The 144,179-nt window shown below is 44.4% G+C and overlaps 2 protein-coding genes and 2 long non-coding RNA genes across 4 annotated transcripts; 3 read left to right on the plus strand and 1 right to left on the minus strand.

The window, feature by feature from the left end:
- Window positions 1–41,392: 41,392 nt before the first annotated feature.
- Window positions 41,393–44,706, plus strand: LOC135383176 (uncharacterized). The gene is made up of 3 exons (XR_010419719.1): window positions 41,393–41,460; window positions 44,408–44,532; window positions 44,601–44,706. It is a non-coding gene; the product is annotated as an uncharacterized LOC135383176 (long non-coding RNA).
- A 263-nt stretch (window positions 44,707–44,969) lies between these two features.
- On the plus strand, window positions 44,970–46,504 carry LOC135384366 (uncharacterized). The gene is made up of 4 exons (XM_064613571.1): window positions 44,970–45,494; window positions 45,638–45,850; window positions 45,945–46,008; window positions 46,277–46,504. Exons 1-4 carry the CDS (start codon window positions 44,970–44,972, stop codon window positions 46,447–46,449), a joined length of 975 nt encoding a protein of 324 aa, XP_064469641.1. The 3' UTR covers window positions 46,450–46,504.
- Window positions 46,505–66,468: 19,964 nt separating this feature from the next.
- On the plus strand, window positions 66,469–109,475 carry LOC135383179 (uncharacterized). The gene is made up of 3 exons (XR_010419720.1): window positions 66,469–66,759; window positions 99,817–99,922; window positions 109,332–109,475. It is a non-coding gene; the product is annotated as an uncharacterized LOC135383179 (long non-coding RNA).
- LOC135383178 (uncharacterized) lies at window positions 71,393–75,724 on the minus strand. The gene is made up of 8 exons (XM_064612757.1): window positions 75,710–75,724; window positions 75,586–75,631; window positions 75,318–75,520; window positions 74,679–75,092; window positions 74,269–74,400; window positions 73,125–73,196; window positions 72,985–73,041; window positions 71,393–71,538 (listed from the first exon to the last, which is right to left on the minus strand). Exons 3-8 carry the CDS (start codon window positions 75,448–75,450, stop codon window positions 71,504–71,506), a joined length of 843 nt encoding a protein of 280 aa, XP_064468827.1. The 5' UTR covers window positions 75,451–75,520; window positions 75,586–75,631; window positions 75,710–75,724; the 3' UTR covers window positions 71,393–71,503.
- Window positions 109,476–144,179: the final 34,704 nt, after the last annotated feature.

Here is a 144,179-nt window from a genome sequence, read left to right on the forward strand (position 1 = left end):
TGTCATCATGAGATCTTCCAGTGATAGTCATTTGCGTACGTCCTGTGGCCGTCAGCCGGAGGACATATATTGGAGAAGCAAATTAGTTTAATACTGCGTTGTGCATTTCAATGCATCCACCCATTGATTAGTGTTCCGGTTTGTTTGTCATAACTGAATTCAACCGTAACAGCGGTCATCAGGTATAAAGTACGAAAAATACTACAAAGAGAAAATACAAAAATACAGGGGTACAAGTACAAATTGTATGATATCAATGAGTACTCCATGCACTGGGTTTAATGTGCGATAAAATATAGCTATAGGTCTTTCATTGTGATCTTGTTGACATTACACAGTAAACGTTTTTACACTTTTTTGTTGTAAATCGCCGTCCCATGGCGCACACTCTTTTTGGTGTTGCCTTTACACTCAAATGATGGGTGTTTCCTAATACACCCTTTACTTAAGTGTATTCCTAATAAAACACTGTTATAATGGGTGTTTAAAAAAAACACCCTTAAAAGGGGAGTATTCTATTGAAAACACCTTTTATGATGGAATTGTTTGCTGGCAAATATTCCCTAGCTAGTGTAATAGAAGCTTCTGTGGCAGCATGCCGAGACCAGTGGCAGAGACATACAGTCCGATGTTCTTGCTTCTATGGCAAGCACCACCCTGAACACGGCAGACTTCCAGCAGTGGTCCCATCGTAGAACCTAAACCGGAGCGCAATGCGTCGCAGGCACGCCTCGTTAGCTTGGTAACACTGTGGGACCAACGTGGCTGCCGAGGCTTGAAGAGACCTCGGGCACCCTCAGTAGACTATATTGGCGTGTCGGATGGATCATATACTGAAGTCCAATTTGTTGGGGCACGTTCGTTACATGTGGTGGGGCGGGAAACGATTGCAGCGGTGACGGGAATGCGTTTTTGCAATTAACACCCACGCTTGCAACGACTCAAAGATATCAGCTAAATACCTAACATCCTTCCCTGTCAAATATTGTGTTTCTAACGCAGGTTATCGTCTATAATGTGATTACTTGCTGAGCGGAGCTGTGAAACCAGCATAATTTTTCTCTCACGAAATAAAAGACAATTTTTAACACCATATTCCCAATTCAAATGGAGTGTAAAAAAGGTGTATTAGACGGTAAGAACCTGTTTCAACACCTCACTTTACATCCTTAATGATCGGCATTGGATAAAACGTAGTGTATGTCGATATTACACCTTTAGCAATGCTCTTCTTGCACCCTTTGCGGAATAGAAAATGGTGTTTTTATAAGAACACACCTTTCTTGAGCAAATAAAGGTGTAAAATGATTTACTGTGTAACATCCGAGCAAGGTCCCTGACGGGATGCTACAAAGAGCATTTCCGTGGAAGATACAGAAAAGTGATGGCATATTACGGCGCGTGCTTGACTTTCGATGGATGTTTGAAATCACTAAGTAGGAAACACAGAAGCTACCTTGGTTGTAACCTAATACTCCAAGGAATTCGTCACTGCACTGTTGCTTATACATGACATTTAATTAAACGTAGGTACCTCACCCTTTGTTTTGACTGAGGTGCTAGGTGGACGCTCGCACATGCGGGAATTCGCAAGGCAAGCAATATACCGGGTGTTTCAGTTAAATCCCCGGGCTAAATAGTTCGCGAACGGGCGGACCAATCGAATAACTTTATTTTTACAAGTATCTATTCGATACCGGCTACAAGCTGCGCACGGTGTGAACGAGTGGGAGCCGCTCATTGTTTAAATAAAAATTCAAATGAGTTTCGTAAAACAACAACTTCTAAAGCAGACCCATGACTTGAAAACCCGAGACGATAACAGACAAACACAAACTCAGCTCAATCGTCACCACCAGCTCGCTTGCGACCTAACTTTCCTTTCTAAAGCAGGGCGCTGTCGGGGTTAAAATGATTACTACTCCTTTTGGGACCTTCAGTAGACACCTTTTTGAGAAAAATCTGCCACCGAAGCTGGTCATTTGTTGCAGTAATTAATTGGTTTCGGTTTATATAATTTTGTCGTGGCTGATCGCGGTGAAGCGCAAAAGGACGCTGTTTCACTCCCTTATCCACCAATGAATTAGGTCCTTACACCAATGAATTACGTCCTTTTGCGCTTAGCCGCGACCAGCCGCGAGAAAAATACGTAAACCGAAACCAATTAATTACTGCAACAAATGACCCGCTTCGGTGGCAGATTGTTCTCTAAAAGGTGTCCAGTGAAGGTTCCAAAAGGGCTAGTATCCATTTTAATGTAGACGGCGCCCTACTTTAGAAGTTACGTTTTTTCACGAAACTCGTTTGTCTTTGTATTTAAATAATGAGCGCCTCCCACTCATTCACACGGTGCGCAGCTTTTAGGTGGTATCGGACAGATACTTGTAAAAAAGAAAGTTCTTCGATTGGTGCACCCGTTCGCGAATTATTTAGCCCGGGGATTTAAAGGGACCGAAAAGTGAAAAATAACCCCCATATTTTTGCCCACTGTCGTGCACAACATCGTTGTTTGATAAGACACAGAAAGCATTACTTCTGAATTCGGCATATTTTTTACGTATAAATATTTTGAAGATTGCCGGAACATGGACGGTGCTGCCAGCGAACGGCGAAAAAGAGCAACTTGGGTTTCAGGTCCAGGGCTCCCAGGGATTGGTCAACCCTTACCACGTGAGAGTTAATTTTGTAGAGAACAAATCTGACGCACATTATCTTACAGCTAAACACTATTCTAAAAATGACGCTCACTTCCATAGCGTTTACGTTAATAAAGCATTCAGCTACTTCGCCGCTACGAGCTACGATCCGCCGCGCCATCTGCAAGGCCGTCTGTGTTATCGCGTTTATTGTTTACGTCGTGGGCGGTCGCGTTGGTCGCGCGAAGAGAAGTGAATGACATGTTCGTGGTTGTTGTGTCAATTATTCGAGAGACCTACATATGCCTGGTGCAGTTTTGGTGTTCGGGAATGCAAAAATCATGTTCGTTCACCATCGACGGCAGGCGTTCCTACCACAAGATTCAACAGGAGAGTGCGCGAAAACGAATGTGGTTCAAAACACTCGGTTATTAGATGTAGCAGTCGTGTGGTATGTGCTGAGCTCATTTTGCTGCCGATGACTACGAAGATGCCGTAGAAGGCGAATTGCGAAGACGTCCGAAGCACACTGATGCTGAGTACCCAGTGATTTTGCTTCACCGAGGTGACGAGTTCAACACAACGTCTTAGGTATGTACAGGCGTCACACATGTATAAATTATAATATAGCGACGACGTATTCCATTTAACTTATGTTATCCTACTTGTCCCGTAGTCAACATCAACAAATTTAATTTTAGGGGCCTTCCAGTGTTGAAGTGGCGCAAAACTGCTTCGTATGTGTGATCAGGCACTCAAGTTGACATGACAGAAATAGCTGAAAGCAGGTATGCAAAGTCCACAGATGGAAACACTAGACTTGTTACGTGTTGCAGACTTTGTGACATTTTTTTGAGTCTTTGGACAGGTGCAGAACATTAGTATGACGTAAACAAGAGGAGAAGAAACCGATGAGAACTACTAGCTTGTTTGAAGGGTACGAGAATACTTCCTGCTGAGAGGGAGTTATGACTTTATGACTAAGGAACGCTAATTAATTTTCTAGAGATGCATCCTCTACACTTGAATACCCAGTGCAACAGCAAACGTTCATTATCTTTGAAGCCACAACTACTGGAATTGTTCAATGTGTGTCAGAGCTGCAGTGAGGCATGGAAGGTTACCACATCATATTGGTCCTAAATTTGGTCTTTATTGCTCTTCCGATCCTACCTTCTCAGAGACTAATATGGTTCACCGTACACTGCATGGGCACTGCTCTTCTCTACTCATGCTTTCGGTTTCTTGTTCTGTTGAATAAATCTTCACTTGAGTTTGCAGCCAGTACGCTGTCTACTGTGTTTGCCCCTCATCTATATTGATGTGCTCTAACGGTATAGCACATCAACATCCCAACGACCTACCAAACAACCTTGCCTAGTCCTCCTTTTGGATGGAAACTAGACGATGTGGTAACATCCACATATATAAAGTTTTAGTCTACGGAGATTTGCTGTTTTTGTACAACCTTCATTGTACATTTCTTTTGTCTCACTTAGCATGCTAGAAGAAATGTCCTGATCTTCATCAAGATGACAGGTCATTGTTTGATCTGCAGCATCATTTTTCCTGTAATCTTTTCACCAACAGAGAATACAAAAGTGAACAAATGGTAAAATATAACTAGCTTGTTAAATTCAAAAGGGAAAGACGAAACTGTTTATACTTCTCTTGTTTATTTTGTTGCAGGTTCTACAACTCTATCAAGTACGTCAAAACATCAGAGGGCAGGAAGTCCTACTCTATTTCCTAAATCCCTGGACAATAAAAAAGAAAGGTATAGCTTGAACTGTGACAAAATGTTGCTTCTGCTCTTATATTATATTTCAATTAAATGTTACGATGCATTTGTAGTGTACACTGAAGCCAGTTTCAATTTGCAGAGCTGCAAAAAGTACTTTACAAAAGTACATCTCAGTTACAGTAACAGAGAACTTATGCAATAAATTATTTAGCCATTTTGGAGTACTATGCACTTCAATGGTTAACTTTGAACCCAGATCAAGGGTTAATAATAATTGAAGTCAGTCCTCAAGTCCTTCTTTACAAATGTTAGTTGGTGACGTGATAATGAATCAGTTACAATATACTCCGTTTAGCAAAACAGAGTTAATTAAGTGGTAAATCCGAATCTTGGTTCAATTATTAGTTGACATTTGGAAACGTGGTCACTGAGAAGTATACTAAACAGTTATGAACACTGTTCAGAGTATAACCTATGAGTACAACCTCTATGAGTACTACCTTATGAGTATAACCTACAACTACATCTATGCCCACAGGTTACTTAACCCTCCAGGAACAAACTAGTAATTATAATATGCTGTGACAGCAAAGAAAAAGCAATGAGAAAAACTTGCAGCAAACAAGAAATGAAAATATGCTGACAACATTTCTACAGGTCAGCGCACTGATGGGAAAGCATCCCTAATAGCATGCATGACGCAGATCGAGATCCAGTGGAGTATTTTCTATTGTATTTTCTCGGAACACCCCATATCCTTGTGAATGGCCGACAGGTGGTATAACGGAATCTCCTGCAGAAATAAGGGTTTTCCGTCCAGTTTGCCGTTCAAGTAGCGCGTAAAGACCACACGGCACTGCCGTGTACGTTGCCATGCTCTTCGGTTTCTCGGATGTATGTAAAAGACACTTGCAGTACTTCTGTGTCAAGGCACAGTATTTCGAAATATTCGTTAGTTCTGATGCAATCGTCTGTCTGCTTTTCACACGCATTCTCTACCTCTCGGCAGCAAAAACCGTAGTATCCATCCGTAGTATCCGTCGGTTTGCATTTCACACATGAACACCTGCACGACGAAAAAACAGCGCTTGTTTCGGCTTACACAAGTGCTTCTCCCTGATACATGGAAATTTCACAAAGCAGTCCATGTTCACGGCACGGTGAGCTACTGCTGAGGACGAATGTGACTCCGATTAATCTCTGGACGAGGAATCTTCTGCTGCGAAGAACACACTTTCCAGCACGCTAACGCACGAACAACAGTTCTGTGTGAGCGACAGTTCTCGAATGCGGAATTCCAGCGCACTCATGTTCAAGAGGCTCGACATTCTCGACGTAGAAAGTGTTCACAAATGCCCACTGCCATTTTCGTTTTCGCCGGATTAGCGCCCGGAAGTGCGCGTATTAGATGCGTCCTCGACAGATGGCGCGGGGTCATGCAATTGTTGACAGACTGCTCGTTTTCCTACTAGGTCCCAGGACATGCAATTATGGAAAATTCGATTACAGAAAAACTACAGCGATTTCGGCGGAGTTCTTTGATATTTGAACTTTTGAAGGTTCAAGCGTTTCGCTGAACATAAAGTTTCGATAGGTTTATATTCACTTTTCGGTCCCTTTAACTGAAACACCCTGTATAGTATATGTTTTATCTGCGAAAGGAAATGCCACTGCCACATATTTCTTTCAAAATGGATTGGACGTAGTGGCACAGGACCTTCTATATTTTTGCTTTTTGTACCGCGACACCCATTCTTCGTCATCGAAAACAGTCGAAGTGGAGAAACTGAAAATGACAAGCTGGTGACCGAAGTTGAAAAACTGAGAAAAAGAGAGTTGGTTTCTACCGTAAACGACTGCTCACTTCTAAATGAGAGAAATGAAACAAGATTCACTATAGCTACATGCAGAGCAACATTATCCTATAGTGCTACTGAGACTATCCCATTTTTGTCCCTAGATGTTGTCCCTAGGATCATCTCTAGAGCCTCATTCTAACACTTTTCTAACAAATTGAGGACCCTTTGGGGATATTCCCAGGATGTCATTCTGTCCCACAGTGACATCCTCAGGATGAGTCAGGGATGTCAACGTATTCTTGGGAAGAGACGCTGCCCAGACAGAACAAATCGATCACACGGAGGTCCCATGGATGTCCTAAACGGGATCTCACGACATCCTGCGGAACGGGTCTAGTAGGACAAAAGCACGGACACCGTTTTGTCAGGTCCTCGAACATCCCAGTAACCTTCGACGGCGGCCCCATTTGAAAATGCGGGATGCGTGACGGACGACGCATGGAAGTACTCTTTGATGTTGAAATTTCAATGATATGTTTATTCTTAATTACCACATTAATCAAAATATAGAAATCACTCAAAAGGACAGAGGTGATTTATTTTTACGCATGATACATATACAATGTATTTGTGTTGCAATGACGCTTACACCCCACAGCAGTACCGTCCATCAGAACATGTGCTGCAATGTACACTCGAAAGATAGAGTGGTCTGTGGCGTAAGTCGAGAGGTCTGCCTGTGACTGTCGCGGCATGTTCCTGGGCAGACTTTACAAGTAATTGTTAGATATTTTTCCTCGAGCACTTGTGGGACCATCATATACAAAGATGCAAATTCTCATGCGGGCACCCATACGCTCCATTTGTGCACGAGTTGTAAATTGGATTCAACATTTTCCATTTTACAAAAATCACGAGGACAGTTACTCACAAAGTTACAGTGTTATGCGTAGAGAGCATAAGATATAGGTACACGGATATTTTACAGCGCCGTAAAACGCCAAATTTGGACAAACTCCACAGAATATCGAACAATTAATCATAAAATGACAATGTTTGAATGGGCCTTTTCTCAAAGCGTGGGAACTACAGCAGAACAACATACAGCAGAAGAAGAATATTCCCAGATCATATATGTCACATATTTTTGCGGTCCCACACACAGAAATATGCGTAGAATGTTCACTATGAAGAGGTAAATTACAATCAAGTGAAACTACTACCTCAACATATCCCAAATTGAATCTGTGCGAAGTGTAATGTGAGCTGACTCAGAACCAGGGTGTCGAACCGAACCCGAACCCGAACCGTTATTTTTGCCGGAACCGAACCCGAACCCGAACCGAAATTTTCAGAAAACTGGTGAACCCGAACCGGAGCAGAACCATAAAAAATAATAGCGGTAACCGGTTCGCAACAAAACGGTTCGGACATAAAAGTCAGCACAAGAGTTCCTCTCTATCCCCGAACGAAGACACATCGGTATGATCATAACGCGCCTATATCATGGATTTCAGAAATTTTCACCTAGCAGTCAGACGACGACGTATAGTAAGTATACTTTAAGCATCTTTTTAGCATGTTGAAGCGCAGTTGTCTTTGTGAGCGCCGCGGCTGGCGCCCCACGCACGCGGTGATGCGGCGTCTACTCTTCAGAGACGAGGTGCCACGCGGACGAATGCAACAGGAATGGAGTAGGCCAGTTATGTAGCTCTACACGACGAATATGTGATCAAATAAGCGCCCAAGATTTATTTTTACACGTGAGCAGTAAAAATGAAACAAGTCAGAAACATGAGAAGTGGAGAAGGAGCGTACGCAGAACGGTGCCTGTTTGATTGGTCGTGGTTTGAAAAGTAAATGTGGTTCTGCTTATTGGTAGTGCAGTTGTGTCATGATACATTGCCTTTGTGAGGTGGATTAACTAGTACACCGCTGTCAGCTCGGACAGAGTAAGGCTGGCAGGCTTATTTTCGACATGCTTCAGTACGGTTTCAGATCGATTCACGCTGCGAAGGCAGTGTGCCGGCAAGTACTGTCGTCTATCTTACGCTGTCCATCTTATTAGGCTTCCTTTAAGTTTATCTTGCTGGCACTGTGCGTGTGAAAAAGAGATTTTGGGAACAGAAAGTAGCGGGACAACACCGCTTCATCAGCGTGGACTCTATTTGCAATAAGTGTTCATCCATTTCTTATTTCTCTCGCTAGAGACGTCAATGCAGACAACAGCAGTAAGCTATTAGCCACGCATTTCCTGATAAAAGCAGTTTTAGGGAACATAAAAAACGGAAGCGTTGAACCGGTTCGCGAACCGGTTCGGGGCTGCGAACCGATTTGCGAACCGGTTCGGTTTTTGGCGTGGCCGAACCGGAACTGAACCGGAACGAAATCAAAACAACGCGAACCCGAACCCGAACCGAACCCGTATTTTTTGCGGTTCGACACCCTGCTCAGAACGAATGAAAAAATCGTAGCACTTCCAAATGATGACATCCTGATATTATGTCAGATAATGAACATACTCTTGAATCTCTTGAATGAAACAAAAACAGGTTGCGGAAAATGAAATGCTTAAGGTTTACTAAACCATAATCATCAATTCCCCAAATACACCCAAAATTATCAGAGGGAAAGTGTGTTCTAAATTCGCCAGAAATAAATCATTTGCAAGCGATTCGAAGGATGTATGGAGGGAGGGCAAAACAATTGGAGTAATCAATATGCAACGCAAATGTTCCTCTGTACACACACACACACACACACACGCACACACACACACACACACACTCACAGACACATGAATAAGTTTTGCAACAGTCTTTTCAATTTGTGCAGCTTGATGCTTCCTTGTAGGCAACTCATCAAATCTTTCGCGACAGGTGTTCTGATGCATCCTGTAAACCACGACTTGATTGCTTCTACGTTGCGTTCTACTTTGTGCAGGAATCTTGCGCTTGAGATTGTACATTGAGCTTCAAAGAACATGCATGCCAATCACATTACCAAATCTGAAGCACATGTACTTATACAAGGTGTTCAAAATTAAGCTAGCACTAGCACTTTAGAAATAGGCGAACAAAAGAAAACTGGTGCTATTTTTCTGTTCCTTGAGTAAGAAACAGGTGCTACATAATTAGCAGCACCTGTTTCTTACACAGGTAGCGTAAAGTTATCATCCGGTTTCCTGTCATCGCTGTGTTTGCGTAGTGCTCGTGAAAGCTTAATTTTGAATACCCTGTATTCCTCCAAAGTGGTAGATTTGGACATAATTAACTTACTCAGTGTGCCAAAATTTCAGTTTTTCTTGCGTTGCTTCCGATGGGAAGAGTCGTTTGCCTCAGCTATGTCGACGGCGTCACAACTGTACGCAAGATGAGATGAGAGCCAAGATACATCCTTGAAAGAAGATTCACACAAATCACATTAAGAAATCTAACATACACTTCTATTCCTCCAAGGTGGAAGGTTATCATATAACTTAGTTACATAGCGTTACTCAAATAATGCCACGATATCTGCTTTTCATGTGTGCCTGTTGATATGAAGGGTGAGGAGACGCTGTTTGCCATGAGCACTAAAATCCTTCTGCAGTACCCTTGAATCATGCGCCTCATGAGCCGTGCAGTATGATCTTCCTATAGAAGAAATCCAGGGAAAATCGAAGCAAATAAAAGATAGCAGTGACGTTCAACATAACTGACATTAAAAACAACTGATAGTGTAAGGCAGGCGTTAAGAATAAACTTGACAACCACAAAGCATCACACCAAACTGATCTTACGTTAGCAGTTTTGAAGTACGTTCTTTTCTTTGTGGTTGAAGCTTCGCACTACAGACTGATGACCTGACAAGGGAGAGTCGCTCGTGTGGCATGAAATCAGTCAAATGGCATATGGATGCTAGCAGAAAACAACTCACCTGAATTGCAAGACTGAAACGCGGATTCCTGAATTCGTCGGTTCAGTTAAATCCAAAATCAGGTCGTCCAATCCACATTTCCACGGCAGACGCAGAGACCGCTCCATCATCACACCTCAAACCTATTCAAACCGCACGGGCGGTTAGTCTGGACTTAGCAGAACATAGCAAGCAAAAGTTTCGTACTCACGATATTTGCAAATGCGAAACGTGTGCGCAGACACCTAGTAATATAATATCTATTCGTATTCCAGCATGGCGTATTGCAAACTGAACTAAAAAACGCCAAAAATCTGAATCCAGCCCTCTACCACTACCATTTCAATTCCGAAACTACACACAGATGCACAACGTGTAACGACCGTTGCGAGCAGGCGACACAGCGCAGGTGCATCCGCTTCCAGTCCTGGACGGATCATCATCGGACAGCTTGAGCACGGCCTTTGAAGGGGGAATATCAACATCCGTATCGGACGGACTTCCGTGGGACATCTGCCCTGGGTGCGGACATGGATGATCGATTTGGGAATATTATGGGATACAATGTTCTGTCTGGCTGGTGCCGAGAGCATGAAACCAATTACGTCTAAGAAGGCTTGGACCTTCTCCGTGTGTCACGAAGACAGGGAGCTCGGCAACATTTTTCTTGTGGCGTACAGCTACCTGGATTGTGCCCTTGACCTTGTGTGCCTCATCGGTGCATGTGTTGAGGTGAACGGGAAACTGGTCCAGCTCCGCTGGACTGGAGGGCCACAAAATGCTTGAAAGTAGCCCAACTGGTGACAGAACAAGGAGCTCCGGAATCAACCTCCATTGATAAAGGACGTCTGTTTAGGGATACGTAGGCAGCATACCTAGTTGGAGCACCGTGAGAGACTCCGTTGACGGTGAACAGACTAAGTGTTGATGCAGTCTCGAGGAGGTCCGGCTGAGACGTGCAAGGTGCAGCGACAGTCTTGTTTCTGCGGTGCTTAAAAACTTTTTCCTTGTAACACGCCTTCTCTAAGTGGCCTTCGTTGTGGCAGTAACGACAAACAGCATCTTGACGCGGGCAGTCAGACGGGAGGTGATCCGCAGTCAACGGAAACAGTATAGGAACAAGTAGGAATATCTACAGAAAAAAGAGATAGGAAATAGTCTACAGAAAATAAGCGGTAGGAAATGATCGGAAGACAACACTCACTAGAAAACCAATGAAAGAAACCAAGCGATAATGTGCGCACATTTAAGCAAACGACTTACCGGTGCTTGCATCGCCGTGAAAAATCTGGGACATTTCTCGTGGAACATTTCTCGACGCGCCGACGTCTGGTTACCCGAGGTCCGAGGATGTGTCTCCACGGGATATCCTGAGGTTGTATATTGCTGACTGGGAAGCTATAATGGGGGGGGGGGGGGGGAGGGGTTGTGCATTTATTAAAAGGAAAGGTCTACCAGATCAGAAGCTATAATGTTAGAATCAAAGACTCAGAGAGAACAGAACACGTAACGACTAACAGGTCAAAGCTATAATTACATCTGTGAACGAGGTCCACTGCACTCACTTAACTCTTGAACACTGACTTGTGTAAGATTGGAGGAACTTGCAGACACAGCTGGCGGAAGTGGACTATTTTAGCAGTAGAGACGGCCAGCGATATTCCAGTAACTGTGCGTGTCTCCGTAACAGCTTCGCTGTTGAATGTGCATATGTGGCTGACAAAACAGACCCAACTGTTTTAGGATGTCAACACGCGCATATATAATGAGCTTCTTTGACGTTTCCGTATTTTCCTATCAGATATTGTCTACTGCGAAGGATATGGTAATAGCATAGAAAACAATTTGTAATCCTCGCTGTAATTAATGTCAGTTTGTTTCCGAAGGCTTCTGGACACCTGCTGGGGAAGTGGGCGTATTAGATTTATGTATTTCTCGAAGAAACACAGTTAAGGTTCTCCCTCGTGTGTGTTTCTCTGTGTGTATTTTTTTGCTCCATTCTGATAAGAGATCAAGGAGCCTCATAGAGGCTTGGTCCCTGTGTCCACTGTTCGTGATATCAGAAAGTTCAGTTCACACTACCTGTTCTCCCGCACGGTTCGGAGCCAGTTCACATACATCACATTCCACCACATCATTTCCACATGGACGCAGCACGGTGTGTATAATCAGCAGTTACTCGAGCAACACTTCAGAACATTTCGTAGCGTCTAAACAGAGACTTCCTTCGGGAACATTTTATCTCATAGTGTCACAAACAAAATCCTGCTAACGTCCTTGATTCTCATTACTGCAACATCCGAAATCTATTTACTGTCTTCGTCGGCAATAGACGTTAAAGGAGTAATGAAGTTACCCTGCATCAATTTATCGCTAGTATTGATCGATCACAAACAAGCCTTACGAAATATCTATAGAAAAAAGAGCTAGGAAATAGCCTACAGAAAATAAGCGGTGGGAAATGATCGATATACAACAATCGCTAGAAAATGAATGACAGAAATCAAGCGGCAATGTGCTCACATTTAGGGAAACGACTTTGCAGAGCTTGCATCCCCGTGGAAAATCTGGGACATTTCTCCACGTGCGGAGGTCTGGTTATCCGAGGATGTTACTGCACGCCCAGACAACCATATACGTCTTCATCCTCAACCATACGACATCCTCTAGACATCCATCTTTGGACATATGGATGTCCTGAGGACATCCACAGAACTCCTCATGACGTCCTCTGGACGTCTGCGGGACGGTCAAAGGTGCATCTATGGACGTCCCCTGTTTGCCCACAGGATGTCATATATGACATTTGGAGGACTAAACTGGATGTTGCCACGTACGCTATATGGGACCTATATTTCGTATATTTCATTAATGCTCCAGCACCTATGCGTGCAGAGGCAGCATCCCAAACTACTATAATCTGCTGCAGTGTACAAGGAAATAATGTCACGTGTTAATCTGTTCCCTGACAGTTTCTGGTGCTTGCATGTGTAACAATACAAATGGAAAGAGAGTTTAAATATATATTGAAACACAATGTATTGAGGAGTAGTACTACTGATTAACTCTGCAGCCAGGAAATGACGTCAAACAGGAAATGACGTCATCAAGGACGTATGACGTCACTCCAGGCCGCAGCCGCTCCGCCCTCATATCAGTGAGGTCAGTGGATAAGATAGTTAATCAGTGACGTCACATAGTTAATCTTAGTGATATGATATCAATGATAAGATTAAGTAACAATAATGACGTCATGGTGAAACACACTAGGAATCGAACTTGGGTCCTTTAGGTTGTCAGACGAGCATCTTAAGCCACTGGGCCACAGGCTCTACATGTTTACTTGCGTCGCTAATCAGAATAGAATCGTGTGGGGTGGAGAGGTCGTTTGATTTCTTTTACGCCAGGTGGCGTCATGGGGGAGTTGAGTTCGTTCATCTAGGGATGGCAGCACTTCCAGCAAATTTACCGCCGTTCAACAGATGGCGCTACCTGCGCCCCCAAATTTTATCTGACATTTTAAACAGATGGCGAATTCACTTTTGCCTCAACAGATGAAGCTATGACGAATTTAAAAAATTCACCGCCATTAGTCCATTAGACTCCTCACGATGATTTCGTTCAAAAAAAAATTACGAAGCACTTCTACGTCAGTTTCCTGTCAAACGGCTCGAGTGATGTATTTCTTAGTAACACAAGGAGCAAGTTTAGAATGAAACTCGCTCACTCAGTGCAATTAGATCGAAAGTGGCAGGTTGCTCTGACTGAGATGAATATTCCATTTGCAATTAGCAATAACACGAGGAGAGCCCCTCCTCGATACTGTAAGCATGAGAGAGCAAGCAAAATGTGGGAGAAAACATTATTGTAAATTTTTCTCCATCCCTAACGAAACAGTAAAAAATAACGAGTATAAAAAAGAACAAATTCATTCGCTTTTTCATGACTTATTTTTGTTATAACAGTTAGATCACAGTTATCTTTCAAGTCTATAGTCATTTCAAAGAATGAGCAAAGCATAGTGCTACTCTAGTTTACAAAACAGTTGAGCTTCGTTGACATTTGGATTTTCATACTCTAATTCACTGTGTTATGCAAAGTAAGTAACGGACATATTGTAAGACAATTACACACATGTCTCGCTGTAGGGATAAATATTCCTTCTATTGACGTTACATGACACAGTCAACCTAACACAGCATCGAATCGACATTTAAATTAAGTCGATCCACATACCGTGTGAGGACGACGATGAGGCAATGTTGATTTTGTGTTGGTGATATCCAAAGGGAACAGGAAGTCCAACAGATCACTGGTCTCTTTGCGGAGATTTTCCGACAAAAGGAGGTCATCACACTCAAGTCTTGACTGATGAAGTTGTAGGACAACTTTCCCGTTGCATGAGAGAGTCTTAGAAAGGCTGTCTCGCTCCGATGAGGAGCAAAGTCGCTCTACACATGATGCCGACGAGCCGCTGAAGTTTCTACAGTGAGCCAGACGGTATGGGGAAGTGAGGGAGACAATCATGAACCGTTCGTACTGCATTTCCGTGAATGCTACAATGAACTCGCATACAGCAGCCTCAGATGATTACGCTCGAGGACGACAGAGTCCACTCGTACATCAACTGTCTGACCTGGCTTCTGTAGCATGGAGTTGAAGACGGCTGGATGCTATGAACATTGAGTAAAGCTCAGTCTCACCAGAGAGGGGCTCGCAGTGACGGCGAAAACATAAGGATTTGACAGGCAGACCACATGACTGCCCCCCTCTCTGGATTCGACGCTGTGCTAGGAGTTCTGTTGAATGTTTCAGCCATCTTTATGTCAAGGTTTTCTTTCCCATACTTTTATTGACAACTTCCACGTGACAACAGCGTGCCTTGTAGACGTCATAGACACTAATCACCTCTTTCCGCAAACTCATCGCTAGCCTAATCTCACTTCGTTCCGCTTGACAACTTTTGTGCATTCGACATCGTGTTACATCTTTTCCTTCCACGTGATCGCTCCATGCATATGGCTTCGTGTTACATCGTTGCTGTCAACATTCTCGTTACTCACGGTCCGCAAACTCTTCGTTAACCTTTTTTTTCTTTTTTCCTTTGCAAAGTAGAGCGTGGGTAGCACTTTCGAAATCTGCTTTCGCAAAGGAAGAGATCCAGCGTCGTCTGCTTTTCATCACTTTTCCGAAGAGAGGCGAGCATGGAATGATAGCGACACATGTTAAGAACTAAAACAAAAAAACAAGTTGAAACGAAATAGTAATGTCTTCAAAGAGTGCTTGATTATTATGTACATATTTCTACTCACTTAAAAACAAAATAAAATAAACTAGTGATTCTCCGATTAAATCTTTTTATTGAGATACTTTAACAACAATATAACAGCCCTCTTCGACAGCGTAATTCCATATCCAGAATGATGTTGGCCATGTGTTCGACCGAGTGTGTATACATTTTGTGGGCAGCGGTGAAGTTTTAGCTCCCGATCCTCACACAAACAACATACTTCTACACATTCCTGATCGTAAAAGCTATGACTGACATTCACCAATCTCAAGCACATCTGTAGCTGTTGTGTTTCATTGCGCGTGAGAGTAACTCCATAGCGTGTTGGAAGACCAGTCTTGTCCCAAAGTCGTAACGCCAGCAGTGATGCATTAGGAGGACACGTATGGGCATAAACGTATTCTTCCAGCTCAACTTCTTTGCTACAGTTACCTTGTCGAAGTGAAGATGATGACTTCGTTAACTCAAAAGTTACTATGACGAGAAAGAATATGTGACACAGAAGACAAAATAGAAAACACACCCTATCCATTTCGCTCTTTTATGATGAAGTGAGAAAGTCTTAGTATTGAGGATGAATTTATTTCTTATTGACGATACATTTTTCTTATTCACAAACAAGTCGATTTTTCAAAAGGTCCAGAGTAAATAAAGTTATGTACTTGGCAGTTGAATGGAGTCCATGCTTTATGGCAGTGTCGATAAAACACAGACTCTTTGTAGCAAGTTGCATGGCATCGAAACGAGTCGAATAGTCAAATAGCTCACTCATTTGCCGTGACCATTCGGTTAGTAAAACGAAGGATGAACTTGTTAAAAACGAATCGTCTGTATGAAGCATGGAATACATTTCCTTTGCAGTTTCCCAAATGACTTGATTTGGAGGATTATTCGGTAGAGCTCGAAACAGCACAATGTTCGTCACAATTTGAAAAGCTTCCGCTAATGGCGTCCTCTTGACTGTTGTTAACCCACAATTTGATAGCTGCTTCCAAGAGGTATGTTTCTCATTACATGGCAGATGGAGTTGAAATATGTGGGACCTCCTATTCCATTTACCGCATTCATCTTCTCCTTTTTCCGATTGCTCTGTTTCGTCGTCTGTGGACCATGAATCGCCAGGCTGGGTTTCAACGTCGACCATGCTGTACTGGTCATTTTTTTTTTCAACCGAGGTAATTTTCTGCTATCCACTTCTTGTCCGCACTTCCACTGAATCTAACTAAATACTGGAGCTTTCCATTTCTAACTCGTCTTTTTATAATCTTTTCTACTTTCGGTACTTCTCTCACTCTTACCATTTCACTCTCGTATAAACTACCAATGATATCTTCATTGTTAAGGTCACGCAGTAGGTATGTATTAGGATAACCTATTTTGATTGCTCTCACCGAAAAAATCTCTTTCGTAAATGACTGTAAATATCTCTTTGTTAACTGGTGTCTATATTTGGCAATTCTAACGAGATTACCAAGATTGTAACGTGGTTTCTTTAGGGCTTCAGTTGGGGTGGGATAAAGTCTTTCGCGGAAAATGTGCTCGTTTTCTTTGGTTACATCCACAGGTCTCGCAGAGAGAGTCCTGTCGATTGTTGTACGCTTTGATTACTTGAGGTAGAATCTTCACATAACGTTTATGACCCTGATAGGTAAAGATACGGTAAAGTGTACACACAATACTTCGCTGACATCTCTCAACGATCGCACATTTATAAATAGACATAGAATGATATAACGTTATGCCTTTTCTTTTCAAGAACTCTCGCACTACCTTGTTCGTAAACTCTGTTCCTCGATCACTATGTATCAGCCGTGGAGTACCGATCCTCTTAAATGCAACTTTAAATGCTCGAAGAATCTCAGGAGATTTTTTATTGCGAATGGGTACAACAGCGAGGAGCCGGGAAAAAGCATCTATACAGAAGAACAAATAGCGAAAACCATCATTTTTCCCTTTTAGAGACTGCATGTCCTTTAGGTCGATTTGGAACATTTCCTGCTTTCCGAGTGCAATTATTTTCCGAAAGGTCTTGGGTCGCTTGTACTCCTTATGTAAGCTGTAAACATCACTTGTCTCCAGATATTTAGCAACTCTGCCCTTCTTTTCACCGATGGCTTGAGCGAGTCTCTGCACTCCACCAAAACTGCTGGCATGTTCTGGGTCGTAATAGGCGGCCATTAGTGCTTTCTTCTGCTGCGAACTCGAAGAGCGTCAAGGGATAGATAGGCATTTATTGTAGCTGACACGTCTCCTCTCATCCAGGAAGGTTGTCTGTTGTGAAGTTCATACTTCAGCAATTCGACAATGGACGAGTGTGGCACTACCTTCCCGTGACATATAACTCTTCCGTACTCGTCGTAAGCTAGAACAGTTGTTATCAGTTTGAGTATTGCTAATACCTTTTTATGATGCCTTGGAGGGAAGTGCGACAATATGGTTTCACCTTGAAAATAGTCTTTCTGTTCCTCCTGCACAGGCTTCAATATGGGCTCCATGTTAGGTTTCGGCGGGCCCGCTTTGCAGCACGTGTGATTGCTGGCGAGGCACCTTCAGGTGTGCTTGCTTCACTTGTAACAGGCGATGCTCGACTGCTCGATGCTCCCGTTACTCTGTGTTTTTTTAAACGATTTGGATGCACAATAAGTGTTGGTAGATTCAGTTTGACCAATAGCGGCAAGATGCGATCGAAGTAAGGAGGAGTTGGAACATTTCTCGCTCTTGAGACAAGATAATAAACGAGATCAATTATATTACTATTCTCCAACGTTTGACCGTCAACGATTACTTCGAAGGTTTGCGCATTCCAGGAGATTGTTGGTTGTAGAAGTTGCAGAAGTTGGTTTGCTCTGACCTTATAACCACTACTCATAAAACCAACAATTGTGTCACTTTTCTCCCCCTCCTCGGTCTGTGTTCCTTCTTCTCGCGATCCAGGAAGTGTTTCGCTTGTATGTTGTTTTGCAGCTCTACTTGAATGTAGCAAAGAGTGAAGATACTGAATTATCTCTTTTGCCTTGATGTCATCCGGTTCATCTTTCTTCAATATATTTGGGATGTGATCTTCTCGGTAAGGTACAAGTTCGTATTTCTGCATCGATTATACTCCGATTGCTTTTGCAATCGCTCTTCCACCCAATGAGGAGATGAGACCCAACAAAGGTGGTAATAGAAACTGCAGAAAACCACCTGATTGTTGCAAGACTTTTTTTAGCTTTCTTGACCCCCGTTGCGTCTCGTTTTGCCAAAATGCGAATTGATGCTGCGTAAGGTTTTAATTGCTTTCTTACTCTCGGAGTTACTGTGACGTTTCTTTCACAAAGGTTCATACAAATTTCTCTGACCGTATTCAACTGATCCTTTGTAGCATGCTCCAAAAGATAATAACGTTGCTCGGGTGACGTAGTTTCTGCGAGCAGGTGAAGAAAATGAATATTCTTCTTTACACGTTTCATGTTTTATATACTATTTGGCGATGATCGTCGGGAAATATGTTCGTCCACACTCGATAGTGGTCTGAACAATTTTGAGACACGTCAATTACGATGTATGAATACAGTTTCTTACAAGCATCCTTATATATGCTTGTCAATAAGTCGCTTTTGTTCCGTCCAAACAATTGTCGTGAAAGTATTTGTAATTGATCCACAGTTCGAGCAGAACGACATAGAATTAGAGCACTGCTATTGAACTGAATACATCTATACAGAGGATCATTAACAAATAAATATTGAGTAATGAAGATGGCCGAACAGTTGAGATGGTGGCATCCAGCTACATAGAAGTTACAGATTTCTTTTAGCCTTTTCTTGTCAGCCAAGCAATCGTCAAATATGATTAAAGAATTTCTAACATCCTCCAGGTTAGTGGGAATATCTTGACTGAAAGTTACCTCGGGAAAATCGTCAAAAATAGGTTGCTTGTACAAGTATATGTATAGTATACGATCGAAAGGTTTATCGAAGACAGTGGCTCTATGCTTGATCAAACATGTAACGAGTGTCGTCTTTCCACTTTGACTTTGTCCAGATATAGTCGTTGAGACAGGAGTGATAAACCTATAAGGTCTAACCTCAGTCATCTCTTCCAAGTAAATGAAGACTGGTATAAATAGCACATTACATAAGACTTTTACTCTTTTTTTCTTCAAGCATGTGTGTTTTTTTATGAAAACGATAAATGGCAAACAACACTTAACCTTTATGCACTCCTTTAGTTTGTCAATGTTGGATATGGGAGCTGAGAAACTCATATCTGTATATCTTGTGCAGCAAGTCAGTGTAGAATTCTCAAGTTCTAGCACTTTCAGTTTGTGCAAACACGCAATATGAGTCTGTGACTGTATCTTTTTTTTTCGGAACAAGTCTGTTCTAGACGGTTTTTTTTTCTTACTTTTTCCTGTTCAAACTTGTCTAGACATGTGATGAGCACGTGATGAGCACGTGATTGGTTACGTCAGAGAAGGTAACCAACAAAGTCAAACATGTCTATGCATGCACTGTTCGCAAAGCGCTATATAAGACTGCCCTCCATGACGATTCTTCGCACAGATCCTCACAGGAGGAAGGGTACGTTACACTTTTTTCCTTTCGCTCCGATATGTGGGAAAGTGTGCTTATATTTATTCTTATTTTCAGCTTCACTCTGTGTGTAGAAAAGAATAAGTGAGCCAGAGTGAGAAGTCACCACAAGAGAAGGTATGACATCTATTTTGGATAAGCTCGATAAACTCAAGAAACCTGGAGATGGAGATATTCAGAAAATGAGTACCCTACCGAAGAATGAAAAGCTAGAGGTCTTGGATTTGCGAAAGATTGACACGGTGTACGGCGAAGCGGTCTATGTAGAAGTGTTGATGGAGAACGACAAACGTGTAAAGTTCTACCTTCCTAGTCGCTTTAAGCGTTTGACAGAGGATGATCTAGAGGAGATGAGACAACTGCCAAATCTTAAAATTGAGAAAAAGGAGAGATTCAAAGATGGCAAGAGAGTTGCCTCGCCCGACATTCTATTCACTCATGGGAAGAAAAAGTGATGATACATCGACATATTGGCAGCTCCTATCCTGAGACACTTCTCTCCACATCATGGTGACCTGTCACTTATGTCCTCAACATGAACGTCAGTACTATGCAACAATAGAGGGACTCCAAATTCATCTGGCAAACGTTCACGAACTCCAGACACCCTGCATACCATTTTGTGAGACTCTCTGCACACTACAGAACTACACGAAACGCTTCGAGTTGCATCTACATGACAGAGACGAGGTGGGGCATGAAGTGACAACGTTTTTTCATGAGTATGAACACTATCTTGCTAATGTATTGCGTCACTTTGGATTCCCACTGCGCTACTTCACATTTCTTAAAGTAAAACTTGGGCGACATACGCCCGATGAGGAGTTACGACTTGAGATTCATTTTGTACCTTCTAAAGTGAGAACTGTTTGGTCAGAGGGAGATGTACTGCCTTCGATTGCGCAGTCGAGTAGTGAGATAGCACAAACATTAGAAAACTTAGAAATTCAAGGCTCCGGTTTTTTTCTCTTTCGCATTCTTGCTTGTATTCTAAACATTGGACGTTTGGCTCCTCAACTAATTGGATGTTCCCAATTTGAGTTACCGATTGAATTGAAACGAAAGTATCGTTCCCTGTTGAATGTGGATTACGGACTACATGAAGATGAAGAGAACATGTGTTTTGCCTTCTCCGTGATTGCTGGACTACATCCTGCCTCGCATCACAGGCGGAGGGCATCTTCCTACAGACCATACATAACACAGTATGCATTTCCTGATACATTTCCCGTAGCTTTCCCAAAAGATGTAGAGATATTTGAGAAATGTAATGAAATTAGCATTAATGTGTACGCGTACGAAAAGGAAGAAAACTACATTTACCCCATCAAAGTTGTTGATGAGGAGCGTCAGAAACATGTGGACTTGTTACTAGTTGACTCTCATTTTGTGCTCATCGCAAATTTTAATGGATTGTTTGTTCCACGTGGACAATTTCATTGTAAAAGATGTACAATGGGCTTCTGCTCAGAGGGAAGTCTGAAGTGTCATTTAAGTATGTGTAAGCAACAGAAAGTAGCCAAGACCATTTACCCAAAGAAGGGAGAGACATTAGCATTTGCAGGGGAACAACTCATGTCAGAAGTTCCCTTCTACTGTGTGTATGACTTTGAAAGTGTGCTGTCACCGTGTCTGGATTCAGGAAATGTGTATGAAGATCACATCCCCTCTTCATTTTGTCTGTTAGTGATACGCGCATCCGACTCATATGTCTTCCAAAAGCATCTGTATCGTGGACCTAATTGTGTCACTGTCTTTATGGAGCTACTGCACAGACTCCATGACGACATTTTGGAATGGATACGTACAATTGCCCCTCTAGAAATGACCGCAGAAAACGAGCAGCAGCATGCCACAGCAAGTCACTGCAACGTTTGCCAGGAATCTTTTGCAAAGAAGCAAAAAGTTCGTGACCATGACCATGTAAGTGGAAAATTTCGACAAACTTTGTGTAACACCTGTAACTTAAAACTGAGAGTGCCTCCTAAGATTCCAATCATTGCACACAATGCCAACTATGACTTGAGTTTTCTTTTGTCTCACTTGCATTTGCTTAAGAAAGTAGACATAAAGGTGATTGCCAGTAGCTCCCAAAAATTCAAGGCTATAGACGTTGGCTCTTATCGATTCCAGATAGTTTAAACTTCCTGAATGCAAGTCTCGAAACATTAGAGAAAAATCTACGTGAGAAAGGTGAAGACAGCTTTCGTTGTCTTCGTCAATTTTTTCCAAACGAAGAACACTTTCAACTAGTTGTTCGCAAAGGGGTGTTTTGTTACAATTTTGTCACCACTTTCGAAGCCTACAATGAGCTTTCTCTACCTCCTCGGGATCAATTCTTCAACACTTTGAATGGGACAGAAGTAAGTGAAGAAGATTATTGTCATGCACAGAGGGTCTTTGAAAAATTTCAACTCCGTAATCTGGGAGAGTATTCAGACCTATATTTACTCACAGACTCACTGCTTTTAGCAGACGTGTTTCAGGGCTTTCGTAAGTGGACACTTGACTTTCACAAGATTGAACCTTTTCACTTTGTGTCTCTGCCCGGATTAAGCATGTCTTGCGCCCTAAAAATGAGTAAGGTAGAGCTAGAGTTGATTCACGACCCTGACGCGTACCTGCTGATTGAAAATGGCATACGAGGAGGTATTACACAGTGTTCGCTGAGGAAAGCGACTGCAAATGTACCAGGAACAGAGCAGTTTGACCCCAAAAGCCCAAGTAGCTTGATCCACTACATAGACGTTAATGGGCTTTACGGTTCAGTAATGAGAGAACCACTACCTTACGGAGGTTTCGAGTGGCTCACAGAGGATGAAATCACGAACTTGGATATAACACACCTCCCAGATGACGCACCTATGGGTTACTTCCTCGAGGTAGATCTAGCATATGACAAAGAAATCCACCAACGTCACAGAGATCTGCCAGTTGCCCCCGAGAAAATGTCAGTTCCCTATGATCTGCTGTCAGAGTATCAAAAGGAATTGATGAAGAAGTTTCACCTTCCTGAGAAAGCTACCGATGCAAAATTACTGTTGACATTATTCGACAAAGAGAGATATTTTCTACACTATCGCAATCTGCAGTTGTATATGCATTTGGGCTTGCGTCTCACCAAAGTTCACAGGGTTCTAAAGTTCAATCAAAAGCCCTTTCTCCGATCCTATGTGGACTTCAATCACGATCTTCGAAAACGAGCTACGAATGCCTTCGAAAGCTCCCAAGCTAAGATTGCAATTAATAGCGTGTACGGACGTTCGTGTATGCAGGTTAGAAAGTTTGTAAACTGTCGTCTCACAGTAACCGACGAACAAGTGCTCAGACTCCTACGCAAACCAAACCTAAAGGAGTTCCGACCGCTGAGCTCTCATGTTATCCTTTTCCAATTCTCTCAATCTGTGCTCCGCATGAGACAGCCACTGTACCTAGGATTCGCGATACTGGAACTGTCCAAGCTGAAGATGTTTGATTTTTACCACAACCACCTTCTTCGTGTAGCTCCAGATACTAGACTGTTGTATATGAACACAGATTCCTTCATCATAAAGTTGAGTGAAGAGAAAGCGCTTCTCGAACTAGCTGACAAGCATCTGGATAACTCTAGCTATGACCCCGATCATCCGTTATATTCCGCGAAAAATAAGATGGTACTGGGAATGTTTAAAAACGAGATGCCTCGTGATCACATTCTCGGTTTCTGTTGTCTAAAACCAAAACTGTACGCTCTCGAACTGAGTAGCAAAAAGCAGTACAACCGTGCGAAAGGTGTGAAACATTCTGAAGCACAGAAGCTTCTTTATTCCCTGTACACCGACGCTCTTGAGTATGGCAGAATACACTCTATTAAACAGAACCTGATCGTGCACAAAGACAATGTAAACAAAGATTGCTCTCAACCCTTTGGATACAAAGCGTTACATTTGTGCAGATGGAATTGAAACGTTCCCTTTTGGTTTTCACACCTAATCATATGTATGCATCGGACAAGTGTAAACAAAGATGGAAGCATCAGGATGGTAAATGATGGAAAAGTCAATTACCATCAATATAGATGTTACCCTTTCTTTATTCTTGTGTTTTTTTTTCTAACAAGTGTTTAACACTAAAGGAGTGTTGATTGTACATTTCTTCATTTGACTTATTCAGTGCACCTTTTTTCCTAAGTTTTTTTATGTGAATGAGAGAGTTGTCACTTCCTTAAATAATGAAACTTTTTCAAAGTGTTTGCAAAAAAGTGGAGTATGTACTTTGCAAAACAGCTTGTTTCAGTTCTTTTGTTTTCAAAGTGATGATGAAATTGTGACTGCATAATACGTTTCGCCATTTTTGTGAGCTGTCTGATGTAATGTATCTTACTTTTCTTGCTAAGATGACTAAATAAAGGCTCTTTTCTTTTCAAAAACAAATTTATTCACTTTTAGAGTACACTACAACATGACATGTTATCTGTTTTTCGTGGTATCTGTTTACGCACAAGTATTGCTATCAACCTATCATTGAGTTTAAAGTTGGTGTGTGAGAACCTCCGAGTACACTCTTCAAGTAGAAACCCACAGCAGAGAAGACTACCTACATAGAGACAATAAAGTCCACATGTGGCTGAGCCGTATCCCTGAAGTCGTTTCCTGTTGTAGTGAAATGAAGATGCTGGGTGTATGAATTTGTAGAACGAGCGTAGAAATGCGGGGTAGTTGGTAACTGTACATAATGATAAACGGAACGCAGCCAGGGACACGGACGAGGAAGTGCACAAACGAACTGCTGACTCTCAACTAACAGAAGTTTACTTGCAACACACATTTAAATACAAAAAACAAGACACAAGGAATGTGACAACACCTTATCACAATATCAAAACAGAAAAACTAGCTGCTCAACACATGATGGTTGCGATCCGGGCACGTTCCAAGATATCAGCCGAAATGGAATATCTTGGAACGTGCCCGGATCGCAACCATCATGTGTTGAGCAGCTAGTTTTTCTGTTTTGATATTGTGATAAGGTGTTGTCACATTCCTTGTGTCTTGTTTTTTGTATTTAAATGTGTGTTGCAAGTAAACTTCTGTTAGTTGAGAGTCAGCAGTTCGTTTGTGCACTTCCTCGTCCGTGTCCCTGGCTGCGTTCCGTTTATCATTATGAATTTGTAGAACTCCTTGTATAGTGGTCGCATTCCGTAGCTATCGAAATAAGAAATGCTCCTATCGTTAGAGATATGGAATAGAGTCCAGTGTTCTCCCGGGGAAGATCTTGGAGCTGTATTCACCACATAAAAACCCGGTCCAGCTTTTTGCAATGCAATTTCATCGCGGGCAAAAGTTCCACGAAAGCATGTCCTTGTGCAATGGTTCCGAGCAAAAGCTGCATAAAACTCCCATTCTTCCATTTTGATTCGTTTATACGAATTTAACGCGTCTGTCTTTGTTTATTTCCAGAACACGAGGTGTCTCGGAAACAAAGAGCACCGTGACAGCTTCTGTAAGGCTAGCAGCAAATGTCAATGTGAGACGAACATTAGCTTGAAGCACTGGACTTAGTGACTGCAGTTCCACATCCGGTGTGAGGTGATAATAAAGCATAAATGTCTCTTTTGCATATGCAGCCGGAGCTAGAGGTATATCCTTGCTCTTAAGTTTGTGAAGCAAATTCATGTATCCCTTTGCATAGATGTCTCGTTGAAAGTCGAAGTCGTCGGTGTAGTGTTGACCGCCAACGTCGAGCACTGCTCTTTTGAGTTTAAAATTTTCAAGCTTAAAAGGGTTCCGTTCTCTATGACCCTGATATGCTTCACTCTTGACCATCAATACGGTCAACTTAGAAGGAACTCGTTCACTATAGAGATCATCAAATATCACCTGAGATTGGTTTGGAGCGATTGTCCTATACTTAATCTCTAAACCTCGAAGAAAGTATGTGGCGGGTGTCGTTTGAAGTCTTCTTTCAATGCCAACGAGTACGCTTGGAGAAACCTGCACACGTCGGAGGTAGAGCACAATTCGAGAAAACTCTATTGTATGCTTTTCAGTCTCGCTGGGACAAGAGAGGAGTCTAAATTCGTCAGTGCATTGTCTTAGCACCACTCGTATATCGGTGTTATTAAGGACAAATTTTTCTTGCTGACAGATGTCGCTAAAGATAGGAGAATAAAGATCACAGAGAGTTGATCCTTTGGTGCGTTTATAGCGTGCGAAAAGTCCTTTTGCTTCGTTGGGGATAGCAAAATTTTCAGATTCTCCCACTGGATCTGGTTCGTAAAGCATTGCAGACAAGGTGTGAGTTTGAGTAACATTGTTTGCATTTGTAACAATGTCCAAGTAAGAACGATAGGCATAATGTTCGAAATTAGATACCAGAGTCGAATTAAGATAAATGTGGACATGATGAAAGAGAGAAGATGCAAATGCTTGTACAGGAATAACGTTGTCATTTGTCACTGTACTGCCAGTTGTAGTCAATGCTGCGTCTCCATTTTTACGCACAACTCTACATTGAATGTGTAAGAAACTCGACTGGAGATCAAAGAAGCCGCCACCGAGACCTGGAACATTATATTCAATCACACCGCTCGAGGTAGGTGCAGAAATGGGGAAAAACTCCACATATTCTGACTTCTCCAGAGAAAAGTTTGTCGGTGGAACAGAAAACAGGTCCAACTGATTCGTTGTGCAGAAGCAAGAATTTTTATGTACTAAGGCGATGGTAGACATCTTTTTTTTCCTCAGGTGAAAAAGTCAACCTTTCTTCGTTTCTTCGTTGGTTTTACTGATCGATCAATTCTGTTGCCCTTGCTTTTATTACGTTTCCTACCCTTCCCTTTGAGTCTATGCAGCAACTCGTCACGAGTTGAATGGATGGTGCGACCAACCCCTTCCCTTAGTGCCTCTCCAAACGTTGTTCCCTGTTTCACTTCCTCCGCTATGTGACGTCCTGTGCAAAGAAGTTTCCGACCTACATAGGGCGCTACTTGTTTAGTCAGTATAGGTATAAACCGCTGCACCAACTCAGAAAAAAAGCCAGATCCAACTTGATAAAGAGGAGCTGAGTAATGTGGCAATGGTTGATCTCGTTTACCGCTGCCGAAATGCGATATACAACAGGGTGTCTGAGTTATATGCATTTTCGAAAATGTAATGTTACTCCCACACGACCAGAACCAGCAATGAAGGGAATGAAATCACCTATCTCGTTTGCCAGTTCGATTTGAATGCTAGTCAGCTCCTTGACAGTCACATATTTATAGTAAAGATTTGTGAAAGAGTAGGACATAACCTCATTCCGACTCTGCAGTCTAAATGGGAGAAGTCGAAGAAGGGGTGTGGTTATATCACCTACAGCTTCACTTTCGATGATATCGCTGTAAACGAAAATGTAATTTTGCGCTGGGAAGAGGCAGACATCACGCTGAGCAACTGTGAAACTGAAGAAGGTTGTTCGTTTTCCAAATCCAAGCATCAGAGCTAAATATGGGTGAAATGTAACGTAACCCTCATTGCGACGTTCCAGTTGACAAACTCCATTATAGGGATTGTAAAATATGAGACGAGCATCTTCTGGTAGGTGTAAGTTTGCTCGATATGCGTGATTTATCGCATCGGCGAGGTCCTTCCCTGACTCATAATACCCTTCTGGAACTTCGTATTTGGTTGTACGTGAACGATACGTGATTAGGGTGACTTTCTCTTCAGTGTCCACCTGATATTTCAATAGTTTTACTGGCTGGCCTTCATCCAATTCCGAAGAACCGATAATCTTTTCAGGAAGGCCAAGCTTAGCAGAGAGAGTTGAACTTAATTCCAGACCAGTATTTAGTGGAAGTTGTATTTCATAATGACCACTGACTCGTATTATTTTGGCTTGGTTTTTGAAGTGTTTCGTTAGAAGTTGACGAAAAGGTACAATAATGTTTTCTCCCGCAAGAAACTTAACTTGCTCTGTCGTGGTTACGCCACCGAAGAGGCTAGTCTCCGATATACCATTAACGATATCTGTGACATTATTAATTCCAAATGGGATATTCACCTCCGCCAGAGCAACCTCCCACTTTCCATCTAATTGCACTGGCTGAGCTAGTTTAACTCTGAACTTGCTCATTGTGTTACTAGGAAATACATCACTCGAGGCGTTTGACAGTAAGTTGACAGTAAGAACTGGCTCGCCATTGTTTTTATTTTTCTAAAATGAAAACAACATGATCGTGAGGAGTTCTTTTAAACCAAGAGCGAAGTCAAATGGGCGCGAAATTTAAAATTTGGGGGCGCAGGTAGCGCCATCTGTTGAACGGCGGTAAATTTGCTGGAAGTGCTGCCATCTCTAGATGAACGAACTCAACTCCCCCATGACGCCACCTGGCGTAAAAGAAATCAAACGACCTCTCCACCCCACACGATTCTATTCTGATTAGCGACGCAAGTAAACATGTAGAGCCCGTGGCCCAGTGGCTTGAGATGCTCGTCTGACAACCTAAAGGACCCAAGTTCGATTCCTAGTGTGTTTCACCATGACGTCATTATTGTTACTTAATCATCATTGATATCATATCACTAAGATTAACTATGTGACGTCACTGATTAACTATCTTATCCACTGACCTCACTGATATGAGGGCGGAGCGGCTGCGGCCTGGAGTGACGTCATAGGTCCTTGATGACGTCATTTCCTGTTTGACGTCATTTCCTGGCTGCAGAGTTAATCAGTAGTACTACTCGCAAGGTACGCAGCATAGCACAGTGCAGCAACATTTATGAAACGCTTGCCATTATATATATAGTGTGTTGCAGGAGAAAGTCATCCTTAATTATTTTTAAAAAAATCTACATGAGATAAAAATAGCAAAACCTCTGCACGACACTTATGAAGCTTTTTGCCACCTAAACAGACGGTTTGCATGAGTGTACCTCATTAATTAGGCAATTAACTCAATCAAATATTGAGTTAATTAATTACCTTAATTGAACTCAATATTTGGCCACGGAAAGGTTTTTCTGGCAGTTGTTGGGTATTTTTGGGTGCTAATTTTTTTTTGAAACGTTGTGAAACATCCTGTATTTGTGTCTCAAATGATGTGTTGTGGCCATAGGCCTTCTAATTAATGCAAAAAGGTTACCTTTTCTTGGCAAATTTTCGAGTTCAGTTGCGCTAATTAGATTAATTAACGAGGCACACTCTAAGAAAATCACTGTTTGGGAGCAAAAAGAGTGTCATGCAGAATGTTTCCAATTTTTATCTCACGTAGTTTTTTTTACAATAATTGAGGTCACTCTCCCGTGCAACATCCTCTGTACATATACTGTACAGTAACTATTCATATCGACACATAATTTATCACAGCCACTCTTGGTGCTTTTAGCAAAACAATAATTGCAGCTACTTTCTTATGACTAGGGAGGGAGTTGTATGCCCAGACTCAAAGAAATAGGGTATAGGTATGTCACAGTTACACACTGCCGACACATCATGTGAAAGAATGTCACCGGCACACATTGCGTAGCTGTCTTAGCCGTTGCATATCGAATGCTAGCAACAAAGTATGTACGTACTGAGCAACATCATTAAAATTTTCCTAAAACGGTACAGGTCCCGACAGAAGTGTACGGAATAAGCGAGCTGCGCATTTTTTCTCCGCCAAGACACCCGAGCGGCAGAGAGAAGCAGATGAGTTTGAGCGCGGTTATTGTTCGAGAGGGGTAGATAAGCGTGCTGCAAGATACATACTGCGGTAGTTTCGGTATTGCTTCTCACGATAGCGCCAGCGAAGTGAGTTCGAAACCACTGCAGTGTTCTGCGACACCACGTCACTGAAAGATTGTGAAGACTGGTAGCTCTCATGCATTATTGGGGACATAAGAATAAGTCATTGTGGAAACACGATACTCTGTTGCCCGTATTAAAAAGCGAAGAAACATTACATATCTTCTAAACACAGTAATCGTTACGGAACATAGTTGTGATTATATTAAATATCAGGCGTGACCAGATGACAGCTTACATACACAATATTTCAGTCACGTGGTGTTGAAGAGCACTGCAGTGAAATCCAACGGACTTCGTGGGCACGTTCAAGAGAAGCAATACCGAAATTACCATAGCGAGTTTCGAGCACTCATTCACGCCTCACTTAGCAAAGAACTCTAGCGCTTCCGAAGACGGCTTGGGTGGCGCACCAGAGAAAAAGTATGCAGCTAGCGTGTTCCGTTAACTTTTCTCGGGAACTTACGACACAGTAAATAGTAGGCATAAGTTAAGCTAAAAGAACTACAGCCTGTATATGCGACAGAAGTTCACAAGTTCAGAAGATGTTGCATACGTAACAATACACCAAATCAAAAATTTAAAAAAATGCACACACAGTAGAAACGAACACAGGGTTGACACTATTAAGTTTCATTTTGCGTTTGGTACCTCTTGGTATTCTTATCTACTTCTAGGCAGACTTGTGTAGCTTTTAACGAAGTTTTTTTTTCTTAAAAACGAACTTTACCTGATAGCCCGCTCCTAGCCAACCACAATCCCGAATGTCAGAGTTCTCGCCCCGGATTTGTTGAAAACTGGAGGCACTGCCTTTTTTGTACCCATTACGAATTTTATAAGTGGTACAAAAAAGGCGTACGCCTCCCTTGTTCAACATCTCATGGGCGTGAACGATGTCATTCGAAATGATGGCACTGGTAGCAGTATGCTTTACATCACTTATGTCATTACTTACTGCATTACATTGCTCGTGAACGAACCATGTACAACCAGGCTCGGTTCTCTTCTGTCTTGAAATCACGTTGAGTACTTTTTTGTTTCAAACTGTTCAGCACTCTCTGACGTTGAACAATAAGTTTCCTCAACCTCCCTTGCGACGGGTGATTGGAAGAACTACTGAGGACTCACAATTCTCATCACTTTCAATCAACATGTTTGACCTCATCTTGATCCTGCGATCAAGACGCACGAAACTCGTGTTCATCGCGTTGCGTACTCAGAGCGTTAGCCGAAATCGTAAAGAGTTTTTTCTGCAGCCCGACGATCTTTCATGTACACATATCTTTTACCCTTAACTTTCGGCATCACTGCACATTTCATAGGCTCACCTTGAAACTTAAACTGCACAACAGAATGTGAACGGTCACAGCGGCGAGCCGATGATGATGATGACGTGTGTTGTCGATGACGTGCGTTGTGACGTGGTGTTGTCGATGCTCATGGCGCTTTCTGCCTTTGCGCGGTGGTGCAAGTTAATGCAGCAGACGACGCTCAGCAGTGAACTGCGGGCAACGTTTCTTGCTTTTGACCCCAGGGAATCTAGGTCGCATTACGATTGGTACTGTCGCAGTTCTAAGCACGTCATTTTATGGAGCTATTGAGTAAATGAAACTGGTTTAATATTACTCGCAGGATGCCAATCAAAATATAGCTGCTAAGATCCCGCATCAAAATGTTGCGCTATGTAATTTTTGCGCATGTAGTTATTAGTTGTGACCAGAGTGCACCACACCTTCGTTGTTATGCAAGCTGTAAGCCTAATTGGCTGTTTCACAACACATCCGATAATATACATCTTGCAGCTTGCAACGTCAGCACTGGATGAATCCAGGATATTTATAAATATTTTGGGACATCCAGGGGATGTCCAGTGGACATCCATCATGGATCTCGACGTTATGACCAAACTGGGATGGCCTGGGGACGTTGATGGTTGTCTGTGCGGTACATCCTGAAGTTGTATACTGCTGACTAGGAAGCTATAATATTAGAATCAAAGGCTCGCAGAGAACAGAACACGTAACGGCTAGCAGGACACAGTTACCATCATAGCTGTGAACGAGGTGCACTACACTCATATCACTCTTGAACACTAGCTCGTGTACGATTGGACGATGATAACTGAAATACCCCCAACAACACACTGTCATTCCAGGGATATCCTAAGAGCATCATGCATGGACGAGGGTGACATCCCCAGGAGGGTGAACCTCGTCCTCAAATCATCCTCAACGTGTCATTTTGGCACTAATATAGCGTCCCCAGGGCATCCTCAGGGCATCCAGAGACGCTATGTGAGGACCACTTTAGAACAGTGCCACAGCACTTCTAGGATGAAACATTCTTTTATTTTTATGTGCTGACGCATTCAATCGTATAAACCTTTTTTTTATTGCATATGCGCAGAAAACAGTTGCATACCGATTCCTTTCATATTCGTTAACTGCCGCAATGAAATCTGGCTGCTCGTTCCTAGCGCATTCCACAGCGGAAAATAAGCGCAGCGGTTCAAAAAGGAAGCAGAGGGAAATATAAAAGACATAAAAAAAAACCCACTCGGAAAGGTACTAGAATCATCTCCGAAGCGAAAACAGATACTATATGTTGCTTGTTACGCGATCCTCCGTTAAATGTGAAGCCGCGCTCGCATGGAACACAAAACGAATTGTGAACTGTCCACGTTTCTTTCGATTACGCAAAGAAAAAATACGCCAACCGAGGAATTGATTGAAGTATCAGCTCTGAATCACTGCAAAGTCTATATTTCTTACTTCTTTTGTTTTGAGACATTCAGGTAGGACTTTTGAAAGTCAAAAGCAGTGCGGCAGAATCGTGCATTTCTGTCCTTTCCAGCAGAAATGCTCCATGTATCGTAGACAGTCATCCTTTTCGGAGGCAGAGAATTTTTCACTGGACCACCCTTTGTATCAGAAAAATGTCAATCCGGTCCAAGGATCGGCCTAAAAACAAAACAAACGTATTAAGGGAGCCTGAGCAGGTAAACTAAACAAAGTAATATTACTCGTCCCGCTAGCTACCCACAGGGACAGGCACAGGACGTTCCTGAATGACTCTTCACGGGCAGTACTTGAGTGTCATCCTCAAGATGTTCTGGGGATACACCTCGAAGGACGAGGACACGATGACACTGTGGGGACATCCTGAGGACCGTGTGTGTTCTTGCGGTAATGCATCCTGCGCGCACCGAAAGACCTGACAAACGTCAAATCTATTCGAGTATTTCCAAGCGTACACGGCGTATCTCAATCCGAACTCTCTCTTCATGTACTCCAAGCAGCGATGTATTCTAGGATACATCGACGTTCAAGTCACCGGTGCGCATGACGGGCATCATGGTGTTGGGACTTGCGTTCTTTTTCAGCTTACGTACGGACTAGCTGTACCCGCACAATGATTGGAAGATAATGGTTTCAATATTAACAATGGGATCGGGGGCACCCTGGTCGGCTGTTCGGTCTTCAATAAAACTGTAGCTGAGCGTATGCGCCTGTCCTGTGTGTTTCTCCCTATGCCTTCGTCGCTTTTGCACGCTTTTCTCCACTCCTGGATAACTACACACTAGCCCAACACTCATCGATTCTACATCCCTTGGTCGTACTGTTCCTCTGGTCAATGAGAAGGACTTTCATCCAGGGTTGGTCATTGTGTCCTCTAGCTGAGACGCCAAGATACTCACAATTTTGCAAGTTTGAAATCTTTGAAATTAGCATTCTATATCACCCAAATTATAATACCACATGCTACACCGAGACCAACATTTATGGTTATTGCAATCATACGCTGCTCGAACCTGCAGACACACCTGGCGGAAATGTATTTTAGCAGCAGAGACCCCAATGATATTCCAGAAACTGTGCGTGCTTTAGTAATAGCTTCGCAGTTGCTTGCACATATGTGGCTAGCAGCACAGACCCAACTGTTTTAGAATGTCAACAAGGGCAGGTATAATGAGCTTCTTTGACCTTTAGGCATTTTGCTATTAGGTGCTGTTTACTGCGAAGGATATGGTAATATCATGGAAAACATTTTGTAATTCTCGCGATGATTAATGTCAGTCTGTTTCCTAACGCTTCTGACAGCTGCTGGCTAAGGCGGCGGAACATAGAAAAGAAGATAACAGAAGCATATAGATAATAGAAACATCGAAAAGATAATAGAAGGAAAAGTAAAAGTATATCGTACCCTGTTCCACACTAGGTATTTCAAGGGGCGGAGATATACAAAAACCTACCATCATTGTCCCCCTTCACTTTGCAACTTTTATTTCTTATGAACACGGAATATGTCACTAGAAAACACAACACTTGTGGATTGTTTGGTAAGCAAATAAATCTCTTTATTTACATTTTCCATCAATCAGCAACGTTGTCACCTGGTGCAAATATAAATGTCGACAAGGAAAGTACATACAAACTATTTCTATATATCCAAATGCAGATATGAGAATTTTCTTTTTGTACCTCTGTACAGTACAGCTTCAAAATTAACAGACCACACAGGATCAGCAATCTTAAAATACCTTGAGACGTAAGAATCACATAACGCTCCAATTATAGGCTGGACAATCAAAGTTCCAAAAGACGAAATAGTTCCAGCAAAATTTCAATGTATTCATTCAATTCAAATTGGTTGCTGTATGTCTTCGCCACTCATCCCTTGTCTGTTTGAAACTGATGGAGTCGTACCCACTTTTTGTTTTATTATATATGTTTGTAGATTTATGTTTATGTTTGTACCAAACCCCCGCTCTCTACCTTACAACATGCCTTATATATTCTGGAATTTTGTAACTTGATGTTAGACCTGAAGAAGTACAGCCTTCTGCACGAAAGTCTCGTCTCATTAAAATTTAGATGCTGCCAAGCGTCTTCATTCTTTTGTTAATCTCTATCGCCGGATAATTGCACATTGCTCTTCTACGTACTATGATCTTGCAGTAAGATTATGGACTTCGGATAAAAAGACTACACAGCACTGCTCAGGTATTTTGGCCTGGTGAACTCATACAGTCTGCACACAGTATTTGTGCAGTAGGCCCATTAAAAATGTAATGAGTGTAGCATTGCCCACAACAGTAATGCACTAATTGAAACACAAGTATTGTAAAATGCAGGTTGAATTAATAAGAGCAGACAATGCTAACACGAATTCTGGGATATTCTTCAATCAAACATTCACAGATAGTAAAAGCACCTTCCTCAATGGACGTTAATGACACTGAAAATTCGAAAACTTTATCGGAGACGACATCAGCTTCTGCGTGTCAAAGGATTATAGCCCTGTAACGGAAGACGAAACCGAAAATAAAAATACGGCGGTGCGGACTACCAGAGGGCGTCACAGGAGGCGGTCTGAGCTTACGGGGGGAAAGCCCAAACTTCGGTGGACCCGTTGGCCCACTTTGTGCTCGGCCACAAGGGTATAAAAACAGACGGCAGTTGGGGATAACCGGAAGGCAAAACCGGACGCTGAGTCGCATATCCGACCGCGGACTGTTCGCCACCCTGTTTTTCCCGTAGTCGCCTCCTGCGCACCACGGGCTCCGCCGGTCCGTTGGGCCGCCATCCGCACGTAGAGAGTCATCCCTGGAAGCCCGTCCAAATTACACCCGTTACATATTTTGGTGGAGCTGCGGGGTATACGCGGATATAGCTACGCCCTATGGAAGACGAGAGAAAAAAGTCGCGCTCAAGCATGCGCTGGCAACGTCGGCAGAAGCTTGAAACCAACTTCCTGAGCAGCAGCGTCAAATTCGAAGGCGAAAGTAAGGCGCGCAACGTTCACGAAAGATTCGCTGATATTTTCGCGCGGTGCGAAGGAATTAGAAAGGCGGAGGAGTAACTGCGTGTCAACTTCATCGTGTTGAGAAGCCGCACGGTACCAACGATGAGCCCCCCAGCAGAACCTATCAGATTAGACAGCCTCGTACGGCTGTACGGACCGCCCCCACTTTCAAAGGGAATCCCGAGGAGGACCTCTAAGACTGGTTTCGCCCATACGAGCGATATGCTAAATCGCTTGCATGGACGGAAGAGCAGAAGGCAAACAACCTCGTCTTCGCGTTGGAGGAGCAAGCCAGGACATGGTTCACGACGGAGCTTCAGGAGAAGCGACGGGAATCCTGGGAGGAGTGGAAGACAGCCCTCCGGTGGGACTTCGTGGGAGAATACGTTAAAGATTGGGCATACATTCAGCTGCAAGAGCGCCGACAACGGAACGGAGAAACATCGTAACGATACGTTTCGGACGCATTACGGCTGTGTGCTCGGGCCAGCACAAGTGAAGCCGAAAGGTGCGGCCCCTTTTACGGGGACTACGGCCAGAGATGATGGAAAGGGTCGCCATCACAAACCCTAAAACGACGACAGAATTTCTCCGGCACCTCCAGTGGCTCACCCATGTGGGAGCAATGGCGCGGCATGCCATGCTCGCCATGCCAACGCACCCCCTCTCACCGAGCCGTCCTTCTTCTTTCACCTGCTGGGCACCTGCTGGACACCTGCTGGGGAAGTGGTCGTACTATATTTATGTATTCGTCGAAGAAACACAGTTAAGGTGCTCCCCCGTGTGTGTTTCTCTGTGCGTATTTTTTGCGCCATTCAGAAAAGAGCCTCATAGAGGCTTGGTCCCTGTATCCATTGTTCGTGACTTCTGAGAGTTCAGTTCACACTACGTGTCCTCCCGGACGGTTCGGAGCCAGTTCACATATATCACATTCCACCACATCATTTCCACATGGACACATCACGGTGTGTATAATCAGCAGTTACTCGAGCCACACTTCAGAACGTTTCGTAGCGTTTAAACAGAGATTTCCTTCGGGAACATTTTATCTCATAAATAGTCTCACAAACAAAATCCTGCTACCGTTCTTGATTCTGATTACTGCTACATCCGAAATCTATTTCCTGATTTCGTCGGCACTAGACATTACAGTAGTAATGCGGTCACCCTGCATCAATTTATTTCTAGTATTAATCGATCACAAACAAGCCTTACAAAATGTCTATAGAAAAAAGAGCTAGGAAATAGTCAACAGAAAATAAGCGGTGGGAAATGATCGACAGACAACAATCGCTAGAAAATGGATGACAGAAATCAAGCGGCATTGTGCGCACGTTTAGGCAAACGAGAAGGGTTGAGGGTTGGGCTAGTTGGTAATGAGACATCTGAACTGGGAGCGCAAGATACACGGAAAAAGAACGGAGAAACAGACAGGACGGGAGCTCTAACAGTTAGCGCCCGTCCTGTCTGTTTTTCCGTTCTTTGTTCGTGTATCTTGCGCTCTCAGTTCAGATAGGCAAACGATTTTCGAAAGCTGGCATCCCCGTGGAAAATCTGGGACATTTCTCAATGTGCCGGCGTCTGCTTATCCGAGGATGTCACGGCACGGTACATCCTGAGGTTGTATACTGCTAACTGGGAAGCTATAATATTATAATCAGAGGCTCGTAGAGAACGGAACAAGTAACGGCTTACAGGACACAGGTACAATCACATCTGTGAACGAGATGCATCACACTCATATAACTCTTGAACATTATCTTGTGTAAGATTGGACGATGATAACCGAAATAACTTACGTGCTGCGTACGCCGAGAGACCTCACAAATGTCAAATCTATTGGAGTATTTCAAAGCGTAGACGGCATATTCCAATTCGAAATCTCTGTTCATATACTCTAAACAGCGATGTACTCTAGGATACATCGACGTTCAAGTCACCGCTGAGCATGATGGGCATCATGTTGATGGGATTCGCGTTCTGTTCCAGCTTACGTGCGGTCTGGCTGTACCCACACAATGATTGGAAGATAATGGTTTCGATATTAACAATGGGACTGGGGGCACCCTGGTCGATTGTTCGTTTTTTAATAAAACTATAGCTGAACGTATGAGCCTATCCTGCGTATTCCTCCTCATGCCTTCGTCGCGTTTGCACGTTTTTCTCTCGGATAATTGCCGAGTAGCCCAACATTCCTCAGTTCTACACCCCTTGCTCGTAGGGTTCCTCTGGTCAATGAGAAGTACTTTCATCCTGGGTTGGTCATTGTGTCCTCTAGTTGAGTCGCACAGATACTCATAATTTTGCAAGTTTGAATTCTCTGAAATTGGCGTTCTATATGACCCAAATTATAATATCACATGCTAGACCGAGATCAACATTTATGGTTATTGCAATCATATGCTGCTCGAACCTGCAGACACACCTGGCGGAAATACAGCATTTTAGCAGTTGAAACCCCAGTGATATTTCAGTAACTGTGCGTGCCTTCGTAATAGCTTCGCAGTTGCATACACATATGTGGCAGACAACACAGACCCAACTGTTTTAGAATGCGAAGACCTGCACGTATAACGAGCTTCTTTGACCTTTACGCATTTTCCTATTAGATGATGTCTACTACCAAGGATATGGGAAACCTTTTGCAAGTCTCGCGCTAATTAATGTCAGACTGTTTCCTAACGCTTCTGGACAGCTGCTGGCCGGTGGGGGGAGGGAGGGGGTTGCAAAATGTTACGTGGAAGGAAAAAATGAAGGACAGACATGATAGTAGAAGCAAAAGTTAAAGTATATCGTACCCTGTCCCATACTTAGATGGGTAGAAATCCAGCGAACCGGTAGAGATGTAGGAAGGGAGTTGCCTTAGGACAGAAGCCGCCGATATTTCGAACAGAGACTGTTCTCCTTCTGGGCAACGTCCTCATAATTGGCATGGTATTTAAAGGGTTAGGTGTGTCGTGTTTAAAGGTTCATGCGAATTGTGGGTCAACAGCGCGGAGGGAAGAAAGGGTCCGTACGGGGTTCTACGGTCGGAGTGAATGGTCGCTTTGTTAGAGTGTGGAGCGGATTATGTGAACATAGTGATCTAGGCTCCAGACCGGTTACAGAAAAATGGGAGGTTCACGAACAAGTGGACGAAACGGGACAACAGGCAAGAATTGGCAAGCATAGCAAAAGATAAGGAGGTTAGTGGTTACATGGGGAAAATTCCACAACGAGCAAAGGCTTTTTTTTCATATTTGCTACAAAGTTGTGGCATGCAATAAAGAAAGCAGTGGCCGTGCAGAACACAACTGATGATAATGGAGATAGAAGGAAAAATCATATTTTATTTGTGAAGTGTTTCTAGGGTGCCTTGTGGTTTGTTGATACCGGACGGATGGAGAGCGTTGAACTTGTATATGAGATAAGACTCCCTATCACGTCTGTCACGTGTGGATCTAAACCCGGTTTCTAGAATATATAGTTTAATGTTGTCAAAATTGTGACCAGGAACGTTAAAGTGTTCGGCGACTGCTTTGGGGAGTTTGTTGGACGTGTCGGTTCTGTGTCCGGTAAGGCGGTTGTTCATTTGTTGGCCGGTTTCACCAATGTATTGCATAGAGCAGTTGCCGCATTCAATGCAGTATATCACATTGGAGCTTCTGCATGTGAAAGCGTGGTTAATAGGGTGGGTGTAATTGCTCGCAGCGCTTTTGATGGAGTTAGCGTGTTGAACGTGCTTGCATGTTTTGCAGCGCGGGAGGTTGCAGGGTCGTGTTCCCGTGTACGGGGTGCTCGTTTTGCTGATTTTGGCATTGACCAAGGAGTCTGCTAGGTTTTTTTGCGCGTCGGTATGGTCACCTGTATGGGATGGGTGAATATATTGCTAAGTCGGTCACTCCTTTGGAGGAGGGGCTAGTGCTTCTGTAGAATGGCTTTGATGTTTGGAAGTACGTTGGAATATCTTGTGATGAAGCTTATTTGGCACGCGTCAGGATTTTTTCGGTCCTCGTTTCGATCGAGTGTGAGTGCTTTGAGACGGAATTCGGTTAGGAGGGAGTCTGGATAGTCCCTTTGGGCAAGTGTACTGCAGAGTTCGTCAAGCTTCTCAGCGTAATCTGTGTCGTTTGAACAAATTCTGCATAGTATTACACTCTGCCCATTAGGAATTCCAACCTTACAGTGACGCGGGTGGTGACTCTTAAAGTGAAGGTATCGTTGTTTGTCAGTTGGATTTTTGTACAGGGTTGTGGTGAGGTTACCGTTGTCTAGTGATATTGTGGTGTCGAGGAAGTTAATTAAGTGAGTTGACTGTTGTGATGTGAACTTTATGTTGCTATGCGCGGTGTTCAGTAGATCTACGAACTTGAAATTCATGTTCCCCGTGTTCCCGTATTATCAGTATATCATCGATGTATCGAAGGTACACCGTAGGTTTTAATGAGAGGGCGCTGAGATCTTTGTTTTCTAAGAACCCCATGAAGATATTTGCGTATGTGGGTGCAACAGGTGTGCCCATACCTGTACCGTGTGCTTGTAGGTAGTATTCGCCATTGAACTCGAAGTAGTTCAGTTTAAGGACCAAGTCCATTAGAGCGAGTATGGTTTCCGTGTCTTTTCTGGTGTTTTGTTGTAGAAAGGGTATTGCAGAGGGCTGTGATTCCGTCGTTGTGTGGGATGTTAGTATACAGTGATGTCACATCCAGCGTGGCTAGTATTGTGTCACTACCAAATGTACGAGTGTTGTTTATACCTATGATTATTCTGAGGAGGTGGGGTGTGTCTTGTACATGCGATGGCAGTGTTGTCGGAATATTGTTTAAATAGTGGTCCAGGAATTTCGAGAGTCTTTCTGTTGGTGTGTTGTTATTAGATACAATTGGCCTGCCGGGGATGTCAGCCGTATAGAGCTCGTTGGCGTGTACCTTGTGGATTTTGGGCAGTAAATAGAAACGACCTGCGCCTGTGTTTGATGGGGTGAGATATCTGAGGTCAACACGTGTGATGAGCTTTCGTTCGTGGAGGTCCTGTATGGTATGGGTTATTAGCGCCGTGTACTCCTTTGTTGGGTCATGGTCCAGTTTGAGGTAGTGTAAAGTTACAATGTGTGCTTTCAGGGTGGAAAACAAAGGTCGCCATTCCGATTAGCTGCTATCTCTCAGTTCAAGCACTTTTGCTGCCTGGACACTGGTTCCTGTGGATGGGGTGTTACAAGCTTCACTGTCTGATATAGAAGGTGCGTTACATTTGTTCAGTTAATTTGTCTTTTGCACATTTTTGTTAGTGTTAGCTGGATTACTGTTGGACATACAGTCCTTTGACACACAGAAGCTGATGTCGCCTCTGATAACGTTTTAGAATTTTCAGTGTCATCAACGTCCATTGAGGAAGGTGCCTTTACTATCTGTGAATCTTTAACTGAAGAATAGCCCAGAATTCATGTTAACATTGTCTACTCTTATTAATTCACTGTCGGTGGTCTGAGAGCTAAGAAAAATGGAAACTATTTATTTGTCACAACTTCACACTGGATGTGGTACTAGATTGACATGTAAGCTAAAATACCTGGATTCTACAATAATTGTGTTCAACTTGGTGCATTACCGTGGGCAATGCCACATTCATTACATTTTTAGTGGGTCCGGTGCACAAATACTGTGTGCATACTGCACTGTTAAAAAAAACGTAAAATTACGCCATTTTCCTCTGTCGTGGCGACGGAGAATTTACCGTTCGCAAGACGTACGGAGGAACCGCTGTTCTCGCTGGCACATGCGAGCCGAAGGGGAGGGTAGTTGTTGAAGCTGATACAGCGTGACCAACGCGTAGCCCAATCAGCGTTCACTTCGTCACCTGCGTTCGCCGTTGTGCTCTTTTCTTTTTCTTAGTTTTTGGCAGAGTGCACGTGCGCGCCTGTCATAACTTGTTTTTCTGGGGTCCGGGACGCTCTCACTTGGATCTGCGAACCACATTTCGTTGGGTATGTAGGTTTTGCAGTATAATTACCGTTTGCTTAAGCGTCTGTTCTCTTGCATGCGACACACGTTTCACTCCAACAGGAAGAACGCACGCTGCTGCGTCAGAGGCAATGTTTGAATGCGTTCATTGCCGGAAGCGGTTCCGAGGGCTGAATGACTACTTTCAGCACCAACGGTACCATGCCAGCATTGCTGATGGTGCTCGTTGCCCATTTCAGTTTTGCGGAGCACATTTCCATAAATACTCTTCGATAGTGTCTCATATAAACAGGCTTCACATTCAGGATCGTGAGGCGGTCGAAAAGGGCGGTGAGACTGTCCCCTGTCCGCTAAATTGCAGTTCGTTAGTGTCAGGACACGACCTTGTGCATCATTTGTGCGGCCACCTCAGGGCCGGGGATGGTCCTATCACATGCCCCTATGAAACCTGCGTCAGCAAATTGAACACGCCGAGCTCTCTCCGCAGCCATGTATGGCGGTTCCACAAATCGCACAAGAATACTTATGGTGTTGAATCCCGTCTGCCATCGTGTAGTATCGTTCCTGTTGACAGTAGTCCTGAAAGCGAGGCACCTGACCATTCAGTGGACAACAGTTCTACACCAAGAATTTGCGATGGTAGTGATGCCAGTGCGGCAGAATATAGTGGCTATCGTGACGCGCCTGTTGAAAGCCTCGACGGTAATAGACGCAGCGAAACGAGCATGTTTCAAAAGAGTGCAGCGGAGCTCACATTGAAACTCGAAGCTAAGCACATGCTACCATCAACAAGCCTGCAGGATGTAATAAATGAAATGCACATACTCCATGAACTGAGCCAGGAAAGTTTGTTGAAAGATATGTTGCGAATTTTTGGTGATAAATTAGAAAAAGAGGACGCTGAAAAGATGAAAGAGCTGATGAGAAACGATGAATTTAGTACAGTTTTCTCGTGCACGGGGCAGATGCGCTCAAAACATATGCGGCAGAAGGCATATAAAACATTATTTCACACTGTCAAACCCAGGGAAGTGTACTTGGGTATCAACGGGGATAACCTGAAGTGTTTCTACCATTACGTGCCAATCCAAGAAAGCATACGGTTCTTGCTTGCATCCTGTGAGGACAATGTGGTTTTCAATCGCAAGGACCAATCAGCAGACGGCGTATTTGACGACCATCCCTCATTTTCTGACACAGAAAACTGCATCAAAATTGTGCTCTACCAAGATGCTTTTGAAATTGCAAACCCATTGGGATCTGCTAGAGGAAAGCGCAAAGTGGAGGCAATGTATATGACTCTTGGAAATCTTCCCCTCCCCCTGAGAAAAATTACAGATGGAATACAACTCGTATTTTTGTGTTTAGAAGTTGATTACGTGTACTTTGGACAAGAGAAGGTACTCAATGTACTAATTAATGATATTACAGAAATGGAACAGCATGGACTTACTGCTGGAAGTCAGGTGTACCAAGTACAGTTGTCACATGTTGCTGGTGATAATTTAGGCAGCCATGCAATAGGCGGGTTTACACAGAATTTCAGCTCGTCAAGCCATTTCTGTAGGTATTGCCTTGTCACTCGCGAGGAATTCCAAAATGATGTCACTGCGGTAGGGCAGCGGAGGTCAGCAGAACATTACGACGGCGTAATTGCTGCTCTTGAGAATGACCCAGACATGAAGGAGTGCTATGGTATAAAAGCTCAGTCACCATTGCATAGAGTCAGCAGCTTCCATGTCTGTAAGTCAGGATTACCACCGTGTGCCGCCCATGACCTACTGGAGGGCATCGTTCGTCACGACATGGCCCTCTACATTCACTACTTCGTGAAAAAACAAAAATGGTTCACGTACTTATACTTAAACAGGAAGATTAGAGGCTTCCAGTACTGTGAGGCGGATGGGAGGAACAGGCCTCCAAAGGTTCCTGTAAATGCAAAAAAAGCTGACTGGCCATGCTGCACAGAACTGGTGCTTCATGCGCCTGTTTCCACTCTTTATCGGTAACCGAATAGAGAACTCCTCGGATCCTGTCTGGATTCTTGTCCTGCAGCTTCGGGAGCTGGTTAGTCTCACTTTGTCTCCGAAACTCTCTGTTGCGCATGTAGCATATTTATCAGTAATTGCTCAAGATTACATTTTTTGTCGCCAGGCTTCTTTTCCTGACCACCGACTGCGCCCAAAGCATCACTACATCCTCCATTACGGAGAGCTCACACAAGAGTTTGGGCCTCTTGTTTCGGTTTGGACGATGCAGTTTGAAAGCAAACACTCTTACTTTAAAAAGTGCATCCGTTCCACTGGAAATTTTATAAATGTCACGAAATCGCTAAGCGAGAAACACCAGCTTTTTCAAGCGTTTCTTGCTTCACGTGGACTTTTTTCCTCCTCGATAAGAGTGTCAGATTTGGATGTCCTCCAAATGAATGCTTGTGCAGTGCAGCTCGCAACATGTCTTCAGCGCTACTTTGGGTCGGTTGACAGTGTTCAGACATGTGCCGCTGCTACGGTGCATGGAACTACTTACAGGTCAGGAAAGTATGTTGTGCTTTCTGGCTGTAGAACAGAACTTATGTTTGGAGAGATCCAGCACATAATCTTTGCAAATGGTGTTGTTCATTTTGTTGTTTCACCCGTCAGAGGATTGTATTCTTCATCACTTGGCGTCCATGAGCTTGTCGACAATAGAAGTGATAAGTTAGTCTGTGTACCTCAAAGTGGACTGGCAGACTTTTCCCCTTATGATTCATATCTGTTTTACAACAAACAGGTTGTTGTCCTAAAGCACGTTATGCCAAAAATCGCATAAGTGTTTTTGGGATACCTCTGCGCATGCATGTGAACCTTGCTCTTGCCACACTATTAAGAACTAAACAAACCTTCACTGTTTCCAAAAAAGAAAAAAAAGCTATGCAGGTTCTTGAGTAAACCTTCGTATTAAAATGCGTGAGAAAATGTTTTGTTTCAGCCATGCCCTTGGTTAAACTCTGGAGTTGTGACCGAAAGCTCAAGAAGCTATGCAATGTAGAATCTTACCACGAAGCTATAAGAGTCACACATGAAAAAGGAATCTGTTCCTCAAGTGAGGCGAAGGTAATCAGATGCTTGTTCTCGTTCTGTGCATTTCATTCCACATTTCATTTTCTTGTATGAACCTACAGATCTATCTTGAAGACGGGACGCAGGTGGAGGAAGATACATTTGGTGATCTCTGCAATGACTCCTCTTTCGAAAAGATATTCATCATCACAGAAAGATGGGCTGATCGCAATGGCAAGGCACCTTAAAATAATTGTCATTCTTGAATTTGACTGTTGCATTGTTATTCAGATGCTGACCTTCCAGCATCAACAACGGATGACTACCAGTGCGGGCAGAGCAGTTATCAGTCGGAGTTTTCAGAACCTGTACATCCAGTTGACTTCAACATCGCTTCGCTGTGCCTTTCAGCATCATCCGAATCCTCGCTGTCCGGTGGAAAGAGGCTGCTCACACGAGACCGCCTAGAACTCGTGAGAACGATTGTTACAATGCTTACAAAGAGGGGCTCAAGACCGAGACGGAGTCAACTCATAGAGGTCGCTAAATTATTCGTGGGAAAGTACCCTGAGTCACTGCAAGACCGCTCTGTCACCGGGCATGTTTTGGGGAATGGGTATAGTTCCTTTCTCCAACAGTTGGAAACGAGAGTAGAAAATGTCTCTCGTGGGCAGAATGCAGCGCTTGCAGGCTTCGCCAGCGGTAATCTCTCAAAAAGGCAAGCAAAAGAGGCCTACGGGTGTGAAGACTGGCAGCCGTCCGGTAATGGCATATCCAAAGAAAGAGCTCAGGAACTGCAAACGTGGCTCCAGACAGAGGTGCAAAAGCCGGAAGAGCTGGTTGATGCACATTCTGCTTCTCGTGCAATGCAAGACACTTATTTTGCTCAGCGTCTATACATTAATTCTAAAGAACCAGCCCACAGCACAACAGAAATAAAAAATGCTTGGCCAATGCTCTTCCAGCGCCGGTTCTTCCTTGCACATGCACAACGGCTTCTTGGCAAGGATGTTGAGGTAACCTGTGAGCAGTGAATGATAGCTTCCAAGATATATAGGACTACTTGAAAGGAATATGGCCTGGAACGAGCATTGGTGTTCACGATTTCCATTATATTGCTGCCTTTCTGATTCTATCACTTTTCCCCCTCGCAATTTAGGTGCCCTTCCGAGCGGGAATGAGGGCGTATGCAGGTCGTGTCAGTGAGGCTCTGAAGAAGAGCTCCAGTCCTCGTGGTCACCACTGGCTTGCTTTGTCAGAAATTGCACGAAAGCGGACGCAGGTTCATGAGGATCCACAAGAAACAGTGCTGATACCTCTCCTGGTCAGCGCCTTCACTGACCAAGAGGACTTCCTCTTTCAGGTGTTCGATGTACGTATGCACTGTCGGAGAAGGATGTCCTTACCTGAGTACGCAACAACAGCTGTGTGTAGCACTGTATATTCAGAAACTCATTACTTTACAGGAAGGCTACAGTGTTGTTGATAGCCTGGACCATCTCCCGTACACACCAGTGGTGGTAGTTCTCGGTACGTAACTTTAGTTGTCCTGCACCCATAGTGAATCGACAAAGTTTCAAAGTATACAAGCACGCAGCCGTAGCCGGAGTAGTTTTGCATTGCATGTTATAAAAGCATGGCTGAGAAATAAACATTCGGGCGTTGCCCAAAGGTGACCGGATTACAAATAGCCCGGCATATACAAAGAACTTGTCGTTCACGTGGACAGTAAACCTTCAACAAATTATTATAATGTGCTGTTGCACAAACCTACAGCACAATGCCTTTTTCGTTTCAGGAGGAGACATATTTGCCCGCAACAAGTTCTTTGTAGTTGTGGAACATGTCATAATATTTGAGGCTGTCAGCACTTTCACCGAAGCAACGATGCTCATGTTCATGGCCTATTACATGTTCAACATGGAATACCCAGATGAAGTGGCTTCTACCCTGGAGTTCATTCAGAGGTGATTGAGCACAGTAACTAATTGTCAATTTTGGCATCAAAATGCTCGAAAAGGGAACAAGATATTTCAAACCAATACAGATAAAGCACTGATGTACCTTTTTTCCTTTACCTGTGGCAGTCGCGATTGGTGAGGTGCATTAGGTGAGAAAACGTGCATGCTTTTACCTACATCTGCCAAATTGTCGTTGCAGATAAGACATTGCTGCTAGCGATTTCTTCTTAAGGACCCCAATTCCACCGTGGTTGCTCGTGTTTACTTTTCTTTACTTTGCTTAAGTGCTCTTACAACGACTTGCTTTGTTTTTCGATGGGCATCTTATGGATATAAACCCTTCCAAAGGCACAAAGAGGAAGAACTCACGAAAGCAAAAAAACGTGGGAGCCAAGGTCCTTAAATTCATGAATCTTCTCGCATAGCTTTTCAAACATGCATTTTGCAGAGCTTGTCAATAAAGAATGTTGCCAAACCTACTCTGGCTGCTTTTGGTGAACTGTATGCCGTGTTCGATAGTGTTGCATGCCATTAACAAAAATTAATAATAATAATAAATAACAAATTAAAATAAAAAGGACACACAAGCAATACAACAACAGCATACTCCGTTGTTCAGTTAACGGACAACCGTCCGCAAAAAGCCGTCAGCTCAGTCAATCCGAGAACGGGTGAACCTCCGTAAAACTACAGTCAAACTCCTTTACAACGAAGCTCAGAGGACAGCAAAAAAAATTCGCAGTAAAGGAATTTTCGTTAAAAAGGATGTCCATTATTGGACCTATACGCTCCAGCGGGACCGCAAAAAAAATTTGCTGTAGTGGTATTTTCGTTAAAAAGGTGTTCGCTATAAAGGAGTTTGACTGTACTACAAATTATTTCAACAAAAGACGGATAACTGTCCGTAAATAAGCTGTCTCTCTGTTAAGCAAACAACGGGCTATGTTATGGCAATATGGTTTCCGCGCGAACCTCAGTTTTTTTAGGAATATTTTTTTAACAGTGATGCATACATACATACTGTTCGATAGGCAAAAATACCTGAGCAGTGCTGTGTAGTCTTTTTACCCAAAGTCCACGCTCTTACTGCAAAGTCACAGTACGTAGAACAGCAATGTGCAGGTATGCTGCGATAGAGATCCACAACAGAAAGAAGACTGTTGAGAGCATCTAAATTTTAATGAGACGAGACTTTCGTGCACAAGGCTGCTCTTGTTAATGTCTAACATGAAGTTACAAAATCCCAGAATATATAAAACATGTTGTAATATAGACAGCGAGGGTTGGTACAGACATAAAAATAATTATACAATCATATATAATAAAATAAAAAGGGGGTGCAGCTCCCCCCTCAACTCAACTCGACAACTCAACATGTCTTATATATTCTGGAATTTTGTAACTTGATGTTAGACCTCAAGAAGTACAGCCTTCTGTGCGAAAGTCTTCTTTCTGTTGTGCACAATCATTATACAGTAAATACGACTATCCATTTCTTGTCATTAAATGCTTTTTCTGTTTTTTTTCTGCAGTGATGAGCATCCATAGGGACACATGCCAGAAAGGGAGTCTCTTTGGGATGACAAACCCTCATCAGCTCATGAGGATACAATGGTTGACGAATGGTTCTGAAGCACATCGAAACTTCAACAAATAATTCATGAAAACGCCAGTCAGTGCTAGCACCAGGAATTGAACGTGGACCGTCCTGCTACCAGTCATAGATGTTACATTTCAGGCGCTCATTGACTTTTGGTGAATTACTTGTTGACTTTGTCCCAAGGTGGAGCTTGCCACAGCTCATTTGCCTATCTGTTAATGTTGTGGCGTGTGTTGCGTTTTTCTCTGTGTGTATTCCAGACTCAGAACGGTTAATTTGGATCAGGTCAGGTACGTTTCATTTAGACATGGCAAACATAAAGTGGTGTTTCTCAACACAACTTAGCAGTGGCCTTCATGCATTACTGCTACGGCCATTAAGCGTGAATGGAAAGCTGCACATTATACATGATGTAAAACCCCAAGACTAGGGAACACGAAGGGACAGACACAAACACGTCCCTTTGTGTTCCCTAGTCTCGGGGTTTTACATATGCATCATCTTCACCAGCTCGCTTGCTTCCTAGCGATTTTTTCTGCACATTATATTCACTCTACTTTTATCGTGTGCTATATAATCTTGTTCAAGTTCTGTCAAACGACATGTAATGCTATAAAACAATTCAGTACACTGTTTATGTGGGTCGAGTGGTAGCGCATGAATGCAGGAAGGAAACTGTCATGTTATGGCAAGTGTTTACGTAATGTACATTTAACTACTAATTTTATTGGTTAGCTTTCACCGGCGTATCATGTCAAGCCATGTTATATTAATTTGCAACATGTTCTTCTTAGTAGCCAGAGCAGCTGATACACAGTGAGAACATAGCCCGTGTGTGTTTGTCTTTTCTACCGCAGCCCTTGGGTTTCCTCCCTGATGGCTACACATGTCAGGGATAGGTTTCAGAACCGGTAGTTCCTGCCAAGTGTGAATTGCTTTTCAGGGGATCATCACGCTGGCAGATGAAACATATGGTTTAAATTATTTGCAGGACAGGAATTGCGTAGCTTCACACAAATACTACTACGACGTAAGAGTGGCTTCAAATCTAGCTTTTTTGTGTTCCTGACATTATCCTTTATATGGGGGACCTGATCCTTTATATGGGGGGTATGTACAGTGCAATCAACAGATAGTATTTACAAATCTGTGTTTTCTACTGTGTTGAAATGGGGTAGTTTGTATCTGAGAGCCATAGTGAAACACAGGCAGCCAAGGACAGACTTTTGATGCCCTCGAGAAACATGGCAACACATTGCAGGGACTCTGGATGCTGCCTAAATTTCCAGAACACACAGCTCAAGGCTGCGGTAAAATAACAAGTGGTTAGAAAAATCCAAGACAGTTGCATGTGTAAGCAGTCCGCTGTTGGATTTACTTCTGTCCGAGATACGTTATCTCAAAGGGAACGCACGGACACACTCAGAATGATACTAGGGCTGCCTGTGAAATAGAATGAGGAAAATATATAACCCTTTTTTCTTGTCTGTTATCTATTGGTTAAATTGCCATTTGCTTAGCAGCATATATGTGTATATTCCACAGTCGGCTAATAAATATATCAGTTTAGAGCTAGCAGTCGCATTGTAGATGTCTCATCCTATCCTTGGCTGCTTGTATTTCACTATGCCCAGGCTTGCTATTGCAAAAACAGAAAACAAAAAAGACAATAGAAAAACACGAAAAGAGCGATCTAAAAAGCTGCCTGTTCTAATGCTCACATGGAGGCAATGCAATGAGGTAACATGTTCCATTCATGAACTGTGCATACTAGTACATATCACAACGGCAACCGATTATTCCGATTTTTCTTGAAGTACTTTGTTTTTTGGAGCTTTGTTTGCACAGTCTAATATTGGAGCTTTATGTGATTCCCCTCTTGAGATACTTTAAAATTGCTGATGCTGTGCAGTTTGTTAATTTTGAAACTGTACTGTGCTGAGGTACAAAAAGAGAATTGTCATATTGTTAGGAGAAGAATCGCAAGAGCAGGCACTTGCTAGGCTGTAGCCCAAAAGAATGATTTATTCTCGAGCGCGTTTCCCGCGCTTCAGACCAACATCTTCTTCCTCACATTACCCCCCTCGGCGAAGGCGGCTATGTCCTCATGCCGCATGATGGTTTGAGCCGGATGACATGCACGGTCTGGATGGCGGGCGTTCTGCGGTCGGCAGGGGGTGTGCATGGCTCTATTTGATAGTTCAGCTCAGATATACGGCGGAGGACCTTATGAGGGCCTGTGTAGCGTGGGAGGAGCTTCTCAGAGCGCCCAACTCGACGCGTTGGCGTCCATAACCAGGGGCGCGTTACCGAACACTGCGCGAGCTTGCGAGCTCGCGATGCCTCCGCCTTCCGCGTCGTCTTCACCATAGCAACAGGGCATTCACGTGACGGTCACGTGGTACTCTTCGCGAGTGGCCAAAAAAACCCCGTTTTTCGAGAACGGCGCAGCTACTGCGCGTGGCAGAGGGTAATCGCCCGCGCAGAGAAGGAAGAACAACGCAAAGCTCCTCGACGTTCGCGTTGCAAATGGCGGACCCGGTGGACTTGTATCTGCTTTTCCTCGAAGAAGGTGTTGCTGAGGAAGAGCCGGTACGCAGCTTCCGCAGTCATCGAGATGCTTTCGAAGCGTTATCGGAAGACGAGTTCATTGCTACCTTCCGATTGTCGAAGGAAGCTGCCAGGGAGGTGTGCGAAGCTGTTAGGCCGGACTTGCAGCGCAGTAAGTACACGATCATAATGTGGTTCATTCTTTGCGCACGTAACAGCACCCCATTTTTAAAATATACATTTCAGCCCGAGAATCCCGTCGGACAACTCTGAGCGGAGAGCGGAGAGTCCTCACAGCCCTTCGTTTCTACGCTACTGGAGCTTTCCTTGGAAACATTGGAAATGAGGAAACGATCGCCTGCAGCAAGCGTGCAGTGTCACAGGCTGTCCATGAAGTTAGCGAAGCCATCTTAAAGTACCTTGCGCCCAAGTACCTGAGGTTCCCCACAACTCCTGAGGCGAAGCTAGAAGTGAAACGTGGCTTTCATGAGCTGGCAGGCTTCCTAGGCTGTGTCGGTATGTGACCACACATGATATGTACGCATGAAAAGGCTAATGCACAGAGCGAATCCTGTGTTATCTTACGTGTTTTCAATACAATGATTTTCGGTGCAGAGGCGTTTCGTGCGAGACAGGGGTCTATGTCAGTCACTATGTGCACTGTGACTCATAATGTAGTACAGTATACGTGCTGTACTGATAAGTTACGAGTGATCACACATGGTCCGAGTTGACTGTCTGTTGAAATGTGCTGCCTGCGACATATCCCAAAAAGTGTGTTCATGATTCCAGGGGCTATCGACGGTACGCAGGTAGCAATTTTGCAGCCGAGCATTTTCGACCCGAGATTTGTGGATGGCAATTACTATTGCCATAAAGGCTACCATTCCATCAACGTCTTAATGGTATGTGCCTTTTCTGCTCAGAATTTCAGTACCATGCATGTCTCAAACCAGTACGAGGCACAATTGCCCCATGTCTTTTTCTCTTCTCCAATAATGCTTTCTTCCATTTTGCTGTTCGCGAATGGCACCTACAACAAGGTTCTTATTAAACATGTTTTCATATACCCAGGTTTGCGATGCCTCCATGCGGATACTCTTCCTGAATGCCAGGTTCCCTGGTTCATGCCATGACGCAGCTGTATGGGCTGCCTGCAACCTCCGTCAAGCCACGTCAACCGTATTTGAAGAAGGAGAGTGGCTAGTTGGTAGGATGCGTTTATCTGTTTATAATGCAATTTGTACTCTTACAGTACACAGTGCATTACACTTCACATTCAGTTCATTTCAGCAATCCATACTTGAACTAAGCAGCTGTATTCCATTAATTAATATACATTAAGTAGTGGGTTAATTAACATGGATGCATTACACTGTTGCAAGTTGTATAAAAGAACATCTGCCTTGCTAACTATCAGTTGTGTGAGCACTTTATTGTGTTATTGGATGAAGGGATAAATTATTGTGCCAGATACATTTATTACAGATACATTTATTACAGATACATTACATTACTTATGCATACATACATTATTACATGCCAGGTACATTACAACAACATTTATTTTCATACACTTTCATTTACATTATCTACAGCAGCATAACACATTGTCAACATGAATATATAAACACGCACAAACTCCTCCCACTTCTTCCTGCTCTCCCTTCTCTATCCATTTGTCTGAATTTGTGGATTTTCATGAGAATAAATATAACTTTACAACTATTTACAGGTGACAGTGGCTACCCCCTCCAACCTTGGCTGATGACACCGGTTCGTACACCAACGACATCGGAAGAAAAAGATTACAACGATGCACACAGCAGGACCCGCGTGTGCATTGAACAATGTTTTGGGCTGTGGAAAATGCGGTTCCGATGCCTCCAAAGGTACCGTACGCTGCACTTTGCTCCTGATCGAAGCTGCAGAATTATCAACGCCTGTGTTGTGCTTCACAATATGTGCTTGGCGTACAACACCCGTGAACCTCTTGATAATACAGATGAAGGTGATGGGCCAAGTGGGGAAGGGGCAGAAGCTGGTGCAGCAGGGGAGACACAGGAGGATGGAGCACAGGAAGAGGAGGACCATGACTCTCAGCCTATGAGAAATCGTGCAGCACAACTTAGAAGCCAGCTCATTACGCATGGTTTTAGGCGAAGAAGATAACCTACCTCATTGACTGTCATTTAGTCTGTCTCTCTCCAGGTGATAAGCGAAATATTCGCTCATAGGAGTGAGCAGCTGCAAGTGATAAGCAAGCTGTGATATGTGCAGAGACTGTATATTTTGTCATTCACGAAAAACAACTGAGGCTGAGCTGTGCTTGAGATATTTTAAAATGTAATTATCTAGCCAAGTCAACCCCTATTTATCCAGACTTCACAGATGTGGATCCAGCACCACACTGACAAACAGCATGGTGATAGATTCTAGTCCATTCAATGTTCCTTCATTCATCCGGGCCAGAGTTTCTGGATCAGACCAACGATTTTCTGAAAATGCTTAGGAGATTGCCCAACAGCTGCCTTCACATATCCGGATTGGAGGGCTCAGTACAAAGTGTGCTACATTTGTGTGCGGTATTGAGTGAGAGACAGTGTGCGACCTATATTTCATCAAGGCAGTGTGACAACCTTGAAGAATTTCCCCTCGGACCTGTGTAACATGCATTGACCAAGTCATTTGAAGCCCTGGAGAATGGCGACTGTAAAACTTTCAACAACACCTTCAGCCATGCACATCACTTTGTCAGCTAATGTGTACAGTAATTTTATGCAAGTGTGCATTGTACCGTTGTTGTACTGTAGTGTACTGTTTCATACCTTCTGAAATCAACATCTTCTTTACTATCATCTAGTGACTGATCCCCTCTTGAGTTCTATTCATCAAGATACTTCACTTTCGATGCAATCTTTGTTGTAAACTACAAGATGAAGATAAAAAAGGGTTGACTGTAAAGAAGGCAGTCAAAGACTACCCGTACCTGTTTTTTCATTACATTTTCTTAGTCCTCTGCACAGCTGTCGTCATGAACTCAAGTGAGAAATACAGTGTGCACAATCAGTACTACCACTGCTCAACTGATCAAGTCAGCTGACATGCTACTTTAATGTGCTATGACTACTATTATTCAGAATCATTCAATCCTGATTCTCTTACTGACAACATTGTCCCATATCTGCCTTTGTATACAACGGTTCAACTCTACCTGACAAATTGTGGTCAAACAGTTGACCGTCTTCTTCTGCTCTCCCAGGAGAGCCTTCTGCTCGCTGAGCAACTCTTGCTGGCGCTGCATGAGTTGCCCAGCAATAGAGGGAGGAACTCTTCTCCTCCGTCGTCGGCATGCACCACCTGTGCCCTGGCGCCTGCTGTCAGACGGAGGAGGTGCTTGGTCCTGTAAGCCATGGAATCAGATGTTTTTAGAATAGTGGCTGGACAGTTTTCACCATATTGACATTACCGTCTCGGTTGGCTCAGCACCAGCAGGACCGGCCGAGGTCGATGGTACAGGCTCTTCCACGTCCTGAAAAAAAAAAAAAAATGTACAACACATCACTCTTTTTGAAGGAAGGAGGACTCTATATAAAAAGGATGGAATGTGAAGTGTTCTCCATTTGGGTGTGCTGTTTCATAATTGCTTCAAAATCGTGTTATTCTAAGATTACTGTACATGTCTTACAGCAGAGACAGGAAGTCTCACTTCCATGGCTCCGGTTTCCACAGATGGCTCCACTCCTCTGGGAAACCCTGAGGAGGAGTCCCATCCAACAAGGGCCATCACCCTCTGGTCGATTCCAGACAGGTGGGCAGCGATGTCCACAGGAGTGGCCCCCTGACTGGACACCACGTACCCACTGCCTCCACCCGTGGCCTGCATTTTCCGCGTCATCTCCCGTGCGCGGCTGCGCACACGGTACCTCCAGACTTTCCAGAGCTGCTGCCACCCCTTAGCATCTTTATTAAATGCCCCAACAGCATTAAGGGTGGCAGCAATCCGGTCCCATTTGGCACGGCGATCAGCTGCTGTCTCACCCCGGAGGAAGGTCCGGTTATTGCAGAGTTCTGGAGCTTCCTCCAGTAGTGACAACAGCAGCATCCGTTGTGCCTCGGTTGCCATGGCTGTAAAGGGAGGAAAACCATTTACATTGATCACATTTACACTTACATTGATATGACGCATGTCAAACTTGAAATACTGCATGATTAATAAACTCCCCTCAGGTTTATTCATTTGCATGCAACTGTACAATACGCTTTGAACATGTGAATGGAGGCAGTGGGTCATGTACAGCTCTTGGTGCAGCTGAAATTGCATGTATTCATGCACTAGCTTTAGTAATGTTTAGGTGAGTCTGAATAGGTAGCTGTACAATTCCAGCATGAACAGCATTTACACGAAGGATGGTGCAAGCCTTTCGCCTTTTTCTTTTCTTTGTTTCAGATGTTACTTCATATAGATGGCTACTTACTTTATCAATTGCACTAGAGAGGGAGGGATCGCTATTGTCGCTACATCTCCCTATTTTTCACCATACTGCTGTTTTTTTTTTGTTTCCTTTATTCAAAATAATCATGGTAAGTTACTAACTACACCCCTACAGTAGCGCGCCAAGACAGACTGTGTGAAATGTTGCTTAAATTATACGCCGGCGCTAAAGGAAGGCACATCAAAATGAAATGAGAACTTAACGACCCACATCATGTATCGTGTGTACCGAGAGTGTTAAACTGCGTCGCCACGCACGTAAAAGTGTTGTTGGCGCCTGCTGCAAGCGTATTGTACAGTGTAATATAACTCGCGTCAGTGGAAGAAGTTCAATACGAAAAGCTCGTCATGGCAACAAAGTGCAGCATGCGAACTTGCGAAGCAATACGGGAATGTAGCTACACGATTTCATTTCGTTGACTTACATATTCATGGCTTATACTAAGTCCTGTTGGGATATAAACTTTCAAAAGGTGGTATACGACTGTGCGATAGCACAGGCAATTAATTCTGAGAATACTTTTATACTTACCGGTAAATATTTGGGTTGTTCACTTTCGCGAGATGAATTTGGCGGTTTTCGTAGCAGACGACGAAGAGGTGTTCCCCCATTGGTCAAGTTGAAGAATAAGACAAACCACTCAAATGAATTGCAGTTTCGAGGCGTACTCACAATTCTTTTATTCATACGAACAAAAGTATACATTGCACTTCAAGTTTATTTCAACCTGTTGTTATTGTATTGCTGTTACGAGACGCACGTGTTCTCGAGAGTTTCTTCGCTCCGCCACGGCTCGCGATGCGATGGCGCAACGGTAGTGTTACTGATCGTGCGACTGCCACCTGCGCAGCCCCGACGATGGGCGGAGCGTCGCGAGCTCGCAAGCTCGCGCAGTGTTCGGTAACGCGCCCCAGACCAGATCACCGGGGTTGTAAGATACCGGGCGATGCGACGCGTTGTATCGGGTCATGGAGGAAGGAAAACAAGGAGGGAGTGTGACGTCATTTTGCACGATTCCGGAAGTTTGGGTGAGGAGAAGCAACTGGGACAAACAATTCTCCTCTCCCAGCTCTCTAGCATCTCGCCGGGCGCCACAAAACGCCGTCCACGCCGGGAGCTGCCCCAGTGTGTTTGTCCCAGTTGTGGCGAAGTCTCACCGCAGATTGGCTGCCTCCAGTCACCTGATCGATATGACGTCCTCATGATGCCTACTATATGTCGTCACTTCCACTACACTTTTGTGATTCGGAAAGAAACGGTCGTGCTCCCTCCTTAGTTTTCCTTCCTCCAAGTATCGGGTAGACTGCAGTTACTGAGAGTCGTGTGTGCGGATCCGTGCGAGCTGACGTGCGTCCTCGGCGTTGCACAGAGCGGCGGCGGAAACGGGATCGAGCGGATCGTCGCTAACCCGTGGGAGGAGGCAGTCAAGAAGGGACAAAGATTCGCGGCCGTACAGTAGGTAGTAAGGGGAAAAGCCTGTGGTCGCTTGGCGGGCGGTATTGTAGGCATAGGTGATGTATGGCAGAATGACATCCCAATTTGTGTGATCCGCCGTCACGTACATGGACATCATCTCGGCGAGCGTTCGATTGAGTCTCACAGTAAGACCGTTGGTCTGCGGGTGGTACGGCGTGGTAGTGCGGTGGACGATGTTGCTCAGCTGAACTACATTCTGGACAGTTTCGGAGAGAAACGCTGCACCACGGTCGCTGATCAGAGTCTGAGGTGCACCATGCCTTAAGATTATCCGCTCGAGGAGAAAAGAAGCGACGTCAGCGGCGGAGACGGAGGCTGTCGCTCGAGTTTCTGCATACCGCGTAAGATAGTCGACAGACGTAATTATCCATTTGTTTCCGGTTGACGACAGAGGGAAGGGACCAAGCATGTCGATACCTATTCGTTGAAATGGCGCGTCGGGGGGAGGTATGGGACGCAGGAGACCGGCGGGTGGCGTGGTCGGAGGCTTTCGTTTTTGGCATGGGGCGCATGATCTGATATACTTGGAGACAGAACGATACATTCCTCTCACGTCGTGGCATGCCGCAATTACATCACGCTGCAGTGAACGGGGGACTACTAATAACCACTGTTCACCATGCGGCTGATAATTTTGGCGGTAGAGAATGCCATCTCTGATGGTGAACAGTTTGACTTTCCGAGATACAGGGCCAACGGCGGAAGAGAGCTCATTGAAGACGTCAGCAAGTGCGAGGTCTCGGCGCTGCTGAAGTGCAATATCAGAGAACTGGAGCGCAGCTACAGTGGGGGACAGCTCCGTAGTGGTCGGAGCCGGGTGCCGCGACAAGCTATCAGCGTCCAGGTGTGTCCTGCCGGACTTGTAGCGGATTGAGAGGTCGTATTCTTGCAGTTTCAGAGCCCATCGCCCAAGCCGACCCGTAGGGTTCTTCATCTTGGTCAGCCAGCATAGCGCATGGTGATCCGTGATGACGTGAAACGGGTGGCCGTAGATGTAGGGACGAAACTTGCCCAATGCCCAGACGACTGCCAGGCATTCTTTTTCGGTTATAGAATAATTCCGTTCACAATCTGACAACGTGCGGCTAGCGTAGGCGATGACTCGCTCACTATGGTTGACGAGCTGGACTAACACGGCTCCTATGCCATGGCCGCTGGCGTCGGTATGGACTTCGGTTGGAGCACCTTCCAGAAAATGGCCAAGGACTGGTGGGGAACTTAGGTACTTAGGTACTTAGGTGGTGGGGATGTTAGGAGAAGAATCGCAAGAGCAGGCACTTGCTAGGCGGTAGCCCAAAAGAATGATTTATTCTCGAGCGCGTTTCCCGCGCTTCAGACCAACATCTTCTTCCTCACAATATCTGCATTTGAGCACATAGGAATAATTTGTAAGTACTTTCGTTGTTGACATTAATATTTGCACCAGGTCACAACATTGTTGATTGATGGAAAATGTAAATTTGCCAAACAATGCACAAATGTCTTCTTTTCTAGTGAGATATTCCCTGTTCACCAGACATAAATGAGGAAAAGTTAAAGGGGCACAATGATGGTAGAGTCTAGCGTTGCTTTTTCCCACTTCACATATATTCACTGTTATTCGTGTGCACATGTAGGAATAGGAAGGTAGAGCATGCGCATAAAAAATTTCGTATGCAGCCACACACATGGTTCAGAAGATTAATTAGATGATGTCCAAGCATATATAATTGTGCTTCATGTGCAATGGGTATGCTAATGGATTGCTTCCATGAAACCTTTTTATTTATTTTCATAAATTCTTTTTATAAATGTTATTTTTTATTTTATATAAATTTCATATTACATACTGTATACTTATATTTTTATAAATTTTATAAATTAAAAACTCAAGTTACACGGTCCCTGTAAGAGTGCAAGTTGTTAAGTGTAAGTTGCAAATGGTTTGGTAACGTGTCTCTAACTCTAAAGGTAAGAGGCAATCGAGAATGCTGCAGACAAGGTTGCAACTTACATATTGCTTATCATGTCCTACATACAAAGTGATTTGTACAATAATTCCTGAGGACAGAATTAATTCCGAGGCTGGCCAGTGATGTCACCCAGGACGACAAGTCACATAATTGCCTCTAACACTTTTACACCCCATGGGCTGAGATGTGAATTGAAAGAGCACTCTACAGAAGGATAAGGTGCACCTGATTTCTAGGATCTATGCTATGCCCTAACTCTTCAGACACCACATTTCTAAAAACACCATTTCTAAGTGGCAATGTGTGCATGTTTTTGTGCGACGGTGCTCATTACAAACAATATCCAGATGTTAGACATAAAATGCAGTAGTTTGTAGCGTGCCACACAACGCAGCGTGACATGGGAGTGTGTGATTCAAAGAAAGCTTCTGGAAAATGCACAGAATCCCACAAAAAGTTTAAAATGTGATTTGTATTTCGTTTTACGTCTCTCGTTGTTACTTACCGTCGTCGACGCTGTTGCACATTGATAAATGGTACGTAAACCTTGTCCCATAGCAGTATGCGGTTTCTCAAATACATAGCACAATTTTTTCCTGCAGGAATAAACCGCTGTCGGCATTTTCTTGCTAACACGGCTGTCGAAACGTCAGTCTCTACAATGGGCAAGTGCTGTAAAGGGGCTAACGGAGACGCGACTTGATACAAATTGTACGTGCTCACAAAACACAAACGACGAATTCCAGTCACAACATCGCACAGAGGTTGGTTCGCGAATGAGTTCGCAGCTGCTGCACTGTTTACTTATCGCGGAACGGTGGAACCCGGCTGTCCGCCATCTTCAAGCACAGATACGTGAAGCCGCGAGAAGCCGTAGCTGAAATCCACTGACAAGTACGAAGACGCGTGCACGTCACAATGCCCGTTCGGGTGCATCTACGTCATAAAAATGGCTGCGCCCATGTGTGTTTCGGAATGAATTATCTATTTTTTGACATGGTACTGTACCGAACTGAGAGAATGAAGGTGCATTTTGGGGAGAGCTTAATGTGGGCTTTCAGAATATCACAACCGTTTCGGCTATTTGGGATATCGGCATAGCTGACCTTTAAGCAGCGCTTCAGTAAGTGTCGTCTATCAGTGCATGAACCCTCTACATGGATTTCAAATATCCCATCCCAGGCAGCACCCCAAGATTGGACCGATATTGGCAATATAGATTGCCCATATTGGCCCAATATGGCAACTGCAACATGGCCCTATATTGGTCCAATATTGTCACGCCAGTTTTGCCAGTGTCGTGCCGGTATTCCCAATCTTGGTCCAATATTGGGGAATCAGTTTTGCCGATATTGTGCTACTATACCCGATGCTGGTCCAATATTGGTTATCCGGTTTTGCCAGTCTTGTGCCGGTATACCAGTCCTTGGTCCAATATTGGTAGCCCCATTTTTAACCTCGTTGTTGTGCACAGAATTTGCCCCACTGTGCGGTCATACTCTCATGGAGTACTTTTTAGCTGTTCAATGAACAACAGACTGACACTTTTGTTTCACTTACTTTTACATCTCTTATGAAACTCTCAACTGTGGGTCTTGATTCTCATTTTGGGGGGAGACTGTGCCTGTTTGTGGATGCTCTGTACCCCGCTTCTGAAAGCCACTGTCTCTGTCTGCTGGCCCGGCCAAGAAGTTCCCCAGCACCTGGACAGAAATGTTAAGTGAGAGAGTTTCTAGTCAGGTACAAAAGCATGCACTTTATCGTATTTCCACATGCCACTGCTATATCTAGAGTCTTAAGAAAGACAACTGTAAACAGCATTAGAATTACCTACCAATCACAGCAGTGCAGGAATTGGACCCCCTGAATGCAGACTTGCTACCTTGCTTCCCATTCACACTGAATTCGGCCTGTAGCGATGGATACACAATACCCTGGATGTAACAGTCCTGACTACTGCATGGAAAGCGACTCCTCCAACAACCAGCAAGGTATTCTTTCTGAAACAAATGCATCACAGACCATATACGTTTGTCTAAACTTCCCTCTTGTAGTATACAGTAGTGATGTTTACTTGCTTATACGAACGTTAAAATGGCTAATTACAAAATGATATACTACACCAGAGGTTCCTGAGGGTCATTCCATGCCAAATGTTCCAGACTTTGGGATTGTAACCAAGCAGATCTGGGGACTTATACAAAAATGTCGAATGAGAAACATGAGCATGAAGAGCACCAGAGCATAAAAAAACTGAGAGTTACCGTCAGCTCATTACATATTACACTGTTCTTCTGTGGCATGGGCTTGCAATGATGGTCTTCATGATTCATCTCCGGCGCTAGTGGCAGTCGTCAGTAGGAAGGTTGACAGCACCCTAACTAAAATTCAAAATGAGGAAATGCGCGAATTGGTCCTACACCTGAACAACATCAAGGTCAATCATAGTCAACCCACACTATTTGCTAAACACTGCGTGCAAGAAAATTGCACAGCTGTGTGCCGTTGCGTACATTCTGTGCCGCTCCCTATGTATAAAGACCATAAGCATGTAACAGAGAAAAAGAACTTGTACTATGTAAGACTGAGCATTTCACTCAAAACAAATGAAAAACCACGGGCATGAGATACTGCGAAAAGCTGCAGTGCGACAGACCCAAAGCATTCAACACAATGCAGAAACTTGAACCATGAAAGGCTACAAGTATGGAAGGCTCTGCCAAACACTAGATGGTGAGGCTCCAAGACAATTCAAAGTCCGTACGGAAGAATGGTGCAGATACGCCATTGGTTACGGACTTCGAACCGAAAAACACAATAAAGGTGCCGGAACAGTGGGCAGGCACGGGACATTGCCGAATAACTTCGTAACCGCTCTGAACATACAACATAGACTACAATATAGATGTGGGATAGAAAGTTGTTGGGGAAAAACCGCAATATACAAACCTAAGAATTCAACGCGATCGGACCAGGGCGAAGCGAGTTCCATTCCCAGACAGTGAGGAGCCGCTACCAGACGCACCGGCGCGGATACCCGACGCTCTCAAGCGAATTTCTGGAGACCGAAACGTCGCGCGCTTTAGGGACCAAAGTAGTCGGAAAGAGAACGTCGAGCCCTTCAAAAAGACACAAAGCATACTATATGTAGCTCCACTATAAGCATGTTTCGGGAAGAAACTGTCCGGGATATAACTGGTAATTGCAACGCGTAATGTTCGCTGCCCTAATCTCTGCATTCCACTTAAAGTTAAAGTATAGTCTGAACAACCCGTTACAATGGTACTGCAAATAAGCAATAGGAACAAAATGTGGAGACAACACTTACCACTAGCAGAATGTTGTGTATCAACTTTTAGTTTGAGACGCGCCGCTCCGACCAGTTCCATACTCCACTTTACTTGCATTTCGAACCGAGAACGGTTATCCGTGCAGATATCACACTACAATGACTTGTAGAGCTACAAACGACCTGTTCCAATACCTAGATAACTGTTGAAACATGCCGCAAGTAACACCACAACAGCCACATTCACAACCGCCACAGCAGAGAGAGACAAAGAGCACATTGTTGCCAGGCCTGTCACAGCGAAGCGCCAAGCGTGACGGTTTGTCAGACAGGTTTGGATTTGGAAGTTCATCCAAGGTATATCTAAACAGGTAGCGCAACTCCCATAGGCCCCTGTGTCTTCAAAATGACGCCATGATAGAGACGGTCAGCGCCATCCATCCGTTGCGCGGACTACTACAATTGTAAATAAATGACGTCAGAGATGATGTCAGCATTAGATCAGCATCATATTAGCCATGGCACGTTTACATTCGCGCGCTTTGTTTCCGTTGTGCTCCTTTTCCTCACCCAGGCAACAACACTAGACGAGAATACAGAAAAATAAATCATACCAGGTTTAATTAAACATATCAATTCGAAATACATACAGTTATCACAGATTGAGACAACTCCAAACTGAAGGGCATCGTGATGACCACACAGAAATTGGGAAGGTTCACTTAAGGTCCATTTCTCACTTAGAGCTACACGTACACGTACTGATTAGACGATTGCATTTATTCAATGAGTGGCCATTATAGGTACACTGCAACAAAACATCGCATCGTTGGTGCACAGCTGATTCCTGCTAACACTCACGCTATCATGGCCCCTTGTCCCATGACGAAATTTTTTTTCGCGGTGCCAGTAACAGGGGATGCATTGTATTTATATGTTCACACGTGTAATTCTTGGTCTACAGCTCCAAGATGTGAACGTCGCTCCCTGTTTAACCCAAAAAGTGTATGAACTCCATATTACAATGCACGTACACACGGAACGTCTACAGAGATGCACGGATAAACACGCCCACTGTGACACGCCCACTGGGAGCAGGACACGGAAATGTACTCGGGCGGTAGATGAATTCGTATATGTGCACGAGTGGGGCAACAGAAAGTTTTTTTCTACATTGAAATTATGAATAAGCTATTAGTACACACACAAGTCATGCCCATGTTGTATAGTTTTTCTGTTTATGATCGTACCTCTACTACCAACACCCAGGATCGCTCGCGCTTCTTGCTGGTAGCCTTGCCGATGGATCTGGTTTGGTATTTTCGGTTGTTTTCGCTACTAGTTTAGATCTACCTTGGTTCATCAGAACCTGGGGCGGTTCCAGATCCTCAGTTTAGGGACCACTGTTCAGCAGGGTGAAGTTTTTAGCTTTGCTAAAATTGCACATACCTGTCTGATTCTGGTTTAATCCGAGGAAATTATTATATCTGATTTTCCAGATTTCTAAAAAATGGCAATATTCCCTATATATGACCAATATATTGTCCAATATGCCCAACGACGAGCCAATATTGGAGGAACCTTGGGAATACAGGGCCAGTATGCCCAATGGTGAGCCAATATTTGTAGAATCTTGTGAATATGGGGCCAGTATGCCCAATGGTGAGCCAATATTGGCAGAATCTTGAGAATACTGGTCCAATATTCCCAGTATTCCCAATGTGCAGCCAATATTGGGCCAAGCTTCTGTGCTGCTTGGGATTGCATAACCTATTGCAAAGTCCGTCACTGACCTATTGCACTGGCAAATTGCGGTCTTGTATGGTGTTCATTCTCAGCTTTGACGGCATCTGATCACCTGAACAGTGATGGGCGTTTCCGTGTAATTGGCAGTGCTGTTGTCGACTGCGTTGCACCGACACCACAATTTCGACGCTCATATTTGTACGCAAAGTCTAAAAGCACGGGGTTGAAGCTGTACACGACGCGGCAGTTATCTTCACGAGCACAGTGCCTGTACACTGCTTGTGGTGGATTGTACAGCGTGAAGGGGCGTCGGGAAGGGGGTCGCAGCGATATCGCCGTCGGTGGGCAGCAAGGGCAGGCAGTAACAGCGGTACAACCTGACAGCAACATGATTTTGTAAGAGGTACCATGCATCAACAGTTCTGCACTGGATTTTCTCACGCGAGCTCACTGCAAAAACTGTAACCAATGGGACGCGGACGCTGACCACACACCATCGTGCTTGCAACGAGTCCCCTGCGTTCCCTCACATGGAGATGGTGGTGGTGTACGCGAAGTTCTACACCAATGTTTTAACCGTCAGCCAAACTGTTAGCTGCCAGATGCTTTAGGACACAGAACATAGAAGAACATCGGAATTGTGGAACTGTCAATTGTGGCACATTAGTGTACTGTAATCTGCAGTATTTTGCCCCAAGACAAGAAAACTAAGCAGCCGTGTGAACGCTGTGTTATTTCACTTCCTCCCCATCCCTCATACGGCATGCCCTAATCCACAAGGACAATTCAATACAATACAACGTTTGAGTGCAGTCCATTACAGGATGTAACTGTCACACACAAATGGAACTGCGCAATAAGCTGATCAACTATGCAGCGTTGTTCAGGATGCACATATTTCAATCACGCGGTATACCGACGAAGAAAAGCTCAAATAGGTATATATATATAGAAAAGGACAGATGGCTATGAGAAGCGGAGAGTCACAGCTATGGCGCGGCACCGATTTATACCTTCCGAAAAGGTATAAATCGTTTATACCCTAGTGGAGGTCTCGAATTTATACCCCTTGGGTACACAAACTATTCCGCTGCAAAGGTATATTCTAATTCAGTTTGCGACCAATTTTTAACGGAGGGAACTAGAAAACTCACCTTTGGAGGAAAAAAAAACAAAAAAAAGAATCAGATAAAACTACATACACACACATAAAACACTATAAACACGCGCAAACGCACATGGGTGTGAAGTGGGTCCGAAATAGAGAGTAAAGCTCATGCACATTGCTCCCAATGTAACGAAAAAAACAAACATGCAAATAAAAACAGAAGAACAGTTTCAAGGAGCAAGATTGCTCTGAGAGCTTGGTATCGCGAGATACAGTTTACTGATATTCCGCTGGCGATTTTGACAAATTGTGGAGCAACCTTTGCCTAGCAAGTGACTCAAAGGGTGAGGACGTCTACGAGGGTGTTCAAATCACACCGGGACTTTCCGTCTCCTGAGTGTACTAAGGGCTCGCGCTACTTCTTTTTCGTCATTTTCACACGCGTTCTCCCGAGGACGATAAAACAAGACGAGAGGGTTCCTCACTGAGGTATTCTTGCAGTTGGCCACACCGTAGGACTACGACACCGCATATTGATATAAATGCTGCTTACGGAAACCGATGAACGCGATTCAAATTTTGAATTACGTCACTGAAACCGTACGTCGTGTGCCCAGGCTGCCAGCAGCGATCTTTCAAGCACCCAATCCGCTGCGATTTTGCATGACGTTACTGATGGCTCTTGTTACCGGCAGATTTCGTATTTGAAATATGCGTGAACAATTGAAATTTACGAACTCAAACAAACCGCGTAACAGAGGTACTGACGCCAGGAATCGAACCTGGTCTTCTGATATCCGGTCATACATGCTAACCACTACACCACACCGCTAGCTATTGAGTGCCTCAAGTACAGGGGGGACGGACAACCAACCACGCTACTTCCATTCTCTGTTACATCTTTCTCACTGACTTTCTCATTCAGACACGAGGTAGGGCGATTTGTAAACGACGTAAAGAACCAGGACTGGTCGAGGCAGACCACAATTAGGGACGATATATACGAGTAAGCCTCAAACGCCCAGGTTCGATTCGTGGCGTCAGCACCTCTTTTCCAAGAGTTGTTTGAATTCGTTAATACCTGGGCGTTTGAGGCTTACTCGTATGTGTTGTCCATAACTGTGGTCTGCCTCCACCAATTCTCGTTGTTTACAATTGAAATTTCATATCTTCAATACCAATTTTTCGTGAAATAACTTGCAGGCTAACATTTGAAGCTATAGCAAATCGAATGGTGGGAGTCCCCAAAGTAAGTCGCTGCACGCTATTATCGCTTTAAGCTGTCTCGTGTTCCCCGAGCAGATTTTTCAATTGGTTATGCTTCGAGACACGTCACCCCCTACACGTCAACTCCGCTCACAAATCTAAAGACATTTATGATTCGCGTAGGCGGGCTGCGGGCGCATGATTTTGTCCGAGTCACAACGTAGTGTACCCCCTTGAAATTGTTGTATGTCCATTCATCATGTTGCGAAAGCACTTGTTGGAGATGACGTATGTATGAAGATTGACGTGCACATAATATATTGAACCAAACACACAAAATATTCGCATTAACAAAACATGTGAATCTACTTCCCCATGTAACTGGCTTCCACGATCTTTTCTGGAGCTGTAGTTGTTTTGTTTAGTTTCCAAAGTTGCTTTAGTACTGCGCACGTTCCAGTTGCCCCTGATCTTTTTATAGCTTTCTTTCTATATCCGGCATCATATTGTAAGGAAGACGAGACGAAAGAAGACTGTCATACCTGCCACGACACGTTCCACACGTGCATAATACACAATACTCGAAGTGCATAGTGACGACTGGGGTGTGACAGCTATGCGTAGCTTTACAACGAATCCTTACAACTATGCTTTGACAGAGAAGTATTTTATGACTAGACGCGTCATCATAGAACCCTTTGTGTAATGCGAGCTTCAAGCTGAATTTATGTCTTCATGTTTTGCGCAGTCAGTCAAGAGCAGTTTCTTAAGCCGTATCATTTAGTAACACGGTGACACGATATACGGTGCTCGAAAGGACACCAAGTAACACCGATGACTCCAGTGGTAGCCCTCGCGGCCTGCCTTCGTCGTTGTCGCCGTCGCGACAGTTCCAAGGTAACACAACCCATTACCCGCCACATTAGAGTGTTGTTCGCACTCCTCCACAGCGCAGCAGTTTGAAGGCTAGGCGGCAGCGCTGCCCATCGACTTCTTTCGTCTATTGTTTCTTTCCTCCTTACAAAGCATTCTACTCAAGCTTATTAGGTTAGGATTTTTGTAGAAGCAGCGCAGGTCCCAGGAGGTAGGTACTCTGGCAAGAGTTCTAACTAGATAACCGTTATCATCGTAGGCGTTTTGATTGGCTGATTGGAGTTGTACCGATACTGTCGCGTGCTAGCGTAGTGTACCTCCGCCGTTCAAAATACTAATTTCAAGTGTCCCATCGTCATGGTGACCGCGTGGGCCAGAGCGCTTAATGTTCGAAGAGTTGGGACACCTGGGGAGCCCAGTATGCATGACCTGAAAGCTCTCATCCTCCGTCACTCCCTTCGTCGTACAGGGGATGATTACCCCCTTACACACACACACACACACGCGCGCGCACACACACACACACACACACACACACACACACACACACACACGCACGCACTTCATCGCGCTGGGGCTATTTTTATGCGTCGATGGCGGCCGTGGCGGGGCTCAGCGCAGCAGTTCTCGTTTCGGCTCATTTGCATAGCGAAATTTGGTAATTGATATATCGGGACATGTTCGCTTCTCAGGGCGTTTAATAAGGACGATTAATTTCAAGAATGGCCGGTTCGGGTACTTTTTCGGATTTCCCATAAAATATTTAATTAATAAGTTAATTAATTAATTTGAGGTAATTAGTCATCCAGTAGTTGCATACGCTGTCCTACAGGACGTGTTCCTGTCTGCATAAGCCGCCTACCAAAATGGCATCAGCGGTGCTCTCGCAACTCTTCTTTTATAGAACATCAGTGACGAATAATAAAAAGAACAGCCTGTATATTAAATGTCGCATATCGTGCTCACGAGTACAAATAGAAACGCATCAAACTCCCATTAACCGCATTGCAAAAATGATAAAGAATAGAACTAAAAATAACATGTGCACCATTACAAACCACAAGAACAAAAGCTACATGCATGACGTTGGGACGAGGTATTTCACTGCACCGTGAGAACACCCTTTGGTGTTCCTTACACTCGATTTGCACTGATATCAAGTTCGGGATACCTCGAACGATTCCTCTTCGTGACATTTGCACAAGACATTGAACATTTAAGTGACTCATTCTACGATACCATGATTCCGTCCTGTCTATGCGTGCTTGCTGAGTTTGCCGACGGCCTTGAATTATTTTGGCCATGCAACCTGTATATTCCCTCTTCTTTGACAGTGTCGAAAACGAAATTTTCGCATCAATACACGGGCAGCAGTCGCCTTTGAATGTCACGTCTATCCCGTTGTCCGTCAGCTTACAGACCGAAAGCAGGTTATCGGCCATACTTGGGACATACAGGATGTCCATCATAGCCAGAAAATTGTTGCCCTGTACATTTTTTACCTCGACTGTGACATTTCCAATGTCATCTCGTCGTATGATTTTGACGAGCGAGTGTAACCACCTTCTAGTGATCTTGCCGAAATTCTTTTAAAATACCCCAACACCCTGTCATGTGGCTGCTGGCCCGGAGTCGACGGGCCAACCATTCCATCCGCTGGTGCGTGTGCCGTGCACTTCAACCTCAAAAGCGAAGAAATTCAATACATGACCAATCTCTGTGAGCTGATTCTCCTTGACTGAAGCAACCCTTGCGTTGTATTTCCCTCTGAAGGAACTCCGGTTGGATCGCGTATCTCTTCCTTCTTTGTTGCTGGTTGACTAGACGATTTTTCTGGACAACGTCGAGCGATGTGTCCTAATTTTCCGCAACTGAAGCACTGTATCCTCCTCTTGGCACCATTTCGTCTCCCGGGGCCAAATCTTGCTTCACGCGCTGCCTCGCTGCCATAACCTGTTGGCGTGACCCCTCCTTGAGAGGTGCGTAACTTTTTTCGGTAGTGAGATCCGCCATGGCACATATATCAAAAGCTCCAGCAACACCATCCCAAGCAGCACGCCAAGAGTGGACCAATATTGGACCAATATCGGGAGCTAAGATCGCCAATCTTGGCCCAATTTTGTAAATGCAACCCGGCCCAATATTGCCATGCAGACCCCGTTATGGCTAGCCAGTATTGCCATTATGTAATTTTTGCTTTATTTGTTACTTTTTATTAAAATGTCTTGCTATTCGCAGAAGTCACACCTGCAACCCCGATCCTTCTAAAAAATTTCAGACCTACAAAACTATTGTACACTGAACATTTTATTTGATTGCAGGGTGACTTGATTACAGGGTGATTTGATTACGGGTGATATGATTAGAAGGTGATTTGATCATACGGCGCATTTTCGTCCGTGACTCCAAGTACACTCTTTCGCCTTCACCGCCCGCCGTCCCTGTCCGCTGCACCGGCCAGGAACCGCCCCACTGTCTTGTGCACAGTCAATACTTCTACACCTGGAGCCCTCTGCATGATTGCACCTGGGCATTCGGATAAACGAGGAACATGATCAGTTTCTTTAATAGGGTATTGCATATCACATCACAGGCATCACTTCACAAACAAACGAAACTCCAAAAATTCTTGAAATTGTACAGGTTTCCCTGAGAACAATCGACCACAATTTGAAACAGATCTCGCATGTTCGAGCAGAATATGTCTGGGGTCCCCTCTCTTAAAGGAGCTCTGAAAGCCATCTCAAAAATGTTCTGTTCCAAATGCGTTGTGGAAGCAGGTAACCTAACTTGATGATTAACACGAAAATTTTCTCTGTAGGCCATGTTTTTTGCAGAAAGAAAAAACACTTTAACATCGCCGTGCGTGCTCCCACTCGACTCGCTCCTCCAGGTCAAACGAGGAGGAGAATGAAAAAAAAACGTCATTGGTGACGTAATAAGAGTTGAAAGCGGCGACCGCGCTTCTATCCGGGTCAGTGCAGACTGGTTTTCTTTTCTTTCTTTCTGTTTTCTTTCCCCCTGCTTTCTCCCTGTCAAGCAATGAATAAGAGAGGATCTCGATATTCCTGGTCGTGAAACCCCCCTTCTCGAAATTCATGTTCTGGAAACAAGGAAAACCAGGATAAATGCTGCTTCGTAAGATGATATGCATATAATCTTGATTGATCAATCAATCAAGATGATATGCCGCGATTAAGAACATAACATGACGCGAGTAGCTCGACGGCTCGTTCCGGGCATTGCCACCGTTGCGCAGGGTCGCGATCTTCATCATCGAATTCTGCGATATTTGTGCACCCGTTGATAGAATTACTTCGCATGGTGCGTTTTAATAAGCTTACGAACGGCTTGGTTACAAAAATGATAGTGTTTAAAGTACTTTTTTGAGCTCCTTTAATAGTCATTAAATTGAGTGGAATAGTAGTTACGCAGTAGAAGCGAATACAAAGTGAGTAGTAGAAGTACAAGGGTGCAGGTGGGCTGGTATATTGTAAAACGACTATACAACCTGGGACACGCAACGTGGTGTTGTCTTTTTCTGTTCCGTGTCTCAGGTTTTATATTCGTTTTACAAAGTGTGTAGTTTGAGGACAGTAGTGAACCAAACCAAATTGCACCGAATGATTCAATACTAGCAAAATTCAAAAATCTAGTTAACATAACGGAACATCCTATCACCTTCTGAACTGTGTAGTAGCTGCTGGTAGACAGCTGCAATCATGCACACCGGTAGTGTACTGCATGCAAGTTTGAGGAAGCTGACTGTTGCCAAAGAAGCTTTAAGAAAAGCATACCAACTACAACACCACAAAGGCTGGTTCCTTTAAATGCCGCCTTGTTGTCTTTCTTCCCATGCATATTGAACTTCAGCTGTAGCGTTGGATGTAAAACCCACGACATGATCGCCCTCGTTGCAGCATCAAGGCCAGCCCCACCGTAACCAGCCAAGTATCGTTTCTGAAAATAGTGCATTACATAATTAAAGTAAGAGAGCGGCAACATGCATCCTAAGAGCTGGGAACAGTCCCAAAAGATATCTCCACACTGGTTAAGACTATTGTGGTAGGCTGAAAGCAGTAATTATGAACGCTGCTTAGTAATTCGTTCGTTAGTAAATATCGGGTTATATTTTGCTTCAATAATTCGGGTGTAATCGGGTTGCAATCAAATAGAATCAGGCGTAAGTCTTCGTTTTACAATACATAATACAAACAACACACCAGGACACAGAGTCCATGCATGTAACAGGCAGCATGGCCTCTGTTTTAACATGGTGCGTCAGTTTTAACATTTGACATGGTCTCAGTTTCCAAAGTTCTCTCTTAGTTGTGATGACCTCAGATCCCCCTGGCCCAATAGTTTTCTGGGAAATATCGGGTTGAACCCTGCTTTTGCGGATTTCAATCGGGGGTAAATATCGTCCGTAATCGGATATAACCCCAAAAAGGTTAGGCTCTAGCTATAGTGTATACAGAATGCCAGTCGACCCCATTAGCGAAGAGCACAAGACAAGCGCCAATTGGATGAAAAATCAGTCCTCAGTGTTCCTCACCAGTGCCTCACGCCTTGTTTTTTCTCCTAGAAGGTCCTCTAGGCCCTTAAAATCTTCCATTGTCCTCAAAGGAATTTTCAAGTCATCCGTGTTAAGCGGTTCCCCACTGTCGTCGTGTCGTCCCACAAGCTGGCTCAGCGTATGGAAGATGTCCAGCTGAGTTCTTTGGATGTGCTTGAGTGTGGATAAAACTTCCTTGGTGTTTTGCTTTGCTTAATCTAAATGCGTGATGATGTGGTACTCAACAGCTAGAAAGTTAAGAAATACATCACTGTAGCTGGATTTGTAGAGACCGACAAATGCTCTAGGAGAAGAATTTGTTACTCTCAACAAAAAGTAAAACAAGAGGGTCCAAAAAAGAAAGACAACCACTGGTGGGCGATGCTAGGGCACTATCATAATACCAGAATTGTGGGAAATTTGTTACAATGTACAGTAAAATCTCATTAACTCAAACACCCACCCAGACCAGTTAGTTTGACTTAAGCAGTATGTTTACTTATCAACAAACCGCCAAATTCTGATAAAAATTGGCCCCTAAACTGTTGCATAATTCACAAATGGATCAATATTGCCTTTATTTGTAGTTATAACTTAACTCACACAATACTTTGCAGACGTACTTCAAGGATTACAAACATAGCCACTAGTGCTGAAATTACTACAAACCACTGGTTGTGGTTGCGCTCTAACAGCTCTTGAAGTAGTCCGATATCTTTCGTTGCTTCCAATACATTTAATGTGCTACAAAGCCTTGAACCCTTTTTCTGTTCTTTGAGCATGCTCCACTGCTGGCAGTTAAGAAAATCTTCAACTTCTTCGCCAAAATTGTGGATAACTTGTTCTTTGGTATCCGGAAGTCCGCGGCAATCTCTCCTTTCGATTTTGCGCCGGCTTCAACAGCCGCTATCAGCTCGTGCTATTTTGCAAGCGCGAGAGTCTTCAACCTGCGTTGCCTCAGCGTCGACAATGACATGTCGCAGAAAACTTAACAGCGTGTGCGCAGTACACACAGTTGTTGACTTTCACTTCACTGCGTCCTCATCTAGCATCTTTGGCGCTGAACGGCCAAGCCCGCACACAGCATATAGCGCTAGTTTTGGAATCACGCAAGCCTCGATCCCGTCGACTCTCGATCAGGCGGACTTGGATTGAATTGTGTTGGCTGGCATGAAGAACTTGGCCGATCATGGCAATCCATGGTCGAGAAAGGTGGTGTTTACCAATCGGAAGTGAAATTCGACAGATGAAAAATGTCACCTGGGACTAAACACTTGTTCGGCTTAGCAGTGATTTCGACTAAAGCACGTATTATTTACATTACAGGAATACAGGCCGTGCACGGGACATCGTGGGCGTTCGACTTAAGCCAAATTTTGTTCTTAACCGGCGTTTGAGTTAAAGATATATTACTGTAGTTACTTTTCGCGGTAAGCACCTTTCACAGGACGGTTATGCTGCCACAGCTCCCTCAACCATTGTTGTTAAACGATCAGATCCGGAATATGTCACGTAGAAATTCCACTGCCAAGTGATCAACATTCTACAGACAATTGCATAGAGGCGTGTTCCTTGTGTGCTTTCTGAACGCTTGTAAGTTTGCTACATTTTGTGTAGAGTAACGTGTGTGTGTGCTCAATCTGTAGTGTCTCTCTTCTGAGCAATGACTCCCACAACCTTGCGCTCGCACTTACCGGTCAACTGCATCCGGGAGGTCTGTGTTTCATTTTCTGTTCCTTCGGGTTCTGAAACTGAACAACACGTTAAATTTGCCGAGAATGTACACCACTCTGATGCATAACCATTTGCACAATGGATCATCACTACAGCATACCTGTTGCTTGCTCTGAATATCTTTCAAAGATCCAGTCTTCCTCACTTGAAACATCTTGCAAAGGATCGCCCCCTGAAGTACAAATTCCTTTTCTCAGACTTGTTTCCGCATTGAAAAAATTTTTTCTCATAAATTTCGGTTTGCAGAGCTTGCACTAGAATTTTCATTTTGAGCGCATCTGCCAGTAATATGTACATTAACAACAGCAACATGAACTTGACTGCGCAATTGGAAGGTCCTAAGTACAGGCATTGGAATAATTAAATATTTCAACGAATTCAATGTTAAACTTTTCACATGATGTACCACAAATTTTTTCAAGAATTTAAATGTTAAACTTTTTTCATATTTTCCAGTGTATCATGTACAAGTTATAGAGTAAAAAAGTGCCCTGAAGTGGTCATGTGCTTTAGTTACCAGTGCGCATTCTAGCAAAACGTTTTCCTGTATGGTTGCCTTCAGGCATGCGGTGCAAAAATGATTTCCTTTCCTGGAGAATGCGGCAGGCTTCACCGATGTCACTCAATGTGATTCAGTCACGATAAAGCAAGGACGGGCCCACTACGAGGCAACGTTTAAGCATAAAGTAACTGGCTTTGCCGAAGAAAACCGAAATCAGGGTGACCGGGGGTCGGATTCACAAAAAGCTCGTGCGACCAAATCTGTCGTAACTGCATAGTACGGGAAAGTGTAGATTCAGGGTGTTAGGAAGGGTGTCAGGGTTAGGAAGGGTGGGCGTCGCAAAAATCTTCTGAATATAAGCGGAATCCTGCGCGAGCTCCCGATCTGTCTTGCGAAGAAAGCTGGCGGCATACTTGGTAGCAGGAGATTTGGAGACAGGAACAAAGACTGTGATACGCGTCCAGGCATTGCTCTTGTCTCAGACCCTTGGAGACCATCCCCAGAAACGTCAATGGCGCACTTTTTAGCTCGGGCTTTCAACAAGGGCTTCAATTTTGTGCTACGTAAAATTGGGCTGCAGGAATTCTCCAATCACCCTCTCACGCCCCCCAGAACTTGTAACACACCCAAACTGTCTGTCAGAAAGGCAAAAGAAGCCAAAAAAGCTGCAAATATGGGTGCACCCCCATGTAACACATGTAATACGAAACATGTTAGAGGAATTCCTCTTATGAGAACTTACCAATCTCACTGTGTTCTTGAGGCTTTGGTGATGACACCAAGTCAGCTAGCTTGCGCTTCGGTGGCACAGGTTTGGACGGAAGAGCTGGTGTTCCTGGTTGGCTATTTCCTGCACCAGGTGAGGACTGGCAGCCTGTGTGATGGTTTGCCACGTATGATAAATATCGAAGTAAAGGAATCACTAATCTCAGTCATGTTTTCACACAAAGTATGAGGCATATATAAATAGCGAACAAGTAATTTGAGGTCTGGATATCCACATCTCACAGTGTTCGTCGCCTAGTCAGTTGGGTAACTCAGTTGAAACAGGAATATGACGAAATATCATGCACTAATGACATTGCTAGAATCTACAGGATATGTCTGTTTTGCTAAGGTTTAGCCCAAAGTCAATCTTTGATAAAAGCTTACTGGGCTCCATGTTGCGCTGTCGTGTTTTTGATGATGGCAACTTCTGTCCAGTTAATTTGCCCTTCGGTGGTGCCGGCATTGAGGTGACAGCGGATGACAAGTCTGTGGGCTTCCCCGCTGTGGGTTGGAGGGTAGCCTGTCCCACTCCACTTTGCGAACCATCAACCGAACTTTGTGAAACTATTCCGAACACATCTTCGGAATCTGTGTCGTGCTCCGATTCACAGTTTGGTGTGAAAAGACTTCTCTCTTGCCGCGTGACTGCCTGCTCATAATACGCAAGTGATACAGCAGAAACATTATGAGGAAGAGGAATATTATATCTCAAGTGGAGGAATGCATAACCCAATGGGGGAATGCAGTCAGTGGAACTATGATAAAGTGAGACAGCTGTACAGGTGAGACTTACTGTGTCTGCATGGAAGAGAAGAAAAACAATTAAGAATTGAGTACAAGCGAGGAACCATCAGCCCGCGATTGCATAAGCTATACAGGAATCGATACGCCCTCATTATCCGCGACACCCATTTCCATTAGGCACATGTGCTTTTGCGCTTGGTGCCCGAGCGGTGTTCGCAGTATATCTTGAACTAATTACTCTAGAGCCGCAATTCAAACGAAATCAAAAACATGGCCTACCACATTTGCTCAAACGTCGCGACTGGCAGATCTGCATTCCAGATTGCGGTGGCTTTCCCATTTTCACTGTCGATATAACTTTGAAGCTTGGCCAGGTTTTTGGAGGCCACATGCACAGTCGCCCACTCTTCATGGTCCATGACACCGGCACAATGGCAACTCTCTTCTCATCAGGAAACTAGACGACGGCGAACTTCGCCATCCTGAAACACGTGCATGCAAAACCTTAGCCTAACCGACGCTGCGCAGATTAGCAAGGTACACCCACCTCTTTCTTGTCTTTGAAACGAGGAGTCTTCGAAAGAGATCTTGAACTATATGTGAGAGACCAAACAAGCAAAATGGTTTCTTTGCTACGATAAAAAACATTCCGCAACAACATGAACACGTACCCAAAACCTGCCACGCTAACAACCCTTTGGCATCCGCAACGGGAAACTAGGCCTGACTTTGTGGCGCCACAGAGCGATGTTTGGCGCTAGTGTCCGATGTTCTCCTTTCTTACGCATATAAAAAAATGCAAAAACGCAAGAAAATGTGAGAAAACTGCTCGCAGGTGGTGTGAACAACGAGATGCTTTCGCGAGTTCATTACGACAGTTAATTGTTTTACTTTTCTAATTTGAAACAAAACTTTCGAATGGGTTGTTGAGCAAGTCTGGAAAGAGCGAGCAGTGCTACCCATCTTTGTAAATAGAAAAGACAGCAGTACAACTTCGGTTGCTAAACGAAGCAATCACTTAGCAATAATCATCCGAAGTGCGCAACTAATGACTGATTGTAACTCAGCAACCGCGCAATTTTTCCGTTGAATGTCACGACATCTCAATCAGTCTTCGTACGGCTGATGTGAGAATGAGCTCAACGTCAACGACGAAATAGAAGAGGAGCCGGCGCATAAAGAAACTCTATCAAAGTTATGTGGGCGAAATTCTTGCTGCTTCGTTGCCACCATGTGATACATCAGCCTTGAGTGATATCCGAAGCGACGCATTTACTGTTCTTGGATGCTCAAAGAATGCCACCAATTCTGAAGAACATGCAACAAATCACTCTTCGACTGTCGTGACACCTGCTGAAACTGAAATTCTGCCACTGCCGTCAGAAAATGTGTCTACTGCAGAAAGTGACAGCACGACGGACTGTGACTCTGACTCTGAGCTTCTGAGGTCACCCGAGGATGTAGAAGAGTCAGACGAAGGTACACATGTAGGTTTCAATTATTTATTTATTTCAAAATATCCCAATTGTCCAAACGACATGGTGGGGAGTAGTATAGATAGGTGTCGTATAGGCGGGGGTGAGAGGTAGAAACCTGGACCCCTGACCCCTGCCCCTGAGCCCTGCGCGGCGCGTGCCCGGAGGGTTGTCCGCGTGCTTAACGGTGGGGGGAGGGCTGCGTGCGCGTTTACCCTCTCACATTTTTCAGCCTGGGCCGACTTCTGTCGCCATTTTTTAGCTTTGGCCGACTTGGTTCGCTATTTTTTCCCGCACCCGGCGGGCAGCGCTCGGGTGGAGGCGCTTACCGTTGGGCGGCGCGTGGCCGGAGGGCTGCGTGCGCGTTTACCCTTCAGCCTGAGCCGCCGACTTGCGTCATTTTTCAGCCTAAGACGAATTGAATCGCTAATTTTTTCCAGCTACAATAGGTGTGCAGTAGACTGTTTACATGCGAAGGATAGCCATACACAAAAGTACAAGTGAAAATATATTTATTAAAGCCATTAGTGTCGGGAATAATGTTATGACTCTGTGTGAAGGAGAAAAACCCAGCCAAAAAACCTGATGCAGAAGAAACACAATACACGTAACAAAGGATATACTTATTACAGGTATGATACAATAGCACTGAATAGGTATCGCAGATGCTGCGCGTGCGCTTATCGTAGCGCATTTTTCAGCCAGGGCCGACTTCTTTCACCATTTTCCCACTTGGGCCGACATCTCACAGAAATTTTTTCCAGCTACAATAGGTGTGCAGTAGACTGTTTACATGCAATGGATAGCTATACACAAAAGTACAAGTGAAAATATATTTATTAAAGTCATTAGTGTCGGGAATTATGTTATGACTCTGTGTGAAGAAGAAAGACCCAGCCAAAAAATCTGATGCAGAAGAAACAATTATTATTATATTAAAAGTTACGAATATTTTCCGAACGAAATTTACTTAAAACTCGAAGAAAGGGTCACTCGCGTCGACGAACCCGTTTCCGGAAAAATCAACACGCTCGCGTGCGGTACCGCGTTAACGCATCGGGCGCAGAATCGCGTTCGATTTCGGGTATGGCATTGGGGAAACGCAGCCCGGCGTGTTGCTGAAACGCCTTCGAGGATGCGGGTGACCCTATCTTCGAGTTTTAAGTAAATTTCGTTCGGAAAATATTTGTACTTTTAATATCCACGACATAAAGAATTTGCATTATGTTATAGTGTATACAGAAAATATCAATCCATTCGATTAACTTCTCTGACATCGTGAAAGAGTGCTCGTCAAAGTGAGCGAACTTAAGCTTGCGTATTGTGAAATTACACATTCTACAACACCTGTTCAAATAAATCGCAACACCTGTTCAAATTTTAATTAAACTCTTACTGATGTGTGGTAGTCACCACTTCTCCTGAATGTCAATCATATAAATATATAAATAAATTTTAGCATTTAAGCCACAACCAAATATCTTGTATAGCACGTGTGAGTACATGCACAACTTTTTAATCTATATCTTTAGAAAAATGCAAGAAATAGCGTGCAGTTTTGACTTCGAAAATTTTAAGAAGAAAGTGATCTTTAGTGTGGAATTTGCGTTTTGCAACGTTATGAGCTAAAGACTTATAAAATTAAAGTATGGCCTTTCCATTTGTAGTGCCCGGATGCTATGACACTAAAATAATGTGATAGTTTTTCTGTATAGCTATGGGAAATCTCGAGTATATCTTGTGAATTGGATCTACGTTTATGTGTGACCTGCGCTGATCTGGTTATTATAATTGATATAACATATCTCCCATTGTGTTTATGCATAACGCTCATCTTCATCGTATATTGGTTAAGCACTTCTGATGGCTGTTGCGTGATCCGCTTCTCCCAAATCTGATTGTCACTTGGAAATTATTTCATATACATTTGTGTGCCGTGTGTTACGAAGAGTACGTGATTAGAAATGTAGACTTGGCCTGCACGTCATGCTCGTAAAATTTTTCGTTTGCATTGTGGCATCTGATAATAGATTCGCTTTTCGCGAAGGCTTCGTATTATCTCCCAGGCATTGAACCCGAATGCGATTGTAAAAGTCGATGACACTGTGTCGCGAATGCTTTGAATTACCTGCTGCAATCAGTTTCTTGCCTTATTTCCCGTTTTGCCATATCTTGGACGGCACATTTTTCCTATCCAGTCATACAAATGGACAACTGTGTTGACAAAAATATTTATTTATTTGTTCCGCACTCCAATCGGGTTGCTTGTCAAAGATGCCTTTTCTTCTTCTTTTACTATGTCTGGGCTAGTGCAACTGATTGAGAAATATACATGCACTGTGGAATTTAACTCATGAAATATGATAAGTTTTCACATTAGATTAGTGATCCTTTTTTTTCTTGTAATCATAGACTGATGTATCATGTCTCTAAATTTCAATGACCGCTCCTTCTCCGGCAATGCTATCCTTCGGGTGTTGAACTTGTACAGAGTGTGGTCGAGTAAAACCTATTTCGTGGTCAGGTCTCATTTCATATGAGAATTCTTACACAAATTGTGGAATATTCGTTTCCTTAGCGATCACTGTTCTCAGTCTAGCCATGCTAAATGCAACGTGTTTTTCATTGTGATGCGTAGAATTCATTATAATGATGACAAAGATTACATTTATTGTTTCAGTTATACACTTGTTTATTTCGATAAATTACAGTTCTATTTCAAACTCTGAAGTTTTCGTTTGTTGTCTCATTGATGAATTCCGAAGACATTAAATAGTTTATTTTGATTATTAGGCGCTGGAATCCAATGTTGATTAACGCAGGCGCTATGTTGTCGGCGTGTTTGTATTGCTTCAACAACTTGCACTTTGTCGCGATGAACCTGCACAGTCTCTTATTGATGTTTCCTTTCTTTGTATGAAGATTCTTGAATGGCGTACAAGTGAGTATTAGATGAAAATTGTCCGGTGGTCCACCGCAATTGATATGTTTGTTGAGTTTCAACAGGTGATAATACATCAGACCTTGCACGACAATATTAAACTTCTGTTCATTCGATATCTTTGCAAGGACTGGTAGAATAAAATAATTGCGTTGCCGTGGTAGTGGAACATATCACGTGATAAGATTTTATGTACTTTCCATCTCAGATATGTGTAATTTCAACAAATCTGTAATGAATCGTGCGATATAGACCGCTTGTATATGATAATTTGATCCGACTGCTTCCTTGATGAACGCAATGCCCATTGCAATGATTACAATTACATCTGGTCTAATTTCAATTCTTCGTTAGGAAACCTCAAAAACTCCGCCATCAATCCCAGTGGCCCTTCCGACGTTGATGTGCAGATATTTTTATAAGTATTGTAGATTCGGCATATAAATTCTTGCACCTTCAGTTCTGTAGTTTGTACCATATCTCCGAATACGACCATGTCTAGGACGTATTGAAATGCAGCGATAACGAAATCGTTTCGCGGCTCCTCCTTTTCGAAGCAGTTTTTTATCACATCTTCCCATGACTTATAGTATCGAGTAAAAAATCTGTCCATCTTTTCAATGTAGAGCAATTGTCTCTTCTGTTTTCAAGTGCACGTCTACACTTAATTAAAAGCACATCTATGTTTATTTTATTGATTAAAATTTAGTATCTGGTTTAGAATGCTATAATCTCCACCTGTCGTGAGAATTATTGTTTTGACTTTGTTTCAAGTATTCACTGGACTGATATTCTATGAGTCGTGAACTTACTGCCTGAAATAATTATTGTCTTGTATTTGTTTCAATTGTTGACTCGATTAACATAAGTAAGTACCTCTAAGATGGGAATGCCTCATAACTCTGAGTTGCATTTCACATTTGATATTTCTGTGTGGTTCATTAGAACTTTCTGTTGCAAGATATTACAAAAATTGATGTAATTAAATTAGTTTTTCGTTTTTGATTGAGTATCGTTGCTACCAATTAATAATTTGGACTTCCTTTACATGTTCAATAACAATATCGCATCTCTGCAAACTTAGTCGACTTGTCAACCACTTTGACGAAAGATGTCCGTTTCAGGGAAAGGATGCGAAAAGATAGTGACCCCCGTGAGTGATATCGACATCTATTTGCGCTGCACAATAAAACATATCGCCTTTGAACTCTCTTATCTGCCCTCTAGAGCGCCGCTCTACAGCGCCTGTCCTGTCCTCTCTTCCTCCGTCGTGTCTTCTCGCGCTGTGTTTTGGATCTTCATGTATAGTCACCAACGTGCCCAACAGTGAGTCCTCTTAGAGCGCCCCGTTTGCTGGACGAAGTAATATAGCCCCTAACCCTTTGAGTGATAAACCATCCACGGTGCTATGGTCACATAGATACAGACAAAGTCTCCTGGTTTTGAGGAAAAGAGTGAAAACAGTCCATATTTTCTACGTCTTGGATACATCCATCAAGGTTCGTGGCGTTTGTTAGAATGAAAATTGTATATTGGTCGATTTTATTATGGTTCAATGATAGATTATTTTCCTCTATTGTTGTTTACGTGTCGCCGCGTGTTCCTCTGTTCTTCAGCGTTATGTCTGTGCTATATTGTAATATTTCGCTCCCTCTAACTTCTCGAAGTGAGACGTAGGTAGTCCTTCTGCCATCTTCAATGATTAGGATTGACGATTGTCTATTTAATGCTTACCGTAGCCAAGCTGATATCTGGGCCCATAACCTATGTTGCAGATTAAGTACGCAGCAGATAACGATAAGCCAAGGACACGTCCAGACTCTATCTCGTGATGGCTAGGAATGTCCCGAGCTTCACGATCGTCATACGCCAAACTTTATTTTTATCTAGACACGTAAAATCACGAAGACAAGAGACGAAGACGGACAAGTTTAACGCGCAAACACGTATTAACAAGAGCCACATTCTTTAATGGGGCGTGATATTTGGAGAGAATGTTAGCCAAGCTGTTTAGTGCCCTTATAATGCTGGTGACTGAATATAAAGCAAAAAGTGCTTGTCATTGCCGGCGCGATTCCCAATCGCTCAGGTGACGGCGTCACCAGGTTGGTTACAATCCGATACCACCGAAAGCGTGGACGCAGATGTTTCTAGAGACTCTTCAGCAGCCTATTGCGAGTCGGAAGATTGCAGCTTGCGACGGACACAGCTTGTCTTCATGACCGACTCCAGTGACGTCCGTTCGCACACTGTGGCCTGAATTCAGCGGGGAGCGCGGATCCGGCTGCAAAAACAGATTAAATTCGTTTTCTAATGTTTCCGACTGTTTCAAAGCGAAATATTCCGCTTACGTGCATTTCAGACACCCGTTATTCCCTACTGGAAAATCACACAAAATCTCTCACACACATGTCTTATATAATCATAAGAGAAACTCTATGGGGTTTCTGCCCACATTCTCATAAATATTCTTATAGAATTCCCTACAGGGATCCTTCTATGAGACCTCACAGGCCTAGGATCTCATAGATTTCTTATAGCTTGTTTCTTACAACATTACTTTTAAGTGTTCTTGCGTGGCATCTCATAGCATTTCCGTTAAAATGCTGTAGGAAACTATAAATGAAATTCTGCATGCAGTAAAAAATGACAGAATTGACTAGATCCTTATTCTTTATTCAAATCATTCAGAAAGCTTCACATATATAAAACAAAACTGCCAAGCCTTTTGGACATCGAAACATCTGAGGGCCTTGTGCTGACATATAGTTGGTATGCATCTGAAAAACAAGGAAGGACAGTAATTAGCGAAATGTTTTATGTTGAGTCATTTCACATTCGTCACAATCAAGTTGTGGTCCTTGAACTGTAACATGTGAGGTAACGTTAACGCAGCCACTCAGACATGGGCACAAAAGGAGGAGACAACACAGGTGCTTACTTGCAACTGACAAGTTTACTATCACACAATGCTTGAAAACAAATCACAACACATGTACAGCATGGGCAAAACGTTCACGTAACACTGCACCACCATATTTCTTCACTGGAGTGATCCCTGGGTCATTCCATCCCAAATCTCAAAGAAGTGACGCTGCACCCTTGTCCATTTTGTTATAAAAATTCATACAAATTCGCTACTTGGAGAAAACCACATAACCAAAGGTTTTACCTGTCATCACAAAATAGTTGCCTCAAGTACATGATTATTAGCTGTGTGCATTATTTCTCGTATAACAGCAATTCGCAGTTATGTCACGCCTATGTCGTGCCCCCCTTTGCATAATGACCCTTGTTGTTCCTCAACGTATAGTAAACTTTGTCAGTTGTAAGTAAAATACAGAAACCGACACTGAAGATTTTTGTTTAAGTTTAATTTGTACAAGCTTTCGCGTGGAGGTCCACGCTTCCTCAGGTACAAAGTGAAGTGGTGACACACATAAGTATATATAGTATAGACATATACACGACTAAACATACTGCTGTACAAAGAAAGGGAAGGGGAAGGAGATATGGTGCCACATGTCTGTGTACAATGAATAGCTGGGCAGACGGATAAGTGACCTCTAACCGTTTAAGAACAGTAAAAGGTGTTATTGTGAACAAAAAGGCTCGCCAACCCAGTTTCGCGGAAGGGGGGGGGGTCAGGAGTATGGGAAACGAGTGGCCCAGAATGGACAAAAGGTTTCCCATACTCCTGACCCCCTCTTCCGCGAAACTGGGTTTGCGAGCCTTTTTGTTCACAATAACACCTTTTACTGTTCTTAAAGGAGCATTAAAGTGGTATCTAACATGGCCCAAAACCGCTGTCATCTTGTAAAGCAGTATTTGAAAAGCCTTCCCACAAAATATTTATGTCCAAAGTTGTATCACCACGGTGCAATTAATTTGGAAAATCGCTGCCGCGGTGACAGGCCGGAGCGCTCCAACTGCAGACCACGCCCACTCTAGTGTGACGTTCGTGGTAGAGAGCCCCTCACTCGTTCGTAGGAAAAACCGTCTGCTACGAACATTGCGAGCTGCTTCTTGTTGACTTCTATTATTTGTATGATTTATATCATGTTTTCTTTAAAAAAAAAGAAGCATATACGCAGCCTGAGAAAATAAGATTACGATCACAAGAGTAATATATCCGTGGCTTCTGTGCAATCTCAGAATTCACAGCAGCAGAAAGCTAGCGATGGCGGCGGTATTGTGGCGCCACCTGTTTGCCACTGAACCAACTGCGCGGCGAAAACTGTCGGACAGGCTGCACACTGCCGAGAAGCACGGGGTTTTTGCTGTACAAACGCAGTTAATTTCGGGCTGCACCACTCGTTCTTCCCGTGGTGCCTGCGGTCCCAAAAAATCGTGGTTGTGTCGTGGACAGCCTTCAAAACCTGCGTTTCGGACATCACGAAGCCGGAGAACGCATGGCGTCTCCGAAGCGGTAGCAGACGCTCCGGCCTGGGCGATGTTGCTCACCTCGATCATGTGATCCCAAGTCCAATGAAGAGCGTCCTCACCACTTGCGTCACATAGTGACGTGTGTGGTGGCGCTCATCACGTGCCTATCGTGAAGGCGAAGGAGGGTGTTTCGCGCGCGGGAGGTTCGGGGAGCTATTGCAGGCGTCCCAATTTAGCTACGGTTGCACTAATTGCGGGAAAACTGTTTTCGGCCGCCTAACATTCCATACTGACCAAAATCAGAAACAAAGTTGTGGGCCTCTAGACTGCTCCTTTAAACGGTTAGAGGTCACTTATCCGTCTGCCCAGCTATTCATTGTACACAGACATGTGGCACCATATCTCCTTCCCCTTCCCTTTCTTTGTACAGCAGTATGTTTAGTCGTGTATATGTCTATACTATATATACTTATGTGTGTCACCACTTCACTTTGTACCTGAGGAAGCGTGGACCTCCACGCGAAAGCTTGTACAAATTAAACTTAAACAAAAATCTTCAGTGTCGTTTTCTGTATTTTGCTTTTGTGATCTACAGGACTTGACTCCCCTCTTCGTATACGCTTCAGTTGTAAGTAGTAAATAAGCAGTATCGTTCTCTTGTGGCTTTTGTGTCTGTGTCTAGGTTGCTGCTGTAACATTATGTCGCTATATGTGCCAGACTGAGAGTCATGGATTCTGAAAGCCATATTAGAAGCACTCTCTTGCAAGGGCCTGAACTTTTTGGGGTGTCAAGGCAGGCTTCGGGGGAATACCAGTCTTAGCATAACGACTGCTGATGGCCCCACTTAAGCTTCGACCCTGGAGATTGGAGGTCAGTCTCCCTTCAAAGCTGCCGAGAAAGCTCTCCGCAGAATGTCGAGTCTCTCTTGGACGCCATTGCCCATTCAAGCTTCTCCTTCTTAACGTACACATCATTCCCCAGATGCACCTAAAATGCATACAAAAGCAGGATTAGTCTGGGATATGGATTACACAACAGAGTGACCTGATGTTCAGTAGCTATGCATACAACGAGTTGTAACTAAGGGTGACATACGAGAGAAATGCAGGCGCAGGTATGTGGTGGTACAGTCGAAGTCCTTTACAACAAACTAGGGTCCGCAGAAAATATTCGTTGTAAAAGTGACTTCACTAAAAAAGTCCCAGTCGTCGTTTGCAAGTTCCCGATAATAAACACACCGCTTTAGCGGATGCACACTTTGCGTGTGCAGTCACAATGTAAAATTAACTTACTGCCAAGCATTTTCACTTCAGCTGGGTAAAACCCGGCCATGGCGCCATCTTCGGCGTGCCAAAACGCCTCTTTCGTACCTTTCTTGTAACCTTTCTTTGGCTCGCAATCCTTGACAAAACTTGCTGGAACTTGCTCGTTGTACGGCTTCCGTTCCGTCATCGATAGATATAACGTAGAGATACATGTCAGACATTACGTCAGCACAGCGCAAACCAAACACTAGAACAAGCAGGTACTTAGTCCAGACTGCATTCACCACATGTGGCAATCCAATGCCCAATACTCCAAAAGCGAAACTGGGTCACCTGCGGCTCCGCGGCGATACGCGTAGTCTTCGCCATTTGTTGTTCTCGGGCTCCGTAGAGCGCACTACACATTATGAGCTGAAGCACGTCGTTCCAAAACAAAATGCAGGCGTCTTTAAGAGACTAGGATCGCTTGTGGAATTGTCACGACTGTTTAAATTTGCTACAAAAAGGGTTTGGAGTACGAGTTCTTGTATATCTAGCCTTTCTCCACAAGTTTTCTTTTTTTGCTTCTTGGTAGCAGACGAAAACCGTGGTGCCGTCGCTGTCATACTTTCGTAGAATTCCGTGAATGAATGAATGAATGCAGGCAAAAGATCTGAAGATTAGTCTTGTCAACGGCGTTAATCATAAAAGTATATTTTAGTAGAATATTAGGGTAGCAGAAGGTCATAGCGAGAAGGAATCTTTACGAAATTGACGCCGTGTTGCGTGTTGCTTCACCATTTGCCATTCACGCACGCATGACTGTTAGTGTAAACTGATTAAAAATGCCAAATCGTATGAAGAGCAGAGCTACGAAGAGAAAAAAATTGTATCTCTACAAGGATGCTCCGTTTGAGGTGCCGAGAAGGACACTTTACAACCGAAGAATGACCGGATCCAGCATAGCAAGGATGAGGTGTGCGACTCCACACACAGCGTGTGAGGAGCAAAGCGGTTTCACTCCACCCGATGAGGAATCACAGAGAACAGTAGAGGCTACAAGAATTCCCGTAAATGTGGACTCTGCCAACCCGGGTACTTCCCTTAAACTGTCGAACAACACGAATCAGTCGGATAGAGGGATGTTTGATGCCGGGGAGCCCGTCGTACGTTAAAGCCACCTGTTCGATGCAAGTCCTTCACGCGATGAACAAGACAATTTTTTTAAGTACATCATTGGAGAGCATCGTTGGCATTGCAGACGATTCAGAGCCTCAGAGCACGAACCCTGAAAGTATGCCGCTCGATGACAACATGAACAATTCTATCGAAACGGAAATGCTTGCTAATGCCTTCCAAGAATATGGAGAAAGCACATTACCGAATTCGTCGACGAAAAGGGTAGAGGCGATCTGCATGGTGATATCGTTTACCATTAGCCATGGACTAACGTGGACGGCAGTTGACGACCTCCTCACTCTCATTCACGTTTTTGTTTCACAAATGATGTATTACCAGGAAGCAAATACCTCGTCCTACCTCCTCAAATCCTACGCAAGCTGTGGCTGCCAAGGGCGAACAAGTATGCAAAGCATCACTTCTAATGTAAATATTGCAAGGCACTGCTTGAAGACGGAGAAAGCACAGCTGAGGTGGTGTGTCTGTCACTTGTAATGTGACAAGACAGCTGTCAGACCTAAAGCACGAAGGGTATTTCTTCAGCATCTTGAACATGGATGAACAGATGAAGAGTGTTGTTACACGAAACAAAGATGTGCTTTCCAAGAACTTGATAAGGCTCTGCATGGGGAGGACTGCTGACACCATCAGTGGCATCACAAACTGACAACTTCTCCGTAGCCTACACAGCGCCGGACACTTGAAATTGTGTGACCTCACACTAACCTTCAACACGGACGGCAGTCCGGTATATACATAATCAAAGGCTTCCATGTGGCCGATCCAGTTCACCTTAAACGAATTGCCACCAGAGCAGAGATTTCAAAACTGCATCCCTGCAGGTCTCTGGTTTGGGAATTTTCACCCCAACATGTTACTCTTCCTCGAGAAGTTTGTTGAGAACATTAACTTAATGCAGCCGATGATGTGGCATTTTGGCGAGGAGATGATTTCGTCGAAAGTCTTCGTTGTCTGCAGCTGTGTGGACACTCCAGCACGTGCTGCGATCCAAAACTATACTCTTTTTAGTGGATACCTCTCGTGTCCATGGTGCTATGTCAAGGGGGAGCATATAGACGGTATGTATTAGATGCATAAATGAAGAACCAGGCCTATGCTTCTCAAATAATCTCTGCTCACAAATACTTGTCTCTTGTCCTTCAGGAACTAAGCGGTTTCCGGACACCACCACTGTTGGTGAAAGGACTGCAAGCAGCACACTCCGAGACATTATGTTAGCAGTAGAGTATGGCCGCCCTGTAAATGGGCTTAATGGGCCATCCGCTCTAGTGAACCTGCTGCATTTTGACATTGTACGGAGTCACAGCAGTGATTACATGCACTGTGTCCTGTGTGACAAAACAGCTGACAGAAATTGTGTTGGCAGCAGCCACTGCAGGTAAGATGCCGCAGCATCTCTTCCCCGTTTTTGTTACATGGAGGCTTATATAACTTCCTTATCATTTGAACAGGTGCCACTGCTGCTGTTGAGGCCATGGACAAACGGCTCATTGCCATAAGGCCTCCTCACTACTTCTCCAGGTTGCCAAGGTCACTTGCTGAACGCAGCTACTGGAAGCCCAATGAATGGAGAAACTGGATCCTATTCTACTGCCTGCCATGCACCCTTGGTATCATTCCTAGGCAACATTGGAATCAGTTGAAAAGGCTTCCAGAGGCCACGTACACACTGTTGTGCGTAGAACTCACTCCAGCAATGTTACAGCGAGCTGGTAAGAGAAACTAATGTACTAGAGCTTGGTGTACTTGTCCTTAGTGTAACTTATCTATGTAGGACACTATGCGATACAGTCAAAACTTGTTGTGTTTTGGGAGGCATTCGAGTAACGAAGTCAAGAATGAGGAATGTGGAAATTCACAGAAAGCCTAAATCTACTGGTGTTTATTGGAGAAGCTTCCACAATATGCTATGACAGTATGTCCCTGCGCATGAGGGAAAGAAAAGATCGGAGAAAACATGTGACAAAGCATGTGTCCACTGAAAAAGTAGCAAGGAGAGGGGACCTCATGTGCAGTTGTTGTGGTACCGTATTTGAGAGCGATCCAATGAGACCGTTCTACGTCCATGAGGGGAAAGGGAAAATGTAAAGGGCTGTGCAGGAGGCCGATGTACTTCCATAGAATGTAGAGATAAGTATCTGTATAAAGTGTCCTGTTACCTTACATTGGACGCTGTTTCGTGTAGCATGCCTCACAAATGTGCTCCCAAGTTTGAGCTTGAAATCCACAACTTTGCTCTTTGGAAATGTGGCAGATTGTCCCGAAGGAAGGAAACGCTAAAAAGAAAAACCAGTCTTGCACCTTTCCATCACGAATTGTGACTGATATTCAGGAGCTCATACCTGCACGTTTGTCTGACTTGGGCCCGGAAACAGTATCCTGCTTCCTATGAAAAATCTCCTCCCCATCTATCTCCAATAGGGGTGCGCTAGTGTGACAACCTCTTGTCTGGTATAAAGAAGTACGTATGACTCGGGAGATCTTACTGTATTTTAACAGCATATTGCGATTCAGATAGTGTCAGCAAGATGTGAGTAGCAGAAATAATCTGCCGTGCACAAAACGCAGTAAATAGAATAGCTTCCAACGATTAAAGGGAGGGTCCGCAACGGTTGTGCCCAAAATTAAGTGAAAGTTGATTTCAGCAGAGACCACCCCCCAGATGCTGACAACAGCCTCCGTTTCGTATAAACGTGCGCGTATAATTTACAAACAGCGAAAACGATAAAGCGAAACCGAAACTATGTGAGCAGGCGGTGGCATCGGAATCGAGGAGCGCCACGCCGTGACGTCAGTCGCGAGATTCGTCTGCCGTGATTCCCATGTGTTGTATTGCATTGAAGACGCCAGGAAGCAAGTTACGCTCAACGTGCAGTCATGGAAACCGACTCCGCATCAGAATAGAACTCCACGGGACTTCAGCCCGATTCAGACGTGTATTCTAATGAGGAGAATGACTTCACCGCCACCATAAACCACAACGACTCGCCGTATTCGACGGACCCTGTACCAGTGCGCGCGTCGCTTGAAACCGAGGCCTCGGACCCATACACTGAAGACTGTCGAACTCGGAGTAAATAATGATGAGTTTCTCATAGGTTGTCGCACATTCTTATACAGGGTGTCCCAGAAAACGTGTCATTGAATTATAATAAAAAAACTACACCAACTAGAGTCATGCTGTCAATAGCATTTGTTCTTACTGGGTTTTTGCCACCTCCTCATATGAATGTCGTGTAACGTAAGTATAATTATGTAAATTTTTGCGAGCTTAAGTCGGAAATTTGCCTAGTAAAGGTAACTTTGTAACCCCGCCAATGTGAAGAGCGTGTCTAATTTAGTCAAATTAATGATAATTGACAGGGATATTCAGGAGCTATCCCATCGGAGAAAATAGCCGAACATCATACTCTACGGAGGTCGCACAGAATAGCGCACGATGAATTTTTCAGCGCAACCTTTGTCAGTCCGACGAAAGGAGGTTGGAAACCCAGCCCTCCCCGACATCGCAGAAAGAGATAAAACAGGCACGGCTTATCATGTCCGACTTTCGCTGGGATTTTGCTTTCCCTCTCCCAATTTTAGACACTGTTACTTTTTCTGCTACCACTCTGTGGGCTGGCTTCGGAACCTCCTTTCGTCGCACTGAGAGCGATTGCGCTCAAAACGTCATCGCGCGCTATTGTCCGGTGCTCCGAAAAGCATGATATTCGGCTATTTTTTTCGATAGCTCGTGAATATCACTGCGAATTATCATGAATTTGAGTGTATTCGGCACGCTCTTCATATTGGTGGGGTAAAAAAGTGACCTTTACTTGGCAAATTTCCGAGTTCAGTTCGCAAATATTTACATAATTAAACTTGGAGTAATGACATTCACATTAGGAGGTGGCAAAAACTAATAAGAACAAATGCTGTTGACCGCATGATTCTAGGTGGCGTAGTTTTTTTTTATTATAATTCAATGACACGTTTTCTGGGACACCCTGTATAAGTGCCACGGGTGCACGCGTAATATGAAACATGTTGCAGGTGCACATGCGGTCGGTGCCTCCCGCAGGTGCCCGCAGGTGCCACTCCGAGTTCCCGCATGAGCCGTCTTTTCGTGTCGAACATTCCTGGCTCAAAATGATGAGAACATATCGTTCTCGAGCTGGTCTTCCTCCACTTGATTTTGCGCAGCGCCATTTCCCACTCCAAACGACGTTGTTTGGCCGTCGGAAACTGGAAATATGCTACGTCTGTTGTTGTATCCGACCTGTTGCCACAACTGATTATGCAGCATGTCTTACCGGCCATCGTGGTGGGTGTAAGATCAGTGTGCGACGTAACGAACACAATTGCTACGGAAAATTTCCTTCGTCAAAACTGCCAAAACACACAGCAAAGCAAGGCGGACGGCGCGGGATATCTCGCGACTTACATCACGCTCGATGTTGCTTGCAGAAAAGCGCTCGTGGCTCGCACTACCCTGTCACCGAGCGCGTCATAGAAGAAAATCATTTTTATCAAGTTTGACTCAGTTTTCGAAGGAGATATTTTACAGGCATGGTCGTTGATGGCTAAAGGTGACGAATATTCGAAAATCTCGGAAGGGACCTTATGCGGATTCTCCCTTTAAGCAGAACATGATGCATCAAGGTTGGGAATGGAAAACATGGCCATGTTATACACTAGTGGTAAGTGAGCTTGTACGCTGCTCCTTCAGCCACCAGTATAACATTCTATATGAAATCCATTTTGGAATGCTGAATTAGCATCTCCGTGTTTTTCTTTTACCAATCAATCAATCAATACTGAATTGGTCTTTTTTTTTTCATGAACTAAGTGGCAAATAATGGGTACATATTTTTTTGTGTTTGTTCCTTGTATGCTCCAGCCTCACAACAATTACTTTCCATTATGTTTTTGTAGTTGGTCAACCTACATTGTTCTCCACTCTTCCTCGTTTTTTGCTGTCTTTAAAGGAGCTCTGCACAGGGGGAACAAAACTTTACCAACGCTGTAGTTCAATCATGTTTGCGTGAACTCGGAGTTCATAGCCTGTCGCTATTGGGTTCAGTGGTTGTTACAGAACAGTGGGAATTAACGGCATTTAACCGTTCAGTTTCGTTTGCTTCGATGCAAAAGAAGCACCGTTTTCATGTGTATCATGACGTCATTCCCTCGATGCAAGTCCCCCAGCGCGCGCCCTACCGAACCGAGGTAGCTGTTTTCAGTCATGGTCAGCTGGACTGCAAAACCGTGCCGCTGTAGAATGCAGTGCAAGCATAGTCGCATGCAGCCAAATAGGTAAATGTAGCTAAACTCCAAGATGACAGCTTCTGTTTGTACAGAAATTAGCCATTACATCACAGAATACGTTACCTACAGTGAAGAGCCAGCAAGTTTTTACATGATTGTTAAAGCGTTTAAAATACTTGTGCATCTACTAAATGCGACAAACTCTACAGAGTCTTTCCCTTTTGATAACTTATCAGGTGCATGCAACTTGCAGTAGGCAGGTTGAAATCCAGCGAACCCTTTCTTCCCTCCCGGCGGTTGACCCACAATCCGCGTGAACCTTTAACACGTCATACCTAACCCTTTAAATACCGTGCCAACGATGAGGACGGTGGAAAAAATACCAGCAGTCTCTGTTCAAAATATAGGAGGCTCTCGTCCTCAGGCTATTCCCTTCATGCAGCTAGCAGCATTTTTTGAACTGTGCAGAGCACAACAGTGTCATACCTAACCCTTTAAATACCGTGCCAATGATGAGGACGGTGGAAAAAATACCAGCAGTCTCTGTTCAAAATATCGGCGGCTCTCGTCCTCAGGCAATTCCCTTCATGCAGCTAGCAGCGTTTTTGAACTGTGCAGAGCTCCTTTCATGGCGTGTAATCACACCAAATTTTGTCATATACTTTGCGAAATTCGTATTCACCTTGAGTTACAATGTTACGATGAGCACAAGAGTGGTTTAGGAACTCTGGGCTGTTCGGTTAGTCGGTACGTAACTCAGGATTTAAATACACAACAAGTTCAAATACTTGTTCAAGTAGCACTTGTCCTGTTGTAGTGTCTTCGTTGTTTTAGCCTTTTCCCACGCTACCCCATTCCCTGAATCATGAGGATGGTTCTTTGCATGCTTGCTCTAATTTCTTCATGTGCCCATTTCTAGATGACCTGCTGGCTGAATTTGTGACAAGGCATGCAGCACTGAGCGGAGCAACAAAAATGACGTATAATGTTGATCTGCTTCTCCACTTAGCAAAGAGCGTGCAGTACTTGTGTCCTCTTTTTGCGCACTCCTCATTTGTGTTTGATGGGGGGAATGGCACGCTTCTAAAGTGTCTAACTGCTGCGAAGGGGCCACCTCTTCAGGTGCTTGAGAGGACAGCAATGCCGCAAGAATTGGACCTTGCCCTCTCAACTATGCCACTGTCACCGCAGGTAAGTAATGTGTGCGAAGATAGTTGGGATATGCGAAGCTTCAAAGCGCAACATACGTCGAAGAAGCATGTTTTCTTGTCCGGCCAAAGCCCGTGCACTATTTTTCGTTGTAGGAGGAAGATGCACTACAGCAATTTTGCTACAACAGGCCGCCGTCTGCTAACGAGTATCACCGCTTCGTGATGAATGGCATTGTCTTCCACAGCCAGGCCTACACAAGGCCATCAAAAAGTGATTCCAGTTTTGTAGTCACACATTTTGAACAATTCCTACAGATCAAAAGAATCCTGAAAGTATCTATAGATGGTGACGAAAGGTGTGCTTTGCTATGCAAGAACATAATATTGTCTGACAACCCCAACGTCACACGGCTGCCTCCTTATATCTACGAATGTATGGTGTCTGCGCAGTTGACATTAAGTTCCATTTCATTCTCTGACATTCATAGTGTGTATCGCTTCATAACGTTTTACAATGACGGGAAATCATATGCCTGCACACTTCTTAATCATGTGCAGAGAGACTAATAATGGAAGGCAGGTGGGACTGTTGTGTGTAGCATTAGTTTGCAACATAAATTAGATCTGCAAAATGGCGCGATACGCCACATGGTTTGTCCCACGTATTCCGGTCTAATGCTGTAACGCTGTATGATGGTCATCCCATAAATCAGTTTCTCTGCTGTGAACAGAATAAATCCTATGGCCAAAAGCTGAAAAATATATATTATAAAAATGGATATATAAAATTGATATACGGGTTTCAACACTACTTTATGACGAAGTCACCTACTTTCTGCGAACATTTTTGCTAACATGGTGGCTATTTTGGATGCCTTGCATTGTGTCCTGTTTACAAAGCAAAGTGTTCACTTCACATTTCATTTCTCTATTTTTTTTTCTTTTGTCTCCGGTGTTGCGTAATGCACCTACATATCATAACCAGTACTAACGCATCCAAGAAATGCATCACCACTGTCCACTCTTAACTCTGTACCCTTTAGTAAAGGGTAAAAAATCGCAATATTTTAAGCTCTATTTTCGGAGTTACCAAGTACCCTATGAGCAGTACCTTTTATAAAAGTTACAAGGAAACTCACTAATTAGAGGCTACGGCCTTCAATCCAGCACCTGCTCGTAAAGGGTACGCCAACGTCGGCTTTTTATACAGGATGTTCATTTTTATTCGCAACAGAGCAGCGCTCATTTGGCAGGTGGGTTATGTGAATTTTCGCTAATTGACCGATCTGTAGTTACAAACACATGCGTCAGGAAGTGTTCGTAACTACGGATGGGTTAATTTGCGAAAATTAACATAACCCACCTGCCAAATGAGCGCTGCTCTGATGCGAATAAAAACAAACACCCTGTACGTTGTGCGGACATCGACACACATTTACAGAACATACCAAAATGCACCAACAGAAAAGGAGATCTTGTACATATATATATTACAAAAACAGAAGTCTATTTAGAGGTCTTGTCTCACACCTGATGTTACGAACACTTGAAAGGCCACATGCTGACACATTGTGCACAAGAGCGATTCTGATGCGAGGAGAAGCCGTGGTCGCTTTACCAAAAATATGTGGAAAGAAAAACTATCGTCCAAGTGAGAAGCAATGCATAAAAGTGCGAGGAAGCCAGCGAGTGAGAACAATTGAACTATTTTTGCTAAGCTGAACACACACAACGAAATGGAGCAAAAAATATTTATTCCACCTTTGCGTTGCAAAAGGCGATACAGCATTATATCAAACGCACGCAACCTTGGGAAACATGAGTGTAGAGTAACGCAGGAGACACTGCAGCGTTTGCGTATCGTTTGCAGCGTGGGAGACGCTCTGGGACCGTTGTTTGTGAAGTACTCCATTGCGCTGGTGACGGCATGTGAACGTACATGTGGGATCCTGTGGACAAAAGTTTGGGCATCGAGAGCAACATTTACGGAACCATTCAATATGTTATTTGTTCATATACTGCTTTCTGATGGGCCATCCCCAGCCTCTGCCCGAAGAACTTCCTGGGATGAAGACAATAAGCAGGTAGCCAATAAATAACCTCTAGCACTACATAGAGTTTTATGGAACACCTTTCAAGCAGGGAAGCGCCACCACAAATGCCAAAAGGAATAACTAAAGATCACATACTTTTCTCTATCAATGTGTCTTGTGGCGCATGAATCACAAGACGCGTTTTTTTTACAGCATTTTATTCTGCTCCATCTGCAAACATGATGATAGTATTATACCTAGCAGCAAGTGCGTACTAAATGTAATGTGACCGTTACATACATGAAATCAGAGGCTAGCAATAAGATAAAACTCGTTGTCGCTGCGCCATGAAACCCGTAATTATCATCATCAATATGGTAAAACTTGTTGCGCGACTGAGGCTTAGAACATCGTAAGAATATAACAAGTAGGAAGCTGCGAATTATAGATATCGATGAATATATCCGCAGCTCGCAAAATGCACGCCGGTGTATTGACTTCGCGACCAAGTAAGAGCCGAAAAGTAGCAAGCGTAAGTGGCGTTCATATGCAGGACCGCAGAACGCTTGCGATAATCACAACAAACATGCGCTAACAGCTCTTGCTATTAAGATAATGCACGTACATAGCACAAAATTTACACTTACCCAGTGCATGAAGCTGTGTGAACCAGAGCTGCAGTGGATGATGTTCGTTTTCGGTTATGTATTCTTTGCAATCTTCGCACTCACAACACCTTCCCCTCAGAACACCGAATACATCCTTGTTTGGCTGTAGCGACATCTCGCATTCCCGTTGTTCCTGACGGCGCTATGATGAACGCGAGGAACATTGACGAGCAAAATCACCGATGAAAACTGATTGCACCTGTCAAGGGACACATGTTGAGCGTTCGGAGTTCCAAGGAAACCGCTCTCAGTGTGGCTACACCAGGCTCGGCTATGCAGCGAAATAGACTGTCGGAAATGCGCAAATCTTGGTGGTTGCGGCATTGGAATGGTTTTCCACCCTGCAGAAAGAAACATGCTAACAGTATGCCAGACTGCAAACTTACAATCCGTGTTGATACAGCAGTGATAATATGTAGCCGACGCAGATGACGCTGAAACAGATATAAAATAAAAGGTGCACGTAGATTCGCAACTGTCGTCTCGAATGGGAGGCTGAAACGTGGCATTATGCTGCAAAACAGAAGAAAAACAAACGACAAGAACCTAACAAAGAAATAGCCGTTGAAAATTTTGCTTAGACGTTACAGTGTCGGAGTAAAGGGTACATTTATAAGTTATAACAAGCTGTTTTTGTTTTTTCCGAGATCTAACTTCTGTTGCTGCTGTAAAGACATGATTTCGGTAGCTTTTAACCTCTAAATATATGTTACAGTGGTGTAACCTATAATAAATCTCGAAATCTACGTCTCTATAAACGTTACCTGTTTCTGAAAGTTACAATAAAAGGTACGGGTTTAAGAGTGCACTGAAGGAAAACTCCTGCCGAATTAATTGGTTGCTGTATGTCAACGTTACTGAGCAAACATGGCACCCATCTCACCCATACCTTTCTGTAATGAAGCTGCTGAGACAAAATTGTTTCGACGCTTGAGTGCCAGACATCAGTCCCAGGGGACCAGTGCATAAAAAAATTCATTAATTGTGACCCGTCTATCTTCGTCGACAATTTTCTGGACTGCAGATAACATTGTTTCCTGTTGCGGTAACTGGCCTCCCAATGCGCTGTTCATCATGAACGTTTTCATGACTCTCTATCCAAGACAATGCTGAACTACTTGAATACTCATACAGACCTCTCCATCAACGGATGCTGTCAATATATATTCAAAGCTTTTTTTTTGCTGTAAATAAATACATGACGGATCTCACTTCACAGTCAAGCACGCCACATGCTACATTGGGAAGCTGCTCCACGAACCAATACCTCTGTTGTCAGCGTATCCCACTGAATTACCCTAACCATTGAGTTGCTTGTAGTACTATTTCTTTTGAAGAACGAAAATAGGGTAATTTACTTATTGCATGACCCTCGTATGAAGGCATCTTGTGGCAGGTGGTCAGATGTAGCGCCTATTGACCATGTGCACCACACACAGGGCCCGCTTGCACGAAACTCTCAGCGAGTGTTGCACTCAAGCCTACTGTTTGTCAATTGGCTTCAAATGCCACTCCGGACTCAGAAAACAGCGTTTATTTTATTTAGTCCATGAAAAGAATGTACCTCATGGATTCTATACGCGAAATTTCAATCCTGTTTACGAAGGCTGTGCATTTCTGTAAATTTTTGAAGATCTGCTGAGCCTCCACAGGTCTCGATGACGCAACGAGCGAGTGACGTAATCATAAGTCCATAAATTGCAATGATGTCATGTTCTGGAGACGACACCCGTCTCCCAGCAACGACACCGGAGTCGCGGGAGGGTCACGTGGTGGAGCAGTCACGCGAGGCTGATCGAAAGAGGGGAAAACTGAAGAGATATCTTCTCCCTCCTTTGTGTTTCCTTCAAGGTCGGAGCCGTCTGGTGGTATGTCACGTGGGGCTCCGCTAAAGGAGTCCAAAAGGTGAGCCCCCCGGAAGATGCGAAGGGCAACAACGTTGCCAGATGAGAGCCGGACGCTCCGTCGGTGTATAACATGACTTCACGGTTCTCAAAAATAAAAATTCATTTTCTCTACCTTTCGCGCCACGTAGAGCCAAAATGTTTAGCAGGAATGTAAAGTGAGACAAGAAGATTTCATTTGCATAACTTTGTTAGGATTCTGTAGACATGAGATTTACTCCGTAGTGGCACTTTAAGTGGAGCAGTCGTTGAGTGTTGCACTCAAAAGTTTCATGAAAGCAGGCCCAGATGTAAGAGTTCGCTTGTACAGTCACCTCATCGCCCTGTTAATCTTGTCAGGGTAGAGTAATTAAGTATATATGTACAGCATCCTGGTTGTTTTGGTGTGAGTTCTTCTATATAATGCAGTTGGCAAACTTACATTGTAATAAAATACACCTAGTTTTGTCTTCCTGTATCCCCAGATTTTTTTTTCTTTGTGGCTGGCACGCTTTACTGCCCACTTTGAAGTTTGCAGGTGAATAGTAAATGCTTTATGAGTCTACAGCGTCCTCAAGTAATATCTTAGCGATCCTCCAAATTCCGTCTTTCTAGCACGTATATCTAACTCTAAGAAAGTGGACACCACTTCCACTTCTGCGCTTTAGAGGAAACCCTAGGAGAGAAATGCTCTCTTACAAAGTCTAGAAGAAAATGCAAAGGGTCTCCTAGAAGTTCTAAGAGGAACCTTGCTCTGTTAGAGAAGATTGGTGAAGCTTATAGGAAATGCCAGCGTCTCACAGGATCCTTCCCTCTAAGATATCCCTTAAGATGCATCTTTAGATCCCATTTGAAAGATATTCTGTGGGATGAGGAATTTTCTGTATGAAACCCTGTAGGAGCACATTTTTGGTGTGAGAAATCCTAAAGGAAAGCACTGTCTTTGTGAGAAATTCTGTGGGGGTTTTCAGTAGTGTTCCCATCGTACCTTCAGTTCATCTGCGTTTCTGTCAGGACACCAGCTTTAACGAACCGTGTGCAGGTGACGTCACACATATTTCTACTCTGAGCTACTCTTAAAAGGGGTTTTGAGGTTGAAAAGGGTTCTGACAATTCATTCCAAGCTAGTTGCCAGATAAATGGAAACGAGGGCTATTTGCGTCAACGTAGGGGAAGGTGGAGCAAGATTAGAAAGAAATTTGCACTTGGAAAAGGAATTGTTATTTTTTTCGTGCCTTTTCTTAAAGGCATAGGTATATTCCAAGAGGTCTACAGCTCCTGATCCGTAAATCCGGTTCTAAAATAAACACTATAACAATAAAGACTCAAAAATGCAGATCGTCTCATCTTGCCCCTGCCCTCAGGGCAAGACGAGGCATCGGGTGGAGCAAGATGAGACACGCCGTGGTAATGAACTATACAAATTAGTTTGCCCAACCCAAACACCTTCACATCCCCCTTGAGCACACCACCCACATGATGTGCAAGACAACCACACAGAACACGGAGCTATTTCCCTCCACCGTCCTTTGCAAACAAGGCACCGCCAGTCTGATGTGCCGCTGGTCGCTCGCTTTTGAGTGCGCTTCTGCTTTGCTGAAAATATCCCAGGTAACAGGAAAATTTACTGAGAAATACTAGGCAATGTACAACAAATAAATATCTGGGGAACAAGCATAATCTAAATTACATGAAATTTAAATTGCATTAAATTCAAATTACATTAAATTGTCCTGTCTTGCCACGTGCATATACACGGATTCATCACTTTTTCTGTTAAGAGTGCCCATATTTTTCATATCTCAAGATGAATGAATAAAGAAATAGGATGTGGACTTACATTGACAGAATAATCCTGCGAGACGCTACGGCGCAGATGACAAGAAAAATGAGTACAGAAAATCGCGCCTTTATTGTGAGTCTTTACATTCCAGGCAGGGATAGCAGACTTTTTTCTCCCTCTCTTCAACGCAAGCACCAATACGGATAGTACTCAACTGCAATACAGCAGATATGCAGAGCCACGTATGAGTGAAGTTTCGAGCGCTTGGAGCAACGCGTCCCTGCGAGAGGCGTCGTGGCACCAAAAATGTCGCGTCTTACCCCGTGTCTCATCTTGCCCCACCACATCTTGCCAATACCTGCGTTCCATGTTTTATACTAAAGTTTGTGATAAATACGCTGACGGTCGCCCCCGCGAATACCGAAATTTGTCCGACTGGGACATCATGGCGGGTCCCTCCGCCAGTGAGGAGGCCACAGGAGAAGGTGGATGAGGTTGCGATAACCAATAGGAACGGCTAACGCCATCGTTCATCTGATGTCAGAGCTGGACGCTGAGGGTCGGTACCTCGCCACAAGCACGGCACGCAGAAAAAATAATCGCTCTTGCCTGCGTACTCTGGCGTACAGCACAGTACATGCACGATTCAATGAACCATAGAGCATATTGTAGTATCACAAGCCCTTCAAGAAATTATTCACATAGCTTAGTGGGTGTACGAAAGATACAAAAAGGTATTCACACGTAGTTCAACCATGATGTTTTGCAGTCAGCAAGATGTGTCGGGTGTGAATCCCTACAAGTGGGCCCATCAAAGACCAAATTTTCAACGCTTGCTTTTGGGAATAAACCAAAAGCCTCAATGTGGACAAGGGGTAAGTATTATACTAGTGCATATTGCGTTGTATAACCATGTAGATAGTTAGTAACTGCTCACTAACGAGGCACTGCTGGCACTACGAGGACGTACGACTAATTCAAAAGTCCGAGAAGCACAGTGATTGGGATATGACTTCGAAAACTCGCAGTTCTCTACTCTCTGGCCAATGATTGCATTCTTCCACAGCTGTTGTCGGCCCTTCGATTCCTCCAAATTGGTTTCACTTACAGTCTAAGCCAGTCTAAGAGCGCATTTGAGTAATTAAAAGTGTGGTAAAAAGCGCTATTAGGTAGCGTTAGCAGAACGTTGGTAACGTTAGAGTGACAGTACCGTACTTACTGAAACCAATCACAGTATTTTGTGACTCTAATCTTTTGATTGGTTGCGGTAGATACAGTTCGAAGACCAGGGTATCAGCAGAATGCTAAAACTCTTTACCAGCGATGACCACTAACTACTTCTAGTAAACACTTTGCGATTGAGTAGTTTAACTACTAGTTCAACAACTTTTCAGGGGAGTAGTTAAAAGTAATTTTTTATCTACTGCAATGTAGTTTAACTACATCTATAACAACTTAACGTTGTCCATCAACACCAATCCCGTGTAGTGTTCTTGGACACCTAAATATGAATAAAAAGCAATGACAAACTATGGCGCAAGCCATTGCTACGATCGTCAAATACAAAGCTTGCGGCGGGCTTCTTTCTGTGCCTACGCGATAGACTAAGTTGCAGAATTATTTCACAGCAAATGAGGCTTCACTATACAAGCATTAAAAGGGAATATTTAGTACACATGCACGACAAAATTGCTCTGCACCTCCGTTTTCATCAAACAAGTAGCCAAGGTAAAAGTCGGAAGCACAATCGTGCCATAAACCTTGCGGCAAAATCGGAAGTAGTTCGCGGCTACTGTAGTTAACTACTTAAAATAATTGTGTAACTAGTAGTTGCCACTACATTTCTGTAAGTAGTTGATAACTACCTTTTAAATCAGGTACTTTAACTAGTGGTTTAACTACATGTAGCTAACTACTGGCCATCACCGCTCCTTAGTAGAGGGTTTTAGCACGGTCCCTCAATACTCTTTCTGGTCTGGAAACTCCGCTCGAATACAATAGACAAGGTCACTTAGGGACAATTGCTCCCGCATGGGGCGATCGCGTCGTTCGGAAGGAGACACCCTCGTGGAGCAGACGACGTTTCCATAGCACTGCGTGTTTTTAGGGAAGATTTGATCAGCTACTTTTTAAAGTTCATTTCGGGTTTAGAGCAGAAATAATTCTCGAATAGGTTCATGAGTTCAGCCCGAACATTTTAGTTCAGTTAGCGTAAATTTGCAGATTTTCCGCGTAGATTGCAACTTTCGTTGTTGTCTTTTTCTCACACGGAAAATGTTGGTTTTACTCTCACTCATATCTCTCAATGAAGGTTGAGAAACATATTAATTCATTCTGTTACACAATCGCACAAACTAGTGATTGTGTGGTTTCCTCGTAGCATGCAGTTTGTTGCAATCTGAGCAGAGATAAAATTACGAGGTGATTCTATTTCAGAGAAGACATCAGACCTCAGAAGAAGTACTTATAGAAATCTCGCGTTGTAATCATGATTATCTGAAAGTCGTCTCTGGTGGTATGAGAGACGGGGGATACACATGCTATAAATCGCATGACTCGATCCTTTTCGGTGAAGAAATAAACTTATGTTGTTTTTCGATGTAGTTGACAATAACTGATCTATATTACACTATTAACGTATTGTAGATATCTTTACACACTTTGGGAAGATGTATCAACTTAAGATAGCAATGGCTCTCATGCGTTCCCTTTAAACATAATGCACACGATCATCCCATGATAATATTTCTGAACCCTTCAAGTATTCAAGTAAGAAGAACCCTACTATTTTTGCGGCTTGGACTGACTGACCAACCAGTTGTAATAAGGAGATTCCAACGTGATTTAAGCCGGATTACTAAATTAACAGGATGGAATTTCCGCTTACTGAAGTGTAGCCCTAATAGCACTGTTCAGCTATAGAAATTGGCTGACCAGATTCAGGTGTCAAATTCATCGCGTTGGAGATAACCTCGGCGTATCAGTCAGATCAGTTGCAGCACGTTCCAATGAGCAAACTATTTAAGATGATAAAATTGTACTGGCGTGTGCTGCTACAGAATGAAGCTATGTGGGAGCGGCCACTGTTCTCATAGCTCGGAAATAAATTTTAGGACTGGCCAAGAACTACATTTACAAGAAAAACGTTGCAGTATCTGGTGACAAATAAATATAATAACCGGAAAGAGATTAGTAAGGAGAAATGCAGAAAATTTATTGAGTCAGTCTTTCACTTGAAAGTAATGATGAAGCCGAAGAAATGATATTTTGTAGCAATATACACGGCCATGAACGAGCTCTAGAGTCTGTAGTGTATAGGCCGCAGAAAAATTTCCGTATCGCAGATCAGAAAGGAAACAGAAAAATGAAAAGGTAAAAGGTGAAAACATCATCCCTCCCTCTCCCCGCTTCCGATTCAGCAAAAACGAATATATCAGCCGGTATCGGGTGCGTAAACGAGTAAGCGGGTATTAGCTAACTTCGTTTACTGCTGCATCTTTCCTCGCAAGTTGTACCATAAGAAATGTTATTGTATTGAGATCATGTTGAAAGACCTATCATTTGAAAATTTTACGGTTCATATATTGTTTGATGCTCCACAAATCACGCTCATCGCAGTACACCTCCAATAAGGCTATTAGCGAATGGTTTGTATTTATTCCCGTATAGCAAGTCATCGCTGTTTTGTAGACAAAGAAAAAAATACTTTCATTCACTTCTCGTAAAGTTAAGGCTCCGAGGAATATAGTCATTCCAAAATGCTGCGTGCTCGTATCAGTCTCCTTCATCTGTGTAGATCACTCTTACACACGAACAGAGTGCAAAGATTGCAGTAAATTTCAAGGATATTTAAAAAAATGAACCTCTGTTTACGCACGCAAAACGCAAGCACCAAAAAACCAAAAGTTCTCACTTCCAAACACCCGCAGAAACACATGCAATCGATACGCGCAGGCAGCGGCGGACACGAAAGTCTCCTCCCGAGCGACGATGCGCCGCCACGTGTCGTCGGGGCGCCCTAAGTGAACTTTTCGCGGGAGTTTCCTGACCAGAAAGAGTAATGAGGGACCGTGGTTTTAGCAAGTGTTGCACCCACTCCCAAAACGAAATAACGGAATGTCACTCCATGACTTGAAAATCCGAGACGAGGTAGGGACGATAACAGACAAACACAAACACGGCCTCTTTGTGTTTGTCTGTTATCGTCCCTACCTCGTCTCAGGTTTTCAAGTCATGGATCGTCACCACCAGCTCGCTTGCTACCTAACTTTCCTTTCGGAATACCGCTGCCCGCTACTTCACAAAAAAGTGGCCCAATTCCAGCGTCACTACAAATTTAAAAAAAAATGACACAGATACCGCTACCGCTACCAAATGAAAGCAGCGTAAATACTATTTCGCTACTTTTCCGCTACCGTACACTTCTAGACCTGTTGCTCTGGGCCAGGTGGCGCAAGTGAGCAGCAACATCACTGCCCCAAATTATGCAACACTCCCTAGTTTAGCAGACGACGCGGCACTTTCAAATACACGGTCCCGAGTTGTTCGCAGTTTTCAAGAAGCACCGCTTTTTCTGTGGATTTCCTACAGGTTTTGTAGCTTTCCTTGGCACCATACCGTTTGAAACACCATGCAAAACCCGCTGATGAAACTCCTTACTGTTTGGATTCGTGGCCTCTTGGGCCAGAAATGGCGCTGTGCAAACTTCAGTGCAACAACCCTCTAGGCAGCACCTTATTATAGGCACCGCGTTGCTGAATGTATTTTAAAACGGTGCAATATTTATGTTATCTCACACACCACTACTTACATACAATTATTTCCCATTGATTTTCACCTTGTGATGATCCACATTTAAGAGAGTATTGAATGCACAAAGCGCATATGCGCATTTATAATTTTCCAGTCAGAATATTTCGAACGCAAGGCTGTTTTTATGCAACAACAGTATTTTGTTCGAGATGGCCACGAATCCGAAACTCAAATTTTTCCATCTGCTTACTGTCGACGAATTGATGAATTTTCCCTGTGGTCAAGGGCGCAACTGCCATCATACGCGATCACTCATTGAGGCATCATTAAGTAGGTACCAGGCGCTAAAAAGATCAAACGAATGGCATAATGTTTGCTCATACTTTCGCCAGAGCCAACGCCTCCAAGAAGAATAGGCAGCAGTCGGGGTGCTGTTGGCACAGTGCAACAAAATTCAGGTCTCACAGGAATTAAAAGTTACTGCTGTGGCCTACACCCTGGTCCCATGCTTCCAGCCACACGACAGTTTGTCTTGCGAAGTATTTGACTATACGAAAAAATTCGTTTAGTACGCTTTTTAGAGAGTATTAGTTCCTAAGGAAAAGTCTACCCGTGTGAAATTACCTCCGTAATGAAAGTTGTACAGAAAGAAAAATATGATGGAACTCCGAAGGAAACGTCAAACGTTGTGAGCAATCAATTGCCTTGAAATTAATCGCATGTGTACCGGCACCAAGCAAATGTGCAGACAGCAATAACAAGCATGTTGGCATACAGTGACTCCCGAATAATATTATTATGTCTTCATTTTGGTTGGCTCACATACATACAGTGTAACATATTTAATATGAAACAAAAACTTGGTTGTGTTCAGCAACCTGTGTAATCTAAGCAGTAGTTTATTCAGAATCCCAAGTACGGGAGGTTGTTGCACAAAATTGGGGGTGGGGGTCATTATTACACTTACGCCATAACATCTCAACGTATACATTACGAACAAGTCTTTCACAAAAAACACAATGATTGATTGCCAGCGCTCATTGGCTTTTTCGTGAATAACTTGTTTACGTTGTCCTTGGGTACTTGGAAGCTCCATGTGTTGTGTTTGTCGCTAGGTGGCGTTCGCCTCGGCTTGTTTGCGTATCGATTCCGACATTATAGAGAGTGCACAGATAAAAAAGTTAGGGGTTGTCGCAAAACATTTCTATGGTATCGGGGGTGTGTAAAGGGGGCCTGGATAAATCACTGAAGCTAAGGTAATTCTATCTCGCCAGAAATGCGTCACCTGAGGCGCAAACACATTAAATCAAAGTCGGCGGTAGGTTTGCAAGGCAATGACTTTTGCGATATTTCGTTGCGTTTCCAGTATATTTTTTGCAGTTGTGTTCCAAAAGACACTCCTGCTTTTTTTATCTTCCATGAACAATAAAGTTGCAAAACGCAATTTCAAATATGCTATCAACACGCTCACACTTGTTTTGCAACCGGCTGTACGATGGAAAATAGCTTCGTAGTCCATATTATGTAGTATGAAGGGAATTGTCTCAGGACGAGAGCAGCGATATTTCGAAAAGAGGCTGTTCTTCTTGTGGGCCCAGGAGAAGAACGGTCTCTCTTCGAAATGTCTGCGGCTGTCGTCCTGAGGCAATTCCCTTCATACTTACCAGTTCGCTGGATTTCTACCAATCTATATTGTGCAGTATGTTATACATACCTGTTCGTGTTTCGCACAGAATAACACAATTTATATTCCTAAATATTCGATTGCGCATAGCGTTTGAAGGTTAGTGAAATTGAGAAAGATCGTCACATCAGTCTGCGAGATTAACAAGCAACTAAAAGTAATTCTCCTTCACTGAAGTAAAAATTCAGCTTCGCCATTTTCTCACCTTTTTTCACTGTCTTGCACGTCTTCCATGCTATGAGAAGTAGCTGTTGCAGTAACGGACAAAGAGTACCGTTGCTACCCATATGTGTAGCCACAATACTTTTCCGTTACCGATTTAAAATGTAGCGGGAGCGCTACTCCGCTACTGGAAAAAGTAGCGAATACTGTAGCGGCACCCGCCAATATACGCAGGCAGACCGCTCGAAATCCCCAAGTGACCCCCCCCCCCCCCCACTAGCGACTGTACTAACAGTGCCGCTATGTTCAACACTGGTTTTACGTTATCGTACGCTATAGCTGTACGTGTACAACAGGTACCTCAAACAACAGTGAGCAAAAACACCAAAAGGACAGGTCATCGTTTTTGAGCTACGACGTGCTGTGCATTTCTCTCTCTCTCTCATTCTTTCTTTTTTTGAAAAGTTACCCTGACATTTTCTCATTGAATGGAGTATGTCGGACAAATCCTTCTCCATGGCACGAAGCGAAATAAAGGATAGGAAGAGATAGAAGGTCGTGTTCAATTTTACTTTTTTTAGAACTTCGTGGAGTTACATGTGGCATGTGCTGTGATAGTCACTCAGTGTAAAGTACTCTGGTCCTTCGCGTTGCACGGTCCCGAAAGCCTTCTTGTTTGCATGCTTCGTAGGAGATACGGCCTTCTGGAAAACGTTCCTCCCACTTCTCAATCATGTACTTTAGCCTTTGTGACCGGAGTCCGAAGAGATATTTTGGGGGTACGAATTTTTTAGATAACCTGATTCGAAAGAGAACCGGTTGCTGCTGGACACCGACTCGACAAGAGGTGGTTGCGCCCCGTAGTGACACCTTTTTCGACCATATAGGGAAGACGAAAATGGTACCGTAGCCTTAACGCTCGAAATTACGGTGTCTGAATACGAGTTCCTTTTGCGTAGAGTAAGGAAGCTACCATTTCATGCACAATAGTATAAATCACTTCCAATTTCGCGCCTGCTTGCGAGCCACCCTCTATCAGCCACCTATATTTCCGCTTCGTAGTGCTTGGCTTCGCAAACACCAGACACCGCAGGGGTGCCATTTTGAAAAGTGGATCACCTAACATCATGATTCTGCGAAAGACCGAGTCGATGCATCGTTCATCCATGCAGATTTGTGCAGGCTATTTGTGGAAGGGGTGTCTCCACACCACGGTACACGCAATTCAGGCGTCAAAGCGACCTAACAGCCAAAGCCCTTCTGTGAGCTGGCGGAACTACGCCACTACGCTTCCGGCTTGGTCCTTTTCACTCCGTCACCCCGTTTCTTAGATGGAGTCACGGCGTTTGACTTGAGTCACGAGCAGCGAAAGTGGGCCTGGCCGTTTAGTGAATGGAGTCACGACTCCTTTCAGTTTGTAGTTGAGTTTGAGTTTGAGTTTGGAGTTGTTTCTTCGTAAATACGCCCACTAGAACTAAGTGAATGACCTCATAACGTATGGTGAGCCACGTTCTTTGGAGCATGGTAATCGGAGAAAAATGCGCTGGTGAGTGCCCCTTTACGCCTGCCGATGAACTGGCAACTGACATAATTTTTCATGTTACGACCTCCTACGAATTGCGGCCAATATTATAATCTAATACCCTGTCTGGACTGCCACACAAAATCTGGACCATCCGCACAATCGGCACTCGATCACCAACGCGGATGCCCGGTTCGACGTACCGTCAGTGACTGCACTTGACGCTGAGTTTCCCGGCTTTCATCTGATGCCATCCGGCAGGTTCAGGGGGAGATGAACTCTCTGCGTCTGTACAAATCCTGCTTGAAGTGTGTAAACCCAGTCACGAACGCCGGACAAATGTCCGCGGTATTAATCTAGGTCGTGAAGGCACACCTTGTCCGCATGTATAAGAGTGTTCACGAACGCCACCTCATCATAAAGACTGGACGCGATGTGGATCCTGAGTCAGTGTGAAATAAGCACATCACTTCCAACGTAATGTGACTGGAAAGTGATCGAAAACTCCGATTCTACTCAAGGGCGAAGCACAAACAAAGCGACACCGTATAGCAGAAGTACCCTAAGAACACACTTGCGTCCCTGGGATATCCGACGGTTATCATACAGGGGTAGACAGGTCGTCCACCGGAGGGCGAAAATGGTCCTCAGGGTATCCCCCATGTGTTAAAATGGAACTCACAGATGTCTTCACGATATCCTTGTGATTGTCCGTAGGATGTCATCAAGGACCGATGTAGGAGAATGTGATGACACAGCAGGGACGTAATCTAGCATCGTTTTAGTGTACCTTATTTGTTTTCGTCACGAACCACACGGAGTCTTGACAACTTCTGTTTCACTGATTGATTACTGTCAATTCATATTGACAAACTGCCGCATAAAGTGTCAATAACGGAAATGAGCGAGGCAATTTAAAAAGACAGAAATCTAGAAGGTGAAAAAAAAAAACAGAAGAGAAGTTTTGCCCGGAGCACAAAGACGGACAAACACACTGCGAAAGGTGCTGGAATTCCCTTCCGAAGAAAAATCAGACACTATTTATCGCTTGTTATGCAATCCTTCGTAGGTTCGAGAGTCCTGCTCGCCTCGTACACAAAACGAAGGGTGAGCTATCGAAGTTTAATTAAATTTAGCAAACACACAATACTCAAGCGAAGAATTGCATGAAGTGTCAACTCTCAAGCAATGCGAAGCCTATGCTTCTTACTGCTTTTGGGTTGAGACATTCGGGTAGGACTTTCAAAAGTCAAACGCAGTGCTAGAGAATCGCGCTGTTCTGTCTCTTCCGCGGTAAATGCTCCAGGTATCATGGACATACCCCTTCTTTGGGGGGAAGAAATTTTACGTAGGACCAGCCTCTCTTCTGACGAACGCCGTTCAGCCCGTGGGATTGGCCCAGAAAGCAAAACAAATGTGTCACTTAATGTCTGGAGAGTTTTAGCAGGGAAATTGAAAGTATTTCTCATCCCGATAGCTACCCACTGGCACAGGATGTACGTGAATGACTCTGCACGGACAATCCGCGAGTGTCATCCTCAGGACATTCTGGGAATAGACATCGAAGGATGACGACACGAAGACAATGTGAGGACGTCCTGGGGACCGTCTGTGTTCTTGGGGTACATGATGCAACTAAACATAGAAGGACAAACACAATATAACCATCACAATTCCCTCGTTCTCCCGCGGATGAGCACGCAAATTGATGTGAGATTCAGAAAGTTTGGTATAGTCTTCATATTTACTAGGAATCCACAGCATGACAACGAATAACTACATGCATCAAGTTACGTGAGCACCTCTTTAAGAAAGTAATCAATGTGAAAGTCGTCGTCATCAGGAAAAATGGGCTCGCGAACGTGTAGTATTGTCTTAAATGTTAGCAGAAGCGAGGATTCAAACCGCGCGCTTGAATATCACGTCTGCGGTTTTTGTGTGGGTGCTGGTCATGTGTGATGGACCAATAAACGTTGTGGACAGTGCATAAATATTTAGTCGAAGTTACGAAAGACAAGCCAATCCTTTTCAAAGCTTCAAAATTTCATGGGCATTTACAAATGCGTTAATTGTGGGGACGTGATCCAAATTTCCCAATGTGATGCCATTTCATGCTCAGACTCTCATGAGAGAATTACCTATTGACATTTCGCATTTGTTTCAGTGTCTAGGGGGTAAATATGGACAAGGGGAATGCCCTGATGGATGCACATGCGCAGTAGGATGGATCTGCATTAATCCAGAAGAGCCATATGCCCCTCCTCACCCCGACGAGGAACCTCATTGATTAAAACTTCATCCAGAACAACCTTGTGTAATTCATGTGTGTGTGTGAAACACGGGAGGGGGGGACTAATGCTCTTTGTACCTTCACTGAGTATCACCTGGGTCTTGCTTTACTGTTAAATGTCTGGGAAAGACAGGGTGAACGTGGGCAGATATGTATGAAAAAAACTAGTGTGACGCGCTTCTTTAGACTCGACTATTCTCACAGGGAGGTGTAGATACCGTCGCTCACATGAGATACTTTTTAAATAATTATTCTCTCTCAGCAGCAAGGACCGGAATGACCATCCAGAAACCGTGCTTGCCCTCAGTGGTCAGATTTAGGTTACCTGACTTTTCATTCCACCGAAACATGTAAGCCACCATGATTTGTTCGTTTTTTAAAGACAGCTATTTGCTCTCATGTAATGCCCGCAATGGTGCTTGAGGTAGTTTCCTAAATCGATAGCAGTCTGATATCGCCAGATCATAAATCAATCGTATGGGCTCAAACGAGAACTAAGCGACTGCGTCACAGCCACAGAAGCCTGGCGCGTGGCTGCCATCCTGAATACGCGCGGTGTAATTCGGATACGCTACACCTTTCCCCTTTGGATAAGCCGTTCTAAGGGACAATTAACATTCCCATTGTACGTAGTCGAAAAACACACAAGAGTGTCCTTAAGGAGAGCAGCCAAAGTGACCTGGAGGCTTGACAACCCTTCCACAGCGAGTGGTGACTTCTCCTCGTATGAGGCCCTTTTGCTCTGGTTCAACAGGTGGATCTGGACTCTTCCCAACTTGCAGGTGACGACTGGTACGCCTGGTGAGGCCAGTCGAAATCTCGACAACGTATGACCTCGGTGCAGAAGCCTGACTGACGATGCTTTGTAGTGCTTTGCCCGCTGCTGCCCGCGATGCTTTGTTGTGGCCATGACGGAATCAAAGAGGCTTCTCGAAGGGGAAGTTTGCCTGTATTTGCGCCTGGCGTGGTTCTGTGCACAAGCAATGCATCACTGATCTGAAGGCTTCGCCAGAAGTGTCTTCGCCTCTGAACAGTCCGTTCCGCTTGTCCATGACTTTGAGGGTAATATGGACTGGAGGTGGGATGACTAGCTCCAATCCTTTGCAGGAACGCGGCAAATTCTGCTGAGCTGAACTGCGGCTCGTTGTCCGTCCGTACCACCCGTGGGATGCCGTAAGAAGCGAGAATCGGCCCTAAAGGCCTCGACGACGGAAGCAGATGTTTTCGTAGACAACTCCTTCAGTTCAAAGAACTTTGAGAAATAGTCAAAAAGGACTGTGTAATTCCGCCTGTTTGCGTAGAAGATCCAACCGTATGTCAGTGTCGTGGTGGAAGTTCCGTCTGTAGTAAAAGATTGTTCTTACAGGGAACAGATGTTTCTCCCTTATCTCCTCGGCTCAGCCCTAATCACATCAAGTGCCGACTACGCGACACCTACAAACTGATCCCTACGAATTGGTGATCCCGAACGTGATTGTCCGTCATATTTGATTAGATGTAAAAGAAAAATACGCAGTGACTATAGTCGCGTCCTCGAAAAGCACATTTCCGCTTTGGTAACGTCGATTGACCTATAATGTCCTACCCCGCATTCGTCTCGTCCTCTGATGAACTCCTAAAAACATCTGCATTACAGGCTTCCTAAATAGCGCAACTGCTCCGCGATGTACCGCAACTGCCTCTGGACCACTGATCTCTATAGCATAGGCTGGATCGCGCATAGAGTGCTCGAGAGCGTGGTCACCGGCCGCCATATTGGTGGGCCCAACGCGTCCTGTCGTCTGCATTTAGTTCAAGCGGGGCTGCCCGTATTTTTTAAAATTTCCTTTAAATTAAAGGGCATGTCATGCCAGTTTGTTGCAGCTTTGAGTACACTTCACACGGACAGAGAAAGGCGGATAATTTTTCACAGGTAAGCTTTTTATTTTGAGGAAAAATCTGTTTATTCGTATCGCATGCATCTGACAACTCGGAATTGCTTGCATTGCTACTTCGCTGGTGCCATTACGTACTAAGAAAGTATGTGTGGCTGCTCCTATCAATCTCAAAACTATGTATTTTCTATAAACAATGCGCTTGCGCTATACAGGTTCCCCTCCCAGTCGCTCAGCTGTACCGAAGAAGCTGATGCAGAACCTGCGCCAATATGCCAATTTGTTCCACTGTTCTTGTAATTTGTGAGGTACGGTGGAAGTAAATAAACTGTTGTGTTAACCTCGTATGTGTAGTCGCTCCTACAGCGTGGTAAGTGCTGTCCAATATAGTGGCGTCAGTAAATAGGATTGACGATATATATTTATATTTCTGTTATTGTGTAATCTTAGCCGCTTGTATAAATGTATGTTTCCTCAGCCATTCTTTTTCTTAATGTAACTGCCGCGTTTGAACAAGTAAATGTTGAAAAATATTATCGGATAGCACTAGCTTATAGCTATGATCCGACTGGTCTGCAGTGCCTTACCGTGTACATTACGATGTTGTCAGCTCAATAAAAAAAAAGTCATGCGTGTGCGTGCTCTTCGTGCACAGCGCTTCGAACAACTGCAACACACTCGTGACAATAACGTTATTTTCAGATGAGGAATGGGAAGTTTCATCGCCAGGGGCTATACTCCACCGCATAGCTGGTGGTGGTGGTGAATAAAATAATAAACCCCTTCACAATAAGGATCGAGGTCTTATTGTAGAACGCACACAGACACACTCGTAGAACATAATACGAGAATGGAAAAAGTCAAACAAGAACCATACAACACCAAACCACACACGAATGAGAACCGCGCGGAACACCACACGAAAACCGAACAACAAACGATATCAAACAAAAAATATACAAACGGAGGTACATTAGAATAACAAACAGTGTGAAACCTTTCTGAGCAAAAAGAATTAATTTTATAGGCTGACATTTACCATATTCGCCTTCATGCGTATGCTCCCTGTGCAGACCCCTATTCGGAATACCGGCAGCGGAGAAGAAAAAGAAGGCAATTACCATTAAAAACTCCAGGAACACTGTTGAAGCACGTTTTGAACACATCAGCAAACTGATTCCTAAGAAAGATGCGTGCTAATCAGCAATGAGGAGCGTTCAAAGCGCAATCAATACTAAAAATTAAATTGCTTCCCATTGTTTCCCATAGGAGCAGCCGGCGCAAGTGGGCCCTCTAACATGGCGGCTGGTTGCCGCACCTCTCTCCCACGAGCCCCTCTCCTATGCGCGATCCAGCCTTTATACATAGAGATCAGTGCTCTGGACGCGTTTCCCAGATATGCCACGATAATATCTGCGGCATCGGTGACAACAGCTCAGTCGGCAGGCCCAAATGGACCAAATTAACACAAAACGTTTCGGTGGCCTAGCGTACCTCACATCGCTTCAACCGGGTCTGCACTTTCGACGCTGACACCGATCCACTTGGCCTTTGCCACTATATCGGGTGGCTTGGTGGGATTTCCACCCCAAACTCCACCGGGGATTTCCTGCATGACCTGTCCTAACCACAGCCGTGGTCCCAGAGAACACGAATAGACAAATAAGACAAGACAAATAACAACAAGAGAACAGCTTCATTTCCTGAGTGTAACCAGGAACCTGCCTTCGCACACTCTCCTGCATGCCCCGACGAAGACTCCCATATTCCTTCCGGCGGCTGAGACCATTGTGATAAACCAAACAGCATGTCGTCAGTCTGTCTTTTTCGGGGTTTTCAGGTTAATTTTTCAGGATTATGTTTCGCACAATGCTCTGACTCACTTGGCAAGCGATGTTCGTGTTCGTGGGGCTCTGGGTGTCTGGAGTGCCTTTCCTTCGAGGATTTTATGCAGATGCTCAAGAGATCTGTGACGAAGCCTGACAGACCCCTAGAGCACCTGCATAACCGTATTCATGAACTAAGGTCTGCACCTTTTACACGATCAGCCACATCAGATAAAGTGACCCTCTCTGATGAAATTACATGGGCAACGTTCCACCTGGCTGCATTCCACCCATGTACAGGAAGGTCACTGTGCCAGGACGATTTATGTTGCAGTGCAACTCAAAGGACAGCACATGTTTATTGCATCATGGAAGTATCGTCGTGGTCAGTGGTGCTGCCCTCAGCAGTTCAACATGAGGCATGCATTGTTGACAAAAAGTTTGACAGAGTTGAGGACCTGTACGTTCGCTTTGTGGCTCCTCCATTCTGGACATCTACGTTTTTTACGAGCTGCCTGTGTCTCCCACCTTGCCACTGTCTGCTGTACGCATGAACTGTGTGAGGCTTTCAGTAATGGCAATTAGATACGCGATATTTCCTTTACCGCACACAGAAATGTAATTTTTATGTGCGCAGTCGGGCGCACTGTGACATTTTGATGTCTGCTTCCTCTCTCTCTCTCTCTCTATGTATACGAGGTGTATCTTTTTAGCTGCAACAGATTTTCACAAAGAGGGAGTTGCCTTATGACACTGACTTTTTTATTGCATTAGTCAATGAGGCTGCTACTCTACAAAACGGTATTTTTTTCTGTTAGGGGACTAATGAACAGATATCTTTTAATCGACACTTTAATTATTGACTTGCGAAAGCACATTGCATTTGCGATATTAATGGCTGACCTCCACGTGATGCGCTCAAGCCACAGATGAAGCTCAAAATAGTCACAGCATACACTACAGATATAAGGATTCTACCACTGCTGTCTGCTGTAAACCGCAAGGGATCGGCAAAGGAGCGACAGTAACGTCTATCTCTGCTCTCACTTTGCGTCAGAGAAAGACGTCGTACATAATCCTGGCAAGCCCTTATCGCGGTATGTTTCACTTTTTTTTTTTTCATTGCAAAGAACTTTGTCGTGCGTCACCACTATATGTCAGTGCTCATTGTACCAGTGAAGTGCAAGAGCTGTGGCCTGCAGACTAAAGGAGTGATAAACGCAAAATAGAAAAATAAAACAAAGATTGGGAAACATACCACGATAAGGGTTTGCATGAATCTTGTCAAGTTGGGGTGGATATATTGACGTTACTGTCACTCTTCGGCAGGTCACTTGCCGTTCGCAGCAGACAGCAGAGCTGAAATAGTTAGGTCTGTGGTGTGCATTCATATTCCATTTGTGTTTCATCAGTGACTCGACCGGTTGCTCTGGGGATTACACATTAACACTCTGGAATTGCAATGCGCTACCTAAGCCAGTACTTGAAAAGGTGATCGAAATATCTCTGTTAATTAGAATCATGGTTATGAAAAATGCGGTTTCCTAGTAGCAGCCCCGTCCAGTAATCCAATGAGAATCAAAAGCGTCCAAAGGCAACTCCCCTTTTTGCGAAAATTAGTTGCAGCTAAAAAGAGAACCACGTATATGACTCGATGTTAAGAGAGACGTTGTAGATACAACCTAGTTCTGGCAGCCCACAGTATTGTGCTACTCATCATAAACGAACGTTCAGCAGACAAGCCTAATCAGTTCGTCATTCCTAAGTTCCACGATGAGAGCGTGGCAGTAGTGCCTTGTGCTTGGCTTAAGAGTGATGGTTGTCGATGGCCCCCTAAAGAGTGCAAAAATGTCGGGACACTTGCACGAAAAGAAAAGGAGCCGCAAGGAAACTGGAAGTTACTACAGTACAAGATATTGGAACGATATGGTACGACACATTACCGATGTACCTCCTTTTTCAAGCACTTATTACATCTAGGAACCTATGATGAGGCGCGGGCTGGGCCACCCCTTGCTGAGGAAACCTCTGATGTGAACGTTGAAGTTCCGTTGGGACGCGGGAGGCGTCAAAAGTTCACCAGGATCTACTCAGATGGAAGAGCCTAGATCGCCAACGCCCCCCCCCCCTTCACAACAAGCATAAACTAAGAATAGGTGAGCACTGCTTTTTTTCAAATTCGCTCCATTCGCTGTGTTGTCAGAGGCACTTCTGTTTAGTTTGTTCAGGACTCAAATTGTCACACAAATTAGCTGCCACCTGGGGGCTGATTCAGACGATGCATCGTTTGTTGCATAAAGCTCTTTTGCCTGCAACAGAACCCCCATCCCAGAAAACCAGAAATATCCAAGGTACATCCCACAGAGGTAGCACACGTCGCATATGTCCGCCACGTCTATGCGACGTTACGTGTACGTCCACAATGTGATTTTGAAAAGTGTCTTACTTTCTATATCCCTGGGACATCTGGTAGCTGTAGAAAAGGAAGAAGCAAGTGCACGTTATTTGTCGGAGATATCTAGGACACGTCACCCTGAGTGGCATGACGTAAGCAAAAGGGGAAACTTTTTGAGTTTAGTATGTTATTTACCAAATAACCACAATATAGGCAGAAGCTTGAGTTAAAGACATGATATTTACCAGGATTGGATGTCAGAAACATTCGCAGTTATACCGTGACACCTCTTGCGGACTCATAAGTTAACTGCAAAGACGTTGTGGCCGTTGCAAACGTGATATGCCACGCTACACTTGATTAAAGTACCCCAAATAGTTGTGTTTCAGTATATGCTTCATCCAGTTCGCAAATGGAGGTTACTGCAGTTTCCCCCAGTGCCTAAGGCAACCTATGCATGCATAGTGCGAGGTAGAGCCCTGCACGGGCCCGGGCCCCCGACCCGGCCCGCGGGCCGAGCCGGGCTTGTTATTGGCTGTGTGCTCCGGGCCGACAAAATATGCTAGCACCGCGGGCCGGGCCGGGCCCGGGCCGACAAATATGCTTCCGAGAGTCAGGCCCGGCCGGGCGACGCAGCTAATTCCACACAATGGAGATGCATTAGTTGATATCATGCGCTTGCGTCATTCCTGTGCATATTGTGCAAAGACAAGCAAGGGATACTGCATTATCATACTGCATAGGGCATATGATTCGACCCTCTAGAACATTCTGAAAGCCACTTTAAATTGCTCCTCACTCCTCACGTATTTCACAATCAGTTGGCAAAGCTTGGTGAGAGGGGTATGGACTGGGAGAAGGAGTTTGTCGACAGCATCTTCTACCTCCGCAAAATCTTGACAGTGTAACGATAACGCCCATGCCCGCGTACGTTCTGGATTTAATTTGGTCTGGTGCGGTTATGGTGTTAAACCGCCATCACTTGTATGTTTGTCTTCTCACCTTATAAATTTACTGATAAATTCGTTTGGTAATCGCCAGAAACATGTACGTCACGGCTGGAAATACTATGCCATGATCTGGTCGCCGGGCCGGGCTCTATTTGGTAAGACTCCGGGTCGGTCCGGGCTCTAGTCACTGGGTCGCCGGGCCGGGTCGGGTCGGGCCGCATAAAAATATGAAGGCCCGGGACGGGCCGCGCTATTTTCCGATGCGCCCGGGCCGGGTCGGGCCCGGAAAAGTCGGCCCGTGCAGGGCTCTAGTGCGAGGTACGGCACTTATGCCGTCACACAGTGTTGCTGTACTGTGATGAATCATGTACTGCTACAAACTTAGCCTTAATGTAGAGTGGCAAAAGGGTTTTGACATATCTCATCAGAAGGTGTGGCTCTCTGGCATCTCTGAAATAACACAATTATATTAACTAAATACAAGGTTTTGAGCACATCCTGTGAATTTCCAAATATCCCGAGGTTGCATCGCTACAAATCATAATCGCCAGGACGTATATGCGACGTCTACGGGCTCTTTGCAATGATTCATGTGATATCCAAACATCGAGTTTGGTATAATAACTGGACATCCCCCAGACGTCTGTTTTTTACTGGGTAGAAATCCAGCGAACCGGCAGAGAAGTACGAAGGGAGTTCCTCAGGACAGGAACCGCCGATATTTCGAACAGAGACTGTTCTTCTTCTGCGCGAGGAGAAGAACAGTCTCTGTTCGAAATATCGGCGGCTCCTGTCCTGAGGCAACTCCCTTCGTATTGTTTACTGGGTTGTACATGAATCCGAGACCATGCCACAAGAAACGCTTGTGCTTGTTTTGGACCATTCAATATAAATTTCAGTGTGGTTCGGAAAAATACCCCTCAAGCGCTCAAACTCCTGTTGTAGCACTGGGGAAGGAGTCATGCGTTTGTCGTACTTTGTAAGGTACCAGTTATATTTTAAGGGTGGTTGCCATGGAGGTACCCTCGGGCTACGATCAGCGATCATGTAACTATAAGCAGTGAAGCCCTAGACTTTAACCTAATCGAACATTCGCATGGTAAAGGGTGGGCGACTGTTGTTAAGGAAGACCTGTTGCAAACATGTGGTCTTAACGCAAGATAAAGCAGGGTGTTGTGGGTAACCTCCCATCATGAGTCCATACAAGGTTCCACGATAGAAACAGCGATGCACATAGTGCTTGTTCTGATGTTAGCAGGTAAGAGTGCTAACTGTAATTTTATTTTAGAAAGTTAGGAGGAACTTGAAGAACACCAAGATAAGGAGAGTCTAAAGATATCGAATGTATGGTGAACAGAAAGTTAGTACATGTCGCCACCTGTATAGAGAACAGGCCTGTCGCTTTCTCTGAGAAGATAAAAGACGATAGGCCGCCAACAAGAGGCCAAACACCCTATGGTCCGTGAGTGCAGCGCCCAGTCAATGCAGACATAGGTCTAGTCTAGACACAGCTAGTGAGTGATCGCATGTACACTATGTGTTACGTAGATAGAGATGTATTTATTATTTATTTCTTCTCGATATATGCTTTTAGCAGAATAAACAATCTTTTCTTGAACAATGTGTGCGTTTCCACCTATTATTTTCAGTCATGCATTCAGTGGTCCCAGCTGTTAGGTGGCTAGGTCCAGGACCACTTAGCAAAAGGTACCACTGGATCAATTCCACTTTCAACTGGCCCCCGTTACTAAATGTGGAACCTGTCCAATAAACCACTTTGAAATGGTCCCACTCCACATTCTTGCCAGGGGTGATAGACAGTGGGGTGAGAATGTGTCTTTATTCACGAAGAACTGCGCCGACATTTGTTGGGAAACTGTCTCGAAAAGTACAGGTAGAACCTCAGACAGCAGAGCTGGTGGTAGCATTCCAACCCACCACCTCCCTATCCTCAGCACGACATTGACCACCACCAACGAGCTGTCGCTTTTATCCTCTCGGGCATCCCACTGACATACCATGGAGAAATAAGCATACTCTCCCCACCGGAACGGTTTATTCAGCATTTGTTGTAGCGCCACACTGTAGCAAAGTTATCAGATGTAACGTACCCAAGTAAATATCAATGCGTAACAATTTTGTCTCATTGTTTCTTTCTCTACATTTCTCATGCAGGCGGCGAATATGCACTCAGACACTGTGGATTACTTTGAGAAGCCTCGGAGGAATCAGACTGGCCGAAGGAATCAGAATTGATGGGAGACAACTGCCCCTCATCATAGTCATCGTCGTCATTATCTCTACACAAGTCTAGCTATGTGGAAACATCTTTACATGGAACAAGACTCTGATGTTTTGATTCTTAGTCAGTCAGAGCAGGCTTCCCTCAAGTCCTTCGAGTCCATTTTTATGCTCTGGTAGACGAGCCGGGCCTCTTAATCAGCTGGACTCTCGCCCCCTTCTCTCAAAATTGCTTGGTCCCTGGCCAAATTCAACCCACGAACGCTCGGACCTCAAAGCTTTTTCGACCTTTTTATGCTACGTTCACACTACGTCAGTGAACGCCGCGAATATCGCTAACGACGGAGATGCCGCGAAGGTGCCGAAAGCCGCAGCGCTACCTCTACTTTCGACGGGAGTGCCGGGAAAGACGCGAGTCTGGACCAATCAGCGCGCTTCGCGAGCGAGAATGCTGGGACGTAGACAACAAATATGGCGGATGCGTAACCTGGTCTACCAAATTCTAATCAAGACTCTAAGGTAGAGCTAAATGGTGTACGACAGCAAATGCAAGAGGAGTGGAAACGGATACGAAGACCGCATCATAGCAGCTGCTGAAAGAAGACGAGGAAGTAAGTATGTCGACTGTGTTGAGACATGTGTTGATGCACGTAGTCTCCTGCTCGAAGCGGGCATCGCTTTACAGGTTGCTGTATAAAACGCAATAAATGCGTATTTGGCAATTGTTATTCTGATGTATCACAACGACATTCTACTTCTTAAACGTGTGGAGCTTGAGTACAGTTCCAAGAATGAAACGGATCAGTGTTTGTAGCGGAGTACGGTGGTGCCACTAGTTCCCGGCGATCAGTAGTATGAACGAGGGGGTCGCGAATGCAGTAAAAGCGGTGAATGAGTTCCCCGCGCTCGCGGCTTTCGATGACGTAGTGTGAACGTAGCATAAGACACCACAGAACTTCGATCCTTATTGTGAAGGGGCTCATTATTTTATTCCACACATCACCACCAGCAATGGGGAAGAGTATCGCTCCAGGCGATGAAACTCCCCTTCCATCATCTCAAAATAAACTTGTCATTCTTTGGCCATCAAACCAAGAACTGGTAAACTTCTTGCACTTCCTCCGCATACACATCAAATCAAAGGCGATCCGATGATTCTAACTGGGGCGTAGATATTACACCGCAAAGATAACAGTAATTGTCGACAGTTGTTTCAACAGTTAGTGTTTGCAGAAACACAAACTCATGAATTAAGTGGCTATCCTTTATTTGCTGTCTGATATGATAGGTGATGCTCAAAATATCTTAGTTCCCATCTCTACACAGTAGCCATATCTGTCACATTTTCCCTTCGTAGAAGCCTGTGGCATCTGAAATAAGGAAATAATGAGTGGCGTATGTAACATATTTTAGAACCACAATGTGTCGGACTGCAGAGCAAAAAAAAAAAAAAAAAGTAGTATGACACTGAAGACAAATATATTGTATGAGAGTTAGTCATTGGAAACGGCTCTTTGTAACAATGCGCGCGGTATAGTTTCCACTCCGTACATGATCTAGATCCGCCGCACGCAATAGAGGTCACCTGGTCCGCTCACCTGCACATCACGCAACGACCTCGCGAGCCGTCGCGGTTCTCCATAGAAAGTATACACTTCGATTCAAGAATTAATTATCTAAACAACTTCGAACCCATACAATGAATACTACAAAGCATAGAGATACAGATTTGTACATGTGGAAATATTTTATTAATGCGAATTATTGGCAATATTCAATCAAAACAGATAGGTGTAAGGACCAAAAGATTAATAGCAGCAGACGACATTAATTTTTGATACACGCTACAAATTTTATGCTATGCTAATATGTGAGGAACACAGTCAAAGCGATTGATACCCAATAGATAAATTCGATGACGCTGCGCACAGACAGTCGCAGCGAGCCGTCGTTTTTCCCCAAGTAGCTAATATTCATGAAATAACTTCCATGCTAGGAATACACATCCATTATCATCCTAATTCAATCAATATGAATTCAACACAGATACACGCAACAAGTGATAGCAAGTGTTAATTGCTCGCCACTATGTTATTACCACAGGATGCGATCGTAGCAACAATTAAAATTCCATTTAGTCAGCACTTCCAATCGAGAAATAGGCAAGCAATTATTATTTCACACACACTATGTCCACAAAGACAATTTTTCATTAGACAAGAGTTTTTTAATCAATACAATAACAATCCAAATTATAATGTTTACGTTTACACTTCTCAGCTTCCTGTATATGACACCACCCTCGCGAGATATTCAACAGAGGAGCGGACTCAGACGCATTCAATCAGAGCAATAATGAAAACTAGCAGTTGTCGGCACTACTGGGTTGCTAGACTCAACGCAAAGTTCACAACTGAAGAAAGTTCAGCAGGTGCGAAGAAGCACGGCGATTGGACACTCTACGTGGCCTGTGTGAGAGGGTGCGACTGTCAATCAAAACAAGTTCAAAAGCAACTGAAAATGTGTCTTTTGGCGTGGCGACAAAATGACGTTGCTGGACTTATTCCAGGTTCAACAATGACCAAGGCTGAATTGTGTTGATATGGATAAAGGCAGGGATTGGGAGCTCTGCGTGGCTCACGTGACGGCGCCTGGCTGTCAATCAAACGAAGCTCAAAGCGATTGAAAATGTGTTTTTTGAACTTTGACGTGACGTCAAAATGGCATTGCTGAACGTATTTCGGGCTCATAAAACTTCAACACCGGATCGTAGCGAACATCGGAAGTTCATAAAGGAAGATAGCTTTTGCTGCATTGTGTTTGTTTTCCGCCGCCGTCGTGTTTATTGTGTCCATAGCGACGCGCTCTAAAGGCCTGACCAAGGGCGTACTGAGAGGGGGGCAAAGAGGCGTGCTCCCCCCCCCCCCCCGAAACTGAAAGTCGCTTCTGAAAATAATGCGTTCGGTAGTCACAGGTCGTAGTGATTAATCTCAGACCTCATAGGAGCCTCTGAACTCCACACAGTATAGGCAACGTCCGCCTCGAGAAAAATATGTGGTAGGCGGTAGAGGTTTGCGCTATTGCCACCCCCGGAAAACATCCTGGGAAAGCCCATGAGCATGGCCATACTTTTCGACAGCATTACCGATCGTCACAGGGCACTGTGTAGTAGTTGTGCGACCGCCTTCGCGAAACGTCGGAGTTATGCGCAGGGTACCTTCCACGTCGCTGACAATGACTGTGGAGCAAAAGGTTCTTTGTTCTCTTCGGTTCTTCGGAACAAGAAATTTTCTTGTGGCATTGTGGCCACAGATCGGAACCTGTCTGTGCCGCAGAGAACTATGCGCCAAGAGGTTCGAGTGGTCTCCGCAGAGATTCTAGCGGATCTCGGTGATGAGTGGGGGCGCTTTCCACGGGATGCGGTTAGCAGCAGGGATCGGAACCTGTATTTTTTGCGGTCCGGTTCGGATTCGGGTTCAGGCATATTGGTTCGGTTCGGGTTTAGCTCCACTGAACCGAAATTAGCAGCTTGAACCGGTTCAGGGATATGGGTTCGGTTCGAGTTCGGCTCAAGGAGAACCCCCCTCCCCCTCCCCCCAAGAAAAAAAAGCGGCCAGCGGTCGGGACATTTACAGGGATTGGAACCTTTACTTTCTTCGGCTCTGGTTTAACCGTTTCATCGGCAGTAGTTTTTCAACATGAGACCTAGCTCACCCTCATCGTCCATGGTTGTAACAGTGGTAAAGATTGGTAAAGAGTGTAAAGGTGTGAGATAACCGTTTCAAGTGAAAAACCTCTTATAAAAGCAGGTGAAAACACAAGTAATAAACACATTTATTATTTACCTGATATTTTATTATATTGTATTCTCGTGGTCGACTGCTGAAAACGAAAAGCGAAGTGCTGGAAGCCTTTTGGCAGAACCCGGTCAGGGCCCCCTTTTTGCTCCGGAAAAAAAAAAAACTGGCGCTACAGTCACAAACTTTTACCATCGTACAAAAAATAAATAAACAAAAAAGTCGGTTCGGTAGTACAATTATTTCACATGTGAACCGACTCCCGAACCGGTAACCGTATAATTTTTTTTTGTTCAGTTCCGGTTCGGTTCAGGACAAACAAAAAATTGTTCGGTTCGGTTCGGGTTCAACAGAAAATAACGTTTTTTTTTTGTTTTCGGTTCGGGTTCAGTTGCGCTTGCGATCCCTGGTTAGCAGAGCGACCAGGAAGAAATCCGTTACGCGACGGGACTCACGCCTCGCTGACGCCGTAGCGGAAGTGGATGCAGAACTGATTGCAATCCTTGGGCCACCGGACACTTCTGAAACCATCACCAAAGACGCCTACTGGTGCCGCATATCACACAGAATGATGACGTTCGTTTCCCTAATTGGTTCAAACCGGAGGAGGGGGGGGAGGGGGCTACGCCTTTTGTGACAACTTCGATAAGTGGTAATTTCTACTAAAAGGTGCACGGCCCGCTCTGTCCTCAAATGAGAGGTAATATCCGTACCATTCGGCGCTGCGATTGGCCAACACCTTGTTGTGAGGCAAAGCTCTGTTTTTACCAAATGTATTCTGCGCTCTGAAAACCACTTCGCCACATAGCACGCTCTACACCAATCATTGCGCCGATTGATGCAGTTCTCTTTACTGATTTGAAGAGAAAGCAGGCGTACACTTTTTTGTGACAATTAACATAACTGCATAAGTGGCACTGAAAGGCCCATTTTCCCATTCTCAAAAAATCAAGGGAGCGAACGATGTCATTTGGGACGATAGTTGGCTAGCAGCGTGCTGTTACGGGGTGAACTGTCAGAGTGCGTCGCATAGGCATTCTTGCCTACGACAGGGTCGCCGGCAATGTTCGAGTCTGTCAACTGCTCAGTTAATTCCATTTCGGCCAGTGCGTTTCTCTGCGGCAACTGAAACTTCGAGAACTGTCAACATTTAGCATTTCCAAACACATATTTACAAAATAGTGTCAATATACAATATTAGTGGACATCATACATTCATGCAGCGACTTTGCCCTTTCATGCCCTTTGGGAGCACGAACACAGGCGCCCCAGTCCCGTCAACGGCACCACGGCCGATAAAATTCGCTGTTCGACGTCCGTTACAGATGCCGACGGACGGCGTCCGCCATTACCTTTGCCGTCGTTACGAATTTTCGCCGCTTATTATTATTATTATTATTATTACTATTATTATTACTATTACTGTTATTATTATTATTATTATTCGTTCTACGGTCTCTTCCCTAGAGCCGCTGCCACTTCGCTTTGCTTTTCCACAGTGCCCGGCAGCGTTCACGGCGCTTCCAAGCTGCTTCCATTGCACACGCTTCTGGTCCCTGGTGAACAGCAAACGTCCTAGAGCAAGGTCTTGCCAAGAATCGGTGCTGCTCCATGTAGTTGAGCAGCACGTCCAACTCAGGGTCGAAAGCGCGCAGACCCACGGTCTTTCAAAGCTTCGCCGGAGGACACCGCGAATCTTCCGTCATTTTCATCGTAGCTGTCTACAGTGTCATCGCAATTAATGTACTTATATGTTCCTCAGTTTTAAGGATACACCATTAGGATAACTTAAGGTGCACTTTCTCGTTCTTCACTCTTTCACTCCACGTTATCTATCTCTACCTTCTCGCATGCCATTGGCCGTGTCGCTCACGAGCCGACCTTTTATTTATTTTTTCCTTTATTGGCGCTGACGTAGGCCCAACTTCAGTGACCGGGAAGGGGAAACATTTCTATTGAACTTCGCGAAGTTCAGAGCTCCTCCTGTCGCGACGTCATCTATTGAACTTAGTTCAGCGTTGACGAGTCTAGCACCCCAGGTCTTACAATACAGAAGAATATGAAAGAATCATCAGATGGGTATAATCACAGCGAGCGACCATATGGCGAATTCAGGTAGTCATTTCATGGCAACACGGCCTAATTCTCAAATTGCTAGGACGCCGCCCGAGCTGGATCACGTGACCGTTGCCACAAGCACATCAGTGCTAGGAATCTAGCGGGTTTAGTTGCTTGGATCACGCCAGGGGCACCGCGGTCACGCATCTTCGGGTTGCGTCGTTTGCTCAACCACGTGAACTGAACTCGACGTGCTGAGCAATCAGAGCACTCGCCACCATTGCAGTGCTGATGTGACGACCGGATATAGTTGGACACCCCGTTGCTCGATCGTTTCGAGACCGGTATGTGCTGGCTGTCAAATTTCTGACGTTCGGAAAGCGCAACGCGAACGTGCGAGATTGCTCCGCTTTGACCAAGCGAACATAATTGATTGGGATCGGGCAAAAAAAAAAGTTGCCACGAAATGACCACCCGAATTCACCAATGGCAATAATTGAAACTAGCGATAGTCATATCTACAAACCGTCAAAGGGAAGAGCGAGCAAGTGTGGAATCAGTTTTTCCTTCTTTCACAGATTCCTTTGCCTCTTTCCTCAAAACAGGTGGGAGGAACCTGTCCACCCCAAACTTTACACATGTATCAAAACATTATTATTTCATTAATCACGAGCATAAGTTTTAATTGAAGAATAGAGTTGTCATGATAAAACTCGCTCTGCGTGACGATCTGCGAATGCTTCGAAGACTACTTCAACAACAACTGTCAAAATAAGGTAATGTATACTTGACATAATGAATATTGTGAAACTTCTGAGCCACATATATTCTAAGAATCACCATATCGAACGCTACACATCTCACGGTGCAAGTAACATTGAGAACGGGTTGCGAACATTGATTTCGGAAACACGGCATGGTCGGGGAACACAACATTGTATTAAAGAAGAGATGACTTCGAGTCTTTATTATGACATTTCTAACTGGATACTGATGTTGTCTAAATAATAAGGTATACATTCATTCAATCTGAGAAAAATAATAAGTGAGCCAGGCAGAACCATTAGGCACTCACACTTATCAAGAGGTTTACTAAAAGCGCAAGCCCCCCAAAATCGCCTTTGCTGCTTTCTTTCTGTGATGACATTTTGCATCAAATAAAAAACATATCTTACTTGGAATAAAGCGGTCTCAGTTTTTCTTAACTGTCACGCTGTTTCCCATCTCTTCCTACAACATGCGCATCAATCATACCGAATCATGATTCGTTCATGATTCTAAGACGATTCATGAATCATTAATGATTCCCCTTTTTTCAATATGAGGCAGACCAAAGTCGGGGAGGGTCCTTACACTCGAGTACAAGGTCTTTGAGAAATACAGATGTCTAAAAAAAGAAAAAGTCGTCACTTTTATTTTCCTACAATTCTAGTGGAAGTCACCGCCATCGGCTGACACGACTGAATCGGAGTCAGAGTAACGCGCCAGATCGTCCTCCAACAACACATCGTCTTCCGTACCATCCAATGCATTGATGATGCAACACCTCTTAAATGACATTTCAACCATTTCTGGCCGTATGGCTTTCCACGCGTCTGATACCCACTGTGCGATGGCCGCAGGAGATGCCTTCCTGATATTCCCGCCTGGCGTTCGCTCGCGGACACCATCCTGAATCCATGCTTCATATTCTGCACGGAGATTCGCCTTGAAGGGCTGGTTGATTAACTCATCAAGGGATTGAGGAACGTATGTTAGTCCGCCAGGTATCACCACGAGGTCGCTGTCGTGTTTGCTGCATTGTTCCTTCACTTCCTCAGTAATATGCCCACTGAATGAGTCCAGCACTAGCATCGACGGTAGCTGAAAAAGTGATCCAGGGCGCCTTAACCACACTGTCCTCAGCCAGTCTACCATAAGTTCGGACGTCATCCAGCCTTGTGCTTGACAGCGAACAACAACGTCCTTCGGGGAATGGTTCTTCATTTGGTAGACTCAGCCGCTTGAGAATCAAGTACGGCAGAAATTTTCTCCCGTCAGCAGTGGTGCATAGGATGACGTTAACCCGAACTTTTTCGTGTCCCATGGTACGGATGGTCACCCGTTTTGCACCGATTTTATTAACCGTCGTAGGTCGTGGCATGTCCAAGAACACCGCGGTTTCATCGGCGTTCCCAATTTGTCCCATCAGGAATCCTTTCGTTCTTCGGAGGTCCGCCGCATAGCGTTGGAAGTTAATGACTTTTTCCTCGAAATCTGCTGGCAGTTTGTGGCAAATTGTTGTACGACGACGAATAGAAAATCCCTGCCATTTCATGAAGCGTTGTAGCCAGCCGCTGCTATCTAGGAAAACGGTGCGTGGGATGTCCAATCTTCTCGCTACCTCATTCGGTTTATCACGAATCCTGTCACAGGTCACCCAGAATCTATTGCTTCTTTCTTGTCTAATGTATTCAGCGACTTCCTCTTCGAGCTCCGGCTGCTGTCCTCGTTGCGGTCGGTGAACTTCTTACTCGTGGAAGCACGGCCGAAAATCTTCTCCCGCAGCTGCCGCCACCGGACCACACATGTCCTGTATAGGCACCATATTTCTGAGCAGCGTGGTGATTGCTGTTTGATTTGGCGCATAGAATTACTATCCCCTTAAACTGTGCGGAGTAAAGGCTGGTTTAGAGTCCGACGTAGTCTTCGTCCATCGCCGCCCGCGTTGCGCGCTACAGCCAGCGTTTGCTACGCCACGCTTCCTCATCCTACCGGGATCATAGTCCGACGCGATTCGGCGCAGCGCAACGAAAACAGCAGCAGAGATTTTCACATTTCGTAGTGAAGAAGCAGTCATATCTGTACCCGCGTGCTGGAATCCGAATAAAGACAATCCCTGTTCCCATCGTTGGCACAGTTAAGTTTGTATTACTGTAATACGTTTGGTACCCCCAAACATGAACACTGAATTAAATAAGTCGCACTGAATTAAATAAGTTCAATTAAAGTCGCACGTCTTCCCAGCTGTTCTCGTTCTCTTGCTTGTTTCTCTAGTCCATCCGTCGTTTATTATATAGGCATAGATGTTCCTTTCCTTCGATCAGAAGCTCAATGGGCGACGCCATTTTAGGAAATGACTACCGGAGCCCACGCCGTGCACAACTCGCTGTCCACCACCAGATGTAGGGCATTGCTCTACCCCCCAACGGCGGCTGACGTAATCCCGCATTACCGCCGCGCCGCGCTTCACCGAGTGCCGTCGAACTATGAACTCTCCAGCGACGGCTCGCAGCGTGTACTTACGCCCTGCTCCGTCGGACTCTGAAGTGTGAACCAGCCTTAAGTGGTCACTATGGCGCAAGACCAGCGAGCGTCCGCACAAGTCGAACAACCAAAAGTAACCTGCAGCACACGGGTGGCACAGGGTCGACGGTGAGGAGAGTGGAGGTGAGGAGGAAGGCTGATCCAATGTCACGGGACACCTTGGCGCTACGAACCCAACGCAACGTCGAGCTGTGCACGTGAAGTTGTGGACCACGGTCATTAGACTCGAGTGGAAACTTTTTTTTTTCAATTGGGGGGGTCAAAAGTGAGGGGGTCCTTAGAATCGAGACAATATGGAATCCTAATGAATAACTGTATCGCACATCTTCCATTCATCACATAACAAGACAATGTCGCCAAGAACAACAGCAAGACTAAATGATGACGACGCGATGGGGTGTTTCACCGCGGTGGTGCGGCACCCTACCCATCCAGTAGGCCCTAGAACGTCCATGAACAGGTGAAGAACCCGACGATGGAGCACAGGATCTTCATAGGGGCCAATGAGTGCAGCTAAGGTGAGCGGCATCTGGCTGATGCAGGCAAGCTCACCACACAATGTCCGCCAGAGTCGCCGAACGACAGGTTCGGGACGAGGAAAACTATTTCGAAGGCAGCTGTACCATACCAAAATAAACAAGTGTATAATTGAAAGAGTGAGTATCACATCTTTTGTCAACACATCGCCAAGTCGATGAAGTTCAACAAGAGGCTTCTTGTAAACTACTCTGTCACCTTACTCATCAATCACACGGAGTGGATTTCATTACCATGTAATGGAAGCAGACAATGTAGTAATTTTAGACAAAAACACCGAGAATGAATTAATTTGGAACTCAACGCAAGTATGCTATTATCCTCTGTGACGGTCTTTGTACATTGTACGGAGATCCAGAGTTCGTGTTAGAGAGGTTGACCACCGTTTTATAAACAGAACAAAAACTTCCAAGAAAAATGTCTTAGACAAAACCTTCTTTATTCAGTGTGGAGGAAGGGAGTTGCCTCAGGACAGAAGCCGCCGATATTTGGAACACAATCTGTGTTCGAAATATCGGCGGCTTCTGACCTGAGGCAACTCCCTTCCTACATCCCTACCGGTTCGCTGGATTTCTACCCATCTTTATTCAGTGTGGAGCTTTCGATATTTGTTCTTGATATTTATACTCTCACACGTTGATATGAATGTTTTTTGTTTTTTTTGCTTTTTAATAAAATCCCGAACGCCGCCCACGGCGCGTTTCCAGCCATCTTTCGAGAACCGCTCCGTGCTGCAGTTTCGGAGAGCAGAAACGCGAACTCTTTTCATCGGTCCAATCGGAGCGCTCGCGGAGGGGTTGGTTTTCCGCCCGACGGCCTCCCAGCACAACAATTATACCACGCGGGGAACTTTCGTCATTTTGCGTGTATGTTTGATGGTGAATTCATTCTCACGAAAAGTTGTTTGCTGTCAACGACGAGCTGGGAATTTACGCAAACCACATAATCAACGAAAATAAAATCGTATTTTGAGTGTGGCCATGTGTGTTGGTCGCCGGCAGGTAAACATGTGTCTCCCTCAAACCTCGGCGAAATCACGCATAATCGCGATAACCCACAATAACCGCCATCACGATTACCAAAGGGATGAGTGTGGCTGTGATTGCAATCGTCATTGAAGTGCTTTTGCGGTGATCCCGGCGCGTTGAAATAACATCAAGAAAACCTGCGGTGATCGCGATCGCGCTCAGGGCAGTAATCTGTATTTCGTGATTCCTGTATTGGGATCACGATGCCGCGCCTCCGCAGGCACTCATGGGAATTACAATGTGATTGCGACCAGGCTGTTTTCCCTGAGCGCGATTATTGCGTGATAGCGCTCATCACCGCGATCATGTTGTTCTGCAAAAGCGCCAAGTATAGGGAAGCGCGCACTTTCTGGGCGCGTTCGCAACGTCGTGTGTTCCATCCCCTTCTGGCTAGTTTTGTATTATGGTTGATGCTCTTGCTTCACGGCTGTCTACCCTCAACACCCCCTACCCATAAAATTCAAATATAAGAGGCGATATTTGTATAATGCTTGCCTTTGGATGCTTTCTCAATCTTGTTATCATTCACCGACGTCTCTAATTTTTCATATCTCGTCTTCGCCGATCACTGTGTTGTTGTGAACCTGTTGCCAGGTGACCAAATGTCTGTTGTGACGATGCTAGAATTTTTCAGTGTCGGCATGTGGTGATGGTGTGTGTCGTTTTCTGCTTGCCGCAGTTGGCTTCGCGGCACCGGCATGTAGACATACTGGCCGCGAGAGGACCAATGGCCTTGCCTGCTAGGAAATATCTGTCACAATTGGAAGCTTACATTGTGCTTCTAGCACCAATTATTTATTCAGCGCGCAGAAATGCATGAATGAGCAAGCATCCTAACATTGACATTGAGAAATACATGTAGCTATAAGTGAGCTTGTACTGACTACGACGTGAAATTTCTCCGGCTTACTTCCCATTTTGACCCCTTCACGCTTTCAGCAACGAGGATGAGTTTTTCTAGTGCAGTCCGGAGAAATGAGGACCGTCGCGCCCTTTGTATTGCACCGGCCAGCGAAAAAAGGCGTTCGACGCCACCGGAAGTGGCCGGTATGCCAAAGCAGACCTCCGCTAGACGACCAAGCTTAGGATATCAACTGGCGTTATGTTTCCAAAAAGTGCAGACATCTTGCTTGTCATAGTCCTCCGCAAGAAACTCGTCACGCTCAGACGTCTGCCGAACTTCAGGCAACGGGAACACCGTACCAAGGACACCGTAGGTGCAGAGTGCTCTGGAAAGATCCACAGCGTGCTGTGACCGTGCTCGAAATTTCCCATTATTCTTCCCTTTGCAATCTTTCGCGTGTTATACAGTGAAGACACAGCATAAATATTTGTGGCTATAGTGTGTGGCTCATCAACGCGATCAGACATGACTATTCGCTGCTGCTGCAGCGGCGCAACACCTGTTGCCTGCACAACCACCGCTCAAAAGACCCCACACCCGGGCTCGAACAACTTTTTATTGCCATTGCGACCTTTGATTTGCCTATTTTTGGAACGAAAGCACAAGTACAAAAGGAAATTCACGCCCCCCCTGCCTTTGCTGTGTGCAAGGTGCCATATGCCGACAGCGCAACTACATGGTGATCGCGTGAGTGCGATAATGCCTAGATGTCACACGAACGGCCTATGCCTGATATTGTGATCGCACTCATGCAGTCACCCTCATGGTGATCACAGCATGCGCGATCAACTCATTTGTTCGACGTTGTGATTGCGATAAACAGAGGCTCGAGGATGAGTGCGATCCAGTATCGCGCTCATGGTGCACAGCGATCACGCGCCATATCAGCCTTAGCGTGTTCGTGAGTCGGTTTCAGCCTCACGCTCGCCTTATCAGATGATCGTGATCGTGAGTTCTTTCGGGCCGAAATGCCGAGCTCTGGTCTCCCTTCTTCTGCAGCTCCTCTTCTGCATCAGTGTTGGCGACTTTAATGGGAGGAGTTCACGATGACAGTTCCGAAAACATAAACAGCCAATCGCTTTGTTTCTCTGAAACGGGTGACATCATATTTATATGCTGGGAATTGATAGCTTTCCTCTTCGTATGTCGCTGCTATATTTTGTTATATCTATCGTTCCGACGATTCATGATGCAAGCAGGAATGATTCACAATGTAAATTTGAATGGAGAGCTCAAGAAGTGGAGGTACAATCTTGGCATTGCAATAAGAATTAAACTCGTCTCTATGGTGGCTGCAAACGCACGTGTGAGTGAGCCTTTACGATGTCTTTGTGTTCACATCTCTTTAGTGCTTCGTCGTGATTACGTGGTATTTGGAACAGAATTTAATCTGCTTATTCTCGTTCGATTTCGTGTCGACTTCAAATGACTGTCGAATTTTTTTTTTATTTGAATCAAAATGTGAACACACAAAGGGTAGCAGCAAAGGTGATTTTTTGGGGATTGCACATTTAGTAAACCTCTTAATGACTCTGGGTGCCTAATTGTTATGCCGGGTTAAATTATTATTTTTCTCAGCTTTGATGGTGCTATACCTTACCATGTAGACAGCATCATTTCGACTTAGAAATGTTATAATAAAAATTGGAAGTCATCTCTACCCAGCACCAATGAAAGTAGTAAAGACACTGAAGTAATACACATAAAAATTGTTAGTCGATTAATATACTTTTTGGGGTACACCTCTGTTTTGGGGAAGAACGTCGGTTGCTTGTGGAGAACATTATCTTAAAGCGACACTCCGGACCACCGTAGGGTATTCGGATTGGGACTCCATTCGATTGTGCTCTACACGTATATTATCCACGTAAAGTAGAATGGGTGAAAGCTTTCCCGTTTTAGAGAAAATGAATTAAATCCTACGGTTGACCCATATCCGGTTTCGGTTTCTCCGTGATGTCACTGTTGTTCCGGACGTCACAATTGTGCAAGACGACACAACAACACTCGGCGCTTGTTTTAGGTGCAAAGTGAGATTGTCAGGTCAGACTTAACCTAGTTGGGATTGGCGATATGTTTAATAACTTATGTTGTTCCTTACTATGTAGCTTGTAAATGGGTAGAAATCCAGCGAACCGGTAGAGATGTAGGAATGGAGTTGCCTCAGGACAGAAGCCGCCGATATTTCGAACAGAGACTGTTCTTCTTCTGGGCACCGTCCTCATCATTGGCATGGTATTTAAAGGGTTAGGTGTGACGTGTTTAAAGGTTCATGCGAATTGTGGGTCAACAGCCCGGAGGGAAGAAAGGGTCCGTACGGGTTTTTACAGCCGGAGTGAATGGCTGCTTTGTTAGAGTGTGGAGGGGATTATGTGAACGTAGTGATCTAGGCTACAGACCGGTTACAGAAAAATGGAAGGTTCACGAACACGTGGACGGAACGGGACAACAGGGAAGAATTGGCAAGCATAGCGAAAGATAAGGAGGTTATTGGTTACGTGGGGAAAACTCCAGAACGAGCAAAGTTTTTTTTTTTATATATATTTGTAATACAAAGTTGTGGCATGCAATAAAGAGAGCAGAAAGCAGTGGCCATGCAGAACATAACAGATGATAATGGCGGTAGAAGGGAAAAGCATATTTTATTTGTGAAGCGTTTCTAGGGTGCCTTGTGATTTGTTGATACCGAACGGGTGAAGAGCGTTGAACTTGTATATGAGATAAGACTCCCTATCACGTCTGTCACGTGTGGATCTAAACCCGGTTTCTAGAATATATAGTTTAATGTTGTCAAAATTGTGACCAGGAACGTTAAAGTGTTCGGCGACTGCTTTGGGGAGTTTGTTGGACGTGTCGGTTCTGTGTCCGGTAAGGCGGTTGTTCATTTGTTGGCCGGTTTCACCAATGTATTGCATAGAGCAGTCGCCGCATTCAATGCAGTATATGACATTGGAGCTTGTGCATGTGAATGCGTGGTTAACGGGGTGGGTGTAATTGCTCGCAGTGCTTTTGATGGAGTTAGCGTGTTGAACGTGCTTGCATGTTTTGCAGCGCGGGAGGTTGCAGGGTCGTGTTCCCGTGTACGGGGTGCCCGTTTTGCTGATTTTGGCATTGACCAAGGAGTCTGCCAGGTTTCTTGCGCGTCGGTATGTCACCTGTATGGGATTTGTGAATATGTTGCTCAGTCGGTCACTGCTTTGTAGGAGGGGCGCGAAATAAGTACTGTGGCGGGGGGGGGGGGTATGTTTATTAAGAAAAAAAAGAAAGGTAAGCCAGATGGATGTCGGTGTGTTATTCCAAAAAAAGAGTGAAATGGGGTAGACAAAAAAGGCAAAGCAAAAGGAAACAAAAAGAAAAATGAAGAACACAAAACTAAAGCTGAAGAATCACACACTCTGGCGGGATCTTATGATGTATGCAGAACTGGTATAGAAATAAGAGGAAGGAAGAACAGAAAAAAAAAGAAAAACAGAGAGAACGTAAACAGTGAACATGTGCACAACTGAAGGCATTACGCCTTTGAAAACTGACTGCAAAAGGAACAAAACGCATTGAATCCTCGGTGTTTGACCCGAAATGCGTGCCATATTATGAATATGGTCAATGAAATGGAGCAGCGGGAGTTGAACCCGCTCCCAACGGATATGCGTTCCGAAGATTCTATTGTTACACCTCACTGGCAGCTGCTGGTACCTTTTCGACTGCTTCGTTTCATTGATCTGATTGCTTTGGGCGAAATTCAGGATATGTGTTGTGTTTTTCTTTCTTGTCTTACTTTCTACTGTGATGAGTATGGTGGGCGGATACATATTTTACAAATTGCAAGATGCATTTTTGGGGTTGGTGCCTCTTCGCTCTTTTGACCCGGGCGCGCCGAGCCCCAAAGGTTGGTGTCAGTCTCTTAGCGGGACTTCCCGGGGGAGGCGGCGCCCCCCCTAGTTCATGTTCCGGGGGGGCAAGGGCCCCCGAGCCCCCCCGCAGTCGGCGCCTATGGTGTGATATATCTGAGGTCATCACGTGTGATGAGCTTTCGTTCGTGGAGGTCCTGCATGGTATGGGTTATTAGCGCCGTGTATTCCTTTGTTGGATCATGGTCCAGTTTGAGGTAGTGTTGCGTATTGTTGAGTTGCCTATGAGCTTCAGAAATATATTTATCTGTGGGCCAGATGACGATACTCCCACCCTTATCTGCGGGCTTGATAATGATATCATCTCTGTCAGCTAGCGCTTTGATGATGTCACGCTGTGTTTTAGTGAGGTTGTGACCACGCGAGCTTTGGGAAATACCGCGAAGGATGTCGTTGCTTACTTGTTTAATGTACAGGTCTAATGCGGGTTCTCGGCCGTGATTTGGTGTCCAGGTTGATGGTAGTCGGAGGTCGTTGTTGTTTTCTTGTGTTGTATGAGCGAAGAATTCTCTAAGGCGTAGCCGTCTCGCAAAGTCTGATATGTCTTTGTGGATTTCGTATTCGTTAACAGAATTGAGTGTAGGGCAGAATGTTAACCCCCTAGAGAGGACTTGTAGTTCGTCGCTGGTTAGTGAGCGTGATATATCTATTACGGTGCTTGCGTCAGCGTTTTCTCGGGGTGGCTCAGCGATGTTGCGGAGAGTTATGGTTGTGGTGCTGGAAATGATTTGTTCGGCTGCTGCGTGTGGCGTGTTAGTGGGTCCGGTATCCGTGTCGTTGTTGGAATTAGGTTTTCCGAGTTTTAAGTGTTCCTTGTTAACTAGCTCGCGGTTGAGTTGTTGAATGTGTAGTTCGAGAGTGTTTGCCTCCGCGTCGGTGAGATTGATATTGTTCATATGGGCCTGGATCGTAGCGAGTTGCGCGTGGCACTGTTTCTTTCAGATTTCAAGAAATGTACGGGCTGTGTTGTTAAGGGCTGATGCCCACTCTAGCTCTAGTTCAGGTGTCAGTTTTCCTAATGCAGGAACTGTTTTAGGGGTGAGGCCTTTAGGTACTGTGTTGTGAGCCAGGTGGTGGGTGTAGATCCGTAGATGGTGTAGGTATCGGCTATGTTTCTCCATGAGTTTTCGCATTCGTAGAAAGTTCGTTGACTGCATGGTAGGCTGGTGATTAGATAGTCAACGGTGTTTACCATCTGTTATGTTCTGCATGGCCACTGCTTTCTGCTCTCTTTATTGCATGCCACAACTTTGTATTACAAATATATATTAAAAAAAAAAACTTTGCTCGTTCTGGAGTTTTCCCCACGTAACCAATAACCTCCTTATCTTTCGCTATGCTTGCCAATTCTTCCCTGTTGTCCCGTTCCGTCCACGTGTTCGTGAACCTTCCATTTTTCTGTAACCGGTCTGTAGCCTAGATCACTACGTTCACATAATCCCCTCCACACTCTAACAAAGCAGCCATTCACTCCGGCCGTAAAAACCCGTACGGACCCTTTCTTCCCTCCGGGCTGTTGACCCACAATTCGCATGAACCTTTAAACACGTCACACCTAACCCTTTAAATACCATGCCAATGATGAGGACGGTGCCCAGAAGAAGAACAGTCTCTGTTCGAAATATCGGCGGCTTCTGTCCTGGGGCAACTCCCTTCGTATGTAGCTTGTAAGATTTTCTATGCAGGTGTTGGTGCACCGAGCTTTTATCCAGGACGGTGAATACTGGCTACCCCCAACTGTTTTAGGGGTTCGGTCTCCGCAAACCCGAAAAATGACGCGCACGTTGTGTTTTCATTCTTGTTCTCACGATGCACTATGGAACACCTATGCTTTATCGCTCAACATACACCGCACATATCCAGTAACCAGTCACCAATCTTTTTTTTTTACTTCAGCGGCAGTGCATTTGTTGTACGCATGATCTAATCGCTATTCGTGTTGCAGTCAACATCGGCACCTGGAATCCGCCTGTCAACATGATCTAAACCCTGTACGCTGGTCCCGCCCTCTACTTCATCGCTGGTTCTTAAAAGGAGGCTGCCGTTACCGACCCGCCTTTACTTCAGCGGCAGTGCATTTGTTGTACGCATGATCTAATCGCTATTCGTGTTGCAGTCAACATCGGCACCTGGAATCCACCTGTCAACATGATCTAAACCCTGTACGCTGGTCCCGCCCTCTACTTCATCGCTGGTTCTTAAAAGGAGGCTGCCGTTACCGACCCGCCTTTACTTCAGCGGCAGTGCATTTGTTGTACGCATGATCTAATCGCTATTCGTGTTGCAGTCAACATCGGCACCTGGAATCCGCCTGTCAACATGATCTAAACCCTGTACGCTGGTCCCGCCCTCTACTTCATCGCTGGTTCTTAAAAGGAGGCTGCCGTTACCGACCCGCCTTTACTTCAGCGGCAGTGCATTTGTTGTACGCATGATCTAATCGCTATTCGTGTTGCAGTCAACATCGGCACCTGGAATCCACCTGTCAACATGATCTAAACCGGTGCTGCCTGTTCGCTGCTCCCGCCCTCTACTTCATCGCTGGTTCTTAAAAGGAGGCTGCCGTTACCGACCCGCCTTTACTTCAGCGGCAGTGCATTTGTTGTACGCATGATCTAATCGCTATTCGTGTTGCAGTCAACATCGGCACCTGGAATCCACCTGTCAACATGATCTAAACCGGTGCTGCCTGTTCGCTGCTCCCGCCCTCTACTTCATCGCTGGTTCTTAAAAGGAGGCTGCCGTTACCGACCCGCCTTTACTTCAGCGGCAGTGCATTTGTTGTACGCATGATCTAATCGCTATTCGTGTTGCAGTCAACATCGGCACCTCGAATCCACCTGTCAACCTGATCTAAACCGGTGCTGCCTGTTCGCTGCTCCCGCCCTCTACTTCATCGCTGGTTCTTAAAAGGAGGCTGCCGTTACCGACCCGCCTTTACTTCAGCGGCAGTGCATTTGTTGTACGCATGATCTAATCGCTATTCGTGTTGCAGTCAACATCGGCACCTGGAATCCGCCTGTCAACATGATCTAAACCGGTGCTGCCTGTATGCTGCTGCCGCCCTCTACTTCATCGCTGGTTCTTAAAAGGACGCTGCCGTTACCGACCCGCCTTTACTTCAGCGGCAGTGCATTTGTTGTACGCATGATCTAATCGCTATTCGTGTTGCAGTCAACATCGGCACCTGGAATCCGCCTGTCAACATGATCTAAACCGGTGCTGCCTGTATGCTGCTCCCGCCCTCTACTTCGTCGCTGGTTCTTAAAAGGACGCTGCCGTTACCGACCCGCCTTTACTTCAGCGGCAGTGCATTTGTTGTACGCATGATCTAATCGCTATTCGTGTTGCAGTCAACATCGGCACCTGGAATCCGCCTGTCAACATGATCTAAACCGGTGCTGCCTGTACGCTGGTCCCGCCCTCTACTTCATCGCTGGTTCTTAAAAGGAGGCTGCCGTTACCGACCCGCCTTTACTTCAGCGGCAGTGCATTTGTTGTACGCATGATCTAATCGCTATTCGTGTTGCAGTCAACATCGGCACCTGGAATCCACCTGTCAACATGATTCAAACAGGTGCTGCCTGTTCGCTGCTCCCGCCCTCTACTTCATCGCTGGTTCTTAAAAGGAGGCTGCCGTTACCGACCCGCCTTTACTTCAGCGGCAGTGCATTTGTTGTACGCATGATCTAATCGCTATTCGTGTTGCAGTCAACATCGGCACCTGGAATCCACCTGTCAACATGACCTAAACCGGTGCTGCCTGTTCACTGCTCCCGCCCTCTACTTCATCGCTGGTTCTTAAAAGGAGGCTGCCGTTACCGACCCGCCTTTACTTCAGCGGCAGTGCATTTGTTGTACGCATGATCTAATCGCTATTCGTGTTGCAGTCAACATCGGCACCTGGAATCCACCTGTCAACATGACCTAAACCGGTGCTGCCTGTTCACTGCTCCCGCCCTCTACTTCATCGCTGGTTCTTAAAAGGAGGCTGCCGTTACCGACCCGCCTTTACTTCAGCGGCAGTGCATTTGTTGTACGCATGATCTAATCGCTATTCGTGTTGCAGTCAACATCGGCACCTGGAATCCACCTGTCAACATGATCTAAACCGGTGCTGCCTGTTCGCTGCTCCCGCCCTCTACTTCATCGCTGGTTCTTAAAAGGAGGCTGCCGTTACCGACCCGCCTTTACTTCAGCGGCAGTGCATTTGTTGTACGCATGATCTAATCGCTATTCGTGTTGCAGTCAACATCGGCACCTGGAATCCACCTGTCAACATGATCTAAACCGGTGCTGCCTGTTCGCTGCTCCCGCCCTCTACTTCATCGCTGGTTCTTAAAAGGAGGCTGCCGTTACCGATCCGCCTTTACTTCAGCGGCAGTGCATTTGTTGTACGCATGATCTAATCGCTATTCGTGTTGCAGTCAACATCGGCACCTGGAATCCACCTGTCAACATGATCTAAACCGGTGCTGCCTGTTCGCTGCTCCCGCCCTCTACTTCATCGATGGTTCTTAAAAGGAGGCTGCCGTTACCGACCCGCCTTTACTTCAGCGGCAGTGCATTTGTTGTACGCATGATCTAATCGCTATTGGTGTTGCAGGTGAGAACGTCATTTTCTATTGTGTAATTTTGTTTAGTTTATCAGCACTGCCGCTGAACCGCTGCCTGAACTGTTGCCTGTTCTGTGCTCTCGTACAGTGACTGCTTGTACAATGTCGGCGAAAGAAATTAAGGAGCTTGTCAAGGTTATTGAAGACATGAAACGAGAAATGCGGGCCGACAGGCGGTCCTTGAAAGATAGCATACCAAATTGTCATAACACCCTCCATGAATGCAAAAATGACATTAAGGAACTTAATGCCTTGCTGAGATGAGCTGAAGAAATGTGTTCAGAGGACGCAACAAGAACTATCTGCTTTAGAACAGTACCAGCGATTAAACAACCTTGAAATCAAAGGAGTACCGAAGGATGCACCCGGTCCCGCTGATGTTGTGAAAAAGATAGCTGAGATATCGGGAGTGAAGTTAGAGAATGCAGACATTGACATCTGTCACCGCGTTCCAACACGGCAACCTGATCAGGGATATATTATCGTTTGCATGATTTCTCGAACGAAGAGGGACGAATTGCTTCATAAGGGCAGGAAGCAGAAGTTTGTGCGTCCTTGGGACTACCCGGTGCTGCCAAAATATTTATCAATGAACATTTGTCACCGTCAAATATACAACTGATGGGCGCTGCGGTAGCAGGAAAAAAGATAACAAACTGGAAGCATCTGTGGACAAACAAAGGAAAGATTTATGCCAGGAAATCTGATGACTCTCCAGTTCTACAGATCAAAACCAAGGAAGATATCAATTTTATGTCGTAGGGCTGAGACGGCGACTGCACCTTTGTTTTTGTGACCGATCAGTATTTCTGCTCCATATTTCTCTCTGCAGGACCTAGACGAGAAATATTTGCGTAACACATTTTCTTTGTTTCATCTAAATGTCCGTAGTTGAAGTAAACATTACGATGAACTATGTTCATTAATTACATCAACAGAAAATCGCATAACTGTATTTGGGCTTTCTGAAACTTGGTTGAGAAAGGATAATGAAGTATACTACTCATTTCAAGGTTATAGCACAGAATTTTCCAGTCGCACAGTCTGTTGCCATGGTGGAGTAGCGCTACTTGTGAATGAGGTGTTGCCGTACAGGCTGAGAGGAGATATTATAATCGAGTGCGATTTCTGCGAATCTATTTTTGTGGAGGTCTCTTCTGACTTTTTTAGTCCTGACTCATTAGCATTTAAGGGTAAAGACGTTATAATTGGTGTCATATATAGGTCGCCCCAGTGTAGCGTGACTGACTTTCTTGTAAAACTAGACGAAGTTCTTAGTGGTCTCCTTCTCTCCCAATACAACATTATAATAATGGGTGACATTAACATCAACATAGTCAGTCCAGTGAGTACTTGCATACTCTGCTTGCGAATGGTAGGGATCAGTGGATCCGAGAGCCCACTCGTACTCCGGCTGACTGCGGCGGCACCTTAATAGATCATGTCATATCGAATTTGAACGCGACTGTTTTCAAAGCTGGGGTGGTACCGTGCGATATGACTGATCATGATATCATCTTTGCTGTTGGATTGTTATCGTCTCATGTTATCACAGAACAAGTGACTCGCTCCCAAATCTGCGACTTTGATGTGGCAAGAACAGTCCTGGGTGGTGTGGATTGGTCTTTTGTAAACACTCACATTTCCGCTGCTGCTAAGTTTAGTAAATTCCACAAAGTGCTCCTCGAATGTGTTAACGCATCATCTAGAACCATTTTGCGATCTCGGAGACAGATAAGACGTAAGCCATGGGTTACGGCTGCCTTGTTGCGATCCATAAACCATCGCGCTAATATGTATCAAAAGGTGCGCAATAATCCTGATAATTTGATTTAAAAGAACGGTACATAAGATCTCGGAATGTGACGACGAAATTACTACGCGTGTCAAAGAGAAATTATTTTCAACAAAAATTTTCTGCCGCGTTTGGAAATCCACGACAATCGTGGAATCTTATCAATAGTGCATTGGGGAAGGTGAAGCCAACTTCTGCTGTCTTAAACATAATGGATGACACCGGAACCCAAACTAGTAATCAGAAACCTATATGAAATATATTGAACAAACATTTCTTAAGTGTTGTTTCACCGGTAGCTGCTGGCGACAATGAAAGGCAAGGCAATATTTTGCCATCCCACTACGAATACACGTGTTTCTTTTCACCTTCTTCTCCCGGCGAAGTAGAATCAATCATTCGGAGACTGAAACAAACCGCAGCTGTGGGGTACGATAAGATATCGGTTTCCTTTCTCAAGAACACAGTATGCTTGATATCTGAACCCTTGTCGTGTATTTTTAATGAGCTGATAAGCGAAGGATGTTTTCCTGATGAATTATAAATTGCCAAGGTCTGCCCTATTTTTAAAAAAAGTAGTAGAGTACAACCGGAGAATTACAGTCCAATATCTATCTTGCCCACACTTGCTAAAATATTTGAACGTCTACTGCTTACTAGACTTGAGGACTTTTTTCAGAAACGCAATTTATTATCAGACTTTCAGTTTGGATTCCGTAGAAATAAATCAACGGAATTGGCTGCCCTCTCCATTAGTGAACTGATTAAACGTAATATAGAATCAAAATTGTTAACCATGGGCGTTTTTGTGGATCTTAAAAAAGCGTTCGACACTATAGATCATTCTCTATTGTGCATAAAATTGGAACGCTATGGAGTCCGTGGCGTCGCTCACAGTTTAATACGAATTATCTCCGGAATCGAAGACAATTTGTACAACTCGGGGAAACGTCTTCATTTCTTGGGTCCAATTCTACTGGTGTCCCACAAGGATCCATTTTGGGACCGTTTTTTATTTCTTGTTTACATAAACGACTTGGCTTCATACCTTAACTCTCAAACAATCTTATATGCAGATGACACATCAATCTTTGTTGAGAGTCATGACGTTGTGGACTTGTATGCAAAAGCTAATAGCGTTCTTTTAAGGTTAACCACCTGGTTAACTTACAATCAACTCGTAGTCAGTCCAGCCAAATTATCCTATGTCTTATTTAAGCCACCACAAGTGCACATTCGACCACACGGCATATCTCTGGCCCTAGGTGCACATATCATTGAGAGACGTTCGTCAGTTAAACTGTTAGGCTTAGTGTTTGATGAACATCTCTCATGGCATGAACATATTTCGCACATCTGTCAAAAAATATATTCAGGTATATATGCTATTGTCAAACATCGATATCTCTTTCCCTTATCAGTTCTCAGAACAGTATACATGTCACATATTCAAAGTTATATATCTTATGGCATTGAATGGCATTGACATACCGGTCCACGACACATCCAGTGCGCATAGCCCAGAATAAGGCGCTTCGTGCCATGTTACCGCTACCGCCTCAAGAAAGTACCTCTTTTGTATATCGTCTTTTCAATATACCGTCGGTTCAGGTTTTGCTTATGCGTAGATTGTGTGTAATTGTTTCCAAACTGCGGCACAGTCTAATTTCCATACCGTTTGTAAGTTTACAGGTCAAGACCTGCGTAATCCCATTAAGGAATCAGGGATCATTTGTCTTGACTTTGCCTAGTATTCGAACCAACTATGGCTATTTTTCGTTCCAGTATTTCGCGGCCAAAGTTTGGAACTCGCTTCCACCTTATATTCATACTTGTAATTCGTTAGTGGTTCTCAGGAAGATGATTCATGATTATTTCATGGGTGAAAGCGCTGTGTAATTGTCGTTGGTGCTTTACATATCAGGTGTTGACTCTTCATGTTGTTGATATTGGTGTTTTCTTCGTTGATCGAAAGCTCCTGGTCCTGTATGAGTCGTTTGTAATACTAATTATTTTTTCTTTTGTGTTTCCTAGCGATCACTGTCGTGTGTCAGCTTGAGTTGTATGCATACAATACTGGATCAATTCCACGCGTATGGCGTTTGATCCTTCTAATTCGTGCCGTATAATGCATTCAATTTCTTTACCCCATTTTGTATGGCATTAGCTCTGTACAAGGTGTAAAATAAAACATTTGAACTGAATTGAACTGAACTGAACTGTTAATAAAAAGCAGGAATGCCATGCGTATTGCAAGTACGGAAACCAAGAACGGCGACGCACAAAGAACACACAGCTCATCGAGAGGAGCCGAGCAGACGCCGCAAAGGCCGGAAGAGAATGCTCCTGCCGTCACGGCTGTACAAGTGCGGCTTTCAATCGGGGGCAAAAGATGCAAGTCGAAAATTACATTAAAAATCCTCAGAGCCGAATATAAACGAATATTTTGCATGGTGGCTCGAAAAGATATAAGGAATCATCTGATTAGGCCTATTTAGTTCACATCTGGGGTCCAGACTGTCTCTTTAAGCGTTTCGAGGAAAGAGGGAAAAGGAAAGTATGAAAGAGGGAGAAACTGGTTCTGCCCTGGTGTCGATCTGAAAATATATCTCTCCAAGCTTGTGTGTGGTATTGTGTTCCTCTCATTGAAATGTTCCATAGGAGGCAAGAATGTGAATCAAAATTGCATTTTATGTGTGCTCACTTAGTGATCCCCAATGCGCAAGATAGTGACCTCTGTGAGCTGCGTGTTCGTCCTAGCTCAGGAGGCGACGACAGCATGCTTGGAATTGTCTCTTCCTTAGTTCATGGTTTAGTTCCCCAGTTAATATTGTCTTTCCGGTAATTCGTTGCATTGACTCCCGATAGTTTTAATTGTTGCTATGATCACTCGCTGTGATTCTATCCCTATAGCGATTATTTGACGTTCCTCTGTTAGCGTAATATTTCTAGCATTATCTATTACTAGTTTTAATTATTGCTACCATTGAGTGTGTCCAATTCTACATCTCTGTGCATTGTGCATCTATCTATATGTACCTCTGTTCTGCTCTTCAGTTAATAGATCCGCATTTAGTAGCTTTCGAATAATGTGAGCATAAGATAATTATTTCCTATGTTAATTAATATATTAATTTATTCCTATTAATTCACGTATGTGTGTTGATTACATGTAGTTTAAGTGAGGATAATATCGTATGTCTAACAGGGAAAAGCATCGGTTTGGGGGGGAGAGGTCTCCCACTCGTTTCGAGGAGAGAGGGAAAATGAATGTGATCGAGAAACCGGTTCCACATTTGCTCTCTCATCCCTGTGACAGTTTGTAACATTAACTATCGTTAGATTTAATTAGTGCTACGTTCCTCTGTTTTGTAAGATTTATAGTGCGGACCATTGCTATTTTTAGTTGTTGCTCCCATTGGGTATGGGTATATCTGTGGCAAGGATGGTGTCAAATAATGTGTTCATTCCGAGAACTATAAGGTTT

This window comes from Ornithodoros turicata, chromosome 2, assembly GCF_037126465.1.
Source record: "Ornithodoros turicata isolate Travis chromosome 2, ASM3712646v1, whole genome shotgun sequence".
Lineage (NCBI taxonomy): Eukaryota > Metazoa > Arthropoda > Arachnida > Ixodida > Argasidae > Ornithodoros > Ornithodoros turicata.

Excerpts from the sequence above, each read along its gene's own strand:
- LOC135384366 (XM_064613571.1), top strand. The coding sequence starts at position 44,970 with ATGCTTACAAAGAGGGGCTCAAGACCGAGACGGAGTCAACTCATAGAG. Across the intron at positions 45,495-45,637 it reads TTCTTGGCAAGGATGTTGAG|GTGCCCTTCCGAGCGGGAAT; the intron begins GTAACCTGTGAG and ends CTCGCAATTTAG. Across the intron at positions 46,009-46,276 it reads ACCAGTGGTGGTAGTTCTCG|GAGGAGACATATTTGCCCGC; the intron begins GTACGTAACTTT and ends TTTTCGTTTCAG.
- LOC135383178 (XM_064612757.1), bottom strand. The coding sequence starts at position 75,450 with ATGAAGAGTGGGCGACTGTGCATGTGGCCTCCAAAAACCTGGCCAAGC. Across the intron at positions 74,401-74,678 it reads ACAGCGCAACATGGAGCCCA|GCTGCCAGTCCTCACCTGGT; the intron begins GTAAGCTTTTAT and ends ACCATCACACAG. Across the intron at positions 71,539-72,984 it reads CTCCCGGATGCAGTTGACCG|CTGTTGAGTACCACATCATC; the intron begins GTAAGTGCGAGC and ends TTAACTTTCTAG.